This window comes from Camarhynchus parvulus, chromosome 9 (genome assembly GCF_901933205.1).
Source record: "Camarhynchus parvulus chromosome 9, STF_HiC, whole genome shotgun sequence".
In the NCBI taxonomy this organism is placed as follows: Eukaryota; Metazoa; Chordata; class Aves; order Passeriformes; family Thraupidae; genus Camarhynchus; species Camarhynchus parvulus.
Window position 1 is genome coordinate 1,476,073 of NC_044579.1, and position 120,359 is coordinate 1,596,431.

The 120,359-nt window shown below is 49.3% G+C and overlaps 2 protein-coding genes across 7 annotated transcripts; both read left to right on the plus strand.

Moving 5' to 3' along the window:
- The first annotated feature begins 5,285 nt into the window (after positions 1-5,285).
- On the plus strand, positions 5,286-15,112 carry MFSD1 (major facilitator superfamily domain containing 1). 4 transcript variants are annotated; one of them, XM_030954079.1, is made up of 17 exons: positions 5,287-5,428; positions 5,519-5,571; positions 5,953-6,065; positions 6,478-6,520; positions 6,953-7,020; positions 7,373-7,481; positions 7,923-8,025; positions 8,693-8,791; positions 9,300-9,411; positions 9,875-9,931; positions 10,442-10,598; positions 11,361-11,458; positions 12,189-12,301; positions 12,692-12,739; positions 12,895-12,955; positions 14,239-14,353; positions 14,579-15,112. In XM_030954079.1, exons 1-17 carry the CDS (start codon positions 5,410-5,412, stop codon positions 14,636-14,638), a joined length of 1,428 nt encoding a protein of 475 aa, XP_030809939.1. In that variant the 5' UTR covers positions 5,287-5,409; the 3' UTR covers positions 14,639-15,112. The 4 variants fall into 4 exon arrangements, with proteins under 4 accessions (XP_030809938.1, XP_030809939.1, XP_030809941.1 ...); XM_030954078.1 differs by lacking the exon at positions 14,579-15,112 and having other exon boundaries at positions 5,286-5,428; positions 14,239-14,485; XM_030954080.1 differs by lacking the exons at positions 14,239-14,353; positions 14,579-15,112 and adding an exon at positions 13,421-14,046 and having other exon boundaries at positions 5,293-5,428.
- A 22,004-nt stretch (positions 15,113-37,116) lies between these two features.
- Positions 37,117-120,133, plus strand: LOC115906703 (schwannomin-interacting protein 1). 3 transcript variants are annotated; one of them, XM_030954085.1, is made up of 11 exons: positions 37,117-37,235; positions 51,036-51,100; positions 51,927-52,007; positions 54,402-54,591; positions 83,760-84,224; positions 114,075-114,193; positions 116,208-116,325; positions 117,047-117,244; positions 117,947-118,070; positions 118,312-118,405; positions 119,517-120,133. In XM_030954085.1, the coding sequence occupies exons 1-11, from the start codon at positions 37,227-37,229 to the stop codon at positions 119,566-119,568; spliced, it is 1,515 nt and encodes a 504-aa protein (XP_030809945.1). In that variant the 5' UTR covers positions 37,117-37,226; the 3' UTR covers positions 119,569-120,133. The 3 variants fall into 3 exon arrangements, with proteins under 3 accessions (XP_030809945.1, XP_030809947.1, XP_030809946.1); XM_030954087.1 differs by lacking the exons at positions 37,117-37,235; positions 51,036-51,100; positions 51,927-52,007; positions 54,402-54,591; positions 83,760-84,224 and adding an exon at positions 103,322-103,532; XM_030954086.1 differs by lacking the exons at positions 37,117-37,235; positions 51,036-51,100; positions 51,927-52,007; positions 54,402-54,591; positions 83,760-84,224 and adding an exon at positions 110,090-110,303 and having other exon boundaries at positions 119,517-119,939.
- Positions 120,134-120,359: the final 226 nt, after the last annotated feature.

A 120,359-nucleotide genomic window follows, 5' to 3' on the forward strand; every position in this document is an offset into this window, starting at 1 on the left:
GCCTATAAGGAAATGATTATGCTCCTCCTTTCCCACCTTTTCTCTTTTCCTCAAAATTAAAGCTTTCTGTGATTTTTTCCCCATGGTATCACTTTCTTGGGTTATGAAGCAAAGCCTCATACTCAGAGATAAAGCTGGATATGTGGACATGACTCAGGATTATTGGAATAATTGTAATTTTTCGTTTTTGGTTTTATTTTAAACCATCTCAACCCAATGAGAATATTTAACATAACCATGTCAACTACGGGGATGGAATTTACTTGAATTTCCTCGGATCCAAGGCCTGGGAGAGCTGCTGAGAAGGAATTCCACTGAGGGGAGGAATGAATTTGATAGTGAGGGATCAGGTGTATCAGCAAAGGAATTCAAGCTCAGGGAACAGCAGGACTACTGAATCAAGTTTTTTACTTGGAAAGTTCTCCAGGCTGCAGCAGAGAGAAGGAAAGAAATCCAGCCCACCTCAGGCAGGTCTTGGAAAGGCTCCAGCAGAGTTCAGCGACTCGAGGGCAGAGGAAATGCCTGAGGAGGAGCTGCTGGACGTGCAGAAAGTGCTCAGCCTTGGGCAGGACAAAAGCAGGAGCCTGGCAGGAGATGTGCCTTGGAATGAAGGAACTGAGGGAGAGAACAGAGCTGAGAGGGGCCTGCAGGAGCCTGGAGAGAGGAGCTGGATCCTTGGGTGTCCCACAGCCCTGGCTGTGGGAACAGGAGGGTTCCTGTGTTTACAGGGATGCCAGGGGGGCACTGCCAGGGAGCAGTTCCCTCTGCCACCCATTTCCAGCACTGCCTTCTCTAGAGGATGAGGAGCCCTGGTGACAGTGAGCTCTCCTTGGCCTTCAGCCAGGGCAGGGAAGCAGAGCCCTTGGCCAGGGTGGGAACTTCCTTCATTCCCAGGACACTGAGGCTGGGTGGCACCACCCCCAGCATTTGAGTCAGGATCAGAGCTTCCTCCTGAAATTCCAGGGCTGAGCTCTGGAATCCTTCATGTCCTGAAATCCTTCATGTCCATCCTGCTGGAAGAAACAGGAGAGTTTTAAGAAGTGTAGATGTTTTGAGAAGGCATCTTTTCAAAGATGAAATGCTCAGTGGCTCTCAGGATCTGTTGTTGTTCACTATTTCCACCAAGTAACCTGGGGATTTTTAGAACTTGGAATTTGTGTATCCTGAGGAAAACAGGCACAAAGGGAAAGTTGTGCACGGAGCCAGGTTCAAGTGTTACCCAGAAATTCAGTTACAGTCCCCACAGCCCTCTGAATTCCCAGAATCACAGAATCCCAGACTGGTTTGGGTGGGAAGGCACCTTAAAATCATCTCATCCCACACCTCCCACTGGACCAGGCTGCTCCAAGCCCTGTCCAGCCTGGCCTGGAACATCAGAAAAATCTCCTGAAGTCCTGCCTTGGCTGCTGCACATCATTAATGGTGCTCCTACACTCTCCTGGGGTGTTTTCACTCCATTACCTGAGCTGGCTTTGGAGAAGGAGCCTGGCAGCAGCTGCCCTTGGGAAGAGCTGTGAATTTCAGGAAGGATCAGAACAATATTGAACAAGGAGCCATAAACCCACCCCACTCATGCTCGTGGCACTCAGCAGAGGCAGGAGCTGTTTGCTTGGCACTGGATCCCTCCCAGCCACAGGAGCTTCCTCAGGCCAGGATCTTTGCTCTCAGAGAGGTTTATGGGGCAGAAAAGCTTCCTCAGCCTCTTCCCAGCACTTTGAACAAGTCAGACTTGTCTTGGGATGGTGCACAAACACCCAACAATGTTTGAGTGAGACAGAGAGGTTTGTAACAACCCATTCCTCAGCACATGGAGGGGCTAAAAACTGTTTGCATGCCTGTGTGTGACAGATCCTTCATCCTTTGGGGGAAGCATGAGAGTTTTCCTTTGGGAAATGGATAATGGGGCAATGATGGTGGAGTCAATTTAATCATGTGAAACACAGCTCCTGCTTCACTGCAGTTTTGAAGCATCTCCCCAAAGGCAGCAATGGCTCTGAGCAGCTGAACCCTGAAATTCTTCCTTGTTTCCTGGGAGTGTTTGCTGTCCTGAGTGCTCCCTGCACCTGACTGATCTGTGCAAGGAGGGGAGGCCACAGGCACGAGGGTTTTATGGCCCCCATAAAGTTCTGCACAGCATTTCCTCCATTTGCTGCTGTTAACCACAGCATTTGGGATCATATGGCACTTAAAGTGCTCTGATTTATGGGGAGGCAGCAACTGCATCTGTAACCAACATTCTAAAGCCTGAGTTTAAGAGCAGGCCACTGTATTTATTTGGGAAGTAAACACTCGCTGCAATGCATGAGGCAGTCAGGGCTGAGCTCACAGGAACATCACAAACAGCCAAGGGGAAGGTGGAGCCGACTGGGGGAAAGGCAAATGCTGGGAATTAGCAAATGCAAAACTGTCTTTTGCTCCTGTTAAATATTCTGGATGCATGGCTGCAATTTCTCACTCTCAGATAAAGAGCCTGATGTTACCCAGAACAAGATAAACACAACCCCAGGCTCGATTTAGCTTTGCTCCCCAAAGTTATCTGTTTGACCTGCGGATAGAAATTGTCTCCCTGGAATCAGGAAACTCCAGGTGGCTCTGCAAGGACAATTATCTTTGAGCTCCCTCAAGTGGCAATGAAATCTTGGAGTTTGTCACTGGAACACTCAAGTTTTTTACAAAAACCCTCGAGTTTGTCACTGGAACTCTCGAGTTTGTCATGGAACCCTCAAGCTTGTCACAGAAATCCTCGAGTTTGTCACTGGAATCCTCGAGTTTTTACAAAAACCCTTGAACTTGTCACTGGAACCCTCGAGTTTGTCACAAAAATCCTTGAGTTTGTCACTGGAACCCTCGAGTTTTTACAAAAACCCTTGAACTTGTCACTGAAATCCTTGAGTTTGTCACTGAAACTATTTTTTTACAAAAACCCTTGAATTTGTCACTAAAACTCCTGAATTTTTTACAAAAACCCTTGAGTTTGTCACTGAAATCCTCAAGTTTGCCATTGAAACTCTCCATTTTGTTGCACAACTGCTTTTCCAAGGAAGCCCTGTAATTTCAGACCATGTTTTTCACAGCCACTGTGGTAAACTGAGATGCTCAGATTTCAAGGAATCTAAAGGAGTTTAGAGCAGTTGAACATGATTCATTGAATAGCACGTTTCTCTTTTGGCAGGTCTCTGAACAGACATGTATCAAGTGAAATGAAGTGGTTTGTGTCCCAGAGGAGTCTGCACTGATTCACAACATGATACCTGCATGTTTGGAGAGGTTGTTTTGACTTTCTTCCATGGTTCCTTGTCAAATTCATGACAGGGTGGCTGGGAGGTGAATGTGTTGTTCAGCATCTCAGGTAAAACTCAGCCCTTTGCTTTCTACACCTTGAAAAGTTAAAAAATTATTATTACCTTGGAAAGGTAAATAAATCCTTTGGCTTAAATCACGAGTGGTTGTGCCTCATTAAGAGCATATTTTATTCAAAAAGAACATATTTGAATCAGAGAGCCATTGATGATGTGTACACAGGATTTAGGTCATTTTTGGTGCAAGGAGGTGAAATTTGATGGCAGATGAAGCTTTTTACAGTAACAAAGCAGCTTTTCCAAGGGTTTGTCTAATATGGCAAGAACCTTTTGGAGCAAACAGCTCAAGAAAAATGACTTTGGAGAGGAGAAGCCTCCCAGAGTTTGAAGGGGCTCCAGGGAAGCTGGAGAGGAATGTTCATCAGCAATGGGAGTGCCAGGACAGGGGGAGTGAACTCCCACTGCCAGAGGGCAGGGCTGGGTGCGATATTGGGAACTGGGAATCCTTCTCTGGGAGGGCTGGGTTGGGATTCCCAGAGCAGCTGGGGCTGCCCTGGATCCCTGGCAGTGCCCAAGGCCAGGCTGGACACTGGGGCTGGGAGCACCTGGGACAGGGGAAGGTGTCCCTGCCATGGGTGCCCTTTGATGTCCCCTCCATCCCACACCCTGCTGTGGTTCTGTGATCCCATGACTTTAACACCCAAAATAAGGACAGTGCAGGGATTTCACAAGCTGGGGCATTTCCCTGGATGCTCATTGTGGGCTGCTTGCACCCTGGCCCTCAAACTCCACTTCCATTTCCACTTCCATTTCTGTTACAGACACATATTATAATATTGGCTTTTCACAACTATGAAAATGGATTTTATATGTGTAGTGTTAAAGTAACTTCATTATAAAGATATAGTTTTTATCTCTAGCATACATGTTTCGAACATCTGGACATAGTGAAATAGCTGATATCAGTGTGCTTGTGTCAAACTGCCTGCTGGGATGGGATAACACCCAATGCACACAGGATGAGCACATCTGGACAGATGTGCCAGCCAGCAGCACTCACCCTCTGAAGGCAGCATGCAGCAAGGCCCAAAACCTGGAGGTGATGAGAAAAAAGGATTAAAACCACACCCAAGGCATGTGCATGCTCTAAAAAGGTGAACCCAAGGAGGAGCCATGCGGAACAGTCCTTGGAACATGTAAAGGAGTCTGGGGAAAAGCTCACTATGCATGAGGGTGTTGTGGTGTTGTAAGGTCCCCAGGACGAGGTGAGAGATGAGAACTGACTCCAAGTTCACAGAAGGCTGATTTATTATTTTATGATATTATATTAAAAGAAAATTATATACTAAAACTATACTAAAGAAAGGAGACATCAGAAGGCTAGAACAAGAATGAAGAATAAAAACCCGTGACAGACCAGAGTCCTGACACAGCTGGCTGTCATTGGCCATTAATTAAAAACAATTCACATGCTGGGTGAACAATTCTCCAAATCACATTCCAAAGCAGCAAAACACGGAGAAGCTGAAGCTTCCCAGCTTCCCAGGAGAAAAAATCCTGCTGAAGGGATTTTTCATAAAATATCACGGTGACATAAGGGTCTGTGGCTATGCAGCAGACCGATGCAATGGAAAGGGTAAATAAAGGGTGTTTGCAGAATAGCAGGTGTGCTCTTGAATGAGTGCCAGGCACCCGGTTTTTAAGCCTTTGCTTTACTTCTGTCCCCTACTGGCTTTTTAGTAAACTTTTTAAATTTTACCTCATAAAAATTTAAAAAGTTTACTAAATGTAAAAAACGGAACCTCGTTGTTTACAGTTTCCATTTCCATTTTTTATATTTATTTCACGTTTCACGTTCTCTTTTCCCTGGGCCTCTCTCGCGGGCCCCGGCCCGGCGCTGCCATGGCAACGGGGTGGTCACGTGGCGGGCGGGTCACGTGGCGGGCGCTCACGTGAGGCGGGCGCGATGGCGGAGGAGCAGCGGGCGCTGCTGGGCGCTGAGGGCGGCGATGGCCCCGCCGGCCCCGCCGGGCCCCCCGGCCCTCCCCGCGCCCTGCCCGCCGCCTGCGACCCCCGCCGCCTCCCGCACCGCCTGCTCGTCCTGGCCCTCATGTGCTTCCTGGGATTCGGTGCGGGACGGGCCCGGGGGGCTGCGGGTGGGGGGGGGTTGGGGTGTGGGGGCCGAGACAGAGCCCTGAGGCGTCTCCTTGTCCCCGCAGGCAGCTACTTCTGCTACGACAACCCAGCCGCTCTGCAGACCCAGGTTCAGCGGGTGAGTCGCTGTCAGGGCGCTTTGAAAAACACGGAGAGTGAGATTCTGTGCGGGCATGGGCTGACGGGGCAGCGGGGAGATGGGATCTGGGAGATGGGACATGGGATTTGGGCAGGAATTGTTCCCTGGGAGGGCGGGCAGGCCCTGACACCTCTGGGGTGCCCAGAGCAGCTGTGGCTGCCCCGGATCCCTGACAATGCCCAAGGCCATTTGGAACACTCCAGGATAGTGGAAGGTGTCCCTGGGTTTGGAACAAAACCAGTCCTTCCCACCCAGCCCATCAGGAATTCTGCGGGTTACAGGAAATGCTGTTTCTCCTTGGCTTCTCCTGAACGCTTACTCTGGAATAATGTTTTCTCCCACTGCCCCTGTGCTGTGCAGGACATGAAGGTGAACACAGCCCAGTTCATGGCACTCTATGCCTGGTACTCGTGGCCCAACGTGGTGCTGTGCTTCTTTGGAGGCTTCCTGATAGACAGAGTGTTTGGGATCCGGTGAGTGCAGCCTCTGTGGCTCTCATGTGCAGGCAGCCCTGAGCTAAAACTGCAGGGGAGGTTTAGACTTTATATTATAAAGCTTTTCAAGGTTATAAGAAACCCCTTCAATATTTTTCCATACAATTTAGGAAATACATACAGTTTTTTAACAATACAATTTTCCCATACAGTTTTTTAACAATATAGATGAGCTTCATTTCCTTTATAACCTAAATAGATTTGTTTCAAACCCAGCACTTGTACCACCTGTTCTCTATGGGAATCATTGAACTGCACAATTTATGATACAGACTGTTTAACTGCCCATCCACCTCCCCTTGTTTCCCTGCTGAAGGTCTAAAACAGTGTTTTGTAAGGGAAAAAAAAAAGGATTCTGGTTGTGCATGAAGTGATTTTATTCTCTTTGCAGGTTGGGCACTGTAATATTCAGCATCTTTGTGTGTGCTGGGCAGGTGAGTGCAAGGGAGGCAGCAGAGGATGGGCTGGGCCTGCAGGTTGTGTTTAATTTTGGAGAAATGGAATGGGGGAACCCTGGGCTCTGTTGGGAAGGGGAACCTTGGAATGGGGCTGAGACTGTGGGAAGGATTTATGTTTCACCTTGGAATGGGGCTGAGATTGTGGGAAGGATTTATGTTTCACCTTGGAATGGGGCTGAGATTGTGGGAAGGATCCACGTTTTTGTGTGTTTGATGTGAAATTGGTTGAGGACGACACAGTCCCCGGTGAGCCAGGCTGCTGCTGATGAACAGCAGAGGGAGCAAAAACCAAAAAGAGCAGGAAATGGATGTGGGAAGGGAAAATTGGTTTTGTTCCTGTTTTCAGACAGGTGTGCTTGGTTCCATGCCTGAAATGCACAATCACCATTTTCCTTTGCTGCTGTGCAGGTGGTTTTTGCCCTGGGAGCACTGTTCAATACCTTCTGGCTGATGGAAGTGGGCAGGTTCATATTTGGGTGAGTCTGGAAGGGCAGGTTTGTGCTCTCTGAGGTAAGGCCATCTAGAAAACTACAAAAACCAGCCCTAGAAAGCTCTCCTAGAAAAGTGCTGCCACTTGGAGCCAGGACTGGAGCATCCTGAGCCCTCTGGAGCTGAGGAATGCAGGATCTCCAGTTCTTTCCCTTGTGTACCTTAGAAAACCAAGACCAGGGCTTTGCAGGTGTTGCTGAATCAAAACCTCTGGAACTGTTCTGCAATCACTGCCCTTCCATTTTGCTTTCTGTTGCCCTGTGTACATGGATATGCACAGGTTTCTCTGGAATTCTGCCCTGCCCAGGCCCCTTTGCAGTGCTGTGTTTGGTTTTGCAGGATTGGGGGCGAGTCCCTGGCCGTGGCCCAGAACACCTATGCAGTCAGCTGGTTCAAGGGCAAGGAGCTCAACCTGGTGTTTGGATTACAGCTCAGCATGGCCAGGATTGTGAGTGGGCACCATGCACACAAGGGCTGTGCTCCTCCTTTTGGGGCTCCTTTTGGGGGCTTTAACCACTGCAGGTGTTTCCTGCTGGGGCTGGGGGATGTTCACCACTGGTGGCAGCCATGGATCCTTCCCTGGGGCCAGAAGGGGCTTTTTCCTGGTCCTGTCAGCTGGGAATCCTGTTTGATGAAATCCATTCAATTCAGCTCAGTTTATGAGCTCCTGCATGTGGGCTTGTGCACTTCTCATCAGTGAAAACTCCTCCAGACTTGTACAGACTCCAGTTTGTGGTGTTGTATCCTTGGTGCAGTGATTGATTTGTTACCAACCCAGCAGGAAACCCCTTGGATCCTTTTCCCTGCTGTCCCCTGGGTGGCATTTTAACAATAAACACTCCTGGAGCTGGGAGGTGCTGGGTTCTTCACGTGGCTCTGTTGTGCCTAGGGGAGCACGGTGAACATGAATATTATGGGATGGATCTACTCCAGAGTGCAGGATCTCCTGGGCTACGCTGGTCCCAGCACCCTCGGCCTGGCTCTGCTCATAGGTCAGTGATGTTCTCTGTGTGTTACTGATTTATTAATCTCTGAAAAGCATTTATTCACCACTTAAAAACATTTATTGACCCCTTAAAAGCAGCACAACTCTGAGCTTAGAAGGAGCAATTCCAGCACCTTTTGTATCATATTCTCATTTTCTCTCAGGTTTCTGCAGCTTCTGAAATGCTTTTTGGGGCATTTTTGGGGCTGCCAAATTCAAGTTTGTGTCTTGTGGAGATGAAATATTTCACATCCTCTGAGCAAAGGACCAGCTTGAAAAATTTTCTGAGGAGTGTCAAAGCTTGCCTGTGGTTATCTGATTGTAAAAGGGAAATTTGAACAATTTTGGGGTGTGTTCCCTTCCCTCAGAGCTGTGGGCATGGAGATTTTGGGGTTGGGAATGAGGCCAGGTTTGTTTCTGTTCCTGCCAGGGCCAGATGAGGAGCTGAGGGGGAGTGGTGGTGATGATTTACATAAAATAAATCCACTACATGTCTGTGCTCCAAGGCAGGTTCTGGTTTACACCTGAACCTCTGAGTTGTGCAGCTCTTGAGCCTTGGAGCTGGTGCTAAACTTGGGGTACCTGACATGTCCAACAAAACCTGCTCTAATTGGGCTGGAAACCCAAATTGCTGCTCGAGCTGTCAGCTGACCATGTGGTGTTGCCTTCTCCAGGTGGGGTCACCTGTGTGTTCTCACTGAGCTGTGCTCTAATCCTGGCTTACCTGGACAGGAGAGCAGAGAGGCTGCTTTGTAAAGAGCAGGGGAAAACAGGTGAGTGCTGAGTGCTGGGGCTGAGCTGGAGCTCACCCTCCCAGCCACCCTGCACCAGGTTTGCATTCCAGGTCATTCAGTGCCTGCTGCTTAACTCTGGCACACTTCTAATCCTATTTTTTTTACATGCAGTTTTAAACACCAGCTCAACAGGCAGATGCTCTGCCACCTGCTTTATTTATAAAAACAAAAGTTTGCAGCAGTTTGTGCCACTGGTTCTGTGTTTTGTGGGATTTGATTTCCTTTAGCAGGGGTGCAGAACCACGGAGCTCCTCCCTGTCAGTGTGTGCTGGGTTGGGTTTTCCATGTGGGACAACTCAGGCTAATTAAAAATAAACTCAATTGGAGATCCAGTGGAATCCCAGACTGGTTTGGATGGAAGGGACCTTTAATCTGCAGCCAGGGGTGGGGTGTAGGAGGGATTTGGGATCGCTGGGTGTTCTCCAGGGGGGATGAATCCCAGCTTTGTTCATCCTGACTGCTGCCATGCTGTGTCTCCCCCCTGCAGGAGAGGTGATCAAGCTGACAGATGTGAAGGATTTCTCCCTGTCCCTGTGGCTCATCTTTGTCATCTGTGTCTGTTACTACGCTGCAGTTTTCCCTTTCATTGGCCTGGGGAAGTAAGTGCCACACACTTTTCCAGCCATTCCCTGGGAATTTGGCCAAGCTTGTAACCAAAAGGCTTAAAAACTTCACATTCTTTGGGAATTACAAGCTCAGGGGCATGAGGAATGTTTGATTTCCTGATGAAAACTGGATGCGGGTTTAAAACATGGGGTGGAACTTGGGGTCCTGTAGGAATCCTTCCATATTTACAATCCAGTCCCTCATTATTTGGATTAAGAGTTGGTTATGGACTTTTTATGTGTTCCCCAAAGTGTAATTTGAATGATCCTTAAATTAAAATCTGTGGAGTTTGACAGCAAGCTCCTAAATTAATTATAGATTAAAATCTGGGATATTTATGTCAAAGCTCTATTTAATTTTTTTGTAAATGGCATTCTCATATCTTTGTCTAACTTAATTTTGATTTCATGTCCTTCAAGTCTGCATTTTCCTAAATATTTTTTTTCCTTCCCTCAGGGTTTTCTTTATTGAAAAATTCCGATTTTCCCCTCAAGAAGCCAGTGCAATCAACAGGTACATTGGGGTTGATTTAATAGGAACACTGCCAGGGTTTAGGGTGTATATTTTGGGCTCTGGGCAGGTGGGAAGAGATTTGGGCTCTCCTGTGAGCTGCATTCAAGTGGAGAAATAATTTCACACAACCCAAGGAATAACTGGGAAATGTGGGTGTGTTTTTTATTAAAACCAGATGTTCACACTGGAAAGAAAAAGCTCTGAAGGGTTTTATTTTAGTATTTAGTGATTCTTTTCTGAGTGATAAAAGCAGTTTAATAACAGCACTAAAGGAACTCAGTTTGGGTAGTTTGAGGAGGAATTTGTGACATGGCCAAAGCCCAAAGCAGTAAAAGCCCACAAGGAAACACTGGCTGGGCTCTGATCTGCCACTGTTGGATGCTGAGCACTTCATGTCCTCAAACCCTTTGGGAATTCTGAACTACTGGGATTTTTTTGGGGGGTGTTTTTGGAATTGGAATTAACAAAGGACTCTGGGGGTGTTAAATCCTGGATTTCCCTCTCCTGCAGCATCGTGTACATCATCTCAGCCCCCATGTCCCCAGTGTTTGGCCTGCTGGTGGATAAAGTTGGCAAGAACATCATCTGGGTGCTGTGTGCTGTGGTCACCACTCTGGCCTCACACATCATGCTGGCCTTCACCTTCTGGAACCCCTGGATAGCCATGGTAACTCAGAACTAAATGGAAATAAAATACCAAATATTTATTCTGGGATTTAGATCTAAATAGAAATGAAATATCAGATATTTATTTCTGGGATTTAAACATAAATAGAAATAAAATACCAAATATTTGGGTTTGGGATTTAGACCTAAATAAAAATAAAATATCAAATATTTATTTCTGGGATTTAGACCTAAATAGAAATAAAGTATCAAATATTTATTTCACAAATATAAAATAAGCAGTGGGGTTGGTACTGAATTATTGTGTGTATTGTGAGGTGCAAAAGTTTCCTCACTCCATTACTAAATTCCTGTGCCAGGTGCTCACTTTTCTCCTAAGAATTGTTCTTTTAGTTTATTTCTGAAGTTTATTACTGTTACTCAAACTGCCTGTGATGTGCTGGATTGAACCTCAGTAAAAATCTGCATTATTGAGGGCAGATTTCCTGAAATGTTTGTTTGGAGCTGAGGATGATGGTGCTCATCAGCAGGGCAGGGATTAAAACCTTTGGTTTTCAAGCATTTTCCCAGTGAGGTGCAGCTCTGGGTGCTCATCCAGGCCCTTTAATTTAAATTAACAGAGTTAATTTTGGGAATCATTCCTGGAAGAAGCTCCAAGTGTGGACATTTATTTACAATTTTACTGCACAGAGCGTTTCTTGAGCTCCTTTTGGGAGGAAGGGAGGGGAGTGTGTGCATTTATTGGGGCTACAGCTCGGAGGTGGCCCTGCTGTGACCTGTCCCTGTGTCCCTGTGTCCCCAGTGCCTGCTGGGCGTGGCCTATTCCCTGCTGGCCTGTGCCCTGTGGCCCATGGTGGCCTTTGTGGTCCCCGAGCACCAGCTGGGAACTGCCTATGGCTTGTGAGTATTCCGTGGCCCTGGGGGGATGCAGGGCTGGCATTGTGCACCCTGCAGGGCAGGAGAAGCTGTGGGGTCACCTGGGGAGGGGCTGGGGATTGAGGGATGGAGGGACAGGACACAGGGACAGGGCAGGGATGGATGGGAGATTGGGAATTGGGGATTCCAGGGAAAGGAGCCTGCAGGAGAGCTGGAGAGGGGCTCGGGACAAGGAGCTGCAGTGCCAGGACAAGTGGGAATGGTTTAAACTCAAGGAGGAGAGATTCAGGTGGGACATTGGGAAGGAATTGCTCCCTGGGAGGATGAGGAGGAGCTGGGATGGAATCCCAGAGCCTGGATCCCTGGCAGTGTCCCAGGCCAGGCTGACCCTGGGGCAGTGGGAGGTGTCCCTGCCCATGGGACTGGGGAGATTTAAGGTCCCTTCCATCCCAAGCCATCCCCTGATCCCTGGCACTCTGGAGCCACTGGATCTGAGCAGATGCCGCTCCTGGTTCCAGCCCCTCCAGGCTGGAGCAGGAGTTCCTGGCTGCTCTGGGATGGGGGTTTGGGACACAGCCTGAGGCTGGGGGAGGCACAGGAGCTTCTGCAAAACCCAGCCCTGGCTTCCCCATGTCCCAGCAAGTGGGGGCTGTGCAGCTCTCATGGGCTCAGTGCCACTGAGGAGCTTTTCCTGAGGAAATGAAAATCCATTTTCCTGAGAAAAGAAATCCCTGCTGTTCCTGCTCTGTCCCAGCATGCAGTCCATCCAGAACCTGGGCCTGGCAGTGATTGCCATAGCAGCTGGCATGATCCTGGACACCAGGGGATACCTGTTCCTGGAGGTGTTCTTCAGTGCCTGTGTTTGCTGTGAGTCTGGAACACGCTGGGAAGGGGCTCAGGGAGCTTCATGGGGCTCTTTGGTTCATATTTCCTGGAAAACAGAAACCATTCCCCTTCTGGAGGTGTCAGCTGGGGCAGTGCTGGGATGAACTCACAGCCAGTGAAGTGCTTGGGGTTTCCTTGAAGCATGGAGAGTTTCAGTGTTTAAAAAATTGAGTGAAAGTAGGCAAATAATGCTTTTAAACTGTGAATTATAAGTTTAGAATTAAAATCCTTTCTGAATTACCATGTGCTGTGAGCACAGGGAGATTTACAAAAGCAGAAAACTCCTCTGAGTTAGAGCTACCGTGAAGATCTTGGCTGTGGGTTAAACCTGTTCATCTCTTGTCAGCTAAAGCTGTCCCTTTGCTTTTGCAGTGTCACTACTAGCTGTGGTCATGCTGTACTTTGTGAATCACCTCACAGGTGAGTCTCTGCAGCTTCTCCTTACCTCAGTTTCTGCCTCTGTAAAATCATTCTTCTGCTTTCTCAGTGCCCTGAGAGCTCCTGGGGGCAGTTTTGATCCCAAAGCCACCAAACCCCAGTTTTAAAGGTCTCAGTGCCCATTGCTGCTCTTACAGGTGGTGATCTCAACTGGTCTGCAAAGAAAAGGGCAAAACTGCAAAAAGCAGCTGCATCTGAGTGAGTACAGAGCCAGCAAATGTCAGTGGCCTGGGGAAGGGTTTGTCCTGAAGGGATTAAGGAGATCATTTCTCCAGTCTGATTTCTGGTGGATTTATTTTCTTCAGTCTGTTTTAGGATTTCATATCCTGACTCCTGTGAGTCAATATTTGAGGCAGCATTATCCAGGTGTCCTTTCCTGGCACTGTTCCTCTTTGCCTTCCTTTATTTCAGTGGCCTCACAACTGAAATGTGATAGAAAATGTGGTGGTTTGAGCCTAAATCACAGCACTGATGGGATCTGGCATGTCCCATCTCAGTGTCTGTCACCCCTGTGTAACAATTCAGTGATTCCAGGGATTCTGTGGGGTCTGGGCTGTCCCATCTCAGTGTCTGTCACCCTTGTGTAACAGTTCAGGGATTCTGTGGTGTCTGGTCACCCCAGGCCAGGGTTTGCAGTAATTGTTGTCCCCCTGTTTCTTTCAGAAAGGAAAGTTGAGTAGCAAAGCCCCTGGCAGGTGGGAGCTCCAGCAGCAGAGCTGAGGCTGCTCTGGAGCTCTCTGGAAGATCCTCTCAGCCCTGGGGTTCCAGCCCTGCCTCAGCTCCTGCTGTGTTTCAGCAATGCCAAAATTCCTTTTGCTGCTGGGCTGAGGGCCTGGCCGAGCTCTGCTCCCCACAGGCACCTGGAGTGAAGCTGAGCTCACACCCCCTGTGCTCACAGGTGGAGCTTTCTGAGCAAAAAGCATTTTTGTGTTCTCACCCAGAGCTCCAACAGCTCACTGCTGCTGCTTCTGTCACTGTCTTAATGCAAAATCCACTTTTCAAATGTATTTACAGCTTTGGGGTTGTGTCCTTTCAACACAATGCCAAAAGAGCCACAGATGCTCAAAGGGACTTTTGTTTTTTTGTAGATTTCTGAACTCTGAGACTGCTGAGCAGTCTTTTATTGCCTTCTGGATTCTCTTTGTATTGTAATGTTTATTTTAAGGATGAAAGTTTGTTTATTGGATAGAAAAATTGTTACAGAACTCCCTGAGCACGTTGTAATCTGGGAAAAACCAAAAGGTTTCTCTTTCTACTGAAATCTTGGAATGAAATAAAAGGAACCTGCAGAAATCAGCCTCTCTCTTTCTTTACACTGAATTATTGATCCCTGCACATATCAGGCTCATTCACCTGAAACCCCAGAACAGTTCCTAGCTACTGAAATAACAATATTAAACTATTAAATGATATTCCAATAATGCCCTGCCTGGCAGGTTTTCCCTCAGGGCAAACACCTTTTTGCCACTTTTCTTTTGCAGAGCAGAAGAGCAGGAGAGGCTCAGAAGGCAGAACGAAGATGATTTGGCAAAATTGCTGCCAAAAGCTGATGCCTTTAGTTTAAGGAATAAATACCTGTCCAAGCTTGGAGCTCAGGTATCACTAACAGGGGCTCACAGACAATTCAAAACCAGAATAATCAGGGGTTTATTTAAAGAATTTGGCTGGTTTTAACAGCCAGCAGCTGCACCTCTGAGTGAAGTACCTGGGATTTGGTCTCAGAAAGAAATCTCCCAATAATTAAAATTCGAATGAAGGAAAGGGATCAAAGGCTGGCCCACCTCAGAAGCTGAGGAATGTCTTAATTTTATTTTTTTGCAGCTCCCAGCTCATTGCTCCTCCTGTTTCTCAACCCTGGCCCACAGAAGTGTGCTGAAATAGCAGCTTGGCCCTGTGGAAAAGCAGGAATACTCTGAATTTCCTGGGACACAGAGCCCAGCACCAGCAGATGCTCCGTGCTTTGCTGCCAGCCTAGATCCTAGATTTCAAATATTGCCTCAAACTCCTCCTCCCTGGGCAGTGCAGAGATCCTGATGGGAATTGTGGCTCTGCTGGAACCTCTGAGTGGCTGCTCCAGCCTCCTGTCTCAAATACTCCGTGAGTAGCTGAGTCAGGGCCAGGATTTGATCTCTGGGTGTGAAATGGGAAAAGTCAATCATTAAATTGCTGGGATGAGCCTGGATGGAGGTGGGGATTTCCAGCCTCTCCTCCTGGACACCTTCATTGCTCTGTTTTGTTTTTCTGAGAGAAGAAGGTGAGGAAAAGCTCCCAAGTGAATATTTCAGAGGAATCTCCACTTCCAGAAGGACAAAAAGTGTTCACCTTGGAATTTATCCCAGGGCAGGAACAGCAATAACCTCTCCAAGCCTGAATAATGTGAAAACTGATTTATTTTTAAGAGTTAATGACTAAAAACGATAAAAAGAGTTAAAGCAAGAACTGAATTTCGCTTCCAGAGGGAAAAGTCTTGAATTCCATGCTGGAACTCATCATTTTCCCATCATTTCAGTGGGAATTTCGTTTCATTCATTTCTCCTTGCTGAGCAGGGAGCTCCCAGAGCTCCTGCAGAGTGCACTTTGCTTTGGTTTAATTACTCCTCGAGGTAATTGGATAAATTATCCCTGAAGTGAGCAGATCTTGCTGTACAGGGCAGGAGGTTTGTGGAGCCCCAGGAATGGGGAACGTTCCTGGGATGGCTCCAGGGAATTCTGTGTGCCACAAAAAGCTCAGGAGCCTTGGCCTTGTGTTTGGCTGCAGATGGAGGAGTCTGTTAGAATAAAAATGCTGCATTTGATGTAGGATATTCTTAATTTAATGTTTTTAATTTAAGCAGAGCTCACAGTCTTAAAGTTGGTTTTAAAAGAGACTTTGCAGTGCAGGGTTCTTTGATGTCCCTGGAAAACTCTGATTTTCCTGAAGGACCTTTTGGGTGAACGTTGTGGATTCTGAAGGATCCTGTGGGAAAGCAGAGCAGCAGCTTGGGAGCTCCCTGCCCTGAGCTGTGCTGGTTTTTACTGGTCCTTTCTGGCTCCTCAGAACCAGCACTGAGGCTTGGCTGGGTGGTTTCCCTGCAGACTTGTGGATTTTGGGTGTTTTTAAATAAAACCTTCCACTGGACACCGGCACCTGTGGTTTTTGCTTGTTGAGGGTTCTGTTGTTGCCTTTGGGGGTTGTTGGGGCATTTTTTCCCTGAGAAGGGTGGAGAGTTTGGGGGAAGTTTCTCTTTGAGGATCCAAAGGCAAAGCTGCCCCCACTGCTGGGTTCTTGATTTTTTTCCTTGGGGAGGGAGAGAATTAAATTGAATTTTGCTCTTCTGCTTCTCTTGAACTCTGACACGTTCTGGTGGGAGGGAGGAGCTGCTCTGCTCTTCCCTCCAGGCTGGCATTTCCAACCCTGCAGTTCCTGTTTCAGTTTCACTGCTGAATTCTCTGCACCCTTCAGGATCCTGCCCCAGTCCTGGGGGACAAATTCCCCTGTGAGCTGCGGTGGAAAGGGCTTTAACCCTCACTGGGACAAATTTATTGAAAATATCTCAAATTCCTCATACTCTGCTCTGTGCCGGTGCCCGAGGAGCCTTTGGAAGGAGGGGCAGGGATGGGGCCGGGCACGGTGGGACGGGAGATTTATCCCCAGCAATTCTCCCTTTCTCCAGGCATCTCTCACTAGAGGTCAGCACCGCCCCGTGCTGCCTCGGGATGTCGGGAAATTGGGAAATCGGGATCAAAACCTTCCGGGCTGCGGTGCTGGGTTTGTTTTGTGCCTGATTGGCACGGCTCGGTCCTGGCACGGGTGCCCATCCCTGGCAGTGCCCAGGCTGGGCTGGGCAGGGCTTGGGGCTCCCCGGGGTGGTGGGAGGCGTCCCTGCCCGTGGATTTAAGATCCTTCCAGCCCAAACCAGTCTGGGATTGCATGGGATGGAGCCCAGTCCTTGGGAAATGCGCCTCAGCCCCTCACTGCTCTTGGACTGAGTTTATCGCCAGGTGGGTGAAGTCTTGCTGCTCTGCTGGGTGGTGCAGGGGACGTTCAGGGGGACAGCAGCAGGAATTTCCCCATGGAAAGGGAGCTCGGGGCTTGGCAGGGAGGTTTGGACACCCATCCCTGGAGGTGTCCAGGGAATTCCTGGAGGTGTCCTCAGAGCTCTGGGCTGGGGATCAGGCACAGGTTGCATTCCCTGCTCTGGGAGGGCTTTTCCAACTCAGGGATCCTGGGATTCTGTGGTTATTCCTCGTGTTCTGAGTGGGCTTGGGGAGCTCCTGGTGGATGAGCTTTGTCTGATCCAGCTGGGCCTGACCTTTGGAAGGAAACTTCCTCATTTCTTTGGGCTTTGGGGCTGAACCTCTCTGTTCTTCAAGGAAAGGTGGGGCCTCCAGGGAGCAGAAGGAAGGAAAACATCCCTGCTCTGCTCGTCCTGCCCAAGCTGCTCCTCCTGGGATTTGGATTTTGCAGCTGTGGATCAGTAAACACGGAGCTGCTCCTCAAATGATCCCAATCAACGTTAGCCCTTAATTAATGGAGTTGTTAACGAGTTTACAAAGCTCTGTGTGTGTGGGCACAGCTGGGAATGGCAGGAGTTGAGCCCTGGTGGAGCTGGCACACCCCACATCCCTGCTGGCAGCTGGGATGGGATGGAATATATAAAAATCATATAAATTTGATATAATCTATCAAATAAAGGTCAGGGAAGGAGCAGCCTCCTGGCAGCTGGGGGGAAATGCTCGTTTGGGGCTGGGGCAAACCCAGAGGGACATCTCAGGTGTCCCCTCAATCCTGATGGAAATTTCCTTCAGCTCCAGACCCCAGGACTTCGTTAAAAACCCAACTTTATTGCCAGAGTGTCTGCAGGTGAGCATTACATGGATTTCTAATTTTATTGGATATTTTTATGTGTGGATTTTGGGGTTTATTTTACAGTGTAGCAGGAGGAACAAATCAGCCTGGATTTGTTGGGCCAGAGGAGGTTTTTGGGTGTCCCTCATTGCCCACCCTGCGTTCCAGGCCCCCATGAAGATGAAATCCAGAGCAAACCTTGACTTCCCAACCTATCAGAAAATGCGTTGCTTAGAAGATCTCCCTAAAGCAAATTTCCCAGGGTTTTAGATTAAAGAAATCCCTGCAAGCAGTTTGCAGTGGGACTGGAGGTGGCATCCCAGCTCAGGAAAGGTGTCAGGAATGAGGGATGCACCCAGGGAGAGCTGGAGGGGAGAGCTGGCACTCCAGGCTCCATGGAAATCCAGCAGCTCCTCATTTCCATGGATGGATTTCCCTGCCCGTGGACTCTGACACGAATTCAGTGATAGATGATGGACTGGCTGTAATGCCAGTGTTATTTCAGAGCTGAGCCCAGGGAAAATCTGTCACTGGTGCTGCTGCAGTTTGGAATTCTGGGCTTTGTTCTGCTGCAGGGGAAGCAAATCCAGCCCTTTCCTTTTGTAATGGCTCTGAGTGGGGAATGAGAGCAGAGGTGGCTGCTGGGGCAGTCCGTGGAATTGTTTGGGATATTCGGGGCACAGGGAGCTCCTCCTGGCCTGGGGTTGTCCTGGAATTGTTTGGGATATTCGGGGCACAAGGAGCTCCTCCTGGCCTGGAATTGTTTGGGATATTCGGGGCACAGGGAGCTCCTCCTGGCCTGGGATTGTTTGGGATATTCGGGGCACAGGGAGCTCCTCCTGGCCTGGAATTGTCCTGGCCTGGCTCGGAGCAGCCCCAGTGCCAGGGGCTGGGCTGGGTGGGATGCTGGGCAGGATTCCTGCCTGGGAGGGTGGGCAGGGGCTGGGATGGGATTGCCCAAGGATTCCCCTGGATCCCTGGCAGTGTCCCAGGCCAGGCTGGACGCTGGGACAGTGGGAGGTGTCCCTGCCATGGCACTGGATGGGCTTTGAGGTCCCTCCAGACCATTCCAGCATTCTGGCACTTCCATAGTGCCCCACCCATCCCTTTTTGTGCCATTTCTGTTCCCATTAATCACTTTAAGGGTGTCAGATGCAGGGCACAATGCACAGACTCACTATTTTCCCCTTTGCATGGAATGATTTTTTCCCTTCTCCCTTCCTGCACTTCCTGCTCTCCCTTTGCCAGGCTGCTGCTCTCCAGGGTTTGCTGATGAGCTTAACCCAATTAGTGCCCTCAGGAGCAGAGCCTGATTGCCCTGCACATCCTTTGGGAATCCATCACTGGAACATTGCCTGACAGAGTTAGCAATTGGCCTCCCAGTGAACCAAAGGGATTCAGGAGCACATCCCCCTGCCCCAGCACAGCCAGCAAGGTTTCACATTCCCAAAGTGGGCTTTTCTGGGGGATCAATCTGCGTTTTTGAGGTAGAAAACCCAGTTTGGGTTCAATGCAGCAGTTCCAGAGCTGCTGCCATGATCCCTGCCCGAGGTTTTTTATGGACACACCAGAGATTGCCCAGAGCAGCTCCCCTTGAGGGGCTGCAGGATTCAGGAGCTCAGGGGCATCCCCAGGATTCAGGAGCTCAGAGGAATTCCCAGACCTGCAGGAATCAGGGGCAGCAGTTCAGGTGCCTCCCTCTGTTTTCCTGGCTGGGATCAAAGCTGGATTTTCACCCTCAGTGGGAAATGCTCTTCCCCAGGAGAGCCTTGCAGGAGGGATCTGATGCTCCAGAGGGTGCAGGGCCCAGCTCTGAGCCAGGCTGGTATCCAGAGGAAAATCCCAATTCCAGCTCCTCGGGCTGGGATGGATCAGTGGCAGCCTTTTGCCATCACAAACCTCTTCCCCAGCTCCTGAAATAAGAAATGGATCCCCGGGAGTTGTGCTGGGCGATGTTAAAGTCAGTATTTATTTGTGAGAGTCGCTCTGGGGGGGCCTAATTGGAGCAGCTTTTCTGCTCAGGCTGCAGAACGGGGCAATAAAAATCAGAGATTGATGGTTATGAGCAGATTAAATGGGCATCAAAGTTATAAATTACAGCCCTGTCCGAGCTGGGATTGGCCACCAGAGATGTGCTAAGTGCCAGGGGTGTTTAATGAGCTCGTTTATTTGCAGGCCTCCAACTGCATCAGCTTGGGGAGTTTATTGAAAGGGTGTTTAAAACAACCACGGTGCCAGGAGGGCTGGGTCAAACAGCCCAGGGGGAAATGCAGGAGCTGACAGCAGAAATTTGGATTTCCAGGGAAGTCTGAGGGCTTGGGGAGCATGAAGGATTTATCCTGTGGTTCTACACTGCTGGATTTCGTTTCCTTCTGGTTTTTGGTCATTTCAGTGCAAACACGAGGCCTCAGCGTGCCCAGTGCCAGAAACATTGGGTGTGGGTTGTGGTGAAACGTTCCAGGGGGAAAAGCAGGAGCTGAAAACAGAAATTTGGATGTGCAGGGCAGTCTGAGAGCTTGAGGGGCAGGAGGGGCTCTGCGCTGCTGGAATTTTGGTTTCTCCTGGTTTTTTTTGTTATTTCACTGTAAACATGAAGCCTTAATCTGCCGGGTGTCAGAAATGTTGGGTGTGGGTTGTGGTCAGATATTCCAGGGGGAAAGCAGGAGCTGAAAGCAGAGATTGGGATGTGCAGGGCAGTCTGAGGCCTTGGGGAGCGCGAGGGATCCGTGCTGTGGCTCTGCCCTGCTGCAGTTCTGGTTTCTCCAGGGTTTTGGGTATTTCACCTGCAGCAAGTGCAGATGTTGTGGGACGTGCCTGGGATGCTGGGCTGGGCTGCCTGGCCTGGTTATCCATGGAAATGAAACGTTTCCATTCCCAGGGCTCGTGGAGGGACCTCAGCAGCACAACCAGGGCTTGGAGGAGCTCGTGGAGCCCTGTGGGAGTGCTTCAATAACATTTCAAGGTTGTTTTCTCCCTGTTGGGAAACTGCCCCTGGTGACTGCAGAGTTTCCCCCTCTGCTCATGAAAGGAGAGGGAATGGAGAGTTCTGTACAGAAAAGGGAATATCCTGGTGATATGGAGAGTTCTAAATGGCAGAAAAGGGAATATCCTGGTGATATGGAGAGTTCTAAATGGCAGAAAAGGGAATATCCTGGTGATATGGAGAGTTCTGTAATGGCAGAAAAGGAATTAAGAAAGTTTTCTGTAATAAGTTAAAGGCAGAAAAGGGAATATCCTGGTGATATGGAGAGTTCTTAATGGCAGAAAAGGGAATATCCTGGTGATATGGAGAGTTCTAAATGGCAGAAAAGGGAATATCCTGGTGATATGGAGAGTTCTAAATGGCAGAAAAGGGAATATCCTGGTGATATGGAGAGTTCTAAATGGCAGAAAAGGGAATATCCTGGTGATATTTGCTCGCAGCTGGCAGGGCACGGCCTGGAATTCAAAAGCACAAATTTCACATAATGGAGACCTGAGGGAGCAGCGCTGAGGTGATTCTGTTGGATTGCTCCTAAGCTCCTGAGCTGAAAACTCACTGAGGAAGGCTGGAATTGGGGCTGCTCTTGGAGGGGACTGAATTCCATTTCCTGACTTGCTGAGGGAGCTTTGTAATTGGGGCTGGAGCTGAACTCTGCTCAGTGCAGGGTTGTGGCATCAGAAGCTCCCCTTGTGTCCCTGGCCCCGGCCAGCCTTTGTTCCAGGATCATTTGTTTCACTCCAAAGAGCCCCTTTTTTCCTCCTCCATTAAAAATTTGCTCTTTTTTCCCTCGTGGCTGCGTTTCCCCTGGGAGCTCTGATGAAACCCTTCAGTGCAGGGGGTCTGGGAGGGAGGATTTGGGGTCAGAGCAGCATTATTGCAAGTGATATTTAAAAATGATATTATTGAAAGTGATATCATTTAAGGTGGTGTTACTTAAGGTGATACTTTTTGAAGTGATATTTAACATGATATTGTTTAAGGTGGTTTTTTTTGGAGTGACATTTTTTTGGAGTGACATTTTTTTGGAGTGATATTATTTAAGGGGATATTATAGAAAGTGATATCATTTGAGGTGGTAATATTTAAGGTGATATTTTTTGAAGTGATAATATTTAAAGTGGTGTTATTTAAAGTTGCATTATTTAAAGTGGTGTTATTTAAAGTTGCATTATTTGAAGTGGTGTTATTTAAAGGGCTGTTATTTAAAGTGGTGTTATTTAAAGTGATATTATTTAAGGTGCTGTTATTTAGTGATATTATTTAAGGTGCTGTTATTTACAGTAGCTGTTGATGGACTCCCAGCCCCTCGTGCAGTTAAATGGAATAGTGGCAGCTGCAGCTTTTAACAAAAATGTGGGGTTTTCCTAAAGAAATGAGGTGAAGTCTTTGACACAGGGCAGAGCTGGAGGATTTTTTTTTTCCTGGAAAACCTGAGGAATGTCTGAGGAGGAGCCATTCCCACCTGGGAAATGAGGCAGGAGGAGGTTCAGGGGCAGGAATTCTGTCCTTGCCCAGAGCAGCTTTGGCTGCCAAATCCCTGCAAGTGTCCAAGGCTGGATGGGGAAGGTGTCCCTGCACAGGGCATGGGATGGGATGGGATGGGATCCCAAACCATTCCATGATTCCTCTGTCCTGAGAAACAAAAAGGAATTAGCGTGGCCTGAAGCCTGGGCTGGGGCTGCTCCCTCCCTGCTGCTCCTGCAGCTTCCTGGGAGCTCTGGGAGAGCAGCCCCCAGCTCACATCCGAGGGAAATAAAGCACCAGAAATGATCCCAATAAATTACAATAATTGTGCCTGGCAGCATGTGGTAATTTAAAATGGATTAATCTAACAAGGCTTAAAGAGGAATAAATAATAAACATCTCCAAGCAGTGGGAACCCTGCTCTCCTTCATCCTGCCTGGAGATTAATTACTGCTCATCAACTGCTGCAGAAATCAGTCTGGGAGGAGAAGGAAGGGGGAATTCAGCCCAAGGAATGGGGCAGAGCTGGGGGAACATTCCCAGCCCCCGTGAGCAGTGGGAATGTGCTGCCTCCATCCCCGGGGTGGGGCTGGCTCTGTCCTCATTCCTGAGCTGGGATTCCCCAGTGTCCCCATGGATGGAGGATGGAGCACAGCTGGTGCTGGGCACCTCCTCGTGCCAGGGCTCTCCTCCTGCCCAGAAATCCCAGAGGAAACATTCCTGAGCTGGGAAGGGCAGCTCCCAGGGCTGCATTTGTGCTTTTCCTGTGCCCTGATCCCTGGGGTTGCTGTCACCCGCTCTGTGCCAGGCGTTCCGTGCTGTCCAAGGACAAAGCAGGGCTGGCAGCCCTTCCCAGGCCCTTTCCATGTCCCCATTCCCATTCCCTTTCCCTTTCCCCTTTCCCCTTCTCCTTCTCCTTCCCCTTCCTGTCCCCGTTCCCATTCCCGGTGTCCCAGCAGGGATGGGGCTGTGGGGCAGCTCTGGTTCTTGGGTTGTGTCCCCCCTCTCGCCCTCTGAGCCCTGCTGCTCCCCCTGCGCTGTCCGTGCCCTGGGGTTGCGATTCCTGCCCTGGGATCGCTGGGGCAGCTCAGGATCTCCTCCGGGAGCTCTGGCTCCTGCCCAGGCTGGGCTGGGCTGGATCTCCATAGGAACGGGCCGGGAATGCCGTGCCTGGCATTTTCATCCTGCCGGGAATCTCGGGGCTGCCCGAGATTTGTTTTTGTCCCTGCCCGCGGCTCCTCCCGAGCTTTGGGAGCTCCGGGGGCTGCGGCTCCTCCTGGGGCGGGCGGGAGCGGCCCGGGATTCCCTGGGAATGCTGGGGATTCCCTGGGAATGTTGGGGATTCCCTGGGAATGTTGGGGATTCCCTGGGAATGCTGGGGATTCCCTGTTTGCCAGCAGGAGGAGGGTCCTGCCCCCAACCCAGGGTGCTGAAATGGGGCACACCCTGAATTAGGGACGGGAAATCCGGGATCGAAGGGCGGGATTGTCCCAGGGGGGCGTGCAGTGCACTGGGATGGGGTTCTGTGGGATTTGGGGAAGGGATTCCTGGAGTGGGGTTCTGTGGGATTTGGGGAAGGGATTCCTGGAGGGGGTTCTGTGGGATTTGGGGAAGGAATTCCCGGAGTGGGGTTCTGTGGGATTTGGGGAAGGGATTCCTGGAGGGGGTTCTATGGGATTTGGGGAAGGGATTCCTGGAGGGGGTTCTGTGGGATTTGGGGAAGGGATTCCTGGCTGGGCTGGGATCCCCAGAGCTGCCCCGGTCCCGGCAGTGCCCGAGGCCAGGCCGGGGCAGGGGAAGGTCCCCGCAGAGCCGGAGGAGCTCCAGGTCCCTCCGAGGTCCCTCCCGGTCCAAACCAGGCTGGGATGGGATCCTGGGCTGGGTTGGGGTCGCACCCTGCAGGGCTCTGCTCTCCTGTGTCACTCTCCCGAATCATCTCAGTAATTAATTAGTTAATTAGCCCGGTTGGATGTCATAATAGAGACGTGGTTTTTTAGTGTATAATTTTTATTTACAGAGTTGATTTTTATATGGTATTAGAAGGTACTGTGTGTGACTTTAATTAATTAGGAAATTAGTGAAACTCAGCCAATTGCCTGGTAATGACCAATGCATGTGTTTCTCACATTTTTCTCTTTTTAGGTAGTTTACATTTCTTGTCTCTTGGGGAGTGAGGGTTTTGCACAGGTGGGATTTGCTTTGTAGCTGTGAGCTGGTTTCTCACAAGAAGAGATTGTTATGTAAACTGATTCTTATCCTTAATTTTTTAATGGGAACTGAACAGGTTAACTTAGAATAGCAAGGCTTGAACTGTGTTTTAGAAGGTTTTTAAATGTATTTTTACTTCCCTGTAGCAGTTTATGTTACAGGGTTTGAAGATCAGCTTCTCCTGCTCCTTTCAAACCCCAGGCTGGAAAATATCACTGGTGAAATGTGGAGATTTTCACCAAACTTTTTTTTAAAACAAAAATATAGAAGTGACATGAATGTACAATTGTAACAGCAGTGTTTGATCCTCTCAGGTTTTAAAGAAGAAAACCAGAAGGGAAATGTTCTCCCAGGGAGCAGCTGAGCTTTGAGGTTCAAGTGCTCGTTTTGTTTGCAGATGCATCATTAATGTTCAGAGGTTCTATTAATATTCATAATATTATTACATTAATAAAATTAATAATTAATATCATTATAAAATATATAGCTTTATTAATAAATGTAATGAAATTTAAAATGCTGATATTGATACAATTAATATTATTTATTATTTGTTTCCAGTCTCACATGCTGCCCACCAAGAGTTTCTCTGGTTGGAGTTCCATCCCTGTGTCAGTAAGAAAGGAACCAAAACAAAGTTTTATTGTTGAAATAAAATTTCCTTTTTGGAACACAGGCTGTGTGTGCTGTGGTGCTTCTGTGACTCCTGGGAAAAAAATATTTCCGGATTTCAGGCTCCTGGATCTTTTGCAGGCTGATTTTGGGGCTGGTTTAGAACTGTTTGGCCAATTTCTGTTAAATTCCAGTTCATAGTGTGGGTGCTGTCAGGGAAAGGTTTAAAGTAATGAAAAATATTCTGAGAGAATCGTGGAATGAAGGCTCTGATCCACCAGGAACGAGAAGGACACGGAGGTACCACACAGGAAGAGAACCCATGGGAATATTCTGCAGCATTTGAGAGTTCTTGCATAGCAATTCTAGGGAAAAAATAAAAATATATAAATATATCTAAAGTATATAATAGAAATATATATACTATATCTAGTATATATTTACATGTAACATAATATATATAGCATAATAGATTATTGTATCTCATTATGTATCTTATATATTAATATATAGATATTAATATATAATACATAACATATATAATATAAATATCTAAATATATATTTAATTTATATATTTATATACACACACACACACATATATATATATATATAAACCCACACAATTCTAGAATTCCATAATTTATCTCCCTCCCACTTCTAGCCTAGAATTCTTGGAATTTTTTTTCTTCATTATTAATGGGGGTCAGGAATTGTTGATCTGTGTTTGAGCACACGAGTGATCCATGGCTCTGTATTCAGTGATCAATAACTGATCGAGAATTGCCACTTTTGCTGAGAACACTGATGGAATAAATCCCAAAGGCTTGAACTGGTGGCAGTGGTCATTTAGGTCATTTTGGGGTCATTTCGGGGTTACTTCAGGTCACTGGGGTCATTTGAAGGTCATTGAAGGTCATTTTGGGGTTACTTTAGGTCATTGGGGTCACTTGAGGTCAATTTTGGATTTTGAGATTTTTCATTCCCTGACTGGGGTTACTTTAGGTCATTTTGAGGTCATTTTGGGGTCATTTGGGGGTTACTTCAGATCATTGGGGTCATTTTGAAGGTCATTGGGCAAGGTCATTTTTGGGGTTTTGAGATTTTGGGTCATTGGGGTCATTTGAGGTCATGTTTAGATTTTGAGATTTTTGGGTCCCTGACTGGGGTTACTTTAGGTCATTTTGAGGTCATTTCAAGGTCATTTTTGGGTCACTCAAGGTCATTGGGGTCATTTGAGGTCAGTTACTTTTAGGGTCATTTGGGGTCAGTTCAAGGTCACTTTTGAAGGCTTCAAGGTCATTTTGGGGTTACTTCAGGTCATTGGGGTCAGTTGAGGTCAATTTTGGATTTTGAGATTTTTCATTCCCTGACTGGGGTTACTTTAGGTCATTTTGGGGTCAGTTCGGGGTTACTTCAGGTCATTGGGGTCATTTGAAGGTCATTCAAGGTCATTTTGGGGTTACTTTGGGTCATTGGGGTCACTTGAGGTCAATTTTGGATTTTGAGATTTTTCAGTTCCTGACTGGGGTTACTTTAGGTCATTTTGAGGTCATTTCAAGGTCATTTTGGGGTCACTCGAGGTCATTGGGGTCATTTCAAGGTCACACAAGGTCATTTTGGGGTCATTTGAGGTCATGGGGGTTACTTGAGGTCATTTTTGGATGTTGAGGTTTTTTGAGTCTCCGAGCGGGGTCACTTGAGGTCACTTCAAGGTCATTTTGGGGTCACTTGAGGTCATTTTCACCCCTAAGAATTGATCCAGGCCTCAGAGCTTCACTTTGCTGTTAATTTTCATGTTTTATTCTGTCAGCAAAATTGTCATGTTTTATTCTGTCAGCAGCAGGGATTGGGCTGGGGCTGCCTGGAGCCCCTTTGCAGCCCAGGGCCTGCCCAGGGATCTCTGAGCTCCTCTGGGGTGGAAATGGGAACGGGAACGGGATCCGGCCCCAGGGACCCGGCCGGGGGTGCGATCCAGCCCGGGCTGGAAGTGAGGGAAAGGGGGGGAAAAACACTGGGGAAAAATAATGGGGAGGAAAATAAGGGAGGGAAAATAAGGGGGGGAAAATAAGGGGGGGGAAATAAGAGGGGCAAAATAATGGGGAAAAAATGGGGAAAAATAATAGGGTGAAATAATGGGGAGGGAAATAAGGGGGAAAATAAGGGGGAGAAAATAAGGGGGAGAAAATAAATAAGGGGGAGAAAATAAGGGGGGAAAATAATGGGGAAAATAATGGGGAGGGAAATAAGGGGGAAAAATAAGGGGGGAAAATAAGGGGGAAAAATAAGGGGGGAAAATAAGGGGGAAAATAAGGGGGAAAAATAAGGGGGAAAAATAAGGGGGGGAAAATAATGGGGGAAATAACAGGGGGAAAAATAATGGGGAAAAAATGGGGAAAAATAATGGCGAAAATGGGGAAAATAATAGGGGAATAATGAGGGGGGAATAAGTGGGGAAAAATAAGGGGAAAAATAAGGAGGAAAAATAAGGGGGAAAATAAGGGAAAAATAAGGGAGGGAAAATAAGGGAGGGAAAATAAGGGAGAAAATAATAGGGTGAAATAATGGGGAAGGAAATAAGGGGGAAAAATAAGGGGGAAAAAATAAGGGGGAAAATAAGGGGGAAAATAAGAGAGGGAAAAATAAGGGGGAAAATAACAGGGGAAGAATAATGGGGAAAATGGGGAAAAATAATAGGGGGAATAATGAGGGGGTGAATAAGTGGGGAAAAATTAAGGGGGAAAAATAAGGGGGGAAAAATAAGGGGGGGGAAGGGAAATAAGGGGGAAAATAATAGGGTGAAATAATGGGGAGGGAAATAAGGGGGAAAAATAAGGGGGGAAATAATGGGGGAAATAAGGGGAAAAATAATGGGGAAAAATAATAGGGGGAAATAATGGGGGGGGAAATAAGTGGGGAAAAATAAGGAGGAAAAATAAGGGGAAAAGGATAGAAGGGGAATGGGGGGAAAGCAGGGGGAAATGGGAAAAATAATGGGGGAAAATGGGGGAGAAAATAATGAGGGAGAAAGTAATGGGGAAAACGGAGGGGGGGGGAAAGGGGGGAATGAGGAAAAATGGGGAAAACAGGGAAAACTGGGGGAAATGGGAGAAAAGAATGGGAAAATAATGGGAAAAATAATGGGAAAAATATTGGGGGAATGGGGAAAAATGGACAAAAATCGGGGAAAAATAATGGGGGGAAATAATGGGGGGAAATAATGGGGAGGAAAGGAGTGAGGGAAATAATGGGGTAAAAATAATGGAGGAAAAATAATGGGGGAAAATAATGGGGGAAAATAATGGGGGAAAATAATGGGGGAAAAATAATGGGGAAAAATAATGGGGGAAAATAATGGGGGAAAAATAATGGGGGAAAATAATGGGGGGAAAATAATGGGGGGAAAATAATGGGGGGAAAATAATGGGGGGAAAAGGAGGGGGAAATAATGAGGGAAAATAATGGGGGGAAAATAATGGGGGAAAAATAATGGGGGAAAAATAATGGGGGAAAAATAATGGGGGAAAAATAATGGGGGAAGAATAATGGGGGAAGAATAATGGGGGAAGAATAATGGGGGAAAAATAATGGGGGAAAAATAATGGGGGAAAACAAGGGGGAAAAACAAGGGGGAAAAACAAGGGGGAAAAAAGGGGGAAAAAAAAGGGGGAAAAAAAAGGGGGGAAAAAAAGGGGGAAAATAAGGGGGAAAATAAGGGGAAAAATAAGGGGGAAAATTGGGAGGAAAATTGGGAGGAAAATGGAGGAAAGGGGAGGAAAAAGAGGGGGAAATTTGGGGCAAAAATGGGGGGGAAAGGGGAGAAAGGAAAAGTGGGGGAAGGGGAGGGAAAGGGGGGAGTGGGAAAAAAAGGTGGGGAGAAAAAAAGGGGTGTGGGGGGGTGGGATTTCTCCAGCCCTATTTAAATGCAACACTCACAGTGCCAGCAGCCAGCCAGGGATTTCTTGTTCCTCACGGATCCTCCTCCTCCTCCCCAGCCTTTGGGGTGAGCCCCTCTGTCCTGGTTTGAAGGAAAATCCCAGGAAAATCCCCTGCTCTGCAGGCTGTAACTTTGAAATTGTGGGGTTTCCAGGCAAAAATATGGGGAAAGGAGCAGCAGCTCTCTACTAGGATGAGTATAACGAGGAAAACGAGCAGCAGCCAAGGAAAACAATCCCAAAACCTTTTCCCACCCTTGGGTGCAGCTGTGGGAGCAGCAGGATGGCTGGGTGGATGTGGGGTTGGGTTAAAGTGGAACAAAAACCCCAAAGCAGCAGCAGGAAACAGCTGCAGGAGGGATGAGGTGGAGCAGGGAGGGGTTTTGGGGCTTTTCCTGGGCTCTCACCTGTCCTGAGTGATGTCCTGTGGCACTGGGGAGAGGGGTCAGGGATTGGGGTCCTGCATTTGCCCTAAAGAACTGACTGAGGGTCAGGGTCAGGGATTGAGGTCTTGGGTGTCCCCTGAGCACAGGGATTGGGGTCCTGCATTTGCCCTAAAACACTGAGCTGCGGGTCAGGGTCCCTCTGGAGAGAGGGATCAGGGACTGGGGTCCTGGGTGTTCCCTAAAGCACTGAGCAGAGGGTGAGGGTGCCCCCAGAGCAGGATCAGGGATTAGGGGTCTTGGGTTTCCCCTAAAACACCAAGCAGAGGGTCAGGGTCCCTCTGGAGAGAGGGATCAGGGACTGGGGTCCTGTGTTCCCTCTGAGGCATTGAGCAGAGGGTGAGGGATCAGGGATTGGGGTCCCGGGTTTCCCCTAAAGCACCAAGCACAGGGTGAGGGATCAGGGATTGGGGTCCTGGGTTTCCCCTAAAGCACCAAGCACAGGGTGAGGGATCAGGGATTGGGGTTCTGGGATTTTGAAAAGACCCCAGTCCCTGCAGCACAGACTCACCCACAGCAGGAGGAGCAGTGAAGGACAGAGCTCTGGTGGCAGGGAATTGTCCCCACAGCAGCAGCAGCAGCAGCAGCCTGGCCCCAAACCCATCCCTGATCCCCAAGGGCAGCCCTGAGCCCAGCCAAGCCCCCAGATCCCTGCACTTCCCTGGAAAACCCCCAGACACCGAGCTCAGCCCCAGATAAAAACCCCAACAAATCCTCATCCCCATCCTAAACAAAGAAACAACCCCAACAAATCCTCATCCCCATCCTAAACAAAGAAACAACCCCAACAAATCCTCATCCCCATCCTAAACAAAGAAACAACCCCAACAAATCCTCATCCAGATCCCAAGCAAAAAATAAAACCCCAACAAATCCTCATCCCCATCCCAAGCCAAAAAAACCCCAACAAATCCTCATCCCCAAGCTAAACAAAAAAAACTCCAACAAATCCTCATCCCCATCCCAAGCAAGAATAAAACCCCAACAAATGCTGATCCCCATCCCAAGCACACCTTGTGTCCCCTGAGCACCTTCATTCCATCTCTGAGGAGCAAAAGGGAGCAGAAGTTCCTGGGAGAAAGAAATAAAAAAAAAGAAAGAAAAAAAGGGAAAGATGTAACCTTCCACACCTGTGGGGGTTTGCACAGGTGGGATCTGGTTCTGGTTCCCCTGGCCATGGAGGGAAGGGCAGCACCAAAAATGAGCACAAAAAAAGGAGAGTGAGGACTGAAGAAGCCACACAAATGTCCTTTGGAACAGGAATTAATCTGTTATTTAACAGTGCTTGTGGACCAACATTCAGCACCAAAGGAGAGTAAATTCAAATTAAGATTAAATTTAAATTAAGATTTAAAAATATTGGAGAAGCCACCCAAATGTCCTTTGATACAGGAATTAATCTGTTATTTATCTTCTGTTTTGTACCAGAAGTGCAGCACCAAGGGACAACAGCACCTCATTTAAATTAAATATAAAGTACTGAACAGGCGACCCAAATGTCCTTTGATACAGGAATTTATTTGTTATTTAACTTTCGTTTTGTACAAAAAATGCAGCACCAGTGGAGAGTAGCACCTCATTTAAATTAAGATTAAAAAATATTGAAGAAGCCACCCAATAATGTCCTTTGATACAGGAATTTATTTGTTATTAAGCTTTTGTTTTGTACCAAAGGACAGCAGCACCTCATTTAAATTAAATATAAAGTACTGAAGAGGCCAGCCAAATGTCCTTTGATAAAGGAATTTATTTGTTATTTAACTTTAGTTTGTTATTTAACTTTAGTTTGTTATTTAACTTTAGTTTTGTACCAAAAGTGCAGCACCAAGGGACAGCAGCACCCCATTTAAATCAAGATTAAAAAATATTGAAGAGGCCACCCAAATGTCCTTTGATACAGGAATGAATTTGTTATTTCCCAGTGCTTTTGAGCCACCCCTGGTGGTGCCTGCCCTGCACCAGCCCCTTTTAATGCAGCCCCATCCCCAGCTTGCTCTGAGCAGGATAAAATGTTTATTTTGAAAGCAACCTTCCATTGAAATCCTGGCAATCTTTGGTCCAAGCACGGGTTACCTCTGCTTTGGTGGCTGTGGATTTCACAACCAGATCGCTTTCCTGCCCTGGCTGTCCCAGGATTTTTGTCGTCCGTGGCTTTGGGTGGGGTTTGGTGTCATTGTGGCTTTTATCAAACCCACAGGTGCTGATTCCATCTCTGGTTTGGCCTCAATAATCCAGGCTTGGCAGGCCAGGCTGCTGGGGAAAGGATAACACAGTGCTCAGAATGGAAATAATCACCAAATAATCACCAAAATAACCAAATAACACCAAATAATCACCAAATAATCACCAAATAATAACCAAATAACACCAAATAATCACCAAATAATCACCAAATAATAACCAAATAACACCAAATAATCACCAAATAATCACCAAATAACACCAAATAATCACCAAATAACACCAAATAATCGCCAAATAACACCAAATAATCGCCAAATAACACAAAATAAACACCAAATAATCACCAAATAATCGCCAAATAACACCAAATAATCACCAAATAACAAACACCAAATAATCACCAATCACCAAATAGCACCAATTAATCACCAAATAAACACCAAATAATCACCAAATAACACCAAATAACACCAAATAATAACGAAATAACACCAAATAATCACCAAATAACACAAAATAAACACCAAATAATCACCAAATAATCACCAAATAACACCAAATAATCACCAAGTAAACACCAAATAAACACCAAATAACACCAAATAACAAACACCAAATAATCACCAAATAACACCAAATAATCACCAAGTAATCACCAAATAACACCAAATAACCACCAAATAACAAACACCAAATAATAACCACATAACACCAAATAATCACCAAATAACACAAAATAAACACCAAATAATCACCAAATAATCACCAAATAATCACCAAATAATCACCAAAACCCAGGCAGGACTCCATCAGGGAGCAGTGTTTGCACTGGGAAAGGGCAGATCCCCCACAGGGAATAGTGGAGCTGGTAGAAAATCAGAAATTCCCTGGATAATGTGCCAAAGGTTCATTTTAAGCTGGGTTTAGCTGCCTAATGTGCCAAAGGTTCATTTTAAGCTGGGCTTTTTGGGATGTGGGTTTGGGGGAGCAGAGCTGGGGGCTCCTGTGTGCCCAGAACTTCGGTTTTTGGATACTGGGAAGGCCAAAAACAGCATTTCAGAATAACTGTGGGGTCTGGGGCTTTAATGGGGCTTTGGGGTCAGATTCTGCTGAGTGTCCCAGAATGCTGGAACAGCCTGGGCTGGAAGGGATCCACAAGGATCCAGTGCAGGATCTGCCATGGGAGGTGCCCCAGGAATGCAGGAAGATCCCTCCCTGTTCCATATTTTTGGGGGTTTCCATCCCTGAATCCTGTCCTGAATTTCTGCAGGAATTCCCCCAGATCCCAGCCAGGCTCATCCATCAGTGATAATTCCCAATTTTCCTTTGTTTAGGCTGATGCAATCTCTGGAATGTTATAAATCAGGAGAGACCATTTATCTTGCTCCCCAGGCACCACTCATGACTAATTAAATCCCATCATTAACTGGAGCAGGCCCATGAGGAACAGCAGGAACACCATTCCCAGACAATGGAAGAGCATTTCCCACTGGATTTGCATCCCGAGGGCTGAGCAGGAGTAAAATAATTCTATTCTTTTACTATTTGCTCTCCAACACAGAGATTTCACATTTAAACACGACGGTTCATTTCTCTAGATGAATTCTGGTTGGTTTTCCTAAAGAGCCAATGGATACACTCAATTTTCCCAGGGATTTTTCTCTCAGCAGCCCCAAAACCCCCAAATGTTTTCTGAACGAACCATGACCATTCCCCTGCAGATAATCCCTCACATTGCCTCGCAAATCTTTGGAGTTTCAGCTCCTGTAATCCCTCTGCTCCTGGAGGAAAAGGCTGGAAAGGGCATTTTAAACAACCTAAGCCATGTCCATGGGAAGCAGGATGGGATTTGGGAGCTTTCCCATTCATTCCTCCCTCAGGCTGATGGATGCGAGGCCTGGATTTGATTTAAGCTCTGTGGCAGTCGGGGTTGGGTTTTAAGGGAGCAAGGGCAGCTCCCCCTGGAGAGAAAAACGGATTTTCCGAGAGTTCCACTCATCCTGCACGGCACAAGGACGCTCAAAATAAACATTTGGGAGCTGAAATCCATAATTCACCGCAAGAGCTCTTGGTTCTTGCTCTGGGAAGCCTCTAGAATGGAAAACAAAAGCGCTGGGAAGCTTCAAATGCAGCAAAATCCACAATAAAACTGTTAAGACACAAGAGGTGCTGGGCAGGGCAATTAATTAGGGATAATAAAGGAGGGAATGACAGCATCCAATTTAAGGAGGAATTAATGGGAATCTGCATCATCCCTGCTGCTTTTCCTAGGAAAGATGTGCTTTGCATCCCACACAGCTCTGCTCAGGACTGGGAGGGGGGTTTGTGCCTTAAATGTTTGGGGTTTGGAACAGAGGCATTGAAAATCCATCAATATTGCAAAAAAATGTGGAATTTATGGTTGGACCAATAAATATTTCACAGCCTGAACCAGGAACAGTATCCAGGGAAATGCCTCTAAATTGGCCATGGAATTAGAAGAATAATTAAGAAATATTTACTTACAATTATATCCAATCCCCCTTTTTTTTTAATGCTGTGATTAATTAAATTCCCAGATTTCCTCCTAGTCTGTAAGTATATTACACATGGAAATTAATTTTCTCCAACAACTCATTAAGTGCTGCAGATCCCACTGAAATCACTTTTTCCTTACTTTGCATTGGAAATCTTCCCCTGCACATCCCTCAGGCCCAGCTCCCACATGGAGCAAACCAAAGGCATTTCCTGTGAATTCCAGGGAATGTATAGCAGAGAAAGTTCTTTTTGGGACACTGGGTTTTATCCATTAACCAGGTGGGACTGAAGGGGGAATTTCCCAGCACCAAAATGCAGTTCTCAGGAGGCATCCAAAGGCATCTCCAGGTGTTTCCAGGGATAAATCCAGTGTTTTCCAAATGTTTCCCTGTGGTTTTATTTTAAAGTAATTTAAACATTTAGAATTCTTGAAATGGTATCATTTGAAAACAAATTGGTGATTTTAAATTTTTTAAATAATAATTGATAATAATTTTATTCCAATGCACGAGTGCTTCTGTCTGGTGCATGAAGTGGGGAATTCTCCATTTTCATCCAGACCAGGAACCCAAGGCCTGGGAGTGGTGAGTGCTGGGAGAGCTGGGATGGGGTTAGGGTCCCATCTTGTCCTGTCAGGAAAGGTGGGCTTTGCATGGATGCCCTGACCCCCCAATCCCATGGGAAAATTGGAGATGGGATCCCCATCTCATCCCAGAGCCATGGAATGGTTTGGGTTGGAAGGAACCTTAGATCCCATCCCATTCCAGCCCTGCCATCAGGAACTTCCTCTGCCCCAGGTGCTCCAAGCCCTGTCCAGCCTGGCCTTGGCACTGCCAGGGATGCAGGGGCAGCCCCAGCTCCTTTGGGAATCTGCGCCGGGCCCTGCCCACCCTCCTGGCCAGGAATTCCTTCCCAATATCCCATGTACATCCCACCTCCACACGCAGGTGAGGCTCCCTGGTCCGCAGTTCCTGGGATTTTCCTTTCTTCCCCTTCTGAAAGCAGGAATGATGTTTTCCACCTTTGTGGCTACTGGGAAGCTGCTTTTTAGGCTTCATTTTGCAAGGAACTTGAGGTTCCTTCAGACACCCTGCAAGGAGCCACATCCAGGATTTCATTTTCCCTTGGATAAATCATCTGGAAGCGACCGAGCGTGGGCGGGATGAGACAACTCCAGCTTAGTCCAATATTTGACCCAGGCAGTTCAATAATTCCATTTGTAAACCTGGGAATCTGTTCCCTGAGATTTGGGGGAGGCTGTGGGAGCCACCCTGGAGCTTCTGTTCAGCTGGAGCACCAGGAGTGGGAATCCCAAGCGGAGGCAGCGCTGGATTGATGGAAATGCCCAGCAAGTGTTTCCACACTAACGAGCTCCCCGGGGAGGGCAGGCTGAGCAGAGGGAGCCAGCTCGGCTCTCCCTCCCCATTGGCATTCCGGGAGTGTAGAGCTGCAAGTCCTGGGGCTCATCTCCATCAATGATTAATCCTGGGGCTGATCTCCATCAATGATTAATCTGCTCTTTATAGGGGCCAGTTCTTCCCGTGGTTTAAGTCAGAAATTCAGATTTCTGTAAATAACTTATTGTTTTACATTCTTTTCTGGAGGAGGAGAAATTTGATGGACTGTTGGTTTGTCCGGTGTCATTGGAGAGGTGGCACTGTCACCCTCCAATCCACTGTCACTACTGGAAAATTATAAATGTTGGAGTCAGAAAATAAATTTCCCTTTTTTCTTCTCCTTGAGAGCAGCGGTGTGTGTGCTCATGGTGTTTCGTGTCCTATAGTGACACAGGAGCTCCTGGATTTTGGCTGCTTTAGGATCTCTTGGTTGGGCAGGCAGTGCTCATTATTCCAGAGTCCAGAGGGAATGGAGCAGCCTGGACACGGGGAACCTGCCCAGATCCTGCTTTCCCAGCCAGGGCTCCCTGTGTCCCTCCTGCTCTCCCGAGGGCAGGAGCAGCTCCTCTCCCTTTCCATCGGCTGGCCCAAGGCCCCCATCAGATCCTTGCCGTGGGATCACTCCTGGGAGCACAGGAGGGACAAGCCCGGCTCTGGGGAAGGGCAGGGAGAGGGAGGGAGAGGGGCTGGAGCTCAGGACACCAAAGAATTCCATGGACAGCTGGAGTTTGGAGGTGTGAGGAGCACCAAGGGCTCTCTGTCTGAGCCTTACAGAGTCTTCTGGCCTAAGAAAAATCAGCAATTATTACCATGTTGGATTATTATTTTTCCTTTTATTGGAAGGACGCTGCCAAAGCAGAAATCTTTGCACAAGTTTAGGCTCAGAGCACTGACAGTGTACCATGAAATGCTTGAAATCCTTGAAATTACCGCTGGAAAATGGATTTTTTACAATGTTAGGGAAAAACCTCTTAAGAAATTTGTGCCTGAAGAGCATCATGAACCCCAGTGAAGCCACCTGGATGCAGATTTGGGGTTGGAATTCTGTATAATAAAATTCCCATCGAGGAGCTGATGGAACGAGCTGTTTGGAGTTGGTGCTGGGGGCTGGGTTTATTTATATAAAATATGAACTCTAAACCAGAAAATAGAATATAGAATCCATAAAATAAACTATATAAAATAGAATCTATGAAATAGAAATATAAAATAAATATATAGTATATAAAATTATATATAATATATAAAAATAATATATAATGTATAATATATTACATATTATATTATATATATATAATATATAATATATAATATATATTATATATTATATATTATATATTATATATTATATATTATAATATATACTATAATATATAATATGAAATATGGAATATATAATATAATATGGGATATAGAGTATAGAAAGGTATAGAGTATAGAAAATAGACTATATGAAATAAAATACATACAATAAAATCTAGGAAATAGACTATATAAAGTAGAATATCGGGTTGCTGTGTTTCTGCGTGCTGCACACACCCACCCCGCCATTCCCTTTCGGACCCAGCCTCGCTGATTCCCCGTCAAACGCTCCTTGCAGGGATCAGAGCGGCTCCGAAGCCGCCCGTAAATCCGATTTTCCCCGATTCCCGTGGCTGCGCGGCTGGGGATGACAGCGGATCCGTCCCTGCGCTGGAGCCGTGCCAGGAGTTTCTGCTCTCGCTGGCTGTGGCTGCTCGCTCCCGCTCTGGCTCTTCCCATTTTCCCTCCCCCCGCTCTCTTTGAGGTTTTTCTGGTGCCCAACTCCGAGGTTCGCAGCTTCCCTGTCTCCTGCTGTTCCACGGGAGGCAGCGCCGGGAGGAGCCGCGTTCCTGCCTCCTTTTCCTGGGAAACTTCACCATGCGGCTGGTAAGGGATGGAATTCCTAAAGGAACGGACCCAGCTCCGGGATGGAGAGGCTCTCCGGGATGGAGCTCTGGGATGGAGCGGCTCCGGGATGGAGCTCTGGGATGGAGCTCTGGGATGGAGCTCTGGGATGGAGCTCTGGGATGGAGCTCTGGGATGGAGCTTGGGATGGAGCTCTGGGATGGAGCGGCTCTGGGATGGAGCTCTGGGATGGAGCTCTGGGATGGAGCTCTGGGATGGAGCGGCTCTGGGATGGAGCGGCTCTCTGGGATGGTTGATGGAGCTCTGGGATCCCATGGTAATCTATGAGCGGCAGAATAACCGGGGAGGGGATGGCGGGGTATGGGGTGCCCAGCGGGACAGGGATGTGACACTGCTAGGGATGCGCAGGCACATTTCCTTAAGGAATCTGGGATCCGAAAGCACTTCTGCCTGGGGAGAAAGCGGCCGGAGCGAACGCGATGCGATTCCTGACGTGCTGTAAGTTTATTACGAGAATTTAAGGCTGGGTTCTGTGCTCGGGAAGGAGGGAATCATCTCCGGGTGATAACAATTCCGAACGGCGCTTGGAAAAGATGCCCGAGGATTCTCAGGGAGTCTCAGGGCTCTGCCGAGCCGTGGCCGGGTGCTGTGGCAGAATTTCCCTGGATTTCACAGCCCTTTTTCTTTCGGCGTGCAATTACTGGGGGTAAATAACGTGGCTGTGCTTCCCGGGGGGAGCAGCCTGCGGCTCTGAGCCTCGGGATTCCGCAGGGATTTCATTTCCAAGCGCTGGAAGAGCCGGCGGATCGATGCAGGGCTCCTGGAGCCAGGAGTTCGGCTGTTTGTCAGCACGGAAAAGCTCCCGGCTCGGGGCTGGATCCCGGTGAGATCAGCCCGGGAATGCTGCGGGACCGATCCCGCTCTGCGCTGGGCAGAGCGCCGGGAGAATCCCAGTCCCGGATGGATTGTGGGGTTTTGCCGGAGCAGTTGTAGCAGGGCTGGCGGGGTTGGGTATCCGGGATCTTCCCAGCACGCTGGGACAGAGATTCGCTCAGGAGCAGCTTCCACAGGGTGGTTCCTTCCATCCCAAACTCTGTCCCCTCTGAGCTGGGCACAGGCAGCCCACGAGGCTTTCCCAAACCTCAATCCAAGGCATTCCATTGGGATGTGATGGATGGGAGTGATATAAACACCAGAGGGTGGAAATAAAGCAGGCAGAGATGCTGGAAGGCAAGGCAGGGAGCTGGGGATGGTTCCTCAGGAATTCCAAGGACAGGGAGCCGACCCTCAGGTGAGGATCCATCCTGCACATCCCATTCCTCACGAGAGGAGGTTGAACACGTTGGGTTTGATGGATCCTCCACAGCTCTGAGCTCCAGAGTGGGTGGCTGGAAATCAGCAAATATTGAATTCTCATTTCTCCCAAGCTGGAATTAATCTGAGCCTCTCTGTTTTCTCAGACAACTTGTCAGACACTGGAAACTCGTTTGTTAAATTGCACAGGGGAAAAAAGGCTGCATTAGGAATATCCCGCTTACCTGGAGCTGAATTTGTTTGGATTCCCTTTGCTGGTTCAAGTTTTTCAGCTTCCCAAAAGGCTGGAGAAGCTCTAGAGGAGTCTTATAAATAAAATAAAGCCATATGAATTTCCCTGAGCTGTAGGTGCTGGAATTTGCTTCATGTTCCCAGTGCAGCACTGTCTAACCTCTGGAATTGTGTCCAATAGTTTTGTTCCCTGCTTTCCCCAGGTATTCCAAGGCACAGACAGAATTGGAGACCTTTCCCTGCTTTAAATCTCCTACAACTTGGATTTTCTGTCATGAGGCTCCTGCAGGTCCCTGCTGTGGCAGTTTGGGGATTCCTGGAATCCCAATAAAACCGGGGAGACTCTCTGTGTGCCCCAGGGCTAAAGCCTGGCTTTGTGTGAGAAAGCTTGTGCAGACCTGAAATACAGGGAAGAGATCAAATGCCAGGGAATGTTTGTACTTCCAGCAATTCCCCTGGATGCCAAAGAAAACACAAGAATAAACGACAAACTGGTTGGGATGAGCTCTCTGAAGGGGAAATTTTCCTGTTTCAGGGGCCCTGTGGCTCTCAGTGCCCTGATTGCAGCTGGGAAAACACAGCAGAGCCAATATTCCATATTTTCTGCAGCTGGAAAACCTGATTGCAGCATCCTGGCTTCAGGTGGGCAGCAGGAGTGAGACACCTGCAGGTGTTGTCCCAGATTTCTGTGCTGTCCCTGAGACCAGGGGCTGGGACCTGAGTCCCAACTCACTCCTCTACAACAGGCTGGATGAGTAACTACAGGGTGTAAATACAGAGAGTAACTACAGAGAGTAAAATCACCCAGAGAAAACATGGACATGTCTCCTGAACCAAGGATCTTATTCCAGGGTTTAGCTGGAGTTTGGGCAGCTCTGCTCATCCCAGGTTTTGAGCAGGAGCTTGCTGTGGGCACATTCCCACTTAGCGAGGTCAGAGCCTTTGAAGGGTCTAAAGGGTGGTTTTGGGGAAAAACAGAGCTGGGGAAATACCCACGAGGAAAAGGAATTCTCATCTAAAGGGACATGAAGGGAGTGGAAATGGGAAAACTGTGGGGAGGTGGGGATTTGAGAACCCATCTGACACTGAACTGGGCCAGAGAAGCCCCTGGATGATCCAGGCTGGGCTGATGGGAACAAGGTAGAGCGGAGCTCCCATCCCTTAGCAATGGGAGATGATTTCTAGACATTTCTGTTGGGTTTAGGAATACCCTTGAGGCCTTTCACAGCTTCAATAATTCCATGATTCCTGCTGAAGGAAGCTGGATCTGCTCTCCCAGCTGCAGGAATGCTGCCATTACTTCTGTGTGTAAATCCAATTACATCCTCCAGTGTTCTTTGCATTTCCCTTGTTCATGATTAATTTATTTGCCCTCAATTTCACCAAAATTCAGCATTTCCTGTCAGGTTTCGCTGACTCCTGGTGTCACCTGCAACTCTTCCCCCTTGCTGCTCCTCTGCTTTTCCCACAGAAATAATAAAAGGGATTTTTGGGAGCCCTGGGAAGCTCTTTACAAGCTGTGCAAGTTGGGCTCATTTAATTCCTGAAGGCTGCACATCCACATCCTGATATCCAGGCAGGGAATTCATTTACATGCCATGGATGGCTCAGCCACCCCTCAACTGCTGCAGCTGCTGGCATTTCGTCCCTGCTTTGGAATATTATTTACATTTATTAAAAAGCACTTGGAGAAGGTTCAACTTGGTGCCTCTTAAAACCATGTGGAGCGGCTGCTTTCAGAAAGACACAGAGAGGGTGCTTTATTCATTAATTTCCTGTTAATCCTTTAAATTCCTTCCATTATCGAGTATTTAAAGCGGTTTTTACGTGCTAATAACTGAATGGGAAGTGTGGGGTGTTCCATTTTTCCAGGTGCCTGAAATTCAGGGTGATTTTAGCTCATCTCCTGTCTTGTTTTCCCTCTCCACAAAACATCCCAAGCTTTTATCCCATCCTTTCCTCCTCTCCCTGAGGAATGCAACGGGGCCAGCAGTGCCTGAAGGGAATTTTCCATCCAGCGTGTGGTCATCGATTGGAATCCTGATGGAAAATGTCCTCTTGCAAAGGGAGAGATGCCAAGGGAATCTGGGAATGCTGGTGGGGTTTGGGCTCAGCCTAAATGGGGGAATGGGTCTGTGTAAACCCCTCTCAGGGTTGTTTTAGGCCAGCACTTCAGCAGCTGATTTGTGTCAAACTCCTCATCCCAAAGTTCTGCTGGAAAGGAGATCTGCCTACACCCAGAAATAAAGACCCCAATTGGGTATAATTAAAATTAAACCAGTGTTCAAACTGCTATGTACCCCAGGCAAAAAACCCTGAATTGTCCATTTACAAGCACGGTTGCTGATGGAAAATGATCCTTATAATTCAGTGTGGGCACAAAGCACAACTGATGTTAAAGTGATTGTGGCCTTGGGCAAGCTCATCTTCCATGGAAAAAGGGAAAAGAGGGAATCTCCCTTGGTCCAGGAACCAGCAGCACACGGGCGTCACTGGAGCAGGGAATTTCATGGATGCTGTGCACATGAAAAGCTCCTTTCTCCTCGGGTTTAGGATTTGAAGGAAGGATCCTGAGTGTTGTAATTGAAAGTGCAGCAGAGGCCTGAGGCTGATGGATGTGATCCCCACTGAGCAGCTCTGGGGTTTTCCCTGGCAGGAAGCTGATGGGAATTCACCATCAGGGCAGAGCAAACACACCCACACCGGGCTGGGGGGAGGGAATTGCACTGGGAGCAGCCTGGGAATATTCCAAGGCAAATTTTAATTGAAAAATGGCCTTGATTGTGTGGAATTTCATGGTCACTCCATGAGGGGATGGAGGTGTTCCCTGCCTGGGGATGAAGCGACCTCAAACTTGTGGGGCCTGTCACAGCCCCAAAAATGGAATTAAGGAGTAAAGGAATTAGGGAATTTAGGAATTTGGCATCTGACATTTCTAAACATGAGTTCTGACAGTGGAAATGGGGTCAGGGAGCCCAAACTCAGGACTCAGGGAGTGGCAGAATTAATGCTCCTCTAATGGGGAGAGAAGGCCACAAGCACTTGGTGCAGAAATGAAAATGCATTAATTGAGACATAAAATACACAGAAATGTTTGGAGACATTGCCTTGCTCGGGGTGCTAACAGCTCAAAACAGCACTTTTTGGGTTTATTGCTGCTTTCAGCATCCCAGATGGCTGCAGACTGTAGGGTTTGGGCCCATTGTGCCTGTCCTGGTGCCAAATGGACAAAGGAGTGTTCAGCCCTGGCCAGCCTCAGGGCAGTGCACGTGCCAAGGCTGGAATGGCTCCACTGTGCCCCCAGACTGATGGGAGCAGGGCAGGCTCTGGGCAGTGTGTGTGTTTTAGGGGATTGGTTTGGGATTCAGGCTTCTGTTGGGGGGCTCTCTGGAAGAGGGACCATTTGTGTTCCATGTTTGCCAGCACATTTCTGCTCCGAGTGCTTCCATCTCCTAGTTGTTCCTGGGTGTATTTTGGGACAGGAACTTGTCTTTGGTGTAAACTGGAGCCTCTGGAAGATGAAGAATTCATTTTTGGCAGGAGGGGTTGCATCCCAAGTGACCCCACACGTTTGGGATCAGTGCATGTGCTGTGAATCCCAAAGAGGTGATTCCAGCTCTCAGCCCAGCTTCCGGGGACTGGAAATTCAGGAAAAAGAGATTCACTGACCATGGATTTGTCTCAGTGCTCCTGGAACACCCCCAAAGTTGTGTTTGTCCTTGTGGGAAAATCCAATTTTGTCATCAGCAGCTCTCCTTGACCTTCTCACTCGAGAGCAGCCACTGAGCTCCTGGAGTTCGCTGGAATGCTGCTGTTTGGAGCACATTCCGCTGGGAATTACCATTTCCATGAGGAAATATTTCTGATTTCAGCTCTTCCCCGTGCCATGGCAGAGCCAGGGTTTTCCAGAGTCACCTGCAATTCCTGGGCAGTGCTCAGCCCTGGCTCTGAGGAGCTGGAAATCAAAGCCTGAGCTGTGTTGTGCTATAATTTATGCCAGGAAGCAGATTTAAATTATGCAAATTGCTGTCTGCACCGAAGCTGCCATCTGGAAAAAGTTCTGCATGCAAAAATCTGTCAGGGCAAGGCAAGGGACACGGGATCATTGGGAAGGGAGAGCTGATGGAATAAAAACAAGCTGCTCCTGGAAAAATGATTCCTCTGCTCCAGTCCAGTGGCAAAGCTGCTGTTCTGTAGGAGCCAGATTAATATAGTGGGGGTAAAATAATTGTTTAAAGCTGCTTTGGAGCTGGAATAGCTCCTTGTTATCCAGGAGGGATAAAATGCAGGTTAGGAGGGAAAGGAGGAGCCCAAGGAAGGGTGGTGGCACATCCAGAGCTGCAGGTGGGCAGGGATCAGCAGGGAAAGGATGAAGCTGAGAGAGGAGATGTGGCCTGGATATTCTGGGGCACAGGATAAGTCCTGGAGCCATCCAACATGGAATATTTCTTTAATAAATGGGAACTGGAGAGGTTAAAGGATGCAGGATTTGCTGCCTCTCTAGTGCTGGAAATCAGGGGAAGGTTCTTCCCCCAGAGGGTGCTGGCACATTCCCAAAGCTGCCCAAGTTCCAGGAGCATTGTGACACTGCTGCAGGGATGCCCAGGTGGGATTTTGGGGTGTCTGTGCAGGGCCAGGGACTGGGCTGGGTGATCCTATGGTCCCTTCCAGCTGAGGATATTCCAGGATTCTGTATTTTCCATCAGGGCAGACTTGTGTGACTCCTTCTCTCCCAAAGCCAGAGCTCCTGTGGCAGGAGGAATGTGCACCTTGGGGTTACAGCACCTGCTGGGGTGAATTTTTGGGGCAATCCACCCCTTTATGAGCAGGAATTGCCTTTCCTTGTTCCCCCAGGATGTCCTCAGGCAAAACTCTGCAGAGCCCTCTCCAGAAATCAGTGTTGGTGGGGTCAAGGACTTGTGGAACTCCCTGGAAGGGCAGAGGTGGGTTCTCCACACCCTCACAAATGTAAAACCTCTGGGTTTTCCAAGCCCCCTCCACGTGCCCACTTTGTGTGTCTCAGTTTGGGGGAGCAGCAGTGGCGCCGTGTCCTTTGTCACAGAGCAGCACGGGGTGCCTGTGGTGACATCCCGTGAAGCAGAGCTGTAATTACAGAAAGCTTTGTCAGATTTTATTCTCTGCTCCTGCAAAGGATCCTGAGCACGAGGCCAGGCTGTGGAGAGCCCCCTTGCTGCCTGCACTGCCATTAACTCCATAGGCACGGCGTTAATTTGGAAAAATAACAGTTGGAGGCTGTCAGGGATGCTCCATAAAAACCCTGCCAGCTCCTGCTGCAATGCAGACAGAAAACAAATGGTTCCCATTTCAGCTTGGCACGCTGTAACCCCACTGAGCTGACTTCCCAGGATAAACGATTGCTGTGGAATTATATTCCCACAGGCAGCACGAGATCCTATTTAAAAAGCATCACACAACCCTGTGTATTCCTAATTATTCGTGTGATGAAGGAAGAAACGCTTCAGTGCTGGTTTATTCTTGCTCACCATCCTCATAACTATGCTGGGAGTGCTTTTCCTCTTTCCATGGAGCTGTTCTGGTAGATGGGATGTTGGGAAGGAATTCCTCCCTGTGAGGATGGATTCCCAGAGCAGCTGGGGCTGCCCCTGGATCCCTGGCAGTGCCCAAAGCCAGGCTGGACAGGGCTTGGAGCAGCCTGGGACAGTGGAAGGTGTCCCTGGTGGAATTGGATGGGCTTTAAGGTCCCTCCCAGCCCAAACCATCCTGGGATTCACCAGCAGGAGAGGTTGGCCCTCAGGAGCTCCTCAGACTGGGATGGCACAGCTCTGCAGTCCTGGTGCTTTGGTGTTTTGTGTTGGTTTCTTCTGTCCATAAAAATGGATTTTCCAACAAGGAAGTGGTCACTGAGCCAGGGACCCAGTTGACACTCCTGGGCTTAATCCCCAAATTTAGGGCTCCTGTTTTATGGTGGCTTTAATGCCTTGCATGGCATGGTGTGCCCTGTGCCTCAAACTCCCCCATGCCAGCTCTGTCCCACGAGAGAGCCCTGGGCAGGGATGGAGGGATGGAATTCCTTCCTGTGACAGGAATGCCCCAAACACCCCAGCAGCCAAAGCATCTCTGCAGCATTCCCAGCACCGAGCTCTGCCTGGCTCCCACAGCTCACAGAGCATCACCCAGCTGCCCCTTCCTCCCCCAGCCAGAGCTGATCTCCCTGGAAAGCCTCTCCTGTGGGAGCCGTGATCTGACCTTTACCAGCCCCAGCAACCCCTGACAAAGGCAGCAGCAGAACACCCAGCACCAGCATTTGGATTTGTTTTGAGCCAGATTGTGACAGATCCCTCCTGTGAATGCTGCAGCTGCCAGAGGTCCAAGCACAGCATTAAAGCAGCAGCTCCAATGTAACATTTCCAGAACATTTCCTTCCAGCTCCCCCTCGCCCCTGCACACACACAGCACCCACAGGGATGGACTCCCCGTGCCCGTCTGACCTTTTCTGCTGCTTTTCAGTTGATGAAGTTCGCTCCTGTGGCCCCAGTGCAGCTTGGCAGGGGTTGTGTGTTGTTTCTGTGGTGTTCCTGACATTCCTGTAGCATTAAACCTGGCAAAATCGGGATGTTTCACTCTCAGGCTCAGCTGGGAAAGGTCTTTGGTGTCACTGTGAACTTTGAGAATTAAAGGTGTTCTGAAAGCAGCTGAAAAAGAAGAGATTTAATCAGTGAGTGCTGCCATGGGGGAGCCCCAGGGCTCTGCCTTGCTTTTGGATGGCAGAGAAGTTCAAAGCTCTGGTGGATTGAGTTTCTGTCCTTTCTGTCCTTTGGATGGAGGCAGGATGAAGATTTCAAAGGAAGGGTTTTGTCATTACTCTGTCTGACATTTGAATTCAGTTTTGGTCTTGGAAAGCCAAAGCAGAGGCTCCTTCCTGGCAGAGACTGCAGGGAGAGCAGGCAGTGAGGGAAGGGGGGTTTTGTCACTTTTTGGGGTTCTTTTACTCTGAACAATTATGCAGCATTTTGGTTTAGTTTGGAGAAAGGTCCTGGGAGGGCAACAAAGCTGATGTAATTCCACCTCCTCCCCGTGGCCAGGCCTCCTTTCATTATCCCAGGTTTTGTTTGTGAACACTGGGATTTGATTTGGTTTTTGATCTGATCTTGTGATGTCTGGGAGCTGAGACCTTTAATTTCCTGTCCTGGTGGATCTGTCTCTGAAATCCTCACAGGGAAATGTGTTTGCAGGAAACTGGGACTGGCAAAAGGCCCCTTCCCTCTGTAAAGAGGCACCAAAAACCTCAGCCAGGGAGGGCAGAATTAACCCAATCAAGACAAGTTTGTTTCATTCAGTTCATTATGAGCTGAATCCACCTGAATGAACTGAGGATGCTGCAGGTCCTGGGGTCACCTTCACATTTCCCAGCACAGAAATGCAGTGGAGCAGGATCAGCTGCTGCAGAAAACTGGGGTTTTGGCTCTGTGATTGAAGACTTGAACTTCCCTGGAAAGGCTCAGCTGGGATTATTTGCTCTCAGGCACCAGGAGCAGTTTTATCTCTCAGGAACTTGTTAAAAAGCTTGAAATAGGTATAGTTCGGTCATAATGGGGACTCCCACAAAGCCAGGTGGGGTTTCAATCATTATTTTATTATTATTTTATACATTTTTATATAAATGAGTGGCAGGTTTCATTTGGAGAGTATTTCAGAAAAATCAGGGTTGAGCCTGGGAGTTGTGTGGCTGCCTGGGTAGAAAAGCTGGGAGGAATCAAAGCTTTTCCAGCTTTTCAGGATGGAGCAGCCACTGACATTTGACAGAAGAAAAATTGGATGAGGTGTTGAACGAGTTCTCCTGGCAGCTGCTGTGAGCTGAGGAGCAGGATTAGGGAGAGCTGGAGATCTGGGAAGCCAAGCTCAGTTTTAGTCTGGCTCCAGCATTTGTGATTAACTTCTCCTGCCTCTGGCTCCTCAGGGCAGCGAGGCTGCAAAATCCCAACCAAACTGCTCCGGAGACAATTCCATTTCCACTGCCCATTAAATGTCAGGATGTTTCTTTGTTAGAATGAGGTTGATGGGAATGCTGGGTGTTTGTGGCTGAGCTCAGGGAGATTAATTAATGAGATCCCCATTAATGCCATGGCTGGGGTGATATCTGGAAATAAAGCTCCACCTGACTATTTTTTTTACAAAGTGCTGTGGAAAAATACACAAAAGCTTCTCTGGAATTCTGAAATCCAGCTCTGCCCCAACATCTCAGCCCTGGAGTCACATTCCCATGGATTTTCCACAGAAGTAGCCACAGCAATGCTGATTTGGGAGTTGTCTGGGGAGCAAACTTGGAGTGCCAGAACAAGACTAATCCCCCTCTGTGTTTCCTCTAATAAAAGGGAAGAACACTAAATAATTAACGTCAACAAATGAAAACTAATTTGCCAATTTTTAATTTTTTCCCCATTGCGTGATCCCTGTTAATGAATAATTCACCAGCCAGAGATGAAAATAAAATGAAAGGATTTCTCTGGGGTCTGCTGTGTTCTCTGAACATCCAGCCTAACTGTTTAGATATCCATATATGTATTTTTTTTTTAAGACTAAAAAATAACCCCAGAGAAAACAGCTTTCAGCAGGAACCAGGCAGGAATAAAAAGAGCTGCAGCCTCCAGAGGTTTTCCCATTTCCTTCTAGACCTGAGATCATTTGTCTGAGGCTGTTTGTGAATTATTCATAGTCAGAGGAGCTCTTTGCTTTCCCAGATTGAATGTGACCAGTTTCCATCTCAGGGCTTCCCGTGCTGCTTTTTGTGTTTGCATTTCAGGTTTTCCTGGGATGCTCTTTATCCCAAGGCCCTGCTGGATGCTGGGGGACTCTGTCAGTCAAACACCCAGAACCTGCTCTGTGCTCAAAGCCCAGCACTTCCCACAGCACACGAGGCAGCTGTGGGAATGGGAATGGGACAACTGAGGAGCTGGGAAACCCTGGGAATGATGCCCTGGTTCTGCCTTGGCTTTGGAGTGGGACCTCTGAGGGAAAAGTGTTTGTTATTTTAGCTCTGGGTTGATTTTAAGGGTCCTGTGCCTCCCAGTCCCTGTGTCAGATTAGCAGGAGCATCCCAGTCTGTGGAAGTGTGGCAGGTGATGGGATGAGATGGGGATTAAGATCCCAGTTCAAACCCTTCTGCTTCAGCTGCCACTTGAAACCTGCTTAGGTTTGGGTGTGCTAAACAGGATTGGGAAAACAGATCCAGGACTGGGAAAACAGATCCAGGTTTGGGAAAACAAATCCAGGATTCGGAAAACAGATCCAGGATTGGGATGAACTTCAGTGCATGCTCCAAGGCTTCCTGGGAGTTCCATGGCCCGCCAGGCTCCAACATGAGCAGCATTTCCACATCCAATGGACACTGGAGGCAGTCTCATGCCATGGAATTCCAGACTGGTTTGGTGGGAAGGAAGAGGAGGAGAGACAAGTTCCACCTGCAGCTGAGTTTCCTTGGCTTTTCCTGCTGTTGGGCACCAGAGGCACAACTTGAGGAGGAGCACTTGTGGCTCATTGCTGTCGCTGTTTCCTGGCCCTGCTCAGGTTTGGGAGGAGCCATCCCCAAAGTTGGTGTGGAGCCATCCTGATTGTTCATGCAGGGCCATCCTGATGTTCCTGAGGAGCCATCCTGATGTTCCTGAGGAGCCATCCTGATGCTTCTGAGGAGACATCCCGCTGTTTGTTCCTGAAGAGCCATCCCAATATTTGTGAGGAGCCATCCTGGTGTTCCTGAAGAGCCATCCCAATATTTGTGAGGAGCCATCCTGATGTTCCTGAAGAGCCATCCCAATGTTTGTGAGGAGCCATCCTGGTGTTCCTGAGGAGCCATCCCCATATTCCTGAGGAGCCATCGCGGTGTTCCTGAGGAGCCATCTGGTGTTTCCCTGCTCCAGGTGAAGAGCAGCGCTGCCACACGTGGATGCCGTTGCCGAGCAACTGCTGGAATTAAAGCCATCTTCGGAGCCATCAGAAGAGAGAGAGATGTCTGAGAGCAGAGATGTCCCTGCTCAGCAGCTCCGGAGCCTCCTCCTCCCATCTGTGCTCTCTCACCTGGAAACTTGACAGGGATTTTCTCTTTTCCAGTGCTGTGATTTGTGGACATGCCCAGAATCCCGGGATCACCAAGGCTGGAAAAGCCTCCAGGATCCAACCAGTGCCTGATCCCTACCTGGGCACTGAGTGCCACATCCAGGAATTCCTTGGACACCTCCAGGGATGGGCACTCCAAACCTCCCTGGGCAGCTCCAAGGCCTGAGCACCCTTTCCATGAGGAAATTCCTGCTGATTTCCACCCTGAGCTGCCCTGGCCCAGCCCGAGGCCGTTCCCTCTCCTCCTGTCCCTGTTCCCTGGTGGCAGATCCCAATCCCAACCTGGCTGTCCCCTCCTGTCAGGGAATTGTGCAGAACCACGGGATCCCCCTGAGCCTCCTCCATCCCCCAGACTCCTCAGGTTTCCTCCTAAAACCCCAGGAAGAAAACACTGTAGAAATAATATTTTTTTGATAGATGGGATTGTTACTTTTTACAGGAGCTTTCTGATTCCCAAACTAGTTCATCCCTCTTTTGTGAGGATTACAGACATTCCCCCACACTGAAAGGCTGAAAATTGGATTAATAGATTTCCTTTCAGTTTTCAAACATTCCTCTGTTGTTGTCACTAGAATTAACAGGCTCAGGAGCTATAAAAAGAGCTCCCTGCTTTTTCTGGGGAAAACCCCTCCCCTGGGAATTCAGAAATGGATCTGTCATGTGAGACTTCCCCCTGCCTTCCCCTCCCTGCCATGCTGGAATTCACTCTGCCTGCTTTCCAACCTCCTCGTATTCCTCTACAAAGTAATCCAGACTCAAGTGTGTGGTGCCATTGAAGCAATAAAAAAAATGAAAAAATATAAAATTAACAAACCCCAGGATGCTGGGTGTGCTCAGGCTGAGAAATAATTAATGGATAAGTGGAATGAGCACATTAAGGACTAGGAAAAGACACTTCAGTTTGCTCTGAGTGTGCTCCTCAAGGTTTCCTGGATTTTTTTCCCTCAGTGTCTCCGTGCCTGGAGCTGCCCAATCCCTGTCCAGGCCTGCATCCAGCTGGAGGAGGGAAAAGAAAAGCCCAGGGAATTTCACAATATGTTTGTTTTATCCGGGCTCAGAGAGGCCCCGTAACTCATCCTGGGTTCCAACAGAGCGTGGATCCCTTCCAGCGGAATTCCCTGGAGCTGGGTCACTCTGGGCAGGATGTGGGGCTGGGGGTGGCACCATCCTGGCTGTCCCCGTCCCCCCGGTGCCCCTGCAGCACCCCGGCCCTTCTCCCTGGGCTCAGCACCACGGGCAGCTCCATAAATCCCGCAGCGAGGAGCGCCGCTCGATACTCCCCGGTTAATGATGCCCGACTGAAATTAGGATCGATTTCCTGTCTCCTCCTCTTCCCAATTATGCAAACTTGGCTGTGCCCCCTCCAGAGCTGCCTTCTATCCCAGCTTTTAGAGGCACTGCCCAGTGAGGTTTCATTCGGAATTGTCAAAAACATCACAACCAATTCTGCCTTTTGCTTTTTTGTTCTCTGCTCAGCCTTCACCCCGGGGTTAATGGAAAATGATGTCAAACACCAGGAGTGATTTATGGAAGTCAGGCAGCTCTTGGCACCCTGAGCTATGGATAAAGTCAACTGCAAATTGTTTTCACATTCTAAATTACTGTACCCAGCTCTGGAGGAGGCTGCAAAAACTGCCAGAGGGAAAATGTAGGAGAAGGAAGCGTTGTGTGGTTATCTCTGAACTGAGCTGTGCCTCAGAAGAATTCCATTTTTTAAGCCAAACTTCTGTGCAGAATGCCAGGGATGGATTTTTCCAGGGAATTACCATGGATGTGGGGATTCCCAGCTCCACATCTGCCACATTAAACTGCTGGAACAGGAACTGGTGCAGGCTGGAAATCTCTTCATTAAGAGCCTGAATAGGTTTTGATTGCAGAACAAAGATTCCCAGGAGCATCTCTGAACTCAAAGACATCCAAGATGGGAAAGAAAACTTCCCTCTTTTACTCTCTGTATTATTTTTGTAGCTCTGATATTTCCTTTCAAACTTGTGCTGGATTATCAATAAAATACTGCTTTCTTTGTCATTGTTACGGATTTTTGAGTTTAAAATCTTGTAGGAGGCACTTGAGGGATTGTTTTTTTTCGGGGTTGACTCAAAATTTTGTTTGTCTTAAGGCTGTGAGGGAATCTCCAAGGGTTTCTCATAATAATAATTATTTTCTCTCTCTCTCTCCTTTCAGGAAGAACTCAGGAGGCTCCAGCACACCCTGGAACAGGTCAATGATGGCAAAGACTCACTCCAAAGGTAAATGTGCCTTTTCCAAAACATCTCACCCATGAGAAAGGGAAATGGATTTTCCAAGGTGTGAACCCTTTGCTGAGGGATCCTCTTTGGGACAGACATTATCCCAAATTTTGCCTTTCTCCCATTAACAATCCCTGGTTTTATTTACAAGAGGACAATTTCTGACAATGATATCATTGAGTGCCCAGTTAAGTCTCCACAGGTCGGGGTCTGACCTCCCACATTTCCCTGCCAGGAGCTGCATTCAATCCATGCTGCTGCTCCACCCAGGGCGGTGCTCCCAGATGCTGCATTTGGATATTCCAGCATTTTCACATTGCTTTCTTCGAGCCATCAGTTCCCAGCAGCAACTCCTTGGCCATCATTTATTACAAAGAATTTATTCCTCATCCCCCATGTGGCTTCTGCTGCTGTAACTCATTTGCTGCCAGCATTCCCATTGTTCCTTTCCATTTCCCTCTCCAGCTTTTCCAGCGTGGCCGTGGGGATGGAAGTTAATTTAGCAGGAATATCTGTTAGATCTGCCAGGGTTTGGTTTTTTAATTTATTTACAGCAGCTCTTTTGCTGGCTGTGCCTGTCCCTGGAGCTGTGGCAGCTGGGAGATTTAAAACAGGGATTCAGGCACGTTCCCACTGGAAAACTGGATCCAAATTCCCATTTTTTGTTGGGAGTGGACACAGAGGTCCAGATAACTTCCTCCAAAGACAGCAACACCTCTGATCAGCAGCTCTTGTTTGTTCTTGCCCAGATTAGGGAATTCATTCACAGGGCTGCAGGAATGTCAGGCTGGAACATGTTAAACTCATTTCCTTTTCTTTCCTGTAGCCATCAACTCACCATGGATGAAGAAAATAATATCCAGGAATATCCTATCAACCTCCAGCCCCTGGAATCCAAAGTGAAAATGTGAGTAAGGAAAAGTGTTGGGTCTGCCTTGGAGTGCAGCTGGGGGTGTCCAATTCCTGAGCTGCAGGATCCACCCTGGATCCATCCTGGATTTCTGTGTCACTGGATAAAAGAGCTTCCGATTAGCAAATTGGAAAAGTTCTCTATGTTTAAGAATTTGGAGATGGGAAAATTGGGGTTGTTCAGCCTGGAAAAAAGAGAAGGTTCCAAGGTGACCAAATGGTGGCCTTCCAGTGCCTAAAGGGGCTCCAGGAGAGCTGGGGAGGGACTGGGGACAAGGGACAGAGGGACAGGACACAGGGAATGGCTCCCAGTGCCAGAGGGCAGGGATGGATGGGAGATTGGGAATTGGGAATTCCTGGCTGGGATGGGATTCCAGAGCAGCTGTGGCTGCCCCTGGATCCCTGGCAGTGCCCAAGACCAGCTTGGATGGGGCTTGGAGCACCTGGGACAGTGGGAGGTGTCCCTGCCATGGCAGGGGTGGCACTGGATGGGATTTCCATTCCCTTCCCACCAAACCAACCTGGGCTGAACCACAGAATCACACGGATTCCCTTTGAACCAAGTTTCAAATGTTAAACATCAATGTAGCACTCGTTTGGTCATTTCCTCTGTGTAACTCAATCATATTTGGGAATTGCTGGATTTTTTCCCTTGTGTGCAGAGAAGCCAGAGCAGGAAAGGGCAGCACGGAGCCTTTTCCGTGGCGATTTTCCCATTTAACATCAGTTCCCCAGGGATCCCCTGGCAGGAGCAGTGCTGGAAGTGCAGAATTCCTGCCCTGAGCTCGGGAGGAGCGGGATGTGCTCGGGAGGAGCGGGATGTGCTCGGGAGGAGCGGGATTTCCCCGGGAGGAGCTGGATGTGCTCGGGAGGAGCAGGATGTGCTCGGGAGGAGCTGGATGTGCTCGGGAGGAGCGGGATGTGCTTGGGAGGAGCGGGATTTCCCCGGGAGGAGCGGGATGTGCTCGGGAGGAGCGGGATGTGCTCGGGAGGAGCGGGATGTGCTCGGGAGGAACGGGATTTCCCCGGGAGGAGCGGGATTTCCCCGGGAGGCGGGCTCACGCTGACACCTAGCGCACCGCCGGCACGGGAAGGATGCGCAGCCCGGGGCTCCGGGAATGAGCTCCGGACATCCAAACATCACCATCATGGAAGCCTGGAACGGTCCGGGTTGGAAGGAACCTTCAAAGAATTTTTAGTCCAGCCCTGAGCAGGGATGGCTTCTATTAGGGCAGCTTGTCAGTCTGATTTGGGGTCTTTTTAGGGGTAGGAAATCTCCCCCCCACCACCAGCCTCATGGGGAAAAAATCCTTCCTTATATCCTAAATCAATGCTCTCTTTGAATTATAGAATAATTTTTGCTGTACATTACACGATACTGATACATTCCCCTGGGGTTAGTTATTCTAGAAGTCTTGATTTTGAATAATTAAACTTCCCCACATATTTATCAGAGTCCAAGATTCCTTTTGGATCCTCTCCTAGCATGGATCCTCCAGCCCTGGCACAGGAATTGCCTCCATCCAGAAAACTGCCTCACTTACAGGCCATTCAAATATTAATGCATATTAAAATATTAAAAGGACATGAAGTTTCAAATTAAAACCCAGTGTCTTTTAAGCTTTTAGTCATGCAGATAAAAGCCAGATAAAATAATCCATTTTCAGGGAACTATCTAAGAGGGTGATTATGACTTATGTTCAGTTCTATTCTCTGTGTTTGAAATAGAAATACATGTAAATATAAATATGTAAATACTGCTCATCCCAGTGAATAAACCCTCAATTGCTTAAAAATCCTACAAGGAGCTAATCCTGCAGAGAAGTTGTGGATGCTGGAATAGTTCCAGGCCAGGTTGGAGGGGGTTTGGAGCAACTTGGGATAATGGAAATTGCCCCTGCCCATGGCAGAGGATGGAGTGAGAGGACATTTTCCAACCTCAACCATTCTGGAATTCCATAATTCCATGATACTGCTCTGGCTCTCAAATTCCAGTTGTATCTGAATTATAATCTGAAATATGGGGTAAAAATAAGATGTAGATGGCTGTTAATTCCTTTAAATGGACAAAAGGATATTTTAATTTTGATAGTGGAATGTAGGAGAAATTCTGAGTTCTGGGTGGCCTCAAGTGAAATCACTTCCATGGGTTTTGGGATTGGGTGGGACTCTGAGTAACGTGGTAAGAGTTTGGAACCAGATGATCTTTAAGGTCCTTTCCAACACAAACCACTCCAGAATTCTCTGCTTCTCCTTCAAAAATATCCTAAATTCTCCCAGTGGTGCCTTATACAAACCCTACAGAGATATTTCCACGCGATCCTTGCCCAGACAGGAAAACAAAACACAGGAACCCCCAACCCCAATGTTTTGAAACCCTTTGTTCCCTCAGCATCCAGCGAGCATGGCGTGAGCACCTGCAGCGCCAGGACCTGTCCCCATCCCCGGAGCTACGGGACAAGGGCAGCCCGTCCTCAGCGTCCCCGACGTCCCCAGTGTCCCCAATGTCCCCAAGGTCGCCAGCCTCGGGCAAGATGAGCAGGTCTGTCAGCATGAACACCTTCTCCGACAGCAGCACCCCCGTGAGTCCGGCTGGAATTCCTCCTTCTTCCTTTCCTGGCTTCCTTTCTGGGGTTTGGGATAAGTGAAAGCTCAGCTGAGGGGTCACGGGGTTGGTAATGGGTTAAAAAAGGGGTTTTTAGGTGTCTCAAGCGACCTCCAGGCAGTGATTCCTCTTGTAGGATGTGTGACTGTGGGTATCAGACCAGGAATTCAGCAGGTTTTGGAGGAGCTCTTGCTGGTGAAAAGGTTCTTCCAAGTGGTCCTGTGTCCTGTGTGTTTAGGATATTGTGTTCCCAAAAACCCTCAAATTGTGGTGCTTTTTATGCAAAGAAATGTGGTTTCTTGGTTGATTTTTGGTTTTGTTTTGTTGGTTGATTTTTGAGACTAAAAGAGACTAAAAGAGGCTGAAAGAGACTTCAAGAATTTTATTATGGAGATAAAAATTAAGTTTGATTTTGGAATAAATATTCCACCTTGACCAGTGGCTGGAGGCTGTATTTCTCTCTTTAAGGCAACCCTAAATAAACCCCAAATACAGATCCCATTTCTGGAAGACAAACAGCTCTGTGACTGTCTCTGAATTGGGATTTTTAGGTCAATAAATAAATAAATACAGAATCTGGAGGCATTGCCTTCAGCTTTGTGACAGAAGACAGGATTTGAGGGAATTGCAGACTGGAGCTCATGGAATAATTCAGGAATTGCAGGACAGGGATTGCCCTGGTGTGTGGTGCAGGAAGTGTGTCCCTGCTCCTGAGGAGGGAACAGCTTGGTTGGATCCTCACTGCCAGTGGCTGTTGTCACTCCCAGGACAGCATTTGGTGAATTCTGAATCCCTACAAAAATCTGGGAATCATTGTAAGTGGTGTTCTTCAAGCTGAATAAATTTAATTCTGCCTCAAGATGCAAAGTTGGAGTGATTTTAATCTCGTGAAGCCCAAGGCACTGATCAAACAGAGCTTTTCCAGAAAAAAAATTCAGGAATTTTGGGGATAATTTGACTCTTTCCAGTGCTGACAAAAGTGTTCATCCAGGCCCAAAGTGAAGCTGTTTCCAGCAGGTTTATTTTGGGACACGGTGCTTGACAGAATTTAATAAAATATTCCTGAGGGCACTGATTTATTTTCAGCTGGGAGCTGGAGAACAGGAGGATAAAGTGGGCTGGAATATTGGCTTAGACACTGATTTTTCATGGATTCAAGGGGTTTGGTTCCTTTAATTCGAGGAATAAATGAGGATATAAATGTTTATCTGCCACTGGAATCTGCTTCCACCAGAGGTCCCTCGTACCCTGCGCAGGGACACTCCTGGCTGCTCCAGAGTTTCTGCAGCACTGATCTCGTTTGGAAAATGACACTTTGGGATGTTTGGGAGCTCAGGAAAGGCAGCTGGGAGTTCTGTATTTGTGGGGAGAAAGTGATGCCTCCATCTCTGAGGTTTTGTGGGGTGCCACAAGGGGTTCCCCAAGGAGAGAACTGATGGAAGGGGTGCGGTGTCAGAGCTTGAGGGATGGGATGGGAATTGGAGAATTCTTGTTTGGCTGCTGCTTTGTGGCAAAGAAAGGTTTGTGTGTGTATAGCACAAACAGCTTTTTAACTGTTGGAAAAGATCTGTTATTGATCACTGTTCAGATTATGGTATGAGGAGCATACAGCTGGAGCTGTGTTGTCTTTACTTGCTTTTGTTTTCCTTGTGCACATTAATTTTTGCCAAAAATAAATTAGAAGACAGATGTATAACAGATTTGAAATAACATTCTTCCTTGTAAATATTTTAATTTTTGCTACCGTGTAGAAAAGTGCCAAAACTTTCCTTCCTAGACGGGTTTCTGCTTTTTCCTCCAAAATCACGGAATGGTTTGTGTTGAAAGGGACCTTCAAGCTCATCCCATCCCACCCCTGCCATGGCAGGGACACCTTCCACCGTCCCCAGGCTGCTCCAGCCCCAATATCCAGCCTGGCCTTGGGCACTGCCAGGGATCCAGGGGCAGCCACAGCTGCTCTGGGCACTCTGTGCCAGGGCCTGCCCACCCTCCCAGGGTCAGAAATTCCTTGCCAATATCCCATCTAAATTCCCCTCCTTCAGCCTGAAGCCATCCCCTTGTTCTGTCTCTCCAGGCCCCAGTAAAGTGTCTCTATGTCTTCCTTGTATCCCCATTCGGATTCTGGAAGGAACTCTGAGCTCTGCACAAATTTCCTCTTCTCCAGGCTGACAAACCCCAACTTTCCCAGCCCATCTCCACGGGGGAAGATGTCCAGTCCCCTTATCAACATCATGGCCAGTTCTGGGCTTGCTCCAGCAGTTCTGCGTCCTTCTTACTGTGGGGACAGCAGACGCGGATGCAGCACTGCAGGCGGGTCTCAGGAAGAACTCCATGTCCAGGGGGATGTGTCAGCCCGGTTCCCAGGAACCATTCCATGTCCAGGGGGATGTGTCAGCCCGGTTCCCCAGGAACCATTCCGTGTCCAGGGGGATGTGTCAGCCCGGTTCCCAGGAACCATTCCATGTCCAGGGGGATGTGTCAGCCCGGTTCCCAGGAACCATTCCATGTCCAGGGGGATGTGTCAGCCCGGTTCCCAGGAACCATTCCATGTCCAGAGGGATGTGTCAGCCCGGTTCCCCAGGAACCATTCCGTGTCCAGGGGGATGTGTCAGCCCCGCTCCAGGAACCATTCCATGTCCAGGGGGATGTGTCAGCCCGGTTCCCAGGAACCATTCCGTGTCCAGGGGGATGCGTCAGCCCGGTTCCCAGGAACCATTCCGTGTCCAGGGGGATGTGTCAGCCCGGTTCCCAGGAACCATTCCATGTCCAGAGGGATGTGTCAGCCCCGCTCCAGGAACCATTCCATGTCCAGAGGGATGTGTCAGCCCGGTTCCCAGGAACCATTCCATGTCCAGGGGGATGTGTCAGCCCGGTTCCCAGGAACCATTCCATGTCCAGGGGGATGTGTCAGCCCCGTTCCCACCCCGCCGGGCCGCCCGGGATGCGGCGGCGGCGCTCGGGAGCTCAGCACCGCGGGCAGCGGCGGGGCCGGGCCCGCTCAGCACCGCGGACAGCGGCCGGGATCTCCCGCTCCTGGCCCGGGACTCGGGGCACGCTGTCCTTCAGTGCGGATCTTACCCCAGCCCCGTCACTCCTGACCTCCCATCCTGGCAAAGCACCTCTTTTCCTTTCCTAAAAATCACTGGGATGCTCACGAGAATGGCAGGAACTGATTCTGTAAAATTCTCATTCTTTTGCTTGAGCCCAGCACTCCAATAGGCAACTTCCTCCCAAGAAATGGGTTTTTTTTAGAGATGTTACCACACAAAAGCTGCTTTTACAAACAGGAATGGCTATTTCCCCCCCCTTTCTCCATCGGTTGATGCCACAGAAATATCCCATGGGGAAAGGGCCAGGATGGAACTCCTCTGGCCCAACCCCCAGTTTGTTTGTCCTTCCTGCCCCATGGGTACCTTCAAAGCTGGGGCTTTCCTCAGTGATTTATTAAAGTTTGGTTCCAAAACAGAACAAAATCTCTCTGCAGCCTTGGTGTGTTGCTAGGTCTCCCAGCAGAATCCCATTTTCCCACTGGTGTCTGTGACATTCCCAGATGGGTTTTGCACCCGCAGGAGCAATGGGAAGTTGAGGGAGAGGGAAATCAATGTATGGGAGGCAGTGAAATCCTAACAAGCAGTGGGGTGTTAACATGGGAACATTCCCTCTTTCCTGCGAGCCTGAATTCCCAAATCTGTGAGCAGCAGAGAGGGAACCATCTGATAAATATTTACAATGTGATTTCTATATAATGTAAAAATGCAAATCCTAGCTCTTGAGCAGCGTGGATGGAAACATAATTAAAGATGAGGGAGACAAATCCAACTGAGATGAAAAGGCCTTAATTAGAAATCAAATATTTGATGGGTTGGGGAGAAACATTAACGCTGATGTGGCTGTCAGATAACACTTGGAATGAATGGAACATGGAAAAAAATGTTGTTTTCAATCCCTCCCATTGGCTTTGGATAATGTCAGTTCTAAATGTCAGCAGGGAATTCAAAGTGCTGTGGCCTAACGTGGAATTTGTCTTCTAAGTGGGCTTTTTGTGGAGAAATAGTTGTTGAGTTTGTGTTTATTTGTGTACATAACCATCCCCAGTGATTACCCAAGTTTGAATCCCTTACAAATATTATCCCATGGGTTTTGAACTGCTGGGATACAAAAGGACCCTCTTGATCCTTTCTGCTGGTGGGAGCAGAACACCAACAATTTCTTCTTTTTTATCTTGCGTGCATTGAAGGTTGGGTATTGATGTGATTATTGATGTCAATTTGAGCCTTGTGGTTTAGCAGCAGCAAAATCAATCCAGAAATGCTCTTGGTTGATGATAAAACCTCTGATAAAACATTTCTGATGATGTTTCTGGGGGAATATTTGGCTGCTTGAGACACTTGAGAACAGTTTTTTGGGTTCTGGGGTGGGTTTAGCTCTGTGAAGGTTCACAGCAAGATGGCTCTGGTGGGTATCAATGAGAGGTCTCAAAAATAGTTTTACTTATGTCCCACTTCAGGAAATTTGGCTGAATCCTTTATAAATCCTTTCTAAGACAATTCTATTTACAATATCTCATTTATTCCCACATCAGGGAAATTCCTCTGCCTGCCTTTTACAAAGCCAGGCCCCAAAATGAAAATAATATTAAAGAAGACTTTAATGCTTAATTAAGCTGGGGGGTGCAGAGCAGATTTGCACCATCACAGGAAGTTCTTGGGGGGGTTCTCTCCAGCCCTGTGACAGCACACTGAAAATCCAGAATTTCCTTTGTCTGAGGAACTTCCAGAGGGCAGGGACAGATTTTCAGAATTCTATTTTCGTGGGACCACAAAAGAGGGGAAAATGTACGAAATTTAAGTAATGGACAATAAAGTCATGATTAGACCAGGAGGAATTAGATGTATAAAGTATATTTAATAGAAGCTTACTGGGATGGAGAGAAAATCCAATGGAAATTGCCCCATCCTGAGCCATTAAATTATTTTAGTGGCTCTATCACCACTGAAATGTGGCAGCAGCACTTTAATGGGGTCTATTACAGAACAGTGGATCTTTCCAAATATATCCAGATCATCTCCTTCCAAAGGGCAGAGTATTGATTTCTGCTCATAAAATGAATTTTCAGAGTAAATACACCAGAAAAGTACATTTTTGTGGGAATAAATATGATTTTAGCTATTTTACTGCTTGGAATTTAGGCAAATAATAATCATTATTCTGGCTTTTGGGAGATTCTGACTCTGTTTCAATAACTCCATTTTTTGAGGCAATTTTCTACCTGTGAAATTACTTCTTAGGGTCAGCTAAAGGTCATTAAGAAGACATAAATGACATTTTAGGGAAGTATTTAAGGAAAAAGCTGTATTTTCTTTGGGGATTTTTTCAAGGGAGTGAAAATTTCCACTGGGGGTAAAAAAAGCCATTTTAATTTTAACAAAGAACCAAGGTGAGCAGCAGAGAGGTGTCCTGGTGGTGGTGGTTCATGTCCCACCTGCTCTGCCCGTCCTGGAGCTGAGCCCAATCACGGGTGATGCTTTAGGGAGGAAGGTTGGGCAGCTTTGCTCCTCAACAAGCACCTCCCTAAACCCAGTTTTAATGGACATTCCCACTCTGCAGTTATTCAGGATTTCAAGAAAACCTGATTGAATCCTGTGTTAATGGAGATTGCCATGCTGGAGTTATTCAGGTCTCCAGATTTTCTCCCAAGCCCATCTCTCATACCGATAATTTTTGGCAAAGCCACCCTTCAGCAAAGGCCTTTAACAGATCTAAGTCCAAAGGGGACTCTGGGGTTTATTCTGGATTATTCATTGCTTCCATGATTTGTTTGATTGCATCACTTTGTTCTCCCTGTTTTAACTTCTGCTGCTCTTTCTCCCTTTCGTTTAAAGTATCAGCCTTCATGAGCCCCAAAACTGCCCAAAGTTCCTCTGTCCTACCCATGTAACAGTGAATTTGGAGGGTTTCCTGTTTCCCAGGCTCTTCTTTCCAGTAAGATTTGTTTAGCAGCACCAGGATCACCTCAGACCCCACTTGTGTCCTCATCCCTTGGACTGTGCTTTACACTTTCCTTCACTGGTGACTCCTGAAATTTTGACTTTATTTTGCCCTTCTTTGCTGACACTGAATTAAATATTTTTCCTCCCATTGTCCAGGGCAGGAAAATGCTGGGAGCTGAGCAGTTCCCACCTGGGAACACCAGGGGCAGAGGTGAACTGTGGAATATTCCTGTGGTTTATTTTATTGGACATTTTCCTGCTGTTCTGATAACGCATTCCCCACACCCTGTGTACACCAGCTCTTCATTATTTGAAAATTTAGCAGCTCTTGTTTTTCCAACTAAGCCCTTGTTTCCAGTAGCTAATTAAGGCACTGTTTAATTGCATTAATTCCTCTCACTCCGAGCCTGAGCGTGGAGCTTGCTCCAATCGCGTCAGCAGCCAGGCTTTGGCTTTTCCAAGGTGTTTAAAATTCCGTCACTGTTCCAATAAACCTCAGCCAGTGGATTATTTCTCATGGACAGACAGTCCATCCTTCTCCTGGGGGTTTTATGGACAGAGTGTGTAAAATGATAACACAATGAATGGGCCACTTGCCATCCTCTATCAGCTGCTTAAATCAGCTGCTCCAGACAGGAATTCAATATGGGAGAAGCTGTTCCAAATGGATTTTTCAGGTACAAGGCACAACAAGGAATTTCAGGAGTATTCTTGATCCATTGGCACTGAGATAGCTTTAAAGACATTTATGGGCCTTCAATAAAGATGCTTTCAAAACATCTTCAGAATAATAAAATCGCTTTGGTGCTCTGAGGAGCTCAGAAGAAAATCAAATTATTGTTAGATTTGATTATGTCAGTGTCCAGAAATCCCAGATATTGGATAAAATCCGCTGAGAAGCAAAAGGAGAATCTCATTCAGGGAGGGAAAGGAAGAGATGGTTTTGCATGCAGGAATTTAATATTCCCCTGTAATTTTATTTTTATGTAAATTATGTAAATTAGATGAAGATGTCATAATATTTCCCATGCTGAATTCATGCTATTTATGAACACTGCAGTGCCTGTTTCCCCCTCTCCTGTAAAAACCTGCTGTGCTTCCCAGAATGCCAGGGATTTATCTCATCACCTGTGTTTAATTTTGCAAAATTGGGATGCAAACTTAAATATGAAATCTTGAAGCCAAATTTCAGCAGCAGATTTCCTACCTCGAAGGAAATGGAAAGGGAATATGGAGGTTCCATGGAGAATCCAGTATTTTTAGTCCAGAGCTGTGTTTTTTGGGATGTAGAGAAATGAAAATAGGCTGCCCAGGCAAGTGGTGGATTCATGGATTCACCATCCCTGGAAGGGTCCCAAAAATGTGTGCAGGTGGCACCTGAGGACATTATTTAGTGGTGAATGTGGGTTGATCTTGTCTTTTCCAACCTCTGTGATTCCATGAAATTCTGGCCTTGGTGTCCCTCCCAAGACTGGGAATCTTGCTGTGGCTTCCTGGCCTCTTGGGGCCCATTTTGATGTTTCTCTTCCTGGCCAAATATTTCGTGGGTTTTCTTCCAAAATCATTCTAAATTCACTTTTTGGGGGGGAGTTCCATGGGTGGCCGTCGGGCAGGGCTGGGCTGGGCCCCCATTTCTGGGGGAAGAAAGTGGAAGAAAAGCCCTAAACCATTGACTGAGCCCTAAATCTCCTCTAGAACAACACTGAGGCTCAGAGGAGCTTGGAATTTGCACAACCAAACCCCACTCTGGCTTTTCCATGTCCCAGTTCCCATTCCATGCCTTTAATCCTGATACACTTCTTTGTTAAGGCCACCTGCAGGAACTCCTTCATTCCCTCTGAATGGAACAGATTCTTTGCTGCTTCTTGTCCCAAAAGAAAGGGAATTGGACAACTTTGTGCCTGGATTGTGACCTTTCCCTAAGGATTCTTGCTCCTTCTTGGAGAAATCTTTGGGAGGGCACTGATTCAGGCAAACCTGAGCCTGACTCATCACATCATCAGAAATCCCCAAACCCTCGATGCTGTAAAAATATCCCAGAGTTCCTTAACTCGTTTTCCAGGAGGAGTTTAATGATCCAGAAAATTAAGAATATTCACATTTTTTTTCCCAGCGAGGAGATATTTTAATTCCAAATGTTCCCACTTAATTTCCCTCAGAGCATAAACTCAGACCTTCCGTGGCAATGCCTTTTCAGCTGTCCTTGTTTTCGGGATTTATCTTCTCCATGCTTTCATTTTAAACCCTGCTCTTTGACACCAGAAAAGAATTATTTCATTTATTAAAGGCTGTGCCCACCATGAGATAATCATGGCAAAGAAATGAGAGGCTGTCACTGACTCCTCTCTCCATGGAAAAGGAATTGCAGAGCTCCTGGCTGTCAATGGATGCATTTTCCAGCAGCACTGAAGGGCTTTATTTGCCTTTTTACAGCACCACTGTCCTTTGTTTCCAGCCTTTGCCACACAGTGGAACTTTGTCTGCTGCAAGAGTTGATGCCAGTGGTAAAAAAGGTCCTAAAAACTCATGGAATTTCTTTTGGGATACATGAGCCTCAGTAAATATTTTATTGCAACAATAGAAGCATGAAGAGAGGGAAGGTTGGAGGAGAGTCTTGCTTAGAGTGTGACAGAACAAATCAGGTTGGGCCAGGTTTAGTTCAGGTAAATCTGGGTTTACTCACAAACTGAGGCACTTCCAAGAGGGATTTTTTTTAATGTGTAAGTATAAACTTTATTAAATGGATTTTTTTTAAAAGTTGAATTAAAAGTATTTTTTAGCATAACCTGATGTTGGGGCTTTCCCACTTAATTAGGGCTGAACAGGAAGTTGAGTATGAGATTGGTTGATGGTGTGTTTACCCTTTAACAGTTAATTTTAGTGCCTTCTCCATGGAGCAGCCAAACCAGTGGGAATGAGCTGTGTTTGTAATTCCAGCACTGGTCTGGCTGCAGGGCTGGACGTTCTGGATTGATCCATGTCAGAAACTTGGATGCCTAAAAGTGAACTCCCAATGCCTTGGAGTTTTTGCTCCTCCTGTGTTCTCCTAGAATTCCAGGATGATTTGGGTGGGAAGGGACCTTAAATGCCATCCCACCCCATGCCCTGGGCAGGGACACCTCCCTCTGTCCCAGGGTGCTCCCAGCCCTGCCTTGGACTCTCCCAGGGATGGGGAAGGTGTCCCAAAACGTTGTTTATTTCCTTGGTTAAATCAGTGCTGGAGATCAATTGAATTCCTATGGAATTTCATTCAAAACATGGAAATTACCTGAGGTTTTGGGAATTCACCTTGATGTAAATGGGAAATGTAGCTATATCCTAATATAAATATTTCCATATATGAAGTAATTTATAATTGCACGATCCAGATGTTTTCCTGTTCCATAAAACCTGGATGGGCACGTGTAAAACACAAATATCCAGCATCCATCTGGTATCCATCTGCATCCCAGCTCCTGGATCCCTTGGCACAGGGATGCTGTGGCATCAATCCCTAAATGAGGCTCTCCCTGCCTCCATAATTTGGGGATTTATCAGAGCAGCCTGACTTTTCCCACTGACTGATAACTCAACTTCCTCCCCCTCAGCACCTCCATTAAACATGGGAAAGCTTTGCTTGGTCATTAGGACAAAGAATCCAGGATTGGAAATCATTGCTTATTAAATATTTCCAAAAAAAAAAAAAAAAAGGCTGAATTTTTAAATGTAGCTGGTTTGGAAGATCAGCAGATGGAGAAGGAGCAGAGAACCTCTCCTGATCACAACCTGGAAAAATGTTTCCACAGTGACACTAAAATCTTAATAACCTGCCAAAGGCTCTGCTCAGGAGAGGTTTGGGATGAAAAATAGCTCCAAGATTTCCAGCTGAACAATGCTGGGTTCATTAAGCATCCATCAAAACACAAAGTGAAAGTTAATTTACCTCAAGTCTTGCTCCTGAGCAAAGCCAGGGCCTACTTTTTAATTTTCCAGGAGAAAATTGGACATTTCAGCCATGGCTTTCTGAGCCCAAATTTGTGAGGAGGAAAATCCCAGTGGGGAGAGATTGGGAGTGATCAAGTACTTGAAGGTGCTGTTAAATCTCCAATAATTGTTACCTCAACACAAGAACAGGGAAAAAACTAAAGAAGTAAAACCAGAGCCTAATTAACCTGACAGATTAATTACACCCTCGGGAAAATTTGGACAATTGGATCAGGAAAAACTGAATTGGTTTTTGACAATCTGATCAGGAGAAATTGAAATTTCCTGGGGCTTAGGAGAGCCTGGACACCCAATTTTTTCAATTTTGGGTGGCCTTCAAACAATCAGACAAATAGGAGCTGCCCAGGGCATTTTCTCCCAAAATATGAAATCCATGCCTTTTCCTCTCATCGATGGTGTCCCAAACTTTGCATTTTTCCCCACCACTGCAGGTTGCTGTTACTTTATTTTGGGGGAGCTGACATGGTTACAGAAATAGTTTTGGGTTTTTAAAGAGGTTTTTTTGTTAGCTTTGTCTAAAACAGGGCCCTGTGGAAGGAAAGGGGAATTTGAGTTCTGCCTTCCACACAATCCATCCTACCTTTAAGGGCAGAACTGGTTATGGAGACAGGCAGGACAATATTTTCTCCTGCTTTAAAGGCCTGTGAGTTAGCCAGAGTTTTCTGGGGAGCCATGTCAACATAAGGAATGTGGGGACGCCCTTTAAGGAGTTTATTGGAGCTGTTATGCATTTAAATTGTCCCATTAGGGGGCCATGCTCCCCTGGCTGCCAATACAGATCAGCCTCAGGAGAGCTATGCAGGCTCTTCCAGGAATTATTCCTGCTATTTCCCACTTTAATGGGTTGCTTATTTTAGGAAAACAATGATTTTCTCCAAATGAGGCAGCCTGAAGTTTAACCTTTGTGGGCAGATGTTTATTTGTTGTGATGTTCTTATCTCTAATCACAGATTTATTCAATAAATGAGTTTGTAACAACATGATCAGGCCCTGCATGGATCCAGATTCCTGCATTCCTCCTCAATTTCTCCATTCCCTGCTCCTTCCAAACCAACAGGAACCCCAAAGAGACAGTTAAAAAACCAGAGGTGGGGACACAACAATTCCCTGCAGTAAATGAACAGTAAAAGCTAAAATAGAAACTTTAATGAATACCCATAACACTCAGCTCTGCTTCACTTCTAAGGGAATGAGAGAATTTAAATAGAAAATTGGATATTTAAAATAACCTTAAAAATATGAATACTTGGATCAACTCTTTTTTTAAATACAAATAAAAATAGGTTGATAAACCTATTTTAACTTATTTTCTAAATAAACCTACAAAGAAAGGTGGGGAGGAAGAGTGAAAATATTTATATGAAGGGTTAAGACATTTCCATTGGCATTTACCTTTAATTTTCAGATTAATTTTCTTCCCAGGGTTGTGATTTCACTGGCATGGAAGTTGGGTGTTAAATCAGGATCCTGCTTTCAATCCTTCCCCCTTCAATTATCCAGCAGTTGTCTGCCAGGGAGCTGATGGAATTAATGAGGGATTATTACAATTTTCTAGATTTGAGACATTAGACAACAACCCCACCCTCTGCCCCCAGGAGATCTGACTTTTATTAACAATTCCTAGAAAAGACTGACACTGGGAAGCTGCAAATCCAGCTGCAAATCCTCTTCCCAGGAACAGGATCAAGGAAAAAGTGTGGAACTCAAATAAATTTATTTTCCCACCAATCTGCCAGATCTCATTTGAAAAGTTTCTCTGCCTCTCACTATTTTGGCTGACAGGAGTTGGAGAAATGGAAACCAGCAAAGAAAATTGGCAGTTTTCCCCTCTCCAGTGATAAAAAGTCATTCAGCAATGCTGCTCTAAAAAGTTCTTCATTAAATTGTCTGCTGCTGCCACCTCGTAGTTTGGGATCCAGGAGATTCTGGCCAGAGTTTGTGCTGCCATTGGATTTTTTTAGTGTTTCCTGGGAGGAGAATTTACCCTGGAGCTGTTGTTCCTGGGCTGGGAGCAATGGGATGAGAGGAGCCTTGAAATCCTAGATTTTTATTGATCCCAGCCCAGCTGTGTCCAGATGTGGGACTGGAGCACCCTCAAGGTGTCCATGGCTAGATTTGTTCCTGTGGCCCAGGGCTTAGCAATGTTTTTGTAGTGGAAAATAAAACAGGGTTTAAAAAAAGCTTAAAATTAAAAAGAAAATTCAAAACAATTAAATCTTTACAAATTTAAATAATTTTTTTAAAAACAAAATATTTTAAGAAATCAAATTTTAAAAATGTAAAATAATTTAGGAATTTAGAAAGTGTCACCCCAGTTAAGAACTTTTGGGATCAAGTTGCAGGTTTAATGCTGAGAGTTGTCCTCAGATCAAAGCTGAGGGGGCCTTTTTGGTTCTGGTCTCCACCAATTTCACTCAGCCCTTCAATTCCCTGAACTGAAATGCAGAAAATTACACAAAGGAATTATTGGTGCTAAAAATCCTCATTTTCAAAGCCAGGAATTGCTTCTTCCCAGCTGGATTTGTCCTTAGGGAGCAGAATTTGGGACCAGAGCTGCCCCTGTGGCACAGATCAAAGGGAATTTAGGGTGCTGCTGTGAGACCCTCCAGGAAACCCTGCAGGGAATGTGCTTTGGAGATGGGTTCTGAGGGGTGATTTATTTTCCACACCAGTTCCTGCTTTGGGAATGGCTCCATGGCACCTGTGGTCCCTGAGCAATTCCCGGTGCTGGTTTTCCTCCTGCCCCTGGGAAAATCCCAGCCGGGGTGGATCCCAAACCTTCCCTTTGCTCCAGGGTTCAGCCCCGTCATTCCCATCCTGCTCATCCATAAACCCGCACTCCAGGCAGTGAAGAGTTCTCCCAAACCCATGAATAAATCCCTAATTTTGCTCTGTCACCGCTGCCGAGTGATGTCACCGCAAAAATGCAAATTAACTCCTGGAAATAAAGCTGACTCCGCTTTTCTGAGCTCACCTGAGCCCCCCCAACCCAAATTTATCCCTTTGCCGGAGCCCAAAATCCCAAGATGCGATTGTTGTCCCAGCCGGAATTTGCATTTCCAGGAGGGATTTCTTTTGTCTCCCAGCGCTGATTTTATTGTCCTCGCTGATAATCTCTTGATTAGCCTCCCATCAGCGCTAATCACTTGTTTCCTCCTGATCGGGGAGCCTGACAAATAAATACGGGATGGGAAATAAATTAGGAGCAGGAGGTTGGGAATATCCGTGTTCATTCCAGAGGCACCAGAAAAGCACAGCCCTGTGACTCCAGGAATAAATTAATTATTGAGGGCTGATTTCAACCACCTCATGGATATAAATGGAGATAAAATCCCACTTTTGGTGTCTAATAGGGATTGAAATGTGTGCTGAAATGTTGGGATTGCAGGAAGGGATGGCTGGGCTCTCCACATTCCCTGTGCTCCCACATGTTCTCCAAAACAGGGAGAGCCTGGAGCTCTTCCTAACCCACCACTCCAGGATATCCCAAGCTCAGGAACCTGGGCCAGGTGGGTGGGAACACCCAGTGCTCGTTCCAGAGACACCAGGAGAGGAACATCCCTGTGCCTCCAGGAGTGAATTCATTACCCAGGGCTGATTTCAGCCGCCTCATGGATACCAACGGATATAAAATCCCATTTTTCATGTAAAATAGGGATTGAAATGTGTGCTGAAAGGCTGGGATTGCAGGAAAGGATGGCTGAGCTCTCCTCATTCCCTCCTCTCCTGCCTGAGCCACTCATCCCCATCCCTCCCTCCCTCCCTGGAACATTAGGAAAGTAAAGAAAGCTGAATAAATGAAAAGCCCTGTGAATTATTTATCCCTCTGGAGCTGGCTCTTCCCAGCTTTTCCAGAGCCCTCCCTCCCCCTCTGCAGCTCAGCTCTGCTTCAGGTTTATTTTGAATCATCCAAGGTTTCATTCCAATTTGAATTCTCCCCTGTTAATTAATAATTAATGGCCTCACTTGCTCTGGAATCTCTTTTTTCCAAGCAGGGATTCAGGGAAGGGGAACCAGGCTGATCCTGCCCTGCTCAGGCTCCACCACTGCCCAGGTGGGAAATAAATTCAGTTTTTAACTTAAAGTTGTAATTTTTTAACTTCTTGCTGGATTTTCCCCCACTTTTTGCAGTATCTTCCCAACTTTTTGGTGCGTTTTCCCCCCTTTTTGCTGTATTTTTCCTGTCACTGTGTTCCTACATTGTGGACACTTCCCTGGCTTTTTTTCCTGTCTGCTCAATTTCTTCCCTTTAATCTCATTTTTTGGGGGCTTTTTCCTCCAATTTTTGCCTTCTGTGCCACCACCGCCACTGATTTTTTTTTCTCTTTTTAATATTTTTCACCTTATTTTTTGCACTTTCCTCCATTCTCTCTGGGTGTTTTTCACTCCAGCTTTGCTCAGGAGGCTTTCCCCCAACCTGCCCCTGCTGGAGGTATTTTACAGCCAAAATATCTTGATGATCTTTCCATATTTCCAACAGCAGATGGACCTAGAATGCCAAATTCTGGGATTTCCTCCCTTTTTTTTTCCCTGGGATTTATTTTCTTTGGTTTTGTTTGAGCTGGGCATAGTTTAATCCTTGAAAATGAAAAATTCTCTCTTGAACATTCCTCACCTTTTTTTCTTTAAACCTTGAAGGAATTTTTTGCCTTGTGGCTCTTCCTGGGAGGAATCCCCTGAGGATTAATACATCCCTGAGGACCTGCAATGGGAAAAAAGATGGAAAATAAATATGGTTTTATTTTAATTTTTTTTTTCCTGGGGGAAACTTGCAGGGAGTACTTTGTGTCCATTTTCCAGCTGCGCTGATCCATGAAAAATTAAAATTTACCTAAAGAAAGGCTCAAGGAGGGCACTGAGGACGCCTCTCCTGAGATTCTCCTGCTCCAAGTGTCAGCCTGGATTTCCTGTCAGGATGCAGAACATCCTAACAGCTGCTCCTGGAACCTTCACAGCTCCTTTTAGGTTGTTAAGAAAGGGAATTTTGAAAGTCATGTCAGGTTATTTAAGGAAATAAACCCTGATGGGGGTGAGGTTTCCAAGCTTCCTTATGGAAAAGTGAATTATGACAAGAATTATGGAATTTAGAAGGCAGAATGGAATTAAGGCTTGGAAAGGTTGGAATTTTGGTTGGGGTTGCTTTATTTGTGGTTTGACTCAGAAAAAGAGAGAATTTTTCCTGCCTTTTCCCACCTTCCATAGAGCTTGTGGAAAGGAGAAGCTCATGGACAGATTTCAGGGGTTGGTGCTTGGAAATGAATCCCCATTTTTGAACTTCCTGCAATTTTCTTGCTGCTAGAAACATTCCCATTTCTTTCTTGGATGATCTCTACATTTCTGTGACAATGAAATGTAAAACCTTCCCACTATCCCAGGGTGCTCCAACCTGACCTTGGACACTCCCAGCCATTGGGCATCCTTGGGAAAACCCACTCCAGAATCCCAGGAGAAATTCCTTCCCAATGTCCCATCCATCTCTCCGTCCTTGTGAAGCCATTCCCCTTTCCCTGCCCTTTTCCAAGGCATGTGTTCACGGTGTGGGAATGGCAAGAGGAAGGAGGAATCAGGGATGTGTTTGTTTGTGCTTCAATCTCATAAGGAATTAGCAGAAACCCATTAGGGAAAAACCCTAATCCCATATTGGAAAGGGGGGATTAAGGGACCCAAGGAACTGTCCATGCCTGCAGTTGTAGCACATCATGAACAGGTCATTAACTAATTAATTCTGAGGGAGTCGGGGACAAACTGGTCCTGGCTAAAGGGGCGAAGATCTGAGAGAAGAGAAGCAGATTTGTATGGACAGAACACAAGGTCCTGCTCCCACAGCCCCCTTTAAATCCCCTTGTGAGAAGCCAATTTCCTTTTATTTTCTGGTTTTGTCCCTTTTACCCCGGGCCCAGCCCGTGTTTTGTCCCTTGTGCCCTGGCCCCGGCCCGTTTTTATCCCTTTCACCCCAGGCCCAGCCCGTGTTTTTATCCCTTTTGCCCCGGGCCCAGCCCGTGTTTTATCCCTTCTGCCCCGGCCTGTGTTTTGTCCCTTTTACCCTGGCCCCGGCCCGTGTTTTGTCCTTTTTGCCCTGCCTGCTTTTCAGCTCTTCGTCCCACACGGCCGACGCCGCTTTCCCTCATGACTGTCCCGGCTCTCCCTTATGGCTGTCTGTTCTGTTTCTCCCTCACGGCTGTCCCGGCTCTCCCTCACGGCTCTCCCGGCTGTCCCGGCTCTCCCTCACGGCTGTCTGTTCTGTTTCTCCCTCCGGCTGTCCCGGCTCTCCCTCACGGCTGTCTGTTCTGTTTCTCCCTCACGGCTGTCCCGGCTCTCCCTCACGGCTGTCTGTTCTGTTTCTCCCTCATGGCTGTCCCGGCTCTCCCTCACGGCTGTCTGTTCTGTTTCTCCCTCACGGCTGTCCCGGCTCTCCCTCACGGCTGTCTGTTCTGTTCTCCCTCCTGCTGTCCCGCTCTCCCTGCTTCTGTCCTCCCCCCCTGTCCCCCTGCCCCCCGCCCCAGCCCCCGCCGCCCCGCCCCGTCCCCATCCAGAGCACTGCCCACACCCTGTGCTGGCCGCTGTCCCTCCCGTGTCCCTCGAGTGTCCCCTCACCTGTGTCCGCCGCCTCAGGAGCCATCCCGGGCCGGCAGCGAGCACAGCCCCGGCCCGCCGCTGCTACCGCGCTTTTCCCTCTGCCTCCTCTCGCTCTCTCCCTTCCATCTTCCTCCCCTTTGCTCTGCCTTTTCTGCCCCTCTTTAGTAGGGTAAGTTCTTTATATTTGGTTTTTTTAACGCCCTGCTTTCCCTCTGCCTCCTCTCTCTCTCCCTCCCATCTTCCTCCCCTCGCTCTGTCTTTTCTACCCCTCTATAGTAGGGTAACTCCTTTTTATTTTGGTTTTTTAACGGCCACTTTTCCCTCTATCTCCTCTCTCTCTCTCTCTCCTTCCCATCTTCTTCCCCCTTGCTCTGCCTTTTCTATCCCCCTTTAGTAGGGTAACTCCTTTTTATTTTGGTTTTATTTCGTCACCAATAAACGGTTCTCAGATGTGATGTTTGCCTCGTTCAGGTTAATTTTGGTGCTGTTTTTAAAAGAGTTCCTCGCAGTTCCCACAGTGGAACGTGACACCCTCCAGGTGGATCAGGATGCAGCTCCCAGCAATGCTGGATTTAGGGATTTATTATTTTTTTTCCCCCAGGTGAAATCAGGTATTTTCAAATCCCACTAAATTCTGAGAGTTCCCAATCCCAAAGCTGGCTCCTGCTCCAGCCAATGACAGCCCATCCCAAAGTGCAGCTTCATGTTCTTGTCCATAGAGAAAATATTTCCAATATTCTTTTCTTTGCAAAATCCATTTAAAAAAAAGGATTTTGTTGGAATTGTTCTGTTCTTATTTTGGATAAACTGGAGCTGCAGGAGCCTGGGAACTCCATGCTGGGATAGCTCGGGATACCCTTCACCCTTCCCCTCTCAGACACAGCCCAGGGTAGCAACAAGCCCACCTTAAATATGGAAAATAATCCAGGGGATAACAAACGCAAGGAATTGAGGCTGGGAATTCATTGGCTGGAGTTCCCTGCTGCTGGAATGCCATTTATTCAGCCAACAGGGCAGGAATTCCAACTTTTCCAGCCCTTCCAGGGGGAAGTGTTAGTGATGAGCTAACTGCTCATCCCACTTCCAATGGAAAGGAGTTTTCCATGGGAACGAGCGGATTTTGGGGTTTGGCCACGGTGGAGCAGCTTAATTTCCATTCCAACCGGAATCTGAATTCCATGAGGAAGGAAAAAAGATCCTCTGGACATTTTAATCCCTTTCCAGACCTTGGAGCAGGTCTGGGATTGCCACAAGGAGCGAAATTCCAGGGACAAATCCCGGTGGGAGCCACAGGGATGCAGCCAGCAGGCACCACGGGGAGCAGAGCCCGGCCTGGCCACCACCCTCAACACCAGCAGGATTTGCCGCCAGCATTCCTTAAAAAGGATAATCCCACAGTTTTTCCTGGAATTCCCAGCACGGATTTTCCTTGCTCCGGGTTTTTCCTTGCATTGCTGGATGCCTCCCCTGCATTCCGTGCCCAGGCAGGCTGGGAAGTGCTGCCAGGACCAGGAGCTCCGGCTGGATCCAGCCCTGCTATCCCTGTTCCCGGAGCTGTTCCTGGGCTCATTCCCACCGGGAAGGGCGAGCCAGGGGCTGGAGACTCTGGTTTGATCTGGGAAATCCCAGGAATGCTGCTGAACACCTCCAGGATGGCGTGAGTTTGGAAGCAGAGGGGAAAACAACCCCAAAAGGATAAGAAGTCACGGCATATTAGTGCTTGGAATTGTCTGCTGGAGCAGCACGGGAGGAGGATGAATAATTCAAGGCAGCCAGGATTTCCCTGGCAAGGTCGAGCCTTGTGAAGGGGAGGATTTTTGGAGAGAGCAGCATCCCGCTTTCCTCGGGAAGAGATCTCCCTCCACCGCGGGGGTCACGGCGGCTCCAGGAGCCCTCTGGATTTTGGGAGATCCTTTTGGAAGCGGCTCCGCGGGCGGGACGCAGAGCTCCGCTGGAATAGCGGATGCCGGAGGAATTCCAAGTGGATTTTTCAACTCCACGGGCGAATCCCAGAGGAATGGGCAGCGGGAAGGGGAAGGGGGGAGTGCAGCCGTAGCGGGGCTCGGGATCCCGACATCCCAATCCCCGGGATTGCCCCAAAATGCCCTGAGAGGAGCCGGGAGTGGAAGATGAATGTGAGTACCCTGAAATGGGCTGCCTGCAGCCTGAGATCTGCTCTGCTGCTCGTTTGCACCTCTGAGAGGCACAGTCTGGGGACAGATCCTTTAAATAATTCCCAAAAAACCCTCCTGGGCCTCGTTGGAAGGGCGAGGATTTTATAGGCACCGGGGAAGGAGCTGAAGGATAGGGAAGAACTCCAGGGTTTCTGATTCCAGAGCCCAGCTCAGCCTGGACCCAGCTCAGCAGCTCACAAATACATTGCTTATTAAAACAGTTATTTATTTGGACATTTGTTTGTTTTTAAAGACATTTGTTTATTTATTAAAATGTTTATTTGTTTAGATATTTAATTAGACATTTATTTATTTACTTGGGCTTTATTTATTTATTTATTTAAGACATTTATTGTTATTAAGGGATACTTAGCATTTAGTTTACAATAGCATTTACTATTCCCCAAATAGTAATAATAATAACAACAATAGCAATAACAATAATGATAATAACAATAATAATAATAATAGTACAAAATGTCTTGTCTCGTTCTGCCCAAAATGCACCCCATGCTCCATTCTGAGCTCAGCAGCCAAAAATATCCATGGATTTTATTCTTCTGCAGGAGCAGCAGCTCCACCAGCAAATCTGGGATCCTTGGGAGGGATCCTAATGGATCTTAGGTCATTATTTTTAACCCTAATTTGATTTATTTGATGAATTTTATATTTTTGTTTCTCAAAAAGGGCATCAAGGACAGGGGACAAATTCCTTGGAGTGACCTAAAGGGAGTTTGTGGGACTGGGGATTTTATAAGGAGGGATTTTTATTCCAGGAGGGATTTTAAACTGTGAAACTCTGTCAGCAGAGCTGTGGATTTCCTGGGAATTTGGGATGTTGGGCTGTGGATTTCCTGGGAATTTGGGATCGTGACTCAGCATCTTCAGCGCAGGGATGGATGTGCTGGGGGCAGGGAGAGACAGGCAGGAGTTGTGTCCAGGAATTCTGGGATCTGCTGGGATGTGCAGCCCCTCTGCAGCGCCCCTGGATCCGGGATCCCTCCCTGGATCCCTTGGGATGATCCCTCGGGTGCCAGGGGTTGCTCCAGCTCTGGATTCCCACCCCCGGGAGGGAGGGAGGGAGGGAAGGGAAGCAGCTGCTCCATGGATGTGCTGCCCCTCTGGCCACGATCCATCCGTAGGGATGGGAAGTGGGGACACAGAGCCTGGGAAAGGGGTGTCCACCCCAGGAACCCGCCAGTCCTCTGGGTATGTTTGGGGTCTGTTCCTCAAAGCTTTGGACAAGGTGTGTTTGGATCATTTCTCTGGAATTCCCTGGGTTTCAGACTCCTCTTGGCTGGATTTAAAATCCCTGCCTGGGCTGGGTTTTGTGGAGGGTTGGGCATCAGGAGGGATTTGGTTTGGGGGGCAGAGCAAAGTTAAACTCCAGCACCCTCCCAGGGGAACAGCAACACCTTGGATATTCCCAGATCTTCTGGCTCCTGGGAAAAGCAGCTTTGGGATTTCAGGAGTGTCCCAGGCCTGGGAGGTGTCTGGGAATTTGTTTTGAACACTGGGGTGGCCGGAGGGCTCCGTCCTCCATCCCTGACCCAGTGCTGCTTCCCAGGAATTCCTTCTCCCCTCCCTGGCAGTTATTTGGGGCCACATCCTTTCTCCCAGCTCTAACATCCCCCATTTTCCCTCATTCCCACAATTAATAATGAACCCTCTGGTGTTAATTGGAGCTTGGCACAGCCACATCAGCCCTGCTAAGAGGATTTTCCACTTTCTGTTCTGCCAGCTTCCCATTGCAGGGGGAAATCCGGCAGCACGAGGCCATTCCCAAAGCCCTGGCTGCAATGTGAGCTGTACATCATGGAGCCATGGGGAGAATCATGGAATGGTTGGGGCTGGAAGTGACTTCATATCTCATATATTTATTATGTAGTCTGTGTTGGTTTGGGGAGTTGGCTTGGGGTTTTTCCTTCCATATAATGTGGGATCAGGGGTGGCACTGGATGGGATTTAAATTCTCTCCAACCCAAACCATTCCTGAATTCTCTGAAGTTGCAGCACAAGCCCCATGTCCTGCAGCAATTCCCATGTCCCACAGCCATTCCCATGTCCTGATAGAATTCCCATGTCCCACAGCCATTCCCATCCCCAGCTCCCACCCTGCAGGCACAGCACCCACTCCAGCTGTTCCCTCCCTGTTCCCCTGGGTGCTGCAGGCCCTGAGGGCTCTGCCCATCACTGGGGCTGGGATGGACCATCCCTGCTGGCAGGAATTGACAATCATGGGAAAAGGAACATCTGAACTCCACCAGGCCTGCAGCAAAGTTGGGATTTGAGGCTGGAAAAGCCCAAACTGGAGCTGTTTGTGTGAGGCACTGAGCTGAAAAGAGCAGTGAGGGATGGAACAGAGCAAGACAAAGCCCAAGCAGTTGCTTTCAGCCTAAAATGTAGATTTATGCAGAAAACAAATATCAAGAGCTGCATCTGTTGTGGGTGAAGCACAATTCCTCATCAGGGAGCAGCGCTCGTTCCTCGCTGCTCCATTTGCTGCAGTCACAGATTTTATTTTCCCTGGATTTGTGTGTCATAAAGGAGTTTGGGGTTTTTCTGAAGTTGTATTTCTTTTTTTGAATATAAATGAGTATAAAAATACTTCCCTGGGCCGGGTGGCCACGTTCCTGATGAGGCACATGAGGAATCTCTGGCCATCCATGTATTTATGAAAATCAAGCAGGGGAAAGCCAGGAAAGAGCCTTGGGATGGTGCAGAGTGTTTGGGGTGATAACAGGGATGGCTTTCCCAGCCTTTCCCTGTGTGCAGCCTGCATCCCGAGGGAGGGGGAGGGAAAGCTTCCCACAGCAATTCCCCCCCTCCCAGGTGGCTGTTCCACACTCAGCTCTTTTGGAGAGCAGTTCTGCAGCGCCTGAAAGGAATCTGTGCCTGTGCAGCTGCACCTCTGCCACCCTTTGCTGCCTCTCTGCTCCTGTGCTGCTCCTCTGGCTTCCTCAGAGAGCAAATCCTGGCAGAAGCAGCTGGGGAAGGGCTGAGCCTGGAGAAAAGGGGGATCAGGGGGGCCCTTGTGGCTCTGCACAGCTCCTGCCAGGAGGGGACAGCCGGGGGGATTTGGGATCTGATCCCAGGGAACAGGGACAGGAGCAGAGGGAACGGCCTCAGGCTGGGCCAGGGCAGCTCAGGGCAGGCACCAGCAGGAATTTCCTCATGGAAAGGTTGTTGAACACTGGCAGGGGCTGCCCAGGGAGGTTTGGAGTCCCCACCCCTGGAGGTGTCCAAGGAATTCCTGGATGTGGCGCTCAGAGCTCTGGGGACAAGGAGGGGATCAGGCCCAGGTTGGATGATCTTGGAGATCTTTTCCAACCTAAATAATTCCATGATTCTGTGACTTTGGGGCTGCCCCGTGGATGCAGCAGCCCAGGTTTGGGGGAGAACTGCCAGGAGATGCTCGAGGAGGTCACCAGAAATGGGTCAGGGATCTCAGTGGTACCTTCCCAAAACCAGCTCTTGGAATCCCAGAATCACTGAGGAAAAGGAATCCCAGAATCATTAACAAAAAAGAATCCCAGAATCATTAACAAAAAAGGAATCCCAGAATAGTGAAAGAAAGAGGAATCCCAGAATCATTAACAAAAAGGAATCCCAGAATCAGTAACAAAAAGCAATCCCAGAAGGATTTAGGTTGGAAAAGCCCTCCCAGCCCATCAAATCCAACCTTTTCATCCCCCAAAGCAGCAGGGGAGCCAAGGAAACACACACACACATCCAGGGAATGCTGTGAGCATCCCAGGGACCATCCCACACACCTGCACCACCTCTGGCAAGGAAGGGAGAGGAAAACCGGGGAGGAGAAGGCAGCGCAGGGAGTTTGGGCCTGGCCCTGGGATTTAGAATAAAACCCAAAAGTTAAACCCAGACCAGTTTGCTCTGAGCCTGGTTATCGAGCCGTGCTGGTCCGATGGCTCCTTGGAAGGGCCGATTGAGGATCTCAGGAGTCTCCAGGGAAAAGCAAAGCTGAACCACACCCCGATGGGAGCGGGAGCTGGAGGGGCAGAAACAGAGAAGTGGAATTGTCCAATTGGCCCTGGCTGGAGCCCAGAATCGGCAGCAGCTGTTGGCTCAAAATTCCCTGGAAATAGAGCGGATTGAGGAATTTGATCCCCTCTTTGAAGCAGGAATTCCTGTTGCAGCCGGAATTGCACCTTCCCCTCTCCTGGTTCGCTCCAGGCTTTGGCTGCTTTAGGCTGGGATTAATTATCTGTAACCTGACTCAACTCCCGAGCCGGGCTCAGACGGGGCTGGCGGGGAGGCGCGTCCTGGGGACCGTGACACTGCGGATTGTGGCAGGAAGAGCCAAACTTTATTTTTCCAAACCATTTTCTGTGCCTCTCCTTCAGCTGACTTGGACCAAAAATGATTCACTGTGAAATATTTGCAGTCCCAGAAAATGTACAATCCTCAGCCCTAAGTCAGGCAGCGAACTGGACCGTCCAGGATGCAACAAAAACTTGGGAGAAATTCCTGAATTTTGGTTTTTGCTGCAAACATTGCCAGCTTCGGGCAGGTGGGATGGATCCTCCCGCATTCTCCTGGAGCTGAGCTCGCTCCTCCCCGCTCCTGTTGGACTCCAGCCCCTCCCAGGGACAACCGGAGGCCCCCAAGGTGATTAACACACTCCTTAATTAAGCCGAGAGTTCCTTCAGGGGCTGATTCTTCTTTGCCCAAAGGATCAGGAGGAATTTTGCAGGAGAAATGCTGCAAAGCTTCTGCGCACACGCTGGGATTCAGGAGTTAATGCATTTAGAGGAGGCAACATAAATATTAAGATTCAGCAGGGCTCTGTGGATTCATGCATTTGAAACATTCCAGCTATTTCCCTGCTCGCATTCCTTACCCACGTGCCTTCCACTGCACTTCATTAAAGGGCAATTTTTTTTTTCCCCTCTGGCCTTGATGATTACAAGGCATTCCAGGACAGATAAGGAGATTCCTTTTGTTTACTCCAAGGATTTTCCTGGCCCTCCTGAGCTTCCGGGCCGGGACAGGCACAGGAGAAGCAGCTCCATCCCCGGGATTGTCTCAGCACAGGGGAAGCAGCTCCATCCCTGGGGTTGTTCCAGCACAGGGGAAGCAGCTCCATCCCCGGGATTGTCTCAGCACAGGGGAAGCAGCTCCATCCCTGGAGTTGTTTCAGCACAGGGGAAGCAGCTCCATCCCTGGAGTTGTTTCAGCACAGCTTGGACAGGGCTGGGAGCACTCTGGGATAGGGGAAAGTGCCCAGGGATAGGGAATGGGGTGAGCTTTAAGGTCCTTTCCAACCCATTCCATGATTTTAGGATTTATCCCAGAGCAAATAATTTAGAGGAAAACCAGTTCTGGGCAGGAGCAGCTCTTTCATCCTCCAGTTTTTCCAAAGGAAAAGAGACAACGAGGGCTTTGGGGGTGTTTTAGGATGTGGGGAAAACTTCTGGGAGCCAGGGAAGCCCTGGCAGCGGTGGAGCCATCCCAGCAAACATCAAATCCCAGTTTGGAGAACAGGATCTGCCACAGCCCAACATGCTGAGCCTGGCCTAAGGGGGATTATTTTGGGATGCTGCCCTTGTCCCCCTCCTGCACCTCTGTCCCCTCCTGTGCCGCCAGAAGGGCTTTGGTGGCAGTGCCATCGCTCAGAGTCCTGCTGTGATTTCCCTCCCCCTCTAAATTAAGCAAAGGATTAATTGGCTAAATTTAATTTGCTAAATTTAAAGAGTTAAACCTGCAAATCCAAACAGTAGGAGAACAATGCTCACAAGGCCAGGAATGCTGTGCCATGGGCCCGCTGTGCCCTGCAGCTTCCCGAGGCAGGATGCAGCATTCCAGAGGGGAATGCAGCCCCATGGATCCTGTCCCTGCCCCACAAGGAGCTGTGGGTGAGTCCCCACCATGACTAATTTTAAATTAATTAGCCTTAATTTGGCATTTCAGGGCTGGGGATTGGTTTGGTGCTGGAATCTCAGGGATGCACAAGGCTGGAAAACCTGGGGCAGGGCAGCATCCCAGTGCAATCCATGACCTCAAAGGCAGGGATTGGGATAATGGGAGTGCTCAGGGCCTGCAGGATCTTATTGGGATTTCTGGAGAGGAGACAACTTTTCTGTATGGATAAGCTGTAGAATATTCCACTCTGCCGGAATACTTATCCCAGAATCATCAAATCATAGAATTCCAGAATGGTTGGGGTTGGAAAAGACCTTAAAGCTCATCCAGTTCCAATCCCCCGGGCAGGGGCACCTTCCCCTATCCCAGCTGAACTCTGGCAGCTTTTTTCCTGCCCATGGAATGAACAAACCCCAGGAATGCTCACAGAGGGCGTGCAGCAGGAAAAGGAAACGTGGCCTGCTCTCAGTGCAGTCCTTTTCCTTTCAGGAAAGGGAAACTCTTTGTGTTCACAGGAAACTTCCCTTTCCTGCTTTATCCCAGGGATGTTTTTATCCCAGCATCATTTCCCTGGCAAATCCCACCTGGGCAGGGACAGTGCTCAGCTCTCTGTGGGAGTCACTCCAAGGAAAAAACCCCAAACCCAGTTTTTAAAATAAAAACACAATTTGGGAGCTCTGGGTGGATGTGAGGGTGTTGGGATAAAGACCCAGCTGGCAGAAATGTTCCCATATTTAGGGATTTATGGTGTTTTAAGGGTGATTGAGACTTCCCTGCTTTCCTTCTTCTCTGACCCAAAAACTTCTGCAATTTAGCAGGAGAGAACACAAGAAACCCATTTTAGAATGGGGTTACAGCAGTGCCAAAATAGGAAAATCGAATCAATTTAAAGCTTGTGATAATCAGCAAACAGCCTTTGAAACCAACACCAGGAAAAGAATAAAAATCTGATTTTTGTGATATATTTCAGCCTCAGAATCAACCCCACAAGCCTTGTTTGCATGAAACCTCCTTTGCACTGGATAAAAGAGCTGTGAACCAGATTCTTTCATCTCCAAGGGTTTGTGTTCACACCCTTGAAAATTCCTACAAATCCCAGGTTTTCCATGGTGTTGGAAAAGGGTTTGTGGAAGAGAGAAATGCCATTTGTGTTTGGAATAGCAAGAGCTGCCTCCTTCCTGCGCAGGTCGAGCAGAAATATGTTCCCTGTGTATAATTAGAAGCGAGGAGGGTTTACTATGAGGTTAAAAATGATTGGATCTGTCTGCAGTGGGGAAAAGAAAAAAAGGAAACTTGGAAAAATCATGTGTGTGATGTGTTAAAAAACCTTGTAAGAAAACAAATGTGTCTGAGGACAGGGCAGCAGGGAGGGATTTGCAAGGACTGGCGCCTTAAAGCATGACCTGAATGAAGGCTGAAGCAGCTTTATCCCACTAAAATGGGAAAATTGGGATTGGGAAGTGCCTGCCACTTGGTTCATGCCATTCCAGATGTCACACTGGGAAATTCAGGGAGAGGGAAGTGCTCTTATCCTCCACAAAACGTTATCAGTGCCCTCATGGTGATGAAGGGAAGAAACTTCCCCGGTGAAGATCCCATAAATCAAACTGTCCCCAGCCTGGGAGCAGCGAGGCAGCTCCTCCTTTGCTCAGCAAAAAATCCCTTGTGAGGCTGGTGGTGACGTGAGACCAGCCCCAAATAAAGAATTGCACCACACAAACGGTGTCAAATGCCACCCCCTCCCAACCTTGTGGTGAAACCTCTTCCCCGTGTAATTCATCTCCAGGATTTGGCTCCTTCCTGCCATTTGCTGGGATTATTTTTAAAACTGCACTTTGCAGTTCCTGATTTTCCGGAGTTTCAGCCACCAGGCAGCCTGGGAGGGAAGCAGGGATCAGCTGGGAACAGGGAGGGATTCAGCTGCTCCTGGGGGTCAGGACAGAAAATTGGGATAATCCGGGCTGAGCACCTGGAGGAGACACCTCAAGGGAAAGGTTAATCCCAAATAAACCCTGTGATATTCCCTGAGTATCCCAGCCCCTTTATCCTCCACAGCCCTGCCTGGGGGTTGGAGTCTCCTACAGAAAAGCTGTAGGATTTGAAAGTTTCCTACAAAAAAGAGAGGGGTTTTTAACCAGGGCAAAGTGAGGGGGAATGGCTTCCCACTGCCACAGGGAGCCTGGGAAGGAATTCCTCCCTTTGGGGAGGAGCTGGGATGGAACTCCCAGAGCAGCTGTGGCTGCCCCTGGAATCCTGGCCGTGTCCAAGGCCAGGCTGGACAGGACGTGGAGCGCCTGGGACAGGGACAAGATGAGTTTGATGTTCCTGTCCGTGAGTCTGTGATTCCCATCTCGCAGGGAGAGGAGGGGATGGCCCCAGGACACTGAAAGCTGTCAGCCCCAGCCCTGTTCCCGGTGTTTGTCCCATCTGATGGCGTGGGACTGCCGGGATGCCCCTCCCCGCTCGCCGCTGCTGCCCAGGAGGGGATGAGGAGTCAGACCTGGCACAGGAGACCTCTCCTCTTCCTCCCTTTCCCTCCCCCTGCCCGGCCAGGCCCCCCCGGGAGGAGCAGCTCAGCAGTCCCAGGAGTTCAGGGCTGCGGATGTTCCCTTCTCCCTCCCATCCCTTTGGGATTCCGGACAATTCAGGCCGTGGGGAGCCTCGAAGGGGGATTCCCCCTGAGCTGCACCCACTCCCCAGGTGTCTGTGCCGTGCCCACCTTGGGCCCTGGCATCACCACCCTGCACAACCTTTCATTTTTAACCCCCTGTACTGCTCTTGGGGTAGAGCTCATTTCCTCCCAGTGCAGGGACAGGCTGGAATTACATTTTGGATTTGTGCTCGAGACAGACTGGATAACTCAGAGATGTTTTGATTCTTGTGGGTGACCTCAAGGGCATTTCTCACACAAAATTCCCCCCAAAATCAGCTCCTAACCCAATGCAGTGTTTCAATATTCCAATTAAGAGTTGCTGGTTCTCCCCTGGCCCTGAACTCTGCCCCTCCATACCCAGAGGGCTGGGATTGCAGGGACCAGAGGGCAGCTGGCTGCTGCCACATCTCCAGGCCCTGTGTGGAAGTTCCTGATCCATGGGATTGGTGCTCCCCATTTCAGCCACAGTGCCTTAAAAGGTCTCCTTGCTGTGGAGTTGGGAATGGGAACATTTGCGTGTTAAACTTGGCTTCGGTGACCCAGAATGCAGAAACTAGATTAGTTTTTTTTAGCAGAGTTATTTATAGGAGACTCTTAACGAGTTACTTTAAATTACTTTTAAAGAAGGAAAGCAAGGGAGAGGGTGGCAGCAGGGGTTTGTGGCAGGTCCCTGTGGTCCCTGGGGGCATGGGAGGGAGGATGTCACTCTTTGTCACTGCTGTGACTCCCTGCAGTCACCCACAGCCCCACACAGAGACAATGCCACCTCCTCCCAAACCCAGCCATAAAATCATGGAATGGTTTGGGTTGGAAAGGACCTTAAATCCCACCCAGTGCCACCCTGCCATGGGCAAGGACACCTTCCACTGTCCCAGGCTGCTGCAGCACCAATGTCCAGCCTGGCCTTGGGCACTGCCAGGGATCCAGGGGCAGCCCCAGCTGCTCTGGGAATCCCATCCCAGCCAGGAATTCCCAGTTCCCAATCTCCCACCCATCCCTGCCCTCTGGCAGTGGGAGCCATTCCCTGTGTCCTGTCCCTCCATCCCTTGTCCCCAGTCCCTCTCCAGCTCTCCTGGAGCCCTTCAGGCCCTGGCAGAGCTCTGAGCTCTCCCTGGAGCTTCTCCTCTCCAGGTGAGCACCCCCAGCTCTGCCAGCCTGGCTCCAGAGGGGCTCCAGCCCTGCAGCAGCTCCGTGCTCCCCTCTGGCCCCTCTCCAGCAGCTCCAGATCCTGCTGCTGGAGCCCCCAGGTGCTGGGGCAGTTCCGCAGGTGGGGTCTCACCTGAGCGGGGCAGAGGGGCAGAATCCCCCTCCCGTGCTGCCCCCACTGTGGGATCAGCCCAGCACGGGGGGGTTTGGGGCTGTCAGTGCCTGTGCCCAGGTCAGGCTGAGCTTCTCTTCCACCACCACCCCCACACCCCCTCCCTCCGGGCTGCTTTGATCCATTCCCTTGCCAGCCTGGATTTATGCTTGGGATTGTCCCGACCCAACAACTGCGGGAACAAAGAGTAACATTTAAATAGAAATCTTTTTTTGTGTAACAAAAAAAATAGTTACAATAGCTACTACGACAACATTAGCTAATATCCTAGTCATAATTTTAAAAAAGAAAGCCAAACCAAGAACAATTGAACCGAATACCAAGAACACGGCGTTTTCTGCCCGTCGGAGCGGCGTTTCCTCGCCGCCAGCCGGCGTTTCCCGCAGCTCCCGAGCGGCGGAGCCGGAGCCCGGCCCCGCTCCGCCCCCGCCCGCTCCGCCCGGGGCCGCCCCGCGCCGGCGGCGGCTCCGGAGCGCGGGGCGGCCCCGGGCCGGCGTTTCCCGTGCCCGGCGGGCAGCAGCGCTCCGGGCATCCCTGACACGGCCGCCCTCCGCTTCTCTCCGGCAGGATTCCCGGGAGGATGGCATGGATTTAGGCAGCGACGCCGGCAGCAGCCGCTCCAGCTCGGAATCCAACTCCAGCAAAGCCACGCCGTGCTCGGAGGGCAAGTCCTCGCCGTCCCCCAGCAGCCTGGACCTGGCGGCGCTGGAGGACTCGGAGGAGGAGGAGGAAGAGGAGGAGGACGGGGGGTCCCCGCCGTCCCCGCCGCGCTGCCCGGCCGCCCATGGGCGCCGCTGCGGCCCCGCGGCCGCCGCTGCCCGGCGCTGCCCCCGCCCGCGGCCCCCGCCCCGCTCGGACCCCGCGCAGCGGCGGCGCGGAGCGGCCGCGGGGCCCGGCGGGCGGCGGAGCGCGGGGGCGCGGCCCCCCCGGGACCCGCAGCCCCCGGCCATGGACTGGGCAGCCCTGGAGAGGCACCTGGCCGGGCTGCAGTGCCGGGAGCAGGAGCGCAAGGCGCGGGCCAGCCCCGCCTCGGTGAGTGCGGAGCGCTCGGGGGCGCGGATGGAGGGCGGAGAGGGGATTGTTGGGGATCCCGCCCGGAGGGATGCTGCCGGGGCTGGCCGATCCGGCCGGAGGATGTGGAGCTGCTGGAGAGAGGCCGGAGGAGGCCACGGAGCTGCTCCAGGGCTGGAGCCCCTCTGCTCTGCAGCCAGGCTGGCAGAGCTGGAAATGTTCACCTGGAGAGGAGAAGGGTCCAGGGAGAGCTCAGAGCCCCTGGCAGGGCCTGAAGGGGCTCCAGGAGAGCTGGAGAGGGACTGGGGACAAGGGATGGAGGGACAGGAGCCAGGGAATGGCTTTAAGCTGCAGGATGGTGGATTTAGATTGGATTTTGGGAAGGAATTGTTCCCTATGAGGGTGGGCAGGCCCTGGCACAGGGTGCCCAGAGCAGCTGTGGCTGCCCCTGGATCCCTGGAAGTGTCCAAGGCCAGGTTGGACAGGGCTTGGAGTCACCTGGGACAGTGGAAAGTGTCCCTGCCCATGGCAGGGAATGAGATGAGCTCTAAGGTCCCTTCCATCCCAAGCCATTCCATGATTCTCCAACTTTCCCGGAGCATCCTTGGGCACTGGTGGGGCCGGTTCCCTGCAGCTCCAGGCATGTGGCAGGGGCTGGTGTCCCCGGCAGGAGCCTGGTGCCACCACCAGGCTGTCTCAGAGCTGGGTCCCTTGGAGAGGCCAAGGAAGATCAGCCTTTCTCCAGCTGGGAGCGGCACCAAGCTGGCGCTGGGTGCTCTCCTTTCCTGAGGGAAGAACCTTCCCAAGGCCCGCCTGCCAGCCCCAGTGAACCCCCGGCGCTGTTTTACAGAAACCCCAGTAAATCAGGGGCTGATCCCATCATTCAGGGTGATTTGGGAATTGCACAGAACTTCTGAGCTGCGGTGATGTGAGAGGAAGGAGCACTGCAGACGCGGGTGACACGGCAGGGCTGAGGCTCTTCCATAATGGATGAATTCCAAAGGAATCCAGCGAGCCTCTCTGGAAGCTCTGCAGGAGCCTGTGGATGCCTGAGGAGCTGTGTGCCTCACCAGCCTGCCCCGTGGCCTTGCCTCTGGCACACACCATTTTTTTCCAAGATTTTTTTGTTGTTTCAAAGGCATTCCATGCCCTAACTTCCTGTGAAGTCACCTCGCTCAGGGAGGTGGGGATTTCCCCCTGAATCCTTGAATTACAACTAATTGGTGACAAATCTGGGTGGGTGCTGGGCAGGATGAGTAAGCTGAGGGATGAGTGGGACTGCTGCCATGCAGGGATGCTTTTTTCCAAAGCCTGAACACCGGAGCCTCAGTGCCTTGAGGAACTGACAGGTAACAGCTTTAATTACAGTCATTTGTGCAGCAACTCAGCCTGGGGAAAAAGGGAAGAAGAAAAAAACCACCAAAAAGAAAAAACCCACCTCATTTTTGTGATTTGGGAGCTGATTTCTCCAGCATTATCTGGTCAGCTCTGCCGGCACTGCTGGAAACTCTTTGCCTCCAGGCATGAGCTTAACCAGGTGAGCTGTCACCGAAGGAATTCTCCCCCTGTCAGGGTTTTCCTCCTCCATCCTCCCGTTCCCTCCTGCAGGCACAGAGGCCCTGGAAGGAATTCAGGCTGCCTCACGCCCTGACTTGTCCCGTGCAGAGCTGGGCTGGAGCTTTGCTGTGCAGATGCAGGGCAGGAATAGGCTGGATGGACACCCAGAGGAGCCCAGGGCATGCAGAGCATCTCCCAGTGGTGGGACTTAGCTCCAGGTCGCTTCCCTCCCAGGAGCTGGAGTTTGCCACCCTGCTGATGTGACTTTCCCAGCGTTTGTGGCCCTGGAGAGACTTTGCTCAGCTCCCCAGCTGTCCTGGAGGCACCTTCGCTCCAGGATTCCCCTTCCCTCGGCTCCCAGGGCTGAGGGAGGAGGAGGAAGAGGAGTTCCAGCTCTGCTCCTTCCCACTGGGATCAAAGGGAAGGGCTGCTGGGAGGGGACATTTCCCCTCCTGGCTGGCTGGGAAGGGCTCTTTGATGTCCCCATGGCACCTCCTGTCCCTCCCTGGCCGTGCCTGTGAGCACCCAGCGTGTCCCACGAGCTGCATGTCCCCAGAACCTCCCAGGCTGAGCCAGACCAAAGTGCAAATCCCTGTTTTATTTTTGTTTTCCCTGCCCTTGACATTTCCCTGCGGTTCAGTGTTTATAACAAACCCTTGCCTTGCCCTGCTGGAAGCCCGAGTGTTTGTAAACATGGGAATGGTGGAGAGGAGGCAGCCAGGGAGCAAAACCAGGGGAATGGTGTGGATTGCTCTGCCTGCCTGCTGGCGACCCCAGGAAAGGGGGATTCCAGTGGGACAGGGAATCGGGGTGTTGTGAAAGCAGCTTGGGCTGGAAGCGTCTCCTGGGCTGGCTGTTCCCAGGAATCCAGAGAGATGTTTGATTGGCATGATTTTATTAAGATGATTTATTAAGAGGATTAAAATGGAGGTTTTTCTGCTGTCAGGACCTGGTTTTCCTGGGGTTTGCCATGCCCCAGGCGAAGGCAGGGCAGGGGTCACCTGGGGGGACAGGGGTGACCCAGCAGGGCAGGTGCTGCTCCCCACGGCATCCCTGCCTGCTCCTTCCTCCTCCCTGGGCCTGGCTGGGCATCCCAGCCCCGATTCAGGGATCTCTGCTGATCCCCAGGGCTCTGCTGGGCCCTTGCCAGGCCACACTGACATAGAAAAAAAATCCAAAATTAAATATAGAAATAAAAGATATAAATATTAAATATATAGATATGTATGTATAATAACTTCCAAAATTAAATATAGAAATAAAATATATTTAATTAAATTTTAAAATATAAATATTGATACATTAATTTATTAAATATATAAATATAAAGATTCCAAAATAAATATATAAATAAAACCTATATAAATCTAAAACTATATAAATATATATAGTTAAAGATATTAAATATATGAACTTCCAAAATTAAATATATAAATAAAATATATAAATATATTTTATTAAATTTTAAAATGGAAATATTTATAAATTTATTTATTAAATATATAAATAATTCCAAAATAAATATATGAATAAAACCTATATAAATATAAAACTATATAAATATATATAGTTAAAGATATTAAATATATTAACTTCCAAGATTAAATCTATAAATAAGATTAAACATATAAATATATGTTATTAGATATATAAATACATAAATATGAGTTCAAAAGTTAAATATATAAATAAAACCTATATCAACCTAAAACTATATAAATATATATAAATAATTAAACTAAGATTATAAATGTGTAGTTTAAATAAAAGTATATAATACCACATAGTAGGAAACTTTAAACTTTAAGTTTTAAAATATAGTAATATATGTAAAACAAGATAAAAATTTTAAGACAGAAATAATCCTTCTTAACCTTCTTCTTCACCTTCTTCTTCATAGGTTTAAGTAATATTATGTAATTAAATAAAAATCCACATTACAAAACATGAATAATTAGTTATTAAGTTAAAGATAAAAATAATTTCAACATAATTTCGTCATGAAACAATTTATCCTTAAAAAACCTTACAAAAACAAATACATCACCATTTTTTGTGTTGTTAAAATAGAATACTGTCAAACTCACAACTTCTAAAGCTGTGACGTAAATAAAAACGAATCAACGTCTAAGCCCAAATAAAAAATGCCATCTCACAATGTCACCCTGGCTGTGCTGAGGGCCGTGGGCCACGCTGGGCTGGCAGGAGAAGGAAATTCCCACTCCAGGGAAGCGCCACTGCGGCTTTGGGAGTTCCCCATCCAGGAGGGTCTGGGCTGCCATGCAGGGAGGGCTGGAAGGTTGGAGTGATGAGGGACCTTTGGTCACCTCCTTGGCTGCAGAGATGTGCCCTGGGCTGCTGGAAGGCTGGAGAATGGAATGTCAGTGATATCAATGCCATGGGCAGGGCTGTGGTTCAGCTTCCAGGTGGGGTGAGAGGCCAAGGCTGCTCCCTCGGGCTGAGGGTGCCTGAGAGCTCCTGCCAGGAAATTTGGGAAGGGTTTGGCAGCTTCTGCTTGGCATGGCAGCCCCTCTGCTGAGAGGAGCGGAGGCCCAGAGGGTGGGATGGCCATGGATGGGTCCATCCTGGATATCCCATCACAAAGGACAGGCTGTTCTTGGGGTGGGGGCCCCCAATGCCCCCAGCACCCCCATGCTCCCTGTGGGCCAGCTGGGCAGGTGCTGTCTAGAAATGGAGACAATTCCTGTCTTTCTCCCCAGAAAAGGACTAAATGACTGGTTTTGGAGCTGGATCGAGTGGATGATGTCCCTCCAACCCTGAGTGACTCTGGAGTTTTCTGGACTCCACCTAAGAGGAGAAACCCCTTTCCTGAAGGCACTTGGTGCTCAGAAGGTTCACTATGGAGATGCTTGGCTCAGTCTCCTCACCCAGCTGCAGGAAGCCACCCCCTCCCATTTTTTTTCCATTTTTCCTCCTTTGCTCCACTCCTGGCTGCATCCAGAGTGGTACCAAATGTGCCAGGGGATGATTTATGGCCCTCAGGAGCCGTGGAGGTGCCGGGGAAGCGGCGAGGCTCCGCTTGCTGTGTCTCTAATGGCTCGAATCAAATCCAAATCAGCCTTAATGGCTTTAATATTCCTCCCATTGCCTCTCCGAGGATAATTACAATCAATAGGAGGGATTGGCTGGGAAGAATATCTGCAAATTCTGCAGTCAATTAGAGAAACACTGGCAGGAGGGGAGGTGGCTCGGGCAGACCCGGCCGTGACAGGCTGGGCAGGGAGGGAGGGATGGAATTGCCCAAGGAATTGTGCTGCCCACAAGGCTTAGTGCAGGCAGTGCTGCTAAAAGCTCATCCCTGCAGCTTCCAGGATTTCTGCAGGAGCTTTCTGCATGGGGAAAGATGTGCTGGGTTTTATCTTTTCACCCCTGGAACATTCCTGCCTGTGCTGAGACAGATCGATGGTGGTTATCCTGTCCCTGTGGTGGGGAATCCAAGGAATCCCACATCTGTCCTGACACTTGAACTCCTGCATCTCCAGTGCTTCAGGAAGTTACATTTGTGTCCTGCCATGGGCTGCTGGTCCTCCAGGCTGTGCTGAGCCTCTGCAGGTGGCCATGGTGCTCCTGCTTCCCTCAGAGCTGTCCCATTGGAGTGACCCCAAAGGCAGCAGAGAGCACCCAGAGCCCTGAGCTCACCTCGGGGAGGGTGGAAAAGCCTCAGGTCTGCGTTTGAAAGCAGCTGGGAACGTCCTGGAAGTGTTCAAAGCGTGTGGAAGTGGCACTTGGGGATGTGGTTTAACAGTGAAGACGATGGTGGTGGATTCATTTTTGGATTTGTTGGTCTCAGAGGGCTTTTCCAATCTTAATGATTCTGTGGAGAGACCTCAGGGTTAACCCAGGATATTCCAGAAGCTGCAGGATGGAATTTAGCATGGACCATGTGAATACCTCCTTCTTTCCTGTGTCCCTCTGAAAATGTGAAATTAATTCAAAGCATGGGCTAAAGTCTTGAAATAATTTCATAATTGGCCATGGACAGAAATCTGATTTTCACGGATCAGAGCAGCCAGAATGGAAGGAGAAATGTATGGACCAGCTTGGCACGAGGGAGGAGAGAAATGGAACCAACAGGGGCTTCTTCAAGCCACGTGGGAGCATTGGTGGAGCAGGATTTTTGGGAATGGGGCTGGGATCCAGCCCAGACCTTTGGTGTAAAGCCCTGATCCACCTTGGAGTACTGACCCAGACACTCAGGGAGCAAATACTGGCTTGGGGGTTCTCACTTGAAATGAGCCTTCATTGCTTGACTGAAGTGTGAGTTTTTCCTCCCCAGAGATGTGATGATGTCTGGGATGGGAGCAGGGAACAGCCAGGGATTCATGCCTGGAAGGAATTTCTCCAGCCAGGAGCTGTCAGTGTGGGAATTTCTGCTTGCAGGAAATTGCATTTCTGTCATTGCTCAGCCAGACCTTCCCTGTCCCCCTGGCAGCTCCGGTCCCTGCTGGATCTGAGCACCAAACTCCTCCCCAGGAGGCACCTGCAAAAGGGAACTCCATCATCAGGGAGCTTCTCCGGGGCAATTAATTTGCTGTGAGGCTTTGACATGGAAAACAAACCTTCTGAGTGTGGACCGAGCTGTAATTGTGCATGGTTCCAATGCCCTGGGGTGGGATGAGCTGCAGGAATGCTCCATCCCTGCTGCTGGTGGCCCAGGAGAGCCCTGGACTTTGGCCACTTCGCACCCAGCTCAAAGGTTGGCGGGGAGATCCCTGCTGCTGCCCAAGGGAGCAGTGCCATTCTCTGGGAAAACATCCAGAGGTATTTTTGAGGTGGGAATTCCATAGACTGGAAGGATGAGCCTTTGCTGCTTCCCAAAGCTGGCCAGGCAAAACTCCCAGGATTAAAAACCCTGAGGAAAAACTCAATTCCCCCTTCCCTTAAAGGAAGTGCCAACCACAGGAGGGAACAGCCTGTGGATTCTGCCTGGATGGATCATTCTCCTTTATCCCAGTGCTGCCATAATGTGAATTCCTCCAGGTGATGGAGCCCAGTCGGCTGGTGAGTGAATGTTTCCTGTGGGATGTGGAAAAGCTGGAAAAGTTGGATTTTTCTAGCACTAATTGTGGTGCAGGCAGCAGTAAATCTCCCTTTAATGTGATGCTAAGGGATCATTGTTGTGGCTACTGGCTCTGTAAAACCAGTAAAATTTATTGTAAATGAGTATTTTTGGTGTTTGGGAATCACAAGTAGGGAATCCAAAAGATTTCCAAGGAGAGGAGTGAGCATTTATGCCAGGCAAAATTTGGAATATCTCAGAACAGTGTGTTTTTTAAAAGCAGAGAGATTCTGGAGCCTGGCACCCCTCCCCTAATTCTTCCAATTCCCACTTGAACCCAAGTGTCTCAGGTTGGAATAGCAGCAGGAATTTTGATTTCCCAGGATAATAATTATGTACTTAGGCAAATATTCCTTGCTTATTAAGTGGGATAAATGCAAGGCAGGGGGGGTTTAATTCTCACAACTGCCCCGTGCTGTGCAAAACCTGTTATTTTCCCTGTGGATGGAGAGGATGGATGTGGGATGGGGTGTCTGGAACACCTGGAATTGTGGAGAATCCAGGTGCACGTGGAGGGAGAAACTGTAGGCAGAGGATATTTAAAAACCAGAGGAAAATGGGTTTATTGAGTGCAACCCCAACCATGCTGAAGATCTGCTGAGGAGCGCTGGAAAATCAGGATTGTCCTGACCCCAAAATGCCAGGGACCTCAGGGATGTTCTGATTATTCTAAATGATTTAAATATTGCTTAAGTATTTAAAGATTTGTTTAAATATTCCAAATAATGCTCCAAATGTCCCCCACACCCTCACAGAGTTTGTTTGTGTGAGCAGCAGGATTGCCTTAGCAGTGATAAGAACTGCAGGAATTGTGATTTATTTCCTTCTTCCTCTCTGCCTGGATTTAAGGTGGTTTGGATTTAACTGGTTGGAAAAGCAGGTGCTGCACTTGATTATTTTATAAAGTTTGTGTAGAAACTGTGAAGAAATTGTTCAAAGCACCATTACTCTTACTCCTAACAGCAAAAAAACCCAGGAAAATCAATATCAGTGACATTAATTTGTGTCCCCATCTCCTCAGGATGTGCTGCAGCCCAAAGAGCTTTAAGGGAGCATCAGATTTAGTGGGGAAAATGGACTTTTTGGAGCAGAAAACCTCTGGAAAGGATATATAAAATCCCAGTGTAATTCACCAAAGTTGGGTGTAATCCCCACTGGGTGGAAATGTGATTTCCCAGCTTCTCCCACTGTCTCACTGTAGGTATTAATTTAATTTTATAAAAATGAAGCTGTTTGAAATAATCCCATCATCTGCTCAGTTCAATGTTTTCCAAGGCTGGCCACCATGATCCAGGAATTCCTGTGGGATTCTGGGCACAGAATCTGCTGAGGGGGCTGAGGAGAAGCTGAATTTGGTGTGTTCAGGCTCTTCAATCCCAAATAATTCCGCTTTTGTGTAGGAATTTCTTCAGTTAGAACTAAAAAGATTTAAAAATCTCTCTCCCAGCTCTGGCTCTGAAATCAATCCTGCTCCAGCAGAGCACCCATGGACTCAGTGGAAAATGATTTTCCCTCTTCCAATTATCCTTTCACACAAGGTGCTCCATAATCCCTCTTTCCCTGGAGATTTTCCAGCTTTTCCAAGATCATTTTGGGGCACCTCATCTTTCCCTGGGGAGCCGTTTGCGTCACCAGAGTGGGAGATTTTATTTATAGCCCCCATCTGGGAGTGCAGCTCAGTGATCTATAGATCTCCTTTAATGAGAAAATCACACCCAGGGCCCTTTATTCCTGCTGCTCCTCTGGAAATCCGAGAGGAAATAGGATTTCCAAGGAAAGAGAAGTGCCAGGCTGAGATTTAATCCCCTCTATGGCGAGGCAATGTTAAAAAATAAAAGAGAACTCTATTAAAGGGCTGGATTCTTTATGCACACAAAAGCTGCTGGTGTGTGTGGCCCCTGGGGAATCCAAATGCTTTTAGTGAGTTATTAAAAATTGAATCCAAACTTTTTATTCCGTGTAATTCCTATATTGGATTTATTAAAGAGGGATTTGGGGAAATGGCAGCATTCTGTAGCAGGGTCATCCTCTGCTCTGGCTGCTTGGCCTGGCAGGTGTTTGATCATCAACTGCTCTTAGGAGTTCAGAAAAAAGTAATTGTGGGAATCATTTTTCCATGTGGAATTCTCTGTGTTCTGCATTTGCATGAATGCATAATAACCAAGCTCTTAGCATTTTCCCTGGCTCATCCCAGCTGCTCTTCCCTTTCTTCTTCTGCTTTCTCATCTATTATTTCTGGGTCTAAAAGCAGAAAGGCAACCTTGAGCTGGGCCTTGGGAAGATCCAAGAGGCCTTTTCCTGAAAGGAACATTCCCAGCTGGGCTGCCCTGGGAGCTGCTGGGAGCTGCAGGGAGACATCCTGCTGGAAAAACTCCTCCAGAGCCTTTTCCAAGGGTCTGTTTCTGGGAAGGGCAGAGTAGGTGAAAATCAGGGCATGCTCCTGAAAACCTTGGCTACAGCCTTCATCCCTGGAATTCCTTGGAATCCATCCTCAAGTGACCTGATATTTCCATATATTAATAATATTTAAATGGCTCAAAATAGGTGCTCAGGGCTCAGGCTGCCCTTCTCCCTGCTCAGAGCTTGTCCCTGCAGGACTTGTGCCTATTCCCAGGAAATACCAATCCAGGCTGTCCATAAATCACAGGGATGAGGGCTTCCCACATTTTACACCTGTTCCCATGGGCCATATTCCATGTAAATAAATGTATTTTGCAAGATGAGTTTGGCAGCGCTGCTCCTGGGCTGTTCCCCATCCCGTCCCTCTGGCATGGAGCAGAAATGCGTGTTATTCCCAGGAAACTGTGCTGCTGTTTTGGGATAGCTCTGTTCTCCATTCCTTCCTCATTATCCCTACATTTGATACTCCTGGAATGACTGGGATGTACAACTGGAACTGCTGCTACTCAGGAGAGGGGCTGGAGAGCTCCAGAAGGAATTCCAGGGGCTTCCACAGCTGGCCAGGGGAGTGCTGGGAGACTTCGGGAATTCTGGAGGCCTTTGGGAATTCCGGAGGCCTTTGGGAACACAGGAGGCTTTTGGGAGCTCTGGAGGCCTTCGGGAATCTTAGAGGCCTTTTGGAGCTCTGGAGGCCTTTGGGAATTCCAGAGGCCTTTGGGAATCCTAGAGGCCTTCAGGAATTCTGGAGGCCTTTGGGAATGCTGAGGGCCTTTGGGAACTGTGGGCACCTTTGGGGAATCCTGGCGGCTTTTGGGAGCTCTGGACGTCTCTGGGAACTCTGCATGCTTTGGGGAATCCTGGATGATTTTGGGAATGCTGCAGGCCTTTGGGAATTCTGAAGGCCTTTGGGAACTCTAGGGGCCTTTGGGAATGCTGAGGGCCTTGGGGAATTCTGGAGGCCTTGGGGAATTCTGGAGGTTTTTGGGAATTCTGGGGCCTTTTGTAGTGCTGGAGGCCTTTGGGAGCTCTGGAGGCCTTTAGGAACACTGGAAGCCTTTGGGAATTCTGAGAGACTTTGGGAACACTGGAGGTCATTGGGAACACTGGAGGTCTTTGGGAATCCTAGAGGCCTTCAGGAATCCTAGAGGCCTTTGGGATCTCTGGGGCCCTGTGGGAGCTCTGGGGCCCTGTGGGAATTCCGGAGCCCTCTGGGATCTCTCGCTCGCAGCCAGCACTGCCCGGCGGATCCCACACTCGGCTCAGGGCCCCGTGAGCGGCTTTGGCGCCTCTGGGGTTTGTGCTGCCCAAATCAAACCAGAAGCAAAGAGGAGCAGTTCGAGGCCTGGGTCCAACCTCGCAGCTTTCCATGCCCTGATTCCCAAGGGAATCCCAGGGATGAGGGATCAGCGAGGCAGCAGCTGCAGCTTTAGAAAAGGATTTTGGTTGTTACAGGAATGGATGTGGAGGGGAATCTGTAAGCATGTAGCTGGTGGGGAAATAACAGTTTCCTGAACAATAAACTTTCCCTGGGGAAAGGCACCAGGAGCATCCCTGTGCTGCTGTTCCCAGCATGGAGATGAGAATTCCTTGGAGAAGCTGAGCACTCCTGTGCTCCCAACACAGCAGGGAGACTGATCTTGTCCCTCAGAGCTGCAATTCCCAGTCTTCCCACTGCCATTGCTGCCTTCGGTTTTAGCTTTTATATTTTTGAGATTCTGAAGCAAGACTTCATAACCTAAAGCTGGAATGGGACAATGAACTGCAAGGTGCAAATGGAGCAGAACTGATCCCAGGGAGAGACCCCGGGAGCGCTCGTGCATTTTGGGGCCATTTTGGTTCATCTTGGGTGCAGCCCTGGCTGGGCTCTGGTGCTGCCCAAGGTGGATCCATGGAGGAGATCCTTTGGATAAATCCCTGCTTCATTCTGGAACTCTGCCCAGCCTCTGCTCTAGGGCAGCCTGCACAAGGCATCACCACCTCCTTTCCTTCCCATGCCCCAGGGATTGGGTGCCCCCCATTCCCTTTCTCCATTTTCTCCTGAAAATCCAGGTGATTCCAGAGCCAGGCTCAGCTCCAGCCCAGCCTGAGCCCCCCCTCCTTCCCAACCCCTCTGCTGTCCTGTGGCTCCAGCCCAAGATCAAACTGCAGCTCACACCTTGGTGCTCATCCCAGTGAATCCTCTGCCTTTCCTGGGAATTCCTGTCACCAGGAACTCCATGGCTCTACTCAAAGGCTCAATCTGATGGTGTCAATGGGAAAAAAAAAAATCCCAAATGAAAAAGAAATCCCAAATCCAACCTCTAACGACCCCTCCTGTGCCTGTCTGTAGAAACTGGCCCAATTCCAGCAGACACCCTCAAATGAACCAGCCTGGATCTCCATCCTGGGGAAAGATTCCAGAAAAAGCTGCAGGCTGCCAGAGCAAGCAAAGAATGTCTGAGGTAGAACAGGAGGGGGAAAAAAGGAGATTTAAGAGACCAGAGTTGTTTTCTTGCTCTTATATGGTGCTGCTGTGCCACCAGCAGCTCCCTCGCTCCATGACTAATGAGGCTCAGCTGGGATCCACCCTTGCTTATCCTGTTATTTTTAGCTTTTTCCAGCCTCCTGCTCGCTGTGCCTGCCCTGTCTTATTTGAATTACTGAGTCTGCACTCTCAGTGGTTGTCCAGAGCAGGCAGGATTGGGATTTCTCATCCCTGAGGGAATTGTTTTTGGAGCTGGCAGTGACACCCGTTGAGGAGGAATCACCTTTGTGAGCCAGGCAGCTCCAGACAAGAGGATTCATTTTTTTCCTTTCTCCCAGTGATCCTGGGGCTGGGAGACAAACTCCAAAAATCATCTTTGCATCCACTTCTTAAAGGCTGGAAATGGAAAATTATCCTGAAGCAGGAGCAGGGCTTTGATCAGCTCAGAGAGAGCAGGGATTCCATGGAAATGCCAATGGGGTGGGAGCAGGTACAGAAATCCCACATCCTCTCCTTAGCAACCATTAGGTTCCTGGTCTGGGGCCAAAAGCCATTTCTGGATGGAATCTGAAACCTTTGAATTGTGGCAAAATCCTGGAATTGCAGGCAGAGGGAACAGAGCTGATTTAAATCCAGGGGATTCATTAATTCATTAATTAAGGCTGAGTGTCCAGTGTGCTGCACCTGCATTTATCCAGCCACAAAAACCAAGCTGGGTTTGCTCCATCCTTCCCAAAATCCCTGATCCCAGCAGAGTTTGAACCTCTCAGATTTGGGGACACTTGGGTGCATATTTTAAGGAGGCCCCTCAAAAAAAGTGGATTTCTGACAAAAACTTTGGAGTTATGGGCATCAGCCTTCGGAGCTGAGGGAAAAATCCCCTTCTATTTTTGTCCTGACCATGACTCAGAGGAAGATTTGTCCCTGCAAAGTCACTCCTTTTTTGAGGAGGCATTTAAAGGCCGCTGCTGTCACCTGTTTGGCTCAGGATATTCCTATTTTTGGTGTTGATCTCTGTTTAAAAAGATCTTTTTTCATTGCACATCCACTTTGTAGCGTGCTGTGTTTATTTTTTCAGCCTGCAAGTCCCAGTCCTGGGCTTTTGCCACCCCTTTTGCAATTAAAATTACAAAATAAAGCCATAAAGAAATGATGCCTCTCAGCTGTTCCCACCAGGAAGCACAAAGGGAATAGAGAAGGATGGATGGGCTGGAAATGATAGCAGTGGGATAATCCCATCCCCATTCCCAGATTTTACCCTCTGGCTCAGTGCTTTATTTCTAATTAATAACCTGATTTTTGTTGTTGGCCGAATGCAGGTGCAGCACACTGGACACTCCACACTCAGGAGCAATTAATTCATGAATCCCCTGGATTTAAATCAGCTTGGGCTTCCCTCAGCCTGCAGTTCCAGGGATTTTGCCACAGTTCAAAGGGCAAAATTCATATTCCAACCAGGAATATTCCCCAGAGCAGTAACTGAAGTGTTGAGTAGGGGACATGGGATTTCTGTTTGTGCTCCCAATCCAGCAAGGTTTCCAAATAATTCCTGCTCTCCCACCCTGTCCTTCATCCTCAGGGAAAATCTCTTGTTGGGCCATTTTTCCCCTCTTGAAAAAATCTATTAATTCCTCTCCCTGCTGCTGTTTTAATGGGGCTGGAGGGAGAAATTTTGTATTTTTCAAATCTCTTTTCAAATATTGCAAACTTATATTGGAAAAATGAAAATGAACAAAACAAATGGGAGAGGAGGGATAGGGAAATTTGGCTGGACAAGCCTGGATGTGCTGCCCATGCATTTGAGCAGGGCTGATAAAAAATCCTAAATTTGTTATCAGAGATCAGATGAGGGTGTTACTTATGGGTCACTTTAATGATTTTGGTTCATTCTGGATCAATACAGCTGAAATTTTGGGAATCTCTTCCAGATGGGTTTGGGAGTGGATGGGTGCTGCCAGCATCCATCAGTCCATCCCAGGCTGGAGCAGAAAATGGGATTTGGGGCAGAGTTGGTTCCCTGGAGCTCCGTGCTGGGGGTGGATGTCTCGGCTGGCAGTGCCAGGCTGCTCCTGGCAGAGGCACAGGGAGGAGCTGGGGCACAGCAGCTGCAGGCAGGGACACCCTGTGCTCCTCCAGGACGGGGAATTCTGTGGGCACAGCTGTCCCTGCTCTGGGCCGGGTGAGGTTTTGTTGGGGATCAGCTCAGATCCCACCCAGCCCAATCCCTCTGTTTGCCTGGAGTGCCAGGTCTGTGTGTGCCAGCCAAAACTGGGGAAAATCGTTTGGAGCTGATGGGATTTGCTACAAATCCTCCCCCAAATTGTGCTGCAGAGTGAGGAATCTGTGAATTTATTGATGCTCAGATAAAAGCTGATTTTTCCTGCTGGTCCTCTCCATAGATCCTGCTCACTGGGAATGCTGCATTTCCACAAGAGCTGTTGATTCCTAACAATAGAAATAAATCAAATTGCAAGGAGGCAGCTGGAGCTTTTCTGTGCTGTCTCCCCACACTCCTGAAGTGCTGGAGATAAACTGATGAAGCAGGGAATGGTTTGGGTGGGATGGAATGTAGAGGTTATCCAGTCCCAATCCCTGCCCCAGTGACACCTGCAGTGATCCCAGGCTGCTCCAGCCTGGCCTTGGGCACTCCCAGGGATGATGAATCCTTGGGAAAATCCATTCCAGGGCCTCACAGGGAAGAATTTCTTCCCAGAATCCCATTTAACCTCTGGCAGTGGGAGCCATTCCCTGGGTCCTGTCCCTCCATCCCTCATCCCCAGTCCCTCTGCAGCTCTCCTGGAGCCCCTTCAGGCCCTGCAAGGGCTCTGAGCTCTCCCTGGAGCTTCCCTTCTCTGTTCCCAGCAGTGAATCCTTGGTGGGCTCAGACCTCATCATCAGAGCTCCTGAAAATTCCCTTTGAAGCACTTCTGATCCAGCTTTAGAAATTGTCCCACTGAAAATGAAGCCTGTGTGGTACCACTGAGCCTTCCTGGATGGCTTCCATGGAAAAATCTGCTTGTTTTCCATATGTTTGGTGGCTTTTATATCACTGGAGAGTTATAAATACTTGGGTGGCCTAAATGAATCCCTGCAATTCCCTGTGAAGTGTTTGAATCAGGATGGGGAATTGCTGTATCCTGCAGCTCCAGGCTTTTAGGGAAGGGAAAATCCTGGTTGGGTTGTGTGTTTTTATCCCAAATCCATCTCTGGTGCTTCAGGCGGGGTTGTAAAGGTGCTGCTTATAAAGGATCCAGAAAATTCCAGGGAAGCAAAAAAGGCTTGGAAAAGGGAAAGACATTGGGTCCTTAAACTGCAGGAGGTTTATTCCCACCTGGAGCAGAGTAACACATCCCAAATGAGGGAAAAGCCCAGGGCATCATCTTCCTTCAGTGAGAAAGGAATAGTGCAGAGCATTATCCATGGGTGTAATCCAAACAAATGCTCCCCTTTGCAACAGATGTCGAGTATTAACTGATTAAAAATAATCGCTTTTTTCTTTATTTTTCTTGCTGGATTTAAACCCAGGGAAAGCTTAACTGGGCTTAAAGAGGAGCTAAATCCCTCACTCCCAGGAAATCATCAGCAAATAGAGCTGAAATCCCGGGATGCTGGGTATAATTCCTGCTTCCATAGAAGCTTGCTGTGCTTGGGAAGCCTTTGGGAGCCCAGCAGGAGCATCCTGGAGTGCTGGGCTGGGCTGGGCTGGGTCCCTGTATCTCCCTCTGGTGGGTGCTTTCCTGAGGATCATCATCCCAGAGGGTTCCATGGGCTGGAGCCCCTCTGGAGCCAGGCTGGCAGAGCTGGGGGTGCTCACCCAGAGAGGAGAAGCTCCAGGGAGAGCTCAGAGCCCCTGGCAGGGCCTGAAGGGGCTCAGGAGAGCTGCAGAGGGACTGGGGACAAGGGATGGAGGGACAGGAGCCAGGGAATGGCTCCCAGTGCCAGGCTTAGATGGGATTTTGGGAAGGAATTCCTGCCTGGGAGAGTGGGGAGGGGCTGAAATGGATTTTCCCAAGGATGGCCCAGGATCCCTGGGAGTGCCCAAGGCCAGGCTGGGCAGGGCTTGGAGCAATCTGGGACAGGGGAAGGTTTCCCTGCCCATGGCAGGGGTGGGGCTGGATGGGCTTTAAATTCCTTCCAAACCGTTCCCGGATCCTGCAAGTCTCTGACAACTGAAACGAACCATTCCCAGCTCTTGAAGTCCTCCCTGATTTTCACCTGCTACGTGCTCCAGCAGCATATTTATTTTGGGATTTGAAAAAAAATAAAAAAATCATTTATTGAGCCTGGCTTTTGTATCAGCGGGGTGGGTTGGCCAACACCAGCCTGGAAAATCAACCTTCCCAGCTGATAAGGCCCCTCTGGGAATTCCTGTGGGCAGGAAAGCATTCCTGGTGTGTCCAGCAGGAATTCCATGGCTGGGCTGCCTTGCTGCTGCTCCTGCTTCTTCCCCTTCCCATTCCAAAGGTTTGTGGGTGAAGCCCTTGCGGCTGGGGGGATCAGAGCACGACACGACTGTGTAAAAATAAATGTGGGGAATGCCAAAAACGCCGGGAAAAGGGCTGGATGTGGCTTTGCTGTGAGTAATAACCCGGCACCCTTCCCTCCCTCCCTGCTTCCCATGGCTCCCAGCACCGGCAGTGGGAGGGATCGGCTTCCCTGGCCGCCGATATCCCTTTGAAGGAGCGTTTTCCCAGCGGGAATGGGGATGGGAGAGCCGATAACCTCCCTGTGCTCCTCCCTCCGCCCTGTTAATGATTTCCTTGGAGCTGGGGCAGCCAGGGAAAGCAGAAAGTCTGGGAATTCCCTGGGACAAGGCTTGGGGTGTGCCAGGGGCTCCTATGAGCTTAAGAATAGGAAAAAATCCTAAAAATACAAGCACAGAAGCAGAAATTCTCTTTTCCCCCAGAATTTGGGATACCAGGTGTTTTCTCCTTCTGTAGAGGAAAATAATTTCTATTTTTCTAACATTTTTCTGTAATATCTATATTTCTAATATTTCCTTTATAATTTCCTCCTTCTGTAGAGGAATAATTAAGGCAATTCCATTGTCTCACCAGCAGAACTCGAGTGTCAGGTGAAGCTGAGGTTTCTTTCCCTGCGTTTCTGTGGACAGGGATGTGCTGCCTGTGCCATGGGGTTGAATTCCCCCCTGTGGGCATGCAGGAATCAGGCCTGGCTCATTCTTCCAGGGCACACCCTGCCCCAGCAGCACCCTCCCAATCCCCCTGGAGCAGCCCTGGAGGGGTTTGGAGGGCAGGTTTCACTGCCAGCCCCTCTGGAGATGTTCTCCAGGGATTCCCGAGTCACACATTCCTAATCCAAATCTGGTTTGGGGAAAGCTTCGGGAAAACTTGTCTGGGTCATCTCACAAGTGGTATCAGACACCTTAAATTGGGGGTGCCTCGTTAAGAAATGCAAATTAGGCAGGGCAGGCACCCCTGGGCTTCTTTTCCCAGTGCAAAGGGGCAGGGGGGGTCCCAGGAGCTGCCCACTGTGGGAAGCAGCAGCAGCCTGTGCTCATCCTCACCCCAGAGCTGACCCAGCTGGAAAGCTGCCACGAGCCTTTCCCTCCCATTAATCCCTCTCAGCTTTAATCAGTACCTGCCTGCCCACCTCCTGCCTGCCCGGGAGAATGCAAACAGGGCTGGGGCAGAGGAGCAAATCCAGAGGTTGAGGATAATTCCTGGCCTTCCCCACCTTCTCCTGGCCTTTTCCACCTCTGGAGCAAATCCAGAGGTTGAGGATAATTTCTGGCCTTTCCCACCTTCTCCTGGCCTTTTCCACCTCTGGAGCAAATCCAGAGGTCAGGGATAATTTCTGGCCTTTCCCACCTCCATGTCCTGGGAGCAGATCCTGCCTGGGAAACAGGTGCCTCTGCTGCAGCAGGTGACCCTGGCTCTCTCTGGGATTATTTTTCCAAAAGGAGAAACTTTTGATTCCTGGGGGATCCACTCCAGCCCTGGGAATGAGGAGGTTGGCACCAAGCTTGGGGTCACCACCGGATCCTTCCCCGTTCCCAGCAGTGAATCCTTGGTGGGCTCAGACCTCAGCTCCTTGAAATTCCCTTTTAAGCACTTCTGATGCTTTAGGAATTGTCCCACTGCAAATGAAGCCTGTGTGGTACCACTGAGGGAGGGGATTGGGAGTTTTCCTTGTGATGCACAGAATAAATGGAATTTGAGTTTATGTAATGCTTGGAGCCGCTTTTAGCTTGCCACAGATCCTTCTCCAAACAAAGCCAAGGTTATGCAGCAAATTGCAGAGTGGGGATGGTTTATTTGGATGAGTTTTTATTTTGATGTCTGCATGAATGGGATTCTCTGCAGATCCAGGAAAAACCAAGGATGACTTCATACTCTCTTAAAAATTTATGCAGAATATATTAATTTTTTTCTTTTTAAATGAAGTGTCTTTATTTTTTTTTAAGCTCTCTACTGCTGCAGGGGAGAGAGAGCACTGGGGAGGAGGGTCTGGGGGTTCTCTCCATCTATGCCCCAGCTGCACAGGGACTCCAGGGATTCTCCATCCATCCTCCCACAGCTGCTCCAGCCTGTCTGTGCTGGTGGGAAGCTGGGAGAGCTGGGGCAGGGTGATGATCCCACAAAGGCCTTTTTTTTTTTTTTGTAGAGGCACATTGGGTGTGGGGGAATCAAATCCGAGCTGCCCTGAGCAAGTGTTCCTGGATTTAGTCATGTGAATCCATGAACAGCTGGGCCTGGGAGCAGGAGAAATCCTGTTTGGAAAGGAGGGAGGGAAGGATGGAATTTCTGCTGTTCCCTGCCTGGCTGGGAGTGCCTGGGGCATGGTGTGAGCCCAGCTGTGACCCCATCATCGCTCTCTGGGTGCTCTAGTGCCCCTTGCACGAGCTGGGTCCAGACAAAAAAAAGGATTGAAAATGACATTTGGGGTGTCCTCACCCTCCAGCCGCAGCCAGGGCCAGACTCTTGTAAATGAGGCTGTTGGGGTTCGTGTTTTGGTTGGAAAAGACCCCCAAGATCACCCAGGGCTCACTGAGCTCCATTCCCAAGTGGGTCAGGTTCATTCCCATCCATTCGTTTTTTGAACATTTCCAGGACTCCTGGGCAGCCCGTTCCCGTGCTTAACCCACCTTCCTTCCCGTGCTTAACCCACCCCTCTGTGCAGGAATGTTCCCGATGCCCAGCCTGGCCCTTTTCCCCGCTTTCCCTGCCCCAAACCCGGCCGGGGCCAGGTGGGCGCTGGGGCCGAGCTCCGCTCCCTCCCTGCCGGCTGCAGGAGGTAAAAATAACCGGGAATGTAGGGCACAGCCTCTCGCAGAAATTCCCGGGCGGGATTTCCGAGGCAGCAGGCACAAGAAGGTGTCTGCAGCTGCTGTTTCAGGGCCGGCTGCTTTGGGGTGCTCCGGGGCCGCGCTCCATCCCGGCCGGGCCGGTCCCGGGGGGCACGGGGGGCTGGGACCTGCGGCTGCCGCGGCACCGCCGGGCCCGGGGGAGCCTCCCCGTGTCCAGGGGGGTTTGAGGGATTTTTGCCCCTCCTGGAGAGGAGCGCGGCCGCGGCGGCCCCGCCCGGAGCCCGGCGCGGAGCGGGCGGAGGCGGCCCCGGCCCGGCCCCCCCGCGCTCCCGGGGCCGCCGCTGCGCAGGCGGAGCAGCGCGGCCGCATCCATCTTCCCGGGCTGCCTCCTCCTCCTCCCGCTGCTGCTGCTGCTGCTGCCTTCTCCCCATCCTCCTCCTCCCCAGCCTCCTCCTCCTCCTCCCCCGCCGGGGCCGCGGCGGCTGCGGGCGCTGCCGGCGGGGCGGCAGCGGCGGATGATGCACCGAGATGGTTCACCAGGAAAACTGCTCCTACCAGGTAAGGGGCGAGCGCGGCCTGGCCCCCAGCCCCGGGCAGCTCCGGCCAGCCCCGGGCCATCTCCTGCCGGAGCCAGCCCCGGTCTGTGCCGCCCCCGGGCTGCGGCAGAGCGGGGCCGCCGCTTCGGGTTCGCTCCGAGCACCGCGGGGTTCGCTCCGGGCATCTTGGGGTTCGCTCCGGGCATCTTGGGGTTCGCTCCGAGCACCCTGGGGTCGCTCCGGGCATCTTGGGGTTCGCTCCGAGCACCTCGGGGTTCGCACTGAGCATCCCGGGGTTCGCTCCGGGCATCTCGGGGTTCGCTCCGAGCACCTCGGGGTTCGCTCCGAGCATCCCGGGGTTCGCACCGAGCACCCCAGGGCTCGGCAGGCAGAGCAGCCCCGGGGCTTTTGTGCTCGCCGTGTGATGTTCGGGTGCTCAGCGGGGCCGGGGTTGCCCGCATCCCTATGCCTGCGTCCCAGTGCCCTCCTGCCGGGATAAAACCGCTCCCTGGGAGCGAGAGAGCCGCGGGATGGCAGCCCCGGAGCTGCCGCAGCGCAGGGATGTCTTTTTTAGAGCATTTCCTGCGCTTCCCACGTTCCTGCGAGCGCAGGATGGTGATTCACAGGCTGCGGGCTGCTCCTGGTTCCGCAGGAACCGGCGATGGCGGTGATCGTGAGCGGGCAGCCCCCAGCCCCGCGGGTCCCCGTGTTTGGGGGGTTATTTCAGTGGGGAAGCTCTGAGCTGGGCTGGGCTTGGGGCTTCGTTTCCCTCGGGAGAGAGGCGGGGTGAGAGGATGGGTGCTGCGGGTGCACCTGCCCGGGAAGCAGCGCTCTGGGGGCTCCGTGGCACAATTAGGGGCTCGATGGCACATTTAAGGTCTCCATGGCTCAGTTAGGGGCTCGATGACACATTTAAGGGCTCCATGGCACAATTAGGGGCTCGATGGTTCAGTTACGGGCTCGATGGCACAATTAGGGGCTCTATCGCTCAGTTAGGGGCTCGATGGCTCAGTTAGGGGCTCGATGACACATTTAAGGGCTCCATGGCTCTGTTAGGTGCTCGATGGCACAATTAGGATCTCGATGGCTCAGTTAGGGGCTCCATGGCTCAGTTAGGGGCTCGATGGCACAATTAGGGGCTCGATGACACATTTAAGGGCTGGATGGCACCGGCAGATTGTTAAATGCACCAACACCTGTCCCTCTGGCACGGCGATGCTGAGGAATGCCTTTGCCTACGTGCAGTGTTTTGGAAAACCCCCATTCCCAAACATCCCCAGAGCTGGACCCTCAGCAAGCAGGGCCTTGCCCGGGCCAGCGCCCCTTCCTTGTTTTTCCTCCATTCCCGTGTTTCATTCCAACTTCAGGCCGTGTTTTCCAACAAAATATCTCGGATGCAAAATATCTCACCAAGGGAGAAGATAACGAAACAGAGAGGAGCTGAAATGATTTTTCGCGGAATATTTTCAGTCTAGCAATTCTGGAAGTGAATTTCTATTTTTAACCTCTTTAGAAAAAATATCCTGGGGGTTTTTTCGTGGTTTTTTTTCCCAGCCTTTTGATTTCCCTGCACTCCGAGCCTGTTGCTCTGGACAGCCGGGATAAATGGTGCCATTGTTTGGGAGCAGCGGATGTTTTCCCAGCATACTCAGGAACGCACGGGTTAAAGGTTGGGCATTGTTTCCCGGCTGGGAGGGCTCCGGGGGGTGGGATGATGATGGTGATGATGATGATGATGATGGTGATGATGATGCCGAGCTGGAGCTGCGGCACGGGCCTGGCCAAAATCCCTGGGTGTTACTGCGCCAGCGCGGCCGCCTTTCCCTGCTCCCATCCCCTGCTTGTTATGGATTGGTTCCTCTCCTCCAAGCCCATAAATATTAGAGGGAAACCAGCCAGAAACCACCCAAATCCTAAGGAAAAAAAAAATCCCGGGAAACATCTTTTCAATGGAAGTGTGTTTCCAAACCTTCCTGGGGTGCTGCAGAGATTAAGAGCAGCCCCAGCCCCCTCCCAGCCCCATGAACCCAAGGCTGAGCTTTAATCCCTTTGTGGACGGCAATCCCGGGCTTTGGGATCGCAGCAGTGATGGGATTTCCGTGGCTGCCCGGGGGAGGGGGTGGCAGTGTTTGCTCTGCTCTGCTCCTTCCCCACACCCCTTTTTTTGGAGCTGCTAAAGAAACCAAAAATAAATCAAAGAGAGGAACAAGTCAGCGCTTGGGAAAACTTAAAAATGGGTTTGTTTTGGAGAATTCCAGCAGAAAAACTCTGACATGCCCAGGTCATGGCTGGGCCACCAAATCCCTGGCAGGGAGGGAGCTGGGATGGGCAGGGGCTGAGGAAGAGGAGGATATTCCTGAAATCCCTGATTCCCCCAGAGCTGAGCTGTCAGTGCTGGGCTGGACAGTGCAGGTGGCCTTGGGCTCTCCTGGGGTTTGGATGTGGCTGGCAGGTGAATTCCTGGAATTTAGGGTGGCTCTTCCATGGTCTGGAGGCCCCAGCATCTGCCATCTTTTCCATGGATGCATCCTGGAATCAGGCTGGAGGCTGCCACTCTCTGTGCTGTGGGTTTCTCCCTTAATTATGCTTCTTTTCTTATTTATTCCAATTTATTTCCGTCTATCAAACATTTTATTTAGGCCTCCATAATTCCTCCTGCAGTCTGACTAGGAAAACCCTGGCTGAATGATGTTTTGTGAGCTCCTGAGCCCACATGGAATAAAAACCCAGCGTGCAAATCCAGGCTCCAGCCCAGAAATAAAGGTTTTATTCTGCTGGGTGGTTCAGCTGGGCTTTACTGGCCCTCAGCCTCAGCCAGGCCTTCAGTTTGCTTTGTAAATCTGTATTTTCAGCAGGGCCTGACAGCTCCACGGAGCAGTGCTGGGCTCCTCAGCCTCCTCCTGCTTTAATCCATGTTTGTTACCACTGCTGTACAAGTGGGTGATGTGTGTGAATCACGGATTTTTGAATTTCCGATGAAAAGCAGAGAATTGAGGGGCACCCAGTGCCTGTGCCTGAGGCAGGAGCCTCCCAGTTGCCCCTGGGAACAGGATTTGGCTCCGTGTTCTGGCACCAGGCAGGGCTGAGCTATCTGCTGGCACCAGGGCTCTGGAGATGGTTCCAGGCTCCACACGTGCGAGGAAAATTAAAAAGAGACCTGAGGAGAAAAGAGATTTTATTGGCTTAGAGATCATCTCTGAGGTGGGGCACTGGTGGGGCCTGGTGGGTTTTTCAGGGATGTGGGATGTGTCCAGGTGTTGGGATTGACTTTATTTGGCTGGTTTTGAGAGGGGTCTGTTTGCAAGGAGGTGCTGGTGCTGCTTTGGATCAGGCTGGAAGCACCAGGGATGAGCCAGGCAGGGCTGGATATCCCCCACCCCTCCCAGGATCCCAGAGAAGCCCAGAATTAATCCATAAAATTCACAAAATAATTGGAGGCTTCATGAGGTTTCTTCGGTTTGGTCTCAGGAGGGGTTTGGAGGCTCCAGAAATCAGCTGATATCATATTTTTCTTTAAAGCGAGTGCAAATTCTGGTGGCAAGATATAACTCCAAGGGACAGGCCTTGGGAAAAACCTCAAATTCCATGGAAATCCAGTGTGGAGAAGCTGGAGAGCTGCTGGCCTGGCCCCTCCCCATGGAGAATGCTCCAGGCTGGCACAGCTGAGGAGGCTCCATGGCACTGCCCCACGTCCCACAGCAGTGACAATGAAACAGAGCCTTTGTCAGGGAGCTCTGGGGCCTTGTTCAGACAGGGATCCCAAAAAGGCTCTGCCAAGGGCTGGAAAAGCAGGTGGGGTAGTGCTGAAGCTCAGGGAAGCATCACCACAGGGAGGCCTTGGGCTCAGCTCATCCCTAAATTTTACAAACTTGCAAGAGCCCTGTGATGGGAAGGGTCTGGTGGGGGAGAGGTTTATTCCAATAAACCGCGCAATAAAATCAAACTTTTGTGGCATGGAATCACAGAATGACAGAATAATTTGGGTTGGAAGGGGCCTTAAAACCCATCCTGATGGGCAGGGACTCCTCTCACTGTCACAAGTTGTTCCAAGCCCCATCCAAATGGGCCTTGGGCATTTCCAGGGATCCAGGAGCAGCCATGGCTTCTCTGGGAATCCATTCCAGGGCGTCCCCACCCTCCCAGGCGGGAATTCCTTCCCAATATCCCATCCATCCCTGCCCTCTTCCAGTTTTAAACCGTTTCCCCTGGTTCTGTCACCCCATCCTCTTGTAAAGAATCTCTCCCTGATAGTTCTGGCAACTTGGCATTCCAAGATCCTGGAACTGACCTCAATCCCCGAGTGCTCCATGCCCATGACTTTGGCACCTTGGAGAGCTTTCCTTGAACTCTGCTGGGAATTCAGGGGTTCCTCTCCTCCCTTGGGATCCAGCAGTGTTTGGGAGCTGATCCCAGCAGGAAGGGGGAATTCCTCCCCCTCTGGAGCACACCCCAGCCCTGAGGGGGATTTCACTGGCTCCAGCAATGCTTTCGTGCTCAGGAAAGGGGAATTCTGCTGCCTTCCTGTCCTGGAGCCATGGGGGCGTGTTCCAAGCACCCCACACTCGCTGTGCCCTGTTTCCTGGCCTCCCTCAGGGATGATTTCCACCCTTCCATGCCCATCCTGGCGTTCCTGGCAGAGCTGGCTCTGTGTGCTCCCATCCCAGGGACCCCCAGCATCCGACCTGCTCCAGTTTGCTGCTCTGAGCTTTCCCTTACTGCTGGATAAAGGAAATCAGGCTCTTCCCCCTCCAGAGAGGGAGTGGGATCCCCATTCCTGGGGCACATGGAGCCTTTTTTGGGATGTTCCAAGCAGGGGGACAATGGTGGCCCTGGGTTCAGCCTGTGGGGCAGGGGCTGAACACCAAAGGGTTTGGTCCCTGTGCTGAGAGAATCCCAAAATTCATTTCCCTTTTGATAGCCCAGTTTAGATGGGCCTTCCCCAGCCCATCCCAAGGGAGCAGGTCCTGGCCCTGAGGAGGGCCCCAGATGTGCTCCCAGCTGTGGCTCCAGGGGCTCCCAGCTGTGCTGCTCAGCCAGGTTTGGGGCTTCTCCCGAGGCCTGGAGCAGCTCCTGGTGCAGGGTTTGCCCTGGAGACTGGGCTCAGCTCTGTGGGATCAGCTCAGGGAATGGGCAGGGCAGAGGTGAGCTGAAAGCTGGGACAGGGGATAAAACACCCTAAAAACTGCGGCTGGCAAGGCTGGAGTATATTTATTCCTATTTCTATTTTTAGGGCTGTGTCACTTCCTGCCCTTTCGTGGCTTTGGGGTCACTTTGCGGGGGTGGGCTCAGCCGGGGAGGGGACACGGGGACATCCCCGATGGTGAGGACAGGGCGCTGCAGGATTGTCACACACCACGAGGGCACTCTGACAAATCCCAGGCTCAGCCCCAGCCCCTGCTCCTGGCCACGCATCCTTCCCCTGGGGCTGTGCCGTGATTTCTTTGTTTATTTGGGGTTCATTGTGTCAGGATCCGTCCTCAGCTGGGAGGAAGTGGATTTAGCAACAGCAGGAAAGGACACAATGAGTCAGCGGCGGAGGGAAACTGAAAATAAGGAAATATCCAGAGAATGACTTTGTTTCATTTGGGAATTACAGTTGCAAAGCACCATCCAGGCACAAGAATGGAATTAAACATTTATTCTTGCTGGTTTTGCCCTAAAAATTCGGAGTAGATTCATGCTGGGGTGTATCACTTGGGTGTTGTCAGAGCTGGGAATTTACCTGGAATTTGCATTTGGGCTGGAATGATGTCAGCATGGCTTGGATATCTCATTAAACATCATGGGGCAATTAAAATTATTTCTCTATACTTGTGCTGCACCAAAACTCAGAATTTTTCTTGCTGCTGTGCCAGGTTTTGGGGAGAAATTGTGGCATAATTCCATTTTCCTAAGGATTCCTTTTGGGAATTCCTGCCCTGAGCATGAGCTCTGCTCTCCCTGCAGCTGATCCAGGCAAACCTTTCTGGCTGGGATGGGATCTCAGCAGGGACAGAGCAGGATTTGTGTGGCAGGGGGTCGGTGGTGCCCTTGGGAAGGGTAGGAGAATGGAAGCTCCAGGTTTGTGGGCTCTGAGCCCCCCAGGAGCCAGGGATGGAATTTTGGGGGATCCCCAGGCTCTCCACTCCCACAGGATGGGGAGCAGGGTTAGGCTGGGTGCCTCTGTTGTTTAATTCCAATAAATGTAGAACTTTTTACACCTGGAAGAGCCGAATTAGCCGGGGAATAGCTCCATGGGGTCCTTGCTGGTGGGTTTTACATGAAGTAAAAATTCCAGCTGGTGGTTCCCATTTGTGGGATGTGGATCCCTGTGATGGATCCTGGGAATCCCCTGGGATAACTTCCCTGGGGAAAAGCCCCAGGAAGGAAGGAAAGAGGAAGCCCCTTGCTCCCGGCCCGGCAGCACGGCCAGCCTGGGGTTTTGACATCAGACACCGGGATTGTTCCTGCCCTTGTGCAGCCGCTGGAGCCCGGGGTTATTTTTATCCGGCGCTGGCAGTGGCTGGAGAAGGACGCGGATTCCCAGCTCCTCTCCCCGGGGCTCGCTGCCTTTATTTGGGAAAAGCAAGGTGCTGGGAGAGCGGAGAGGTGCAGGAAGAGCATCCCGGCCGGAGCGAGCCCCCATCCCGCGGTGCTGGCTGCGGGGCCGGGGCAGCAGTGAGATGCGCGGCCGGCAGCGGGGCCGATGCAGCGGGAGCCGGGAGCGGGGCAGATGAGCCGGGAGCGGGATGATGGAATGGGTGACGTCATCAGGAAAGCATCCCCGCCGCCCGCCGAGGGCAGCTATAAAAAGGTAAAGGGACAAAAAGGGACAGAAAGGAGCCTTTGTGTGCCACCGTGCTGCGGGAATGCTGCCCGCATCCCGCCCAGGCCGGTGGGATTCGGGGGCTGGAGCAGGGAGAATCCAGGGTTTGTAAAGTGCTGGCACGGGGCAAACCTTCCTCCTTCCTTCTTTCCTTATCTCCTGGTGATAAAATAGCAGGGGAAGCTTCCAAAGGCATTCTCCTACCTGGAAACCCCCGGGGCTTTAAGGCATTTTGTGGCATGGATCACAAAGTTTTGACTTGGGTTTGCATTCACCCCGGGAAGAAAAAAGGAGATAAAACCACATTTTCTGTGATCTTATGTTGTTTGTAAATCCCAGAATAGCCCTTGTGCAGGGCAGAGATAAAATGAGATGCTGCCTATGGCTCTGGGGCTTTAAATATAGTCCTGGGCTGGGCTGGGAATGACAGAGCCTGGCAAAAATAGCCCTGGTGGCCTGGCCGAGTGTCCCAGTGCTCCTGCTGGTGTCCCAGTGTTCCTGCTGGGTGTCCCAGTGTTCCTACTGGTGTCCCAGTGTTCCTGCTGGATATCCTAGTGCTCCTGCTGGATGTCCCAGTGCTCCTGCTGGGTGTCCCAGTGCTCCTGCTGGTGTCCCAGTGTTCCTACTGGTGTCCCAGTGTTCCTGCTGGATATCCTAGTGCTCCTGCTGGATGTCCCAGTGCTCCTGCTGGTGTCCCAGTGTTCCTGCTGGTGTCCCAGTGCTCCTGCTGGGTGTCCCAGTGCTCCTGCTGGTGTCCCAGTGTTCCTGCTGGATGTCCCAGTGCTCCTGAAGTGTTTGGTGCTGGAGGATGGGTGGGAAGGGATTGCCCCCTCTGCTCCCCTCTCCCGCAGGGCTGGGGATGGGCAGGGCAGGATGGGGATGGGATGATGCCAGGGCAGGATGTGGAGCTGCTGGAGAGAGGCCAGAGGGAGCACGGAGCTGCTGCAGGGCTGGAGCCCCTCTGGAGCCAGGCTGGCAGAACTGGGGGTGCTCACCTGGAGAGGAGAAGCTCCAGGGAGAGCTCAGAGCTCTGCCAGGGCCTGAAGGGCTCCAGGAGAGCTGGGGAGGGACTGGGGACAAGGAATGGAGGGACAGGACCCGGGGAATAGCTCCCAGTGCCAGACATGGATGGGAGATTGGGAATTGGGAATTCCTGGCTGGGATGGGATTCCCAGAGCAGCTGGGGCTGCCCCTGGATCCCTGGCAGTGCCCAAGGCCAGGCTGGACATTGGGAGCACCTGGGGCAGTGGGAGGTGTCCCTGCCATGGGAATGGGATGAGCTCTGAGGTCCCTTCCATCCCAAACCAGGATTATTCCAGGGCTGTGTGACACGTTGCCCTTTTCCCTGGAGCAGCCCAGCCAGGCCTGAGCTGTGTTCCCCTCCCAGGCTCCAGCCCGGGCACTGCTGCCCTTCTGGCAGGGAAGGTCGAGGGGAAGAAGGAAAATCCTCCCCAGATTGTTTTGTTCTCCCCTTAAAAATCAAAAGCTGCTTTTTGTTTAAAATCATTGTGAGAACTGAATTGTGCTCAGCTCTGCACAGAGCAGAAACCCTTTTATTTTTTGGGTCAGTGCCAAAATACACATTTAGGTACCACGGGGTTATGTTTTCCTTGGAGTTACCTTTGCATTTTCAGGATTTGACCCATTATTCCTTCTATACCAAGTCAGAATATTTGATAGTCAAAACCCACCTTGCTGTTTCCCTTCTCCATTTATATTTTTTCATACCCAGCTCTGGATTTTGAGTGCAGCTGTCAGGTAATTTATCCAAAGTCTGAAGTCCAGTTCCCTCAGGTATATTTTATTTCTTACTAACTGCTCCCCATTTTATAATAACAAATAGGACTCTGGATTTCTTTATGGTCGTTAGCCTGGGCCTGCCTTGGAAAATGGGATATTCCCAGCTCAGTCCTGGGAGCAGAGTTACTGAGAATCCTCATTAATGACCTGCTGGAGAAAACAAATTGTATGTTGATTAAGTGTACAGATGTCAGCCTGGGAGCAGTGGGAAACAGCAACATTAAAACAGATCTGGAGCGACAGATCCATCAGCAAGGAGGAGAAATGTCCAATCCTGGCTGGATTTTAATGGGAAAGGAGCAGCTTTTGGTGCCCACGGAGGAGGGGGGGATGCTCTGGGAGGGAGAGGTCCCAGCTGGGGAGGAGGTGGGGATGGGCTGTGGGCTGGATTTCAGCTGCAGCACAAGGAAAATCAGATTTAGATGGGAAGATGTGAGAGAGAATCCTCTGAGCTGGGAAAGGGGAAATTTCCAGGACTTGATGGAATGTTGGTGCAGTGGCACAGCCAAGGGCACCCTGAGATGGGCAGCACGAGGAGCTGGCACCAACCTCCCTCCTTCTGCTTTCAGTTCATTAAAAAATGATTTTCATTCATTTCTCCCTATTTTTTTCCCCTGTTCTGCCCTCCCCAGCAGGGCTGGCTGTTTTTAATCCTAAATCTGTCTCCATGTGATTGAGGTATTGATTATTGACACCTAAAAACACAATGGTCTGGGTAAAACTTCAGGAACCTGGAGCTCGGCCCAAAACCCCACGGCTTGGTGTCGTGGGGTTTATTTTTATTATTTTAAGGATTTGAAATAAAAGGAGTTAGGTTATAAATGAATTATTTTGGTAAGGGATTGACAATTTAATGGGCAGGGTAATAATGTGTACAATCAGCACTGGAGCTGGAATTAAATAATTCATTATTTTAGGTGAATAATTTGCATTTTGTCACACTTTCTTGTACAAAAAAGTGCTTTATTTTTCCTGAGGTGGGATATGGAAAGCACAATTCCATGAATTAACCCCATGGAAGCAGCCCAGCCTTGCCTGCCCTATTTCTTTTTGTTGTGTTTTCAGGATTGGGTATTAAGTGTTATTTTATAATTAAATGTTTGAGGCTTTCCAAGTGTTCCTTCCATCAATAACTTCCTGAATTTGTTGTCAGTGTTGGCACGTGACCCATTAGCGACAGACACTGGGGGAGGTTTTGAATCTGGAGCTGAGATTTGCATTTATTGCACATTGATTGCGCAGTTATTGATCAGGGATTCATTGCAAATCGTTTTGTTGATTGCTATTTTAAAACTCCTGTACTTATGTTTATGGTTGTGCTTGTGTTTGTGGTTATATTTATATTTATATTTGTGTTTGTATTTATATTTATATATAAAAATACATCTTTAAACCCAGGGATAATTTGATGACAATGGTTCAAAATCCATCCCTGAGCACGCTGGCAGGAGAGGGATTTTGGTGGGGTTGGAAGTTGCTCAGGGAAGTGGAAGATGCTGATGGAGGTGGCTGTGTGTGGATGTAGATACAGATATTGGGGAGTGTATTAGGATATATCTATCAGTGAGTTTGGGGTGCAGTCAGATGCCCTTTAAGGGCCTTTCCAACCCAGACCAGGCTGGTTCCATGTGGAGAGAGATGGGGATTCCCAGTGGGATGTGCTCTGTGGCTGACCCAAGCGTGGAATGCTTGGGAGATGCTGGACGTGCTGAGCTTGGTGGCGGGGCCGATGGGACAAGTCCCCTTCCTGTGCCCTGGCCTGGCCAGAGCTCATCCCTCCCTGTCCCTTCCCAGAGCTTCATCCTTTCCTGTTCCTTCCCAGAGCTTCATCCTTCCATGTGTCCTTCCCAGACCTCAATCCCTCCCTGTCCCTTCCCAGAGCCTGATCCCTGTGTCCCTTCCCAGACCTTCATCCCCTGCTGTCCCTCCCCCGAGCCTGACCCCTGTCCCTCCCTGCAGGCCCAGAAGAATGAGCGTGAGTCCATCAGGCAGAAGTTGGCTCTGGGCAGTTTCTTCGACGATGGCCCCGGGCTCTACACGAGCTGCAGCAAGAGCGGGAAGCCCAGCCTGTCCTCCCGGTAAGCCAGAGCCCAAATCCCCAGGGCAGCCTGGGAAGGGGGAGGTCTCTGCAGTGGGACATCCCAGGATCTCCCCTCACACTGCCCTTTAACCATGTTCCTGAATTTTCTGTGCTTAGAACATCTCCCAGCTGCAATACCTGTGTGTTATGTGAACTCTTGTAAATGAGGGGGAAAATGCTCATTTAGCACTGGGTAGGAATGTATTTGGATGTTGAGGGGATAAAGGGAATGAGGTGAAGTTTTCCGAGTTAGGTTTCCTTCAGGTTTTCATTTAGGATTTGGCACAGGGTGCCCAGAGCAGCTGTGGCTGCCCCTGGATCCCTGGCAGTGCCCAAGGCCAGGTCTGGAGCAGCCTGCGACAGTGGAAGGTGTCCCTGCCATGGCTGGGGTGGCACTGGATGAGCTTTAAGGTCCCTTCCAACCCAAACCATTTGGTAATTCCAACTTCCATTATTCTGGAATTGTGATTAATGATTGGAAAAGCGTTTAATGCTCAGGAAGCACCAGAGGATGGACAAAATAAGCTTTAATGTGGCTTCCTGCCTCCCCTCCACATCCACAAGCTCAGCTCCAGACATGGCTCCATCCCTGGAGCTGCACACGGATTCCTCCCTTGGATTTTTGAGGTTTTTGCATCAAATACACTCCAGAAAGTCCTTTTTGTGTTCAGCTGGGTGGAACCCAGGGCACTGGGGAAGCATCAAACACCTCCCATGCTGGGAGTGAAGCTCTACCTGTTGCCATGGATGGGAGAAGAAAGGAGGCTTAGGGAGGCAGGAGCCCAGGAGGAATCCTGCTGGTCCAGGGGAGAGGTGCAGTTGTGGAGTTAAATTGAGCTGCGGATCATTTGAAAGGGAAAACAGCTTTGCTGTGTGTAGTTACAGCTGAACCAGGAGCTGCTGTCTGGTAATTAGAGCAGGGCTCTAATTAACGCAGCTCATCAGGGTTTGGCAGCTGTGCCCCTAGAAATTGCCAGCTGTGCCTGAAGGATTTGGTGGTAGTTAATATTTATAACCCAGGAAAAGTATTCCCTGTTCCAGGACCTGCAGGAACATTTGCAGGACATTATTCCCATGTTTTTGTATGGAATTGCAGAGCTGGAACATGGAATGCTGAAGAGACCTTAAAGCTCATCCACTCCCTGTCCATGGGCAGGGACACTCCCACTATCCCAAACCCTGTCCAGCCTGGCCTGGAACAATTCCAGGGATCCAGGGGCAGCCACAGCTTCCTTGCCAGGATCTCACCACCTTCACTTGTTCATTAATAAACAATTATTAATCCTGTTTATTTTGTGGTAATGGTAACTAATAAACCCCACAGAAATAAATGGAAAATAGGAATTTGCTGTTCCTAAGGAGCAATACAAGCTCCCATCACACTGGGAATGAGGAATAACAGGATTTGGGGGTTCTCCATCTCCAGCACGTGGGGATGGATTGGGGTCTCTCACCTGGGCTTTTCCCTTCTTTTGGCCTGCAGGATTCCCTGATCCTGCACCCAGAGAAAATCAATCCTGGGGAGGGGAATGTGGGTGGGGTTAATCAATCCCAAACTCTTGTATTCCAGGAGTGTCTTGGAAACAAACTGTTAATAAATAATTTCCACCACTGACAAAATATTTTATAATATATATTATTATATATGCTATTTATATCTTTATACATTTCTCTGTACTTTTTCATTCTTTATTTGTAAATAATTTTGTGGTATTTTCGTAGTAACATGTTCCATATCTTTGATTGCATTTTATAGATTTTATTTAATGTAATCAGAGCTGAATAAGCAAAAATAATAATGACATTCTGAAACAATGACTATTAAAAAATGATCAAGAGTCCCTGCAGTGTGGGGGTAATTCTGCAGTAATTCTGCAGTTTATCAGTAGATGGTGGTAGAAGCCCTGTGACACTGAGCAGCTCCCAGTGCCACGCTGAGCTATCACCTGCTGAGCTGGTGACACTCCCAGCCCCAGGGGACAGCAGTGTCACCTGTCCCTGTGCTCACCCAGGTTACAGAGTGGGATGAACCTGCAGATCTGCTTTGTCAACGACAGCGGCAGCGACAAGGACAGCGACGGCGATGACAGCAAGACAGAGACCAGCCTGGACACGCCCTTGTCACCCATGGTGGGTCTGGCACCTCAGCCTGCAGCAGGACAGCCACAGGGATCCCTGAGGAGGCTGATCCTGTTAAAACAGCAACCCTAAACCCCAGAGCAGCATCTCCAGCCCTCAGTAAATGTGAGATGCTGAGGGACAGATAAGAAACCTCCTCTGCTGCTATAGACTTGATGCCTTCATGTGAACCTTTCCTTTCCCTTTCCTTTCCTTTCCTTTCCCTTTCCTTTCCTTTTTCCTTTCCTTTCCTTTCCTTTCCTTTCCTTTCCTTTCCTTTCCTTTCCTTTCCTTTCCTTTTCCTTTCCTTTCCTTTCCTTTCCTTTCCTTTCCTTTCCTTTCCTTTCCTTTTTCCTTTCCTTTCCTTTCCTTTCCTTTTCCTTTCCTTTCCTTTCCTTTCCTTTCCTTTCCTTTCCTTTCCTTTCCTTTCCTTTCCTTTCCTTTCCTTTCCTTTCCTTTCCTTTCCTTTCCTTTCCTTTCCTTTCCTTTCCTTTTTGGATACAACACCATAGCCCCAATTGTTTCCCTCCACTTTAACCTTTCAACACCTTCCAATCTGCTGGGCTCCTCCTTCCCTGTAAAGCCAAGGAGGCCTAGCTGGGAATCACTCTGATTTTCAAAGATAATCCCATGGATTAAGATAAGAAATAAATCCATGCCTTTCACAGTTTCTGTAGGAAAAAAAGCACGCAAAAATAGGTCAAACTTTGCTGTGGCTTCTTTGCTTCCCCAGAGCAAGCAGAGCTCATCCTACTCGGACAGAGACACGACGGAGGAGGAGTCGGAGTCCCTGGATGACATGGATTTCCTCAGCAGGCAGAAGAAGCTCCAGGCTGAAGCCAAGATGGCCTTGGCTATGGCCAAGCCCATGGCCAAGATGCAGGTGGAGGTGGAGAAGCAGAACAGGAAGAAGTCGCCAGTAGCAGATCTCGTAAGTGGAGCCAGGGGTGAGCCCAGCCCTGGACATCCACTCCTCTGGCGGCTCTGGCTCACAGGGTGGTAGAGGTGGAGAGGAGGAATGGAGAAGGGGTTGGAAGGAGAAATGGGAGCAGGGAATGAGGTGCTGGAGTTTGGTGCTGCCTTGAGGCTGCTCATGCTCTGAGCAGGAGTCTTCATCCCATCCTAGAGCGCTCCTGCCCCGGCCTAGGGCTGTCACCACCAGCTGTATCCCCAATTCCATCAGATATTCCCAATCCTGCTCCACTGGGAGCCAATTCCATCAAATATTCCTTCTCCTGCTCCCCTGGGAGCCAGTTCCATCAAATATTCCTGCTCCTGCTCCTTTGGGGGTCAGTTCCATCAGATATTCCGGCTCCTGCTCCCCTGGGGGTCAGTTCCATCAAATATTCCTGCTCCACTGGGAGCCAATTCCATCAGCTATTACTGTTCCTGCTCCCCTGGGAGCCAATTTCGTCAGATATTCCTGCTCCCCTGGGAGCCTTCAGCCCAGTTTTGTGCTGGTGGCTGGACCCCATTTGCTGGAGTCGTTGCTGCCTGTTTGTGAGGGGGGAATGCAAAACTGAGGGGACAAACTGCTCAGAACTAGAAATAATGGGAAGAAAACAGTAAAATATTGGAAGGAAATGGTAAAATATTGGAAGGAAGCTGTAAAATATTGAATGTTTATTTCCAGCTGCCACATATGCCTCATATAAGTGAATGCCTGATGAAGAGAAGTTTAAAACCCACTGACCTAAGGGACATGACCATTGGGCAGCTACAGGTGATAGTCAACGACCTGCACTCACAGATAGAAAGTAAGTGGTAATTGCTTCATTATTCTGGGGTCTGCCTGCTTTAATTAATAACAGTTCTCTGGGATAAATATAAATATTCCTCATGGAAAGGGCTGTCGGGCCTGGCCCAGCTGCCCAGGGCCGGGCTGGTGTCCCCATCCCTGCAGGGATTTCAAGCCCTGTGGATGTGGCACTTTTGGGGGGACAATCCCCAGCTGGGCTCCCCAGGACACTCCAACTCAGCCCCTTTCCCCCGGCTCAGGCTTGAACGAGGAGCTGGTGCAGCTGCTGCTGATCCGGGACGAGCTGCACACGGAGCAGGACGCCATGCTGGTGGACATCGAGGACCTCACCAGGTGAGGCAGGGACTGCTCTCCCCTCACAGCTCCCATTTTCCCTCACCGGGTAAGGCAGGGACTGCTCTCCCTCACAGCTCCCATTTTCCCTCACCGGGTGAGGCAGGGACTGCTCTCCCTCACAGCTTTCCCTCACTGGGTGAGGCAGGGACTGCTGTCCCCTCACAGCTCCCATTTTCCCTCGCCGGGTGAGGCAGGGACTGCTCTCCCTCACAGCTTTCCCTCACTGGGTGAGGCAGGGACTGCTGTCCCCTCACAGCTCCCATTTTCCCTCGCCGGGTGAGGCAGGGACTGCTCTCCCCTCACAGCTCCCATTTTCCCTCACCGCATGAAGCAGGGACCGCTCTCACCTCACAGCTTTCCCTCACCAGGTGCAGCTCCCATTTTCCCTCACCGGGTGAGGCAGGGATTGCTCTCCCCTCACAGCTTTCCCTCACTGGGTGAGGCAGGGACTGATCTCCCTCACAGCTCCCATTTTCCCTCACCGGGTGAGGCAGGGACTGCTCTCCCTCACAGCTCCCATTTTCCTTCAGCGGGTGAGGCAGGGACTGCTCTCCCCTCAGAGCTCACAGCTTGCCAGCAGCAGCAGCAGCATCTGGGGCTTTTCCTCCCAGAATTTTGGGATTAAAGGACTGTGGTCCCAAATTGAAGCATTAGAGCTGTGGAAGAAATGAAGATCAGGTGGGGGGGGTGAAGTTTGGGATGGGAGCTGGAGCTGAGTCAGTGCCCCACACACCCTGGGTTTTCCTCCTTTCCTCTGGAAGTGCTTGGCTTCCTCCCTGCAGCTCCTGGCAGTTTCAGAAATGGCAGTTTTGGGAAGGCTGGGGGTACTGGCTGTGCCCATGTGCTATCTGGGGTTGTCCCTCTGTTATTTGGGGGTGAAGGTGTTGGCCATCCCTGTGGGAAGGGAGGGAAAATCCCAGGAGCCCCAAACCAAACCCCAAAGGGGCTCCCCTGGCCCTTCACCCACCCTCCTGCCAGGAGGAGATCCAGGAAAACTTGGGGTTTTTCCGTGGGAAAACACAACTCCCAGCTGGGAGCTGGAGCAGGGGGTTGGGTTTTCCAGCTTTTCCTTGGAAAACAGGGAATAACAGCCCCCTCCTGCCCCCAGGCACGCCGAGAGCCAGCAGAAGCACCTGGCAGAGAAGATGCCAGCCAAGTGAATCCCTCCTCCTGCCTCTGTCCTGTCCAGGGAATGAGTTCCAGTGTTGCTCATTGACCATGTCCCAAGCTTTCTGTCTGGTGATTGGCCTCTGCTTCTTAATTTATTTTAATTTTTTTACTTGTGCCACTAAATATCAGGCATTTTAATAATAATAATGTTGTTATTATTATTATTACAGAAACAAAGAGAATTGTACAGTACTTATAACATTATAAATCATGGGCGAGAAGAGAGGGTAGTTTAACTTTATTTTTTGGTCGTTTAGAGATTTTTTGGGTTGGATGATATTTTACCATTGACTACTTTTTTATTCCTCACTGTAGTTTTGAAATAAAGAACCTGTTCTTGACGGTGCTATACAAGTCAACAGAAAATCCATGCCTGCCTCGTAGTGACGTCGTAGCTTTCAGTAATCTGTACATTTTACTCAGTTCTCAGCATTTTGGGGAATGTTGACTACCTGACATTCATTTTAGGTGTGCTATTAACACTCGGTGGGGTGCAGAGAGTTGGAAGTTTTCTGTATAAAGCTGTAAAATAAAAATTACCACCATTGTTTCCTATGACACGTCTGTTTGTTGCCAAGGGGGTGGATTTGCTGGTGGATCCTCCAACTAAATGTGTAAAAAAACCTTTTTTTTTTTTTTGCCTTGCTGATCACATGAAACTGAGAGGAGAGAAGGGTTTTGTAGTTTTATTTATTTATAAGTTCCTCATTCTGTTTCACATGGATTCTTCTGTAACACTGAGCCCTGAATTTGTGATGGTTGGAAGCAGCAGACACACACC

Excerpts from the sequence above, each read along its gene's own strand:
- LOC115906703 (XM_030954085.1), top strand. Across the intron at positions 114,194-116,207 it reads AAGCCCAGCCTGTCCTCCCG|GTTACAGAGTGGGATGAACC; the intron begins GTAAGCCAGAGC and ends GTGCTCACCCAG. Across the intron at positions 117,245-117,946 it reads AGTCGCCAGTAGCAGATCTC|CTGCCACATATGCCTCATAT; the intron begins GTAAGTGGAGCC and ends GTTTATTTCCAG.
- MFSD1 (XM_030954078.1), top strand. Across the intron at positions 11,459-12,188 it reads CTGGGAACTGCCTATGGCTT|CATGCAGTCCATCCAGAACC; the intron begins GTGAGTATTCCG and ends GCTCTGTCCCAG. Across the intron at positions 12,740-12,894 it reads CTTTGTGAATCACCTCACAG|GTGGTGATCTCAACTGGTCT; the intron begins GTGAGTCTCTGC and ends CTGCTCTTACAG.